The 124,475-nt window shown below is 38.0% G+C and overlaps 5 protein-coding genes and 1 long non-coding RNA gene across 6 annotated transcripts; 3 read left to right on the plus strand and 3 right to left on the minus strand.

Moving 5' to 3' along the window:
• The first annotated feature begins 11,862 nt into the window (after positions 1 to 11,862).
• LOC140230075 (uncharacterized) lies at positions 11,863 to 15,244 on the plus strand. Its single transcript, XM_072310282.1, has 2 exons — positions 11,863 to 12,834; positions 13,986 to 15,244. Exons 1-2 carry the CDS (start codon positions 12,135 to 12,137, stop codon positions 14,972 to 14,974), a joined length of 1,689 nt encoding a protein of 562 aa, XP_072166383.1. The 5' UTR covers positions 11,863 to 12,134; the 3' UTR covers positions 14,975 to 15,244.
• An 11,718-nt stretch (positions 15,245 to 26,962) lies between these two features.
• LOC140230294 (uncharacterized) lies at positions 26,963 to 28,796 on the plus strand. The gene is made up of 2 exons (XM_072310459.1): positions 26,963 to 27,431; positions 27,874 to 28,796. Exons 1-2 carry the CDS (start codon positions 26,963 to 26,965, stop codon positions 28,794 to 28,796), a joined length of 1,392 nt encoding a protein of 463 aa, XP_072166560.1.
• Positions 28,797 to 32,839: 4,043 nt separating this feature from the next.
• On the plus strand, positions 32,840 to 37,115 carry LOC140229824 (uncharacterized). The gene is made up of 2 exons (XM_072310053.1): positions 32,840 to 33,767; positions 34,822 to 37,115. Exons 1-2 carry the CDS (start codon positions 32,840 to 32,842, stop codon positions 37,113 to 37,115), a joined length of 3,222 nt encoding a protein of 1,073 aa, XP_072166154.1.
• Positions 37,116 to 41,815: 4,700 nt separating this feature from the next.
• LOC140229695 (solute carrier organic anion transporter family member 3A1-like) lies at positions 41,816 to 61,150 on the minus strand. Its single transcript, XM_072309937.1, has 11 exons — positions 60,742 to 61,150; positions 55,402 to 55,617; positions 53,714 to 53,928; positions 52,332 to 52,491; positions 49,443 to 49,607; positions 47,917 to 48,133; positions 46,955 to 47,096; positions 45,832 to 46,103; positions 45,087 to 45,151; positions 42,684 to 42,892; positions 41,816 to 41,891 (listed from the first exon to the last, which is right to left on the minus strand). The coding sequence occupies exons 1-11, from the start codon at positions 61,148 to 61,150 to the stop codon at positions 41,823 to 41,825; spliced, it is 2,139 nt and encodes a 712-aa protein (XP_072166038.1). The 3' UTR covers positions 41,816 to 41,822.
• A 6,160-nt stretch (positions 61,151 to 67,310) lies between these two features.
• Positions 67,311 to 75,619, minus strand: LOC140230076 (low-density lipoprotein receptor-related protein 12-like). The gene is made up of 5 exons (XM_072310283.1): positions 75,421 to 75,619; positions 74,745 to 74,891; positions 73,630 to 73,758; positions 70,040 to 70,171; positions 67,311 to 68,858 (listed from the first exon to the last, which is right to left on the minus strand). The coding sequence occupies exons 1-5, from the start codon at positions 75,497 to 75,499 to the stop codon at positions 68,515 to 68,517; spliced, it is 831 nt and encodes a 276-aa protein (XP_072166384.1). The 5' UTR covers positions 75,500 to 75,619; the 3' UTR covers positions 67,311 to 68,514.
• A 4,912-nt stretch (positions 75,620 to 80,531) lies between these two features.
• LOC140229870 (uncharacterized) lies at positions 80,532 to 83,161 on the minus strand. The gene is made up of 3 exons (XR_011901327.1): positions 83,094 to 83,161; positions 82,037 to 82,087; positions 80,532 to 80,662 (listed from the first exon to the last, which is right to left on the minus strand). It is a non-coding gene; the product is annotated as an uncharacterized lncRNA (long non-coding RNA).
• Between the last annotated feature and the right edge of the window lie 41,314 nt (positions 83,162 to 124,475).

Here is a 124,475-nt window from a genome sequence, read left to right on the forward strand (position 1 = left end):
AAGCCTGTTATGAAATATGAAAGAACATGTAATTTTAAGAAGGATTCAACATTTATTTGATGAAAATTGGTTTTCAAATGGCTGAGATATCCAAAAAAGGGCTAATAATAAAAGGCGACATGCCACAACTTTATTAGGATCTCTTTGTTTCACCTTGTTCCTGGATATCTCAGCCATTTCAAAACCGATTTTCATCGAATAAACTTTTGATACCCCTTAGAACTGCATGCTCTTTGACATCTCATAGAGTGGTTTCTGAATATCTCGCTAAACGTTAAAAGCTAAATCCTCACCTCGACCAGAACTGTACACACCATTTAACTCTCAAGGCTTACACTATCACGTGCATTAGAAATAGTAACTGAACACTCTGGTCTTGAAAGGGTTAAGATAATTACATTATTTTTCCCCTTCACATAATCGCTAGATTCAAGATTCAAGGACAATAGTTTTCTGATCATTAACTTTACGACTTTTTGACCACTGCGTAGTGTAAGAAAGTCACTGGTGCTGTTGGGGTTAGTGGATATAAGATCAAGTACCCTGCATCCCTATACAGTGCCTACTTGAGTCCTCTTCTGACACGTGCATGCACACATTCGAGTAGTACTCAGTGCAGTTGTTTGTAAATTATTTGAATTTATTGATTGCTTTAAAGGCCACACAAACATGAAAACAGAAAAATCAAGACTTGATTGCATGCAAATCCTATCCTAAGGCAAAAAAAAAAAAATAAAAATCGTTGTATTGGCGTAACCCGCCCGACCCTACAAAATAAACCCGACCCTGAACTTAAAAAAAAAAAAAGAAAAAAAAAAGGAAATACATCGTTTTTACCGAGAGAGGGCGCGATACGGGTTTGCGAATTAGAAAAAACAACAACAACAACAACAACAACAACAGCTGGTGTCGGAAAATAGCCGCACAGTACAGCGTGTCGGCGACCGGCAAGTCCGGTTCGAAGATTTTATTAGAAAACAAATGCCTGTCACAACATTGGGTGGAATTCTCGAAGGTGCTTTCATTTTAGACCATCATAGTTCAGCCATGGAGTGGTTTAAGTTGGAGGGAGTTCATCGGACCACTCTGAAAATACGCGCTTGATTTAGCGCACATTTCAAAAGTGGTCCAATGAACGCATCTCAAATTTAAACCACCCCATGGCTTAAACCAAAACCACCTTCGCGAATTTCACCCCCCCTCCCCACCCCCCTATTTTGGGTGGACGCCTATACTTGTTCCCTATTTTCAAAAGACCCCCCCCCCCATCTAGGGATACCATTCAGAAAATGACCCCCATATCTACAGAAACTGACAAAATACCCCCCCCCCCATTTTTAATAAATTTCTAGGGAAAATCTTCTGGAGATCAGTCCATTTTTTTTTTTTTTTTTTTTTGGGGGGGGGGGGGGGCTCTGACCCCCATCTACGGAAGAGTTTTCAACAGACCCCCTCCCCCCCCCCCCCCCCATCTACGAAAGAATTTTCAATGGACACCCCTATCTACGGAAAAGACTAAAAAACACCCCCCCCCCCTTCATAAATTTCTATAATAGGGACAAATCTTCCGTAGATGGACGTTGAAAACGGGAACTCGCGGTCTCCTATGGGTTCAAGTGGGGGCCAGGGTGTTTTTCCATGTCCAAAATATGATTCTCTTTTAATATTTATTGCTTTTAAACCGGTGATATAACAAACTTTGGATGCAGCAGACCCTCTCTATCGAATGGGGTTTTGTTAAATATGAGTTTTACACATAAAATACAGACAGCAAAAAAGAAAAAAAAATCCGCCCGCCCGACCCTATTTGAAAATCTCATGTTACGCCAATACAACATTTTTTTTTTTTGCCTAACTTACATCTATCTTTAAGTTCAGTACATTGACTTGATTTTACCAAGGAGCTTCGAAGATCCTTGATTTTACGTGAATTTGACTATTTTGGACTTGATTTTATCTGTCCAATTTATTCTAGTCAGCATTCGCTACAGGATATTATTTATCAGTGAGTTATATTATATTTCCCAAATAGTGTGGGTTATGAATAATTATCAAAGTGTCTATTTCATAACATACAAAACCGTGACACATGGTAGGGCAAATTGTACATGTATCACAACAAAAATAAATGAACATACGTTACAAAACTAATGCCTTTCACTGCTCAAAAATGCTATTATTGCTTCAGATTTCTAGTCTGATGGGATTCACCTGGACCGTGGCACTGGTAGTTCCCTTCGTGGATGTTCCAGAACTCTGGTATCTCTTCATTCTCCTTAATGGTCTGCAAGGTAAGATTTTCAGGAACAAGTAAATGTACATCATACCGTATGTCCAAAGAAAAACAAATACAACGGGACCCTCTGCAACGATAACTTTAAAGATAGTGAATCAATCTAAATACAATTTCAGGGTATGAAACCGTAATTATTTCCCACTTTTTTCCAGAGAACTCCATCTGCCTTGCTTCAGTGGTCAAAGAAAAATGAGGATCTTTGTGTAGCATGCCACGAATCCTTTCCCTCCACGTTCTGTCCATTATGTTCACACATTAATATGCCTTCCAAGAGCATCCAAGTGCTAACATTGGACGAAACAGACCCATGAAAATGCTTTACATAACGATCCACAATTCTCTGTAACCACTTAACCAAATTGAACGGGGTTTTCCGCAAAATAAAGGTAAGACGTTATATCTTTAGACCCTGAAATAGCATTCAGACAGTTTAATCATACCATTAAAGTTTTAATACGGAAACCAGATTGTAATTCTTTTTTGCCATACTGTCCTGACTGTATAGTTTGTGAGTGTTTAACGGTCATGCACTTTAATTTGGGCCTTCTTATACTTTGTTTTCCCTCTAAAGAATAAAATCATTTTTTTTTTCCGTTTTGTATGAGATTAAGTAGATGAACAGTACAGAAGTCAAAGCCTTCTTTCATGCGTTTTACAGAATATTGATACCCGGTCACTGGATACATTATTTCCAACCAGCACTGATAGCGCTGCCTCTCCATTCCCAGGGAAACATTCCGGCTAGTCGCAGCCATTTTACATTTGTATGTAGTTATGTACAGAATGATGCAAATACAAATGTAAGTCATTTACATGTATAGATATACTTTACTGTACAATTTCCTCTTTTGGGGGATTTTACATGCGTTACACATAGACATATTATTCATATTTGAATTTGATTTTACTGTCATAAGTTATTCTCCTAATATGGACATTGCATGAAATGTTTTTAATGTTTTTTTGTTTTTTTTTTACATTTTAACATTTTTACGTGTAATAATATAACATTTTTGATGAAGTGTTAGCCGAATATTTATAGATAGTCGTACTCCGTATTGATTTTTAAAAGCCGTTGTGATGCACACGTATTTTTATTGACTACTGGTATAATACCCTTAACTTAAAGCGTTCCAAAATGTTTCATAAAACAGAAATATATTAGCTTACAATAAAAAAAAAGTAATGTGGTAATTACCTGATGTGCGACCATAATCAAAATACTACTCTTGCAAGTCTCATTTGCATGGAACATGCACATACATAGGATGTGACATCTTTCAGCCTGCACAAAAGGAATTGTGATTCAGAAGACGTTTCTTCTCAATGCTCTACCCATTAGTGTCAGTTTCATAGAATATTTCACAACATCGTGTGTGCATTTGGATATGACGTCCATTTCAAGCGATTTGCATTTCACGAAAAGAGAGAACTCGAGAGTAATGGGTACCTTTTGTCATGCTAAGAACATGGACCTACTAACGAATGGACTTCCAACGAAACTTACCACTTTGAAGTACGAGATCCGCTGCCACCTGACTATGCCCATCTCAAAAATGTCTCAAATGTCTCAAAAATGATGATTGCATAATCATGCATCGTCACTGACAAAAAAAAAAAAAAATTGTTTCCCTAATTCTGGTCTTATTTGGCTGATGCGCCTTTTCAGACTGAAACGTCTTTGAATAAACGCTAATGATGAGAAGCAGCAAACCTCAGGACATGGCTGATCTCGTTTCATTTGGACTGGAAATTACCGATTCGCTCGCTAGCGCTCACACATATGACTTTGCCTAATAGTAAGACATATATCTTCTTCCCTTGCTATCGGTTTGTGCCGAAAGGGTGGGTTGGGTGGTGGCGCGTTGCCTTAATGGGAACACCACCCTTCGTCCAAAGCCCCCCCCCCCCCCCGGTTTTGTCGAAAGGGTGCGTTGGGAGCGTTGGGTCGCGTCGCGTTGACTGGAACCCCACCCTTCGTCCAAAGCCCCCCCCCCCCCCCCCCGGTTTTGCCGAAAGGGTGCGTTGGTACTTTTTCTCATGTAATATTAAAAGACGAGTTTTGAATTTATATTTAACCTTCAAACAACCATTTCAAAGAGGCTATCGTCCGGATCGGTTTACACTCTATTACCACTTGGTCTACAGCCAGTTGGTCTAATAGACTGTTTAATATCAGTTGGTCTAATAACCAGTTGGTCTGGTCATCATTTCGTCCAATTACTGTTTGGTCTAATTGTTATTTGGTTTAATTACTATTTGGTCTACAGTCAATTCGTCTAATAATAGCCATTTGGTCTTTTTTTGGTCTAACACCAATTTATATCATCAAATACCGATTAGGTCTATTATGAGTTGGTCTAATTCCATTTCGTCTAATCATCAAATGGTCTAAAATAAAACCAAATTTGTCCAATATAAATTTGGTGTAAATTTTGGTCCATTGCCCAGTTGGTCTAGCCTTAGTCTGTCTATCATCATTTAGTCTACACCCATTTAGTCTAATAACCATTGATCTTATTGTCATTTGGTCTAATAGCCAGCCTCCTGCTTTAATCAGGTACCATTTGGTCCAATCATCGTTTCGTCTATATGACCAACTGGGTTATTATTATTATTTATTTATTTATCTTTATTTATTTATTTATTATTTTTATTTTTTTTTTTTGGGGGGGGGGGGGGCTTTTTCTACGACTACGGACTACCCTCCGACCCTTCATTGAGGGAGAAAAAAAAATATGTTCATACACATGAAATAAGATTAGGGTAAAGTTTAGGGTCCCTCGCCCCTCCCCCATGGTGCCAGGCCAGCACCCCCAGCAGCTTGACTATAGATAAGCCACTGATTATCCACATGATCCATGCCCTGTACTGTAAAACAGAAACGGATATTAGACCAAATGGATATTGGACTAAATCAACATTGGACGAACTAAATATTAGATCCGGACGATAGCCTCTTTGAAATGGTTGTTTGGAGGTTAAATATAAATTCAAAACTCGTCTTTTAATATTACATGAGAAAAAGTACCAACGCACCCTTTCGGCAAAACCGGGAGAGGGGGGGGGGGGGGGGGGGTGGGCTTTGGACGAAGGGTTGGGTTCCAGTCAACGCGACGCGACGCGACCCAGCGCTCCCAACGCACCCTTTCGGCAAAACCGGGGGGGGGGGGGGGGGGCTTTGGACGAAGGGTGGTGTTCCCATTAACGCGACGCGCCACCACCCAACCCACCCTTTCGGCACAAGCCCTTGCTATCTGTATTTACTCTGGAAAAATGTGCGGAAAAGGTGGAAAATGAGATAACAAATCATGTTCGATTAGCTAAAACTTACCTATCTCTTCAAAAGTACCTGCATTTCGCTAATGAAAATGTCTGAGCGGTGATATACCAATACATACCACAACTGCACATGCATTTTCCTTGATTTAAGACAGTTGTTAACTTCTGTGCGTTTAGTTATAGATTTCTAAAGCTGCGTTGTGTTTTGCCCACGCTTGCCGACGGCGGAGTTCATAAGATCAAAGCGGGGAAGAATGTTCAAAATGCTTTTGTGACACTTTTGACATAGACAGAGGCATGCATACATTAAGGAAATGATGAATGTCCATGTGTAGTAGGTTCATGCTAAGAATCAAAATACACGTATTTATGCGGCAGATTTGAAATAACAAACACACGCTAAAGTAGACCACACTAACAAAGGCGCAAAAGACACATCTGATATCATATTATCATCAATACGCGTATCTCTTGCAGGAGCCTACGTGTTTCTGGCTTTCATGGCGAACGAAAGGGTGTTGAACCTGTGGTCGTCGCTCGCCACCCGGATTTGCTCTCGGTAGGAGACTCGAGAGCGTAGCACATCCAATAACATCCAAAAATTGCCGGCCAATCAGAGACCAGGCGACAACTCATCCTCGAGAACTAAGTGAATACCATGAATCGAGAATTCGAAGCCTTGTTCGTCTCACATCTGCCGACAAATTGGACCTTTCCGATCCCTACAGCACTGATCTAATGCAGATTTTAAAGGGATGGTGTAATTTGGGTTAAGATAAGGCTTGAGGTTGCAGCGTTTTTGTGAGATGAGAAACCACTTATGAAATGTGAAAAAAAAAATACAATTCTATGAGGAATTCAAAGTTCATTTGATTAAAATCGGCTTTTGTGAATTGGCTGAGATATCCACAAACAAAGTGGTCCTTAAAATGGAGGGTATCTACTTTTATGGTCCTAATAAAAGTTGGGCCAAAACTTTTGTTTTTGAATACCTCGGCCATTTCAAACCATTTTTCATCACAGAAACTTTGATTTCCTTTCAGAATTGTATGTTTCTTCATATCTCATAAGTGGTTTCTCATTTTATCAACCTCCTCCACCTCCCCCCCCCCCCTCCAAAAAAAAAAAAAAAAAAACCCAGATAAATGAAAAGTCTGAATCCCCATCTCAACCAAAACTAGCTCCTATACCATCCCTTTAAAAGAAAATTAGAAAGTGAACAATAACAATCCGAAAAATGTCAACCTATCAAAAAAAAAAAAAAAAATAAGCTACTTGTACTTACGATCAACGAAGATGAATTTCTATATAAAATCTATTTGACCAGAAAGATACACATGCTTTCTTTGCAAATCTTATGACATCAGATTTATTACTTACAGTATATTATGCCGTGAGTAAATCATAGCTGCAGATTCATATTAAGGCCTCCTGAGTTTGACGAGGCTCTCTTATTATGGATTCAATTCAACCAAGATAGTTAAATCGAACAGCAAACTTTTACACTTAGAAATCTTTGCGTATTTTATACACCTCAGTTCTTGTAACACTTATTGGGACCTCCGCGCACAGAGCACAAATCATTAAACCAGCGATGAATCTAAAGTTAGAAAATAATAATCATTGTGATCTCGATGATGTGCTGTTATAATTTTCTGATAGAGCTGTAAAATATTCAACCTTCGAACATGCCTTTGCTTATGCTTGTAACAACGGACAGTTCTACATACACGCACATAACCTTTATTTATAGGACTATGATACTATTTACATTATTTGGATTTTTTTTAAAGATAAACAGAGTTAAAAGCCATTAAAGGTAGGGGATACCTTTTACAGACCTCCCAAAATGCAGCAAAACATTAAATATGAACCTCAGGGGACTTGTTTAGGCCACTGCTGAGAAATTTGGAAGTCAACAGTTATATACAATTTGAATGATGCACAAAACTCAACTACTCAGTAGTTCTGTGTGTCAGCCACACTTGAGCCTTTTTGGTGCAGTCTTCTGTATTTTTTATCCATAAACACAAATCTAAACGTATAAGAGCTGATGCAATAACATAAGAGTGTGTGGCAAGAATGTATATAGAAATGTTTGTAAGTTTTGATGAACTTTCTTCACAAAATGTACATGATGGACACACATGCAGTGCATGGGTCTGCAAAGGTAGCCTAGTAATGTACTGGAATTTACGGTGAGCCCTGAAAAAAATTCAATTCAAAATCTAACAGTCAATAAAAATGTACTAAATGTTACCTTCCACTTTCAATACTTTATGGGAGTTTCTAAAATTATACTCTCTTCAACATACCACTGTATTTATGCAACTCTTCATTTAAGGCATGCAAATAGGATTCCCTACCTTTAAGGCTTTGTAAAACGTTTTTTTTTTTTTTTTTTTTTTTTTTTTTTTTTACGGAGGGCACTGTTTTAATGCTTATTTCGCAAATTCAATTTTAATGTGGCGCGTGACAGTGAATTATGAAGGAGAAAAAAAAAATTAAAGGAGTCACGTTTATTCTCAACAGCAAAATAGTAACATAACTGTTGCTGTGTATCATTGTATGCAATTATAATGATTTAGCAAAGATATTAATATCTTAGAGGAAGAATTGTCGTAGATTAGTTGACACGTTTTCGTCAATCTTTGTTGTGGTGTAACGCTTAGCTTCAACAATGTTCAAAGGCAAATTTCACTTTTCTTACTCATCATGCTGATAAGAGTTAATAAGAAAAAGAAGTGCGAAAAACAAAACCCTGACACACCGTGTATGATTAAAGAGGCCATATTATTGCATAAACACACTGTCTAGCCATCTTTATGCACTTGTTATAGGTCCAATTTAGACATTTTTATAACGTAAGAAATACTGCGCAAGGATTCTCTTCTGTAAATTCGTAATGGGAAGATGGCACTTCTTCGTTTTGCTATTTCTTTTTTTTAAATGTGGGTCGGAAACAGCAGCTGCATGCAGAGGTATTCGTCTTCAACGACAGAAATCCACGATGGCATTTAGAGATGACATCCCGGTAACATTGGCATAACCGCCTATCAGACGAAATTGTAATAGAAAAACATACTTACTTTGTGTTAATTAACCCATCGAATCCTGAGAGAATTTTGCTATAGAAATATGCAACTTGTTTCTATAAAGTTAATGGGGTAGCGTGTATTGGAGAAAACTCAGATGAAACTGGTAAGAATCATTAAATTTGCACAAAATCAACACAAATCACACAAAGTTGTGAATTTTTGACAACAGCGTTAGATTTATATCTTTTGAAAACATGTTGCCATTTCAAGAAAAGGTGACAAATTTAGCGAGTTAGAAGCTTTCGGTATACCTGCAGCCAAAATGAACAATATAAACAAAAACTTACAGGGGAAATTTTAATGTACCTTTTATGAAAAAAGAACAATAACTATCTGTCAACGAAAAGATACATTATCTCTTTGGCTTCTCTGACTTGTTTGGTAAGATCTAATGGTTACAATGATTGTTCGTGTCATATATCTTTATTATTAATACGCTGTTTGAGCAACCACTTTCGTTTCCATGCAGCATTATTATTGTTCTTGCATAAAACATTATCTTTACTTCTCGCGACACCCTTCTCTCTGTGTTTGTTATGCAGTATGTTCATGCCGTCATGAAATTAGTAATATAGAGTACTGCGGCCCCTCCGCTGAAGTTCCATAATCATTTAGTGTGGCAATGGTTGCATTGATTTGCTATGACAGTAACCAGAAAACAACCAGTCAGCTATCAGCGATGGTTTCTGTAATTTAGTGTAACTCACGTAAAATTGCAAACATCTTTATGAACTGTTTCCCTGGTTTCACAAGTATTTAATTATAGAGATTGGGACTATTTTACAGTTGGGGAAAATCAAATGGTTGTGATTATCTAGATATTGAAATAACCCAGTCTCTTCCAAAAGCTGAATAAAACAAACATAACCCGAACTGCCATTAATTTTTTTTTTTTTTTGAGAATGAAACTGAGGCCCATCAGTGAAGTTTATAATAACAATGAGCGTCAAAACTCCATTTCGTAATTACTACGTAAACTTTTTTTATTTTTTGATATGCAGTCGCGCACAATTCTGTCAAAATATAGTGGTACTTAATATTCTGATTATCATGTATCTGAATAAACACTTTCTAATGTCGGTGTATTGCACTGCTTATCACCAGCAGAGTCATCACCATTTTGAATAAAGCGCAAACGAAGTTCTCACAATTAACAATTATATTTTCTATCGTCTTTGTCAGTGATTTAGATTGTGATATTTGCACTGATATACAATAATTTGTACTGACCTTCCGTCATTACAAGGGGGTATAAAGAAGAATGGAAAAGCAGTCCATTGGAAATGAATCAGGCTGGTAAAGCCTACCTCATGTACTCATCAAGTAGCCTATTATCGTAATGCTACGCTTCCGTGGATTACGACAAAGAAGCTGTTGTACTTTGCTCCACTTCTGTTTTTTTTTTCTCCCGGCGATAGAAACAGAATTCTGAACCACCATAAGCAAGATAGGGGTATCAAGGTTGTTACACAATTATATATGTATAATTATGAATCCTGCTTTAGGGGGACACTTTGTGTCTCCTAAACGTTTTCAACTATATTCTTACCCCATTCAATCATGCTTTCCTGCAACTGGCAGTGCTTATCTACATAATATCTCCCTAAATGGATCCAGAGTTATATGTCTTATATTAAATATTATATATTGTATATTATATATTATATATTATATATAATATATTATATATTATGCATTACATATTATATTATATATAATATATTACATATTGCATATTGTATATTATATATTATTAATTACATATTACATATTATTTAGTTTATATTACATATGTGTGCGCGCTTGTGTGTATGTGTATAAAGAGACAGAAATACTGAAGAAAATGCCTGTATAGAAGCAGAGCAGAAAAAAAAAATGCTCATAGTAGAAGTACCGCAGAACAATCCCTCAAAACACATGGCAATTAATCACTTCGCTCACATTGTAATTAAGTGAAGACAAAATACACCTAGGATACATTATATGCACCGTGAAACAAAAACAAAAACAAGTATTATTACATTGACAGGAAATAAGGTCTAAATGAATGACAAAAGTAGACATACACAGCGAGTCTCTTCGTTGTGTCATAATAAGCTCAAATACAGTGGATGTATTCATACAAACATTATCCTTATACATACATACTCCTGTTGGACTGTGTGTGTGTGGATGAATTTGTGTGCATGTGCGTGCAAAATTAATTCAATCAACATTCATTTACCATACCCTCGACCAGATTCGAACGCTTTCATCATATACATACATGAAAGAAACGCTCAGAAGAGGTATGAACTTAGACTTCTTATGTCATCATCACAATTACTAACAAATTGTTTTTATAATGATAAATGTGGAGCATCCAACCTTGAACCTTGAAGATATAATCTCGACAGCTAGCTATATCAGCTTGTCCATATGAAGCTAAACTGAACCAACAAACAAAACAACAGGATATAAAGCAAAATCATAGGTACTTCTGTTTCATTTTTAAATGGTGGATATCAGCGTTAATACGGGCCCTATATAACGTTCGGTTTGTTTGCATGAGTGATTTTCAATCAATATGACGTAAGATGGTTGGATAGCCCATTCAGCTCTAGTATACTAGCTGGTATGAATTCCAAGGGGTCCAGTTGTGTGTATCGTTTGGAGAGGACCATTCTTGATCCTACAACCAAACAGATTACACCGAACTATCTTCTTGGGACTAGCACCTCGAAACAACACTGGTGAGGTAATGGTAAATCGGAAAGCTAACCCGTATAGTGCCTATACGCTCTTCAATGATAAAAGTAAAACCCGACCTTTGTACGTACCTTTCAATAATACACTCGCATTTCCCATTACATTTCCAAATGTATGCACACACGCCCAAGATTCAACGTGTATTGTGTATACTCCTCATAGTCGGTATTTTATGGTACGATCGGCAGAAGCTGGGTACTAGAAACTGACGTAATGCCCTATAATATCCGCAAGCAGACGATTTACCGCTTGTCACGTGCTACTTACTGGACTGTGAATTGCCGTGAATTGACCTTTGGCTTGAGAGATCATGTGATCACAATCAGACACGGATCTACACGCTAAACACCAACAAGTGAGTGCGGAAGCTAGTTCGCTGTATACGTACACAGTAACGCTTCCGTACAGAGCCCACTGTGCATGCGTGCACTACACTCGACCTCTAAAAGTCTGTTTGGAAACACACAGAACTCTGAACCTTTGGAATGGAGTGTACGTGCATTTGATGATAATGGTTGCATACAGTGTCTATAATCGATATGATGTTATCGAAAGTATTTACTGATCGTTCAAGCAACGTGAATACTTCGTACGTGTGTGCAGGATCACCTGACAAGTGTACAGCAGACGGGAGCGCGCTGGTGGCGCGGTGCCCGTGAGTGTCCGCCGGCGTTGTTTTATATGTGTATAATAGACGGCCGTCAAGCTATATGGATCCAGATAAGCCACGACTCGTAGACCTAGCTCGACAGTTTCTTGCCTCCGGTACAAGTTACGAAGACAGCGCGATGTCTTCTACTGAGGAAGATACCAGCGAAAGTAAGAAGGGGCCTCTGCCAGCAAGCACCGAGTACCCTTATCCTGAGGAGCAGTATCCCAGCCAGAATCCACTAGCAGAACCCTCTGCTCCACTGCAGCATGAAGACGGGACTCCCGTATCATCGGCAAGGGGCGGGGATGCTGCCGCTGCGAATCCGCCTCCTGGGGCGTACCATCAGACTCGGGAGGGCCCCCACCTCCCTGATCAGACACTGCCTGGCCCCGATCCCGCAGGAAATAGTGTTGCGAGGACTTTGCCTGCCAACCGGCAACAACGTGTGATTAAAGTCGAGGACAAATCCCTCTGTGAGGCTTACATTCTCTGTATCCCCCTTGGATTTCTTGGTCTCCACCACTTTTACCTTGGACGCATAGGAATTGGATTCCTCTACTTCTTCACCTTGGGGGTGTTCGGGATAGGCTGGATCATCGACTGGTTCCGACTGCCGTGGTTGGTAAAGAGCACAAACCGGAAGAGGAGGGAGAAAGCTGAGCGGGGTTACATCCTGTATGGTGGTCCCTTCAATGAGCTGGAAGACAGACAGGTCTCTATGGCTTACCTTTACTGGCTACCTCCTGTCGGACTAATAGGTAAGGAACGTATACGTGGACGGTGAAAGGGGCTGAATATTCTCTCTCCTTGCACCTCATCAACCTTATTCCACGCGAAACATATTACTATCTCTTTCTTGGTATCTCGGCTATGTAACATAAACAAGAAACCTGTTCTGTACGTAACGCACATCTAACGGTTGAGAATGATAAGGGCGTTAAGTTACCACAAAACCCATAGTGTTCGAGAAGACTTAAAGCCCTTCTCATTCTCAACAGACTATTTATACTGTATTAAATATACAAATATATTAATATATGTATTATATGTAATATAGGCCTATATATAAATACATGTATACGCATATAATATTTGATATGTGTGTGTGTGTATGTGTGTACTTGTCCATTGTTCTTTCGGGTAAAGGGTAAGTTTATCCAAAATATATGGATTGAGTGCGAGTGCAATGATGTTATTAAAGTAGAACACTTCAGTGAAGTTTGAAAAAAAAAAAGTCGGAAAGTCCATTCAAATGTCAGTATGAATTGTAAACGTTTCGGTTTTGTTGGAAGAATTACTTTTGAAAATTGCTAATGGTTGTCGATTTATGTGAAAAAAAGGCGGAGGGTACGTACGAAACTATTCCATTCAATAACTGCAAACAATGGTTGTTTATATCATGTGTTCATTATATTCAAATGTTTATATTGTGGTATATGTATAATAGTGGGCATATGTACTTTGACAATGTACAAAGTAGATGAAATGATATGGCTTTATCAAAATATGAAGAGAAACAAAATGGACATACATTGTAGTTTGTTGGCAGGATTTCAAAATATATCCTACAATTGGAGTTCTGTTAGCTGACCATTAGTAATAATGTCACTGGTTTGAGAAAGTGCTGCGCATAATCTCAATCTCATGCGTATGTTCATATTAATATATTTCGTAGGCAACTTGAACATGCTTTAAAGGACTTGTTATGATACGACAACACCCATTATGCTACATTCCTGTAAACAATTTCTGTCAAACTCTTATATCCATTTTGTGATGAAGCAACAAAATAACGCCATATACTGACATGATGTGGTCCATGTCTTCTCTATAACAAGGCTGTATTAACACTCAAGAGATTCAACGCATCGTATACACCGCACCGTTTTTGTTTTTCCTTTCGTAACAGGTGGACACCACTATTACCTTGGTCGCATCTGGTTTGGCGCCCTCTATACGCTGACTCTGGGCTTGTTTGGTGTGGGATGGCTCGTCGACTTGTTCCGCATCTACGTTCTCACCAAGAGGGTAAACGAGGATATCCGTACCCTGCGCTCCGGGCGTCCCATCCCGACCAATGACCCAGATCGGATGCATCTAGACGACGCCTACGTGCTGGCATTCCCACTGGGCTTCCTCGGACTGCACCATTTCTACATGAGGCGGTGGATGGTGGGCGTGGTCTACTTCTTAACTTTTGGTTGTGTGGGTATTGGCTTCCTCATCGACCTTTTCCGACTGCCATGTCTGTTGCGCCGTAGAAAGAGAGAGCTGGCCGCGGGGGAAAACAAGTACCACCTAGACGACGCCTACCTCATGTGGTTCCCTCTGGGACCCCTGGGACTCCATCACATGTACCTCGGCCGCTGGGTGTGGGGCATTGCTTACTTCTTTACGCTGGGACTCATGGGGATAGGTTGGCTAATCGATTTCTGCCGCTTGCCGTTCTTGGTTAGGCGTGCCAACGCAAAGCTAGAGAGGCAGCCCTTGATATCTAACGCCTCTCCGCCGGCTGCGCAAGACATGGTTCCTGGCACTCACCCTTCAGTAGGCACGGGCAGCGTTAACACATACCAAAATTCAACAGTGGGATACCCGGCTCCCCACCAAGGCCAGGTGCCGTTGCCGGCGGCAAGCGGGCACATGGCAGTGTATGCATTTCCTCTCGACGCGCACGGGCATCCGATTTGGACGCAGGGAGTTTCCTGGGCAGAGGAACATAGGCGCGACCCAAGCACGATGCCATCTTGGTTGCCCCCAGCAACGGGACCCTCCCATGCAATGCGTCCTGCCGAACCGCCTCCGCCCTACTCCCGGACGGATGTCCACACCCAGCCCTCCGCCCCACCTCCTGAAGATGCAGCCCCAACAAGACTAGGACACAAAGATTTTGTGTAATCAGTTAGTAAGCTTATCCACACAAAATGTGATTAAGAAATCTATAAAGGCAGGAGAGCTCCTCGTGTTTTGATGCGTGGAAAACGGGTACACTGCCTCACAATGTTTGACACACGACTTGGAAGAAAACCTTGCCGGTACACATATCAACATGGTATCGAATTACTGGAATAGTAGCGCACTGGGGAGAAGTCTATGAAAAGCGAATTTATTTGCCACTAAAGTAAAGTCATAATGATACATTGTATTTGTTCCATCTCTGCCGAATCGGAAAAGAAAGAAATCAAAATTTTCATTTTTTTTTGATACGGTAGTCTTTCTGTTAGTCCAAATAAGTTTTTGTTTGTTTGTTTGTTTGTTTTTACATCGCAGCTTCTGGCATATACATTTCTGTTTGTAGCTCTACTGGCTAACTCTTGGTCTTCAGGTTTGTAGCATCGAAAAAAAGGAAGATCTCGACGATTGATTCTGATTGACAGATAATAATCATCGTTCTGTTGTTTCCTTTGACTGCGTTTAAGCACTAAAATGTTCTGCCTATTGGAGAACATAGCAGACACGTTTCGCTTGTCGTCACATACATGATCGTGTTGTTGTTGTTGTTTTAAAGAACGAAAGGAGAGAGAGAGAGAAAATGGGGCCCCATACAAATAATTTGCCCCAGACAGCACTTAGCATAAAACAAACATTATAAATCTTATAGAGATATAAACAAGAATATTAAATATATACCAAGTCTCCACGAGGGAGCTCATATTGTCTCCACGAGGGAGCTCACATGATCACACATGATCGTGTGATCTTATTTTATATAATGGCTGACTAGAATTCCGCTTGTCCACATAATATTTCAAGAAAACTGTTTGCGTTATTGGAATCCAGACTAGCTGAAAATTTTCTAGCGGGTACATGTGTTCTTATTAATAAGTCTGTTTTTCCTTTTTGTTTTGTTATTTGTTTGTATGTTAATTTGTTTTGAATTTAGAAACGAAAAGAAGTATATAAACGTAAGTTTTTGCGGTGGCGTCGTCATATTGCGTAATCTTCTCTGAAATAGGAGAGAAGCTAGGCAACGCTCTATGACGGAATGGTGGTAATGATAATGATATTAGATCTTTTAGAAAAAAAAAGCTGTCCAATATTGTCTTTCCCGTATACTTACTGCAAGTAGTCTGAATGCGCACATAACACGTGACACGCATGACTAGTCATGTCTAATTGTATATATCGCAGTCACTAATAATATTATGTACTTAAGGCTCGCTTTGTTCGTTATTCGCCAGCGCGGAATAAAAAAAGAAAGAAAGAAGTATCAGAATTAGCCTTTTGTGAGCGAACACAGGTTATGGTAATTGAGCCTTTTTTAACGTGACGTTGTCTTTCTTGAAAAAAGTGACTCTGAAAGGATGCAAACGAATTTTGTAAGAGTATTTTTATATGTGTATGTTCATACCAAAGAGAGCTTATATCAAACGAATAAGCTTCTGGGTCTTGTATTTCTGGTGCATCTTTGCTTTTGCTACATAGATAAATGTAAAGCGGACAGTTTCGTGTCTGCAGTTAGAACTGTTTTTATGTCGTATTTACATCACTATGCTAAACGTGTCAAATGCTCGTTGATGTCAAAGTATTCTGTTTAGTCTCTTTATATAAAGGAAGAAATGACAATGTTTATAGAGTGGTGGTCTATGTACAAGGATTCGTGCGCATCATGAACAGGTATGAGAGAGCTGTCATTTCATACTAATGCTGAAGGAACATGTTATTTTGATGAAATTGCGGACGTGGTATGACTTCGAAAGATTAGGAAATCTTGACAAACATGCACTTTCATTTTCTAAATTTCTGTCATATTTTAAAAACAAACAAAATATACTCTTCTCGTTCGTTGACTGTCGTCGTTTCATTTTCTTTGTTGTAATCCCTTGAAAGTAAGAGAGGCTATTATAGTTCGCATTAGATTTGTGTGAGTAAAAAAAAAGAATAGATAAATAAAATAAATTCAAAAGCGGCATATATAACCTAATGTACTGTATTCAGGATAGTTCATGCATAGTTTACTTCCTGTACTACTTTCATGCACCTTCTACTCTTTTTGTACTTTTCTAAAATATGCAAACGGTATACATGTATTGTTCTTCTAGGAAACATATAGCATCCATATGTTTTGCCAAATTACGTTTTAAACAATAGTCGTTACCTCGTCGGTATTTGCCGAGCTGCCATGGCTTTTCGGCGTTTGTTTTAAGAAACAATGTTACCTATTAATTTGCAAATATTTATGTACTTAGTATACGTAGTTCAAGGCACAAAATATGAAAAAATAATTGAAGAAAACATGCTATACGATCAAGGACTTCTATTGTTACTAGTCGTTGCTTGTAGAGGCGCAGTGATTCGCGTCTGTCTGCTTCTCGTTGTATGTTACATGTTCAGAGCACTCCTGCATGGTACAGTAATAACAACGGCGAACTTTGGCTCTGCGACGCGACCGCTATCAAAGACGACGCATAGACTCCCGAGTGGGACAATGAAAACAGTTGTGTCGCACGTCATGACATTGTGAAGGACACCATTTTCCTGGAATTAGCGTCATCTTCTTAAGAGTTCCCATCGCAGATCTAAATTTCGCCAATGAGTCCATTGAACAAGAATTCCAAATGCAAATCCATTTCATGCGTATATCATTCATGTTACATTGTATGTCTGATTTATGATTGTGCCTTGAATTTTATTTTTGAATTCTGACCGCATTTTTTGATCGCGAAGTGAAAGTGTAAACCTCGTTAGCCTAATGATGATTTAAAGTGGAAATAAATGAAATGAAAACTGAGATTCGTGCCCCACAGAGTGCTAAATATTGTACTTTCTTCTTTTGTAAAGCGGGATAAATGAATAAATAATAAGAAATATATATATACTTGCAGCTATTGAATATCGCGTGTATTCAGTTCTCAATCGATACAATTATATAAAACTGGGAAAAGATTTCGTAATACATGTATCGCACGTGGCCTGTTTTTTTTTTAATGTATGCAAGTGTATAAGCATAAATATCTATATATGAATAAATCAAATAGTGTGTGTGTGTGTGTGTGTAAGTGTGTACACTCTCATGTAATATGTTTATTTGCAAATGGTGAAAGCTTACCTAACAAAAATATTTGTTAAGTGTTTTCAGTTTATAATTAAAGAAGCACCCTTTGGCAAAGTTTAGGCTATTAAAAGAGAGGATTTCCTCTCTTTATTACTTTTATTCTCATAACTATCATCGTTATCATAATTACTAACGCTGTGATTAGTAGCTGTGATGGAACCATCACTATTAAAACAAAATTCACTCTGAGATATCTCTCACATGGCATTATCATTTCATGATAAAACCGTGTTTGATATATTTTGTTTCTTTACCCTCCATTTTTATTCTAGCGAGCAATGTTTGCAAGGTGATCCTGAAGCCATCAAATCGTCGATTTCTCCGTTGATTCAAAAAGAATGCGAGAAGGCGAAAAGGATAAAGAGAGAGAGAGAGAGAGAGAGAGAGAGAGAGAGGCGGGGGGGGGGGGATGGCTCCGAGCTGGATCGGGAACTAATGAACTCCATGCAGTCCACAGTAGTTTACACTTTTTATCCACGGTCCGCAAATCGCCATGCACTGTCAAAGTGGTAAACTGAGTAAAGCTGTAGTCACTGTATGACTCAGTTCTCCGCAGACCAAAAGCATGCAGTTCAGACATTTTACAGCGTTAACTATTATGTATGCCCAGTTGTAATTATCATGAAATCAACGAGTTGACTGAGAAGGTGTCGTGTAATGACACACCTGATAATCTTCTCTGCTGTCAACAAAGTCAGTGATAAAAGATCACTATTGACAATAGTCACACCTCTTTGCTAGCCTGGAATGAGTCTGGAAGAATAAGCTAAACTAACAAAAGTATCCAACCTCTGTTTAAAAAGAGTTGTTCGAAGTTCTTATACACCTGTACTTCACTTTTCATCGCAATTTTAGTGGATAATGTGTATTTTTTTAGTGTATCTGGAATAGTTGCTATGGGCATCACGTGATTATGCACTGAACATTCAACATAGGAAAACTGAATATAATAATTCACTTAGGAGTAGATCTTTTTTTATTTCACCCCCCCCCCCCCCAATAAATTTACAATCCAAATGTTTCGATATACTTTACGACTGTCAGGAACGTAAATTTTATTCGAGTTGGTTTTCTACATCCTCCTATAGTATCGCAACTCATCCCGGCGAATTTATGTCGTCACCGAGATTAAAGTATAACACTGGGTAAACATACGAATGATGTTAAAAAAACAGAGAGTCCATAAATCATCAACAGCAACTATTTGCAGAAGCCCTCAATCCGACCTGTCCCCAGCATGCGCAAGTCACCCCGTCTTGGCGCCCAAACAAAGAGCGGTTGTAATATAGCACGATGGCGCCGTGCGGTGCATCGTCTGCATTGGCAGCCTGCGAAGGGTAGCAAAATGCAGTGTGTGCGCGCCATTACCCTGCACTCGTAAAGCTGGCTGCAGAATGGTGCGGGTGCGTGCAAAGTTATATCTCTTGTGCCTTCTGATGGTAAATGTGCGATATGTTATCATCGTCGGAGGGAAGGGCGGGAAATCGCGCAGGTGCATCATGAACGAGTGGCACAGAACCTCCAGATAGGACCATTGTACTGGCGTCAAGTTCATCCCTTCACGCAAAATTAGAATCTCATGGTTTGAGGATTCGTACCGCTTTCATCCTTTCGCTGATTCTCCCCCGCTTCGTGAATCTCACTACTTCACTAAAATCAAGGAGCTCAGACAAACTAAGTCATAAGTGGTGAGTATGACTTTAGTAAGTAAAGTAGCAATGATAGTATCCAGCAATGATAAAGTGAAACCGCCACCATTCAATAGGAATGGCTGTAAATATTTATTTATTATGTTAATGCGTGCGTAGTTCTTTAGTTTCTTTATGAATTACGTCAGTGAACTAAAATGGAATTGGTTTATACTCCTTTTCTTTCTTTAAGGTTTAGTAAACGTTACTAATAAGGTCTAGTAAATCTACCTATTGTAATTAAATAGTGAATTAAAGTCCATCTTAGTAAACAGTAAATATGGAGTATATCAGTTGATTGCCCCAGACAATAGAACATCCATTGTTCAATAGCCTTGCATATAACCATGTATACTGTAAATTGACATACGTAACAAGCTATTTCTGTGTGTACCTGATATATTGTCAAGATTAAGTTGTGCGAGTGTGTATTTTATGCGATAAATGTACGTAACTATACTTATCTGTTATCTTATTATACACGCTAAAAATTAATACAACAACAACAACAGTAAAAAATGTTCACTAAAATCCCTAAAAGTACAAATTACATGCGGATGTTACACTTTACAAACTTTCGTTATGTTACAAATTCCTATCTCTGTGCTTTCACGTTTGAGGTGCATATACATAGGCTGTCAACATTTCATATAACATTGGTAGGCCTGTGTGCCATCGCCATCCGTCTCTGGAGCTTAAGAGGTCGAAGTTCCAAATGACAGAAAGATAATATATTGTGATGTCCTGATTAATGTTGTACAGAATTTGTCAATTATTCTTGGTTAAAGGGAGAATTTCCCGAAGCATTCACGTGGAGCCAGATAATGCAAGAAAAAAAAAAATTAGGAGACACACATTAGTGAATGCTTTTGAAATTCATTAAAAGCATTTCAGGATTCAAACATGTAATAAATTGTACCCTATACGTGCTTTTCTAACAACATGAATGGCAATTTCCAGCTCTAATAATGCGGGGCAAAGAGCTAATTCTCAGTAAAGACAATGCCGTGTCGATACTATATTTTGTGCTGCGCAGCATGCTGGTCAGGTGTAATAAGCCAGTTCGGAGTTCCACTTTGCGCATGAGCAGAAACAAGGTCATTCGGACCAACAGGCATGTTGGTTTTTAATTTCACTGGGATAAGCATCTGTAATGTAATGATTATTCATGAAATACTTATGCTGTTTGCCAGCACATCCACCTGGTGGCAAAGTGGTATTTGGCAATATCAATAGAAAGAGATCGTCAATACATTCAATGCAAAATAACGAAATGGATGCTTTCCCAAGTGTTAATTCACGGATCATTCTGGTCATCTGGTCGACGCAAGTTCATTCTTTCTTTGAACAGGATCAATGAATTCCATAAATTGTTATGTAAAGCTTACGCATTATGTCGCTCTAAAACGATTGAAGTGCCCCTAACCGACTGAGAAAAAGGAAAGGTCATTCGGACCAATGTGCCCATGAGCTAACTCCGAACTGGCTTATTCCTTGTATACTACCTATCACTCTTGGTTAATCTACCTTAACTTCTGCTTCTGAAAAAAAAAACAACAACAACAACAACCTGAACATGTTAACCCGCTCAAAATTTATTTTCACCTAATACTAGCAGGGCCTATTATAGATGAATTTATAGAATGAAATTTATAAAACTCTCTCTCCTGCCTCAATCTTACTTTAATACGCTCTTACTTTTAATGTGTGACATGTTCATGTTCTTATAGGCTTATATCCGTTACTATGGTCCCTAGCTATTTTTTGTCTTGTTCCTTTACACAGATTGAGTAATAAATGAATACAAACATACATTATCAGAGCAAGGAACGAATATACGAAAAATGTTTTCCTCCGTCTGATTTGCATATCACATTATCAAAATTCATAAAGAATCTTCACGTCCATCGCCTTTGTGACTCTGATTTAGATAAGTCTAAAAAAAAAAATCAAAGCAATGAAACGGCCGAGAAAAAGAAAACAAAACTTACAGTATACATGCCCGTTTTCATCCGTGTTTATGGCGCCTTGTCATAACCACATTATGGTGCTAAAAGCTCTTTTCGCTATCTTTAGGAGGGTATGATAGTAATATTACCACAAACCATGTACTGGTAACAGGACTGGTGAGTGCACTGCAACATAATTTTAGAAATTGATGGGACTACACGAACAAAGAAAATGAAACAAGTGAAACGACGTATTGATAATACGCTTGTCATAACCATTTTAACGGCGCCTTCCTCCTACGTGTTTTATTGCTACATCGTGGTGCTCAAACTCCTCGTTATTTACGAGGGGTAGTAATTTGTTACAAACCATGTACCATGCAAAACACGGCAGTGTAAATGATAAGAATTCAGCGATGAAAATGTCTCGCAAAGACGTCAGCGCTGCGAAAGGCCTATAATGACATACCCTATACAGACCCTGTACTCGCATGGTACCAGATGTATTTGCGCCGAGTCAATATTTGACAAATATTTTGGACGGTTTACTCATTTTGCATACGATTGACAAAACTTTTCTTTAACGATTAAGTTGTCTTGATTTGAGGAATTTGTTCAACAGATTGCTTCCAATCAATGACATTTTATAGAAAATGTCAGATGCCCATGCTTGTCTTTGCGCGCGCGCGTGTGTGTGTGTGTGTGTGGTATGTGTGTGTTTTTTTTTCTTTGCCTTGAGTTCACTTGAGAGCGCTAAATTTGTAGAGGTGCAACTGTAGAGTTCTGCCATTACCATCCATGCAGGTAGCAAAAATGAAGGACTCCTTCTTAGAAACGTCACCCAGTCAGCCACTGTCATGTTCTCTGATACATTCTCTTGAAAGACTATTCCATGTTTTCATGAATGAAATGATAGATCTCTTCGTAGTCTATACATTTGTTTTAAAATGTCCCATCCATATCAAGGAACCAGCATTTCCCCTGTGTCATGTTTTCATGGGAATCGGCAACATAATGGTAGGATTATTTCATGTTTTATTTCTTCAGTTAATGTCTCCGGTACTAAGCCAGAACTTCCTTTGTCAGCGGAGTAAAGAATGAACTGGCTTCTACTCGTTTTCATCTATTATGACAATAAAAGCAGCTTTACTGTGTATACATCAGCGAACACCTATTGATTAAACCAAAAAAAAAATATATTAGTTAATGTTCTTTTTGTGAAATAATCGTGCTTCAAGGCTAAGACAGCATAAAAAAATAGACATATCTAAGCTACGAAGATCTGACATTATCTGAAAACATTGGCTTACTAGGGTATGAAGGCCCACATTGAAGTATATAGTTACCATTGAGCTTAATTATACTCTTTTCCTTCCTGTTCTTAATAGCGGCGAGTACTGTGGACATCTAGCTCAAGTCAAGTCTTTGTTACGAGGGTTCAAGGGGCATATCCGCTTTTTGAGACATGACTAATCTCGAGTAAACATGCCTTTGGACTATTTAGCAGGCTATCGGGAAATGAACAGAGATTGACTTTAATAAAAACTGGCTTGCATGCCTCGTGTGTGCCAAACGATACGATTCAGCACATTAAATTTAAATGCTCCCCTCTACAGGAAGATTAAACTCATTGATTGATGATGTTCAATGCATGTGCATTGAGATATGTAAAATTGATACATTTAGGGTAAATATTATTCCCATAAAAGATTGTAATCAGTATAGCTGATTGATTATATTTCATGAATGTCCAATGTGAAGAGTTAGAATCAGATTAAGTTATGCAGTGCTGATAATTCTGAAGGAGGATGGTAATCATTAACCATGGCAACTGTGTAATAATATTGTCTACTTTATGTTTCCGTCTGTTAAAGAAAATATGAAGAAATTTTAAAATATTTTCACTTTTCTCGCATGATAAAAGAGCACATGACTTGCCTCTTTCGGGAGGCAGGGGGAGTAATATTACGCTTATAACATTGTATGTCAGTTACAAGTTGAGGGAATGTGTACTTTTAAAAAAAAATGAAATTTTGTGGAATCCTCTTTATATTTTACTTATATCGTTCTATGTGACATCATCGACTGCAGTAGTCTTCTCATCCAGCAGTGACTACACAGAAACTTTAAAAATTCATAACTTCTGAACGGATTGTCCAACTTTCCTCAAACTTTATCAGATGTGTTCCACTTATATTGCTGCATTATCCCAAACAACATGTATAATTATGAAGGGAAACTTGTCCTTTAGGTATCTAACGTCTGCACCAAATCTGACTGAAAGCATTTTAACAGAATCAGCGGTTCGACTAAAATCTGCAAGAAATCAGACAAAATCGAATATAAAGTGACCGTGAAAACGTTCATTTCTAAGATGACATGGCTTCCCCGATGTTAGCTACAAACATTGACATAGAGATAAATACATATCAGTCTATGTAATTTATATGTATGAATATATATATATATATATATATATATATATATATGTGTGTGTGTGTGTGTGTGTGTGTTCATATATGTGTGCACAGAAGAGATTTTGAATTTTGACGCAGAGCGCAGTATATGGCATGAAGAATAGAACGAGATACACAGTATTAAGAAAAAATAATGTGTATTTTTAGGTCATAACTTGTGGTCAATAAGCGGAACAGACTGAAAAATAAAATCAAAACGTTGTTGATATAAAAGAATGGTATCGTTCACATATCAAAATGAAAAGTTATCACTAGTCATTGATTTACGATAACTTCGCAATATCAACCTTGACATGAAGTGTAGGCATTGCGTTTTTATGCCCCTTCATGACACCAAGTACGGAACGCCGCGCCGGGACGACAATATTTGCCCACCTCTTATACGTACGGCAAACACACACGCGTAATACGATACGCATGGCAACTTATACAGCACAGTGGTCAGTCCTACCCTGTGTGCTACACACACATTTCCTTTGCAAGACACGGTTGTTGCCTGACGAACGTCTATTTTTAGAAACGTACGAACATCAGTATTACTAGTATTCTCCTTGAATTTACCAATGAAATATACAGAGTTATAGGGTGCAGTCCAAATATAATATAATATATGTTATTATATATATATATGATATACATACAATGTATATATATGAAGAGTTTGTTCGCAAAAACCGATAAGTCCATATTTGCCAAATGGAGATATTTGCGATTAAAGGTCAAGAAAAATACAGAGAAAAATAAGAAAATCTTCGCTTCTTTTGACCATAACTTCAAAAATGTAGCTTTATATGTAATGACCAATATATCATTTAAAAGGTATTATTTTGTACTTTATGACAGAGACCGTAATTCAAAATCTTCAAAAATGGACTTATCGGTTTTTTGCAAACAAACTCTTCATATATAAATACACATATTATACATATTTACTTTTTTTCGATTACCCATTATGAGATATTAGTAACTTGATGAAATACTTAAATTTAACATACAAAATAGATGAAATACCTTATTTTCAAGATATTGGAGGACCACCTACTAAATCCAGTTTAATGCATTCCATGCTCACATTCTTTAATATCTTTGTTTTCTTGCTTATAGTCTAAAATGAAATACTTTGAGCTAACATTAAAACACCAGACGAGGTCGAATGGGACCTAATATCACGCTCTTATTTTTTTGACCTGTGGAATACATCCCAAACATTCAGCTACATTGACATTAAGGCATGCAATAGTTTGCGTTTTCATCAGCAAGTCACATGGTAGTATGACTCCAAATTGACTCCACCCTATTGTCATGACAATAAACAGTGAGAAAAAAATATTTTCGTGGAAGAGCGTTTTTTGTGGTTTTTTTTTTGTGGTTTTTTTTTTTATTAGGAAGGGGGAGGGGGTCCCTTGCATTGATTCTGCTTCTGTTTTTTTTTTTTTTGATACCTTCACTTTTACTATTCAGGCTTTTCTGTAACGATACATTTTGTTATGCAATATTCGGCCCTTATCCCTGCATAGCGTCTTAACGAGTATAAAGGGAAATCATAGAACAATGGGGAAAAATTGTTATCCCCATGTGATTTTGAAAGTTACTTATGGCGTTGTTATTATTACTGGCATATCATTACACACATGCCATGCTGGAATCTGAATGCCTACGTGCGATATTAATCATACACATACTGGTAAATTATTATTTCACACATTCCGCGCAGGAGTCTGAACGCATACGTGCGATTTTCTTTATGGATCATACACGTCTGATATAGGCATCCGATCGTTATGCCCTGCATATCATAAAAGAACGTCATAATAGCATCTCCGACCACACCACATGGGGGGGGGGGGTGGTTACGTCATGAGCAAAGAATGCACGCGAGTTGTTTGTTCATCACTTCGTCCGTCATAAACGTTTGGAAGCCTTAATGGGGAAATATAGATGAAACAACAACCACCGAGCAAACATTTGCAAACATTTCCGCCTTAAATAACTACACGACGGCATCACGAGATATTACGCACATCAGATTATGGCTTGATTTTGATCCAAGTTGTCAGATTACACGAGCAATAGCAATGACTGATAGAGACCTTTTTTGTGTGTGCAGATATTGCATGATGATACTATTCAAAATTCAAATTCAAATTCAAAGTTTATTTCATTTTTTCGACATAACATATGTTTCACTTCTTTTGATAACAGAGAACAAGGTAAATAGAACATAGTGAAATGAATAGACTGTACAATAATTGAGGACCTATAGTAATCATACATTGTATAGTAAAAAAGCAACAGAAGTGATCGAAGTGATTATGATTACGAATTGTGTTGCCCTGCATAGAGGCTCCAAAGGGTATGCAAATGATAATGATGATTATGATAATAATAATGATAATGATACTACTAATAATGATAATGATAATGATATTAATAATAATTAACAGTACCTATAGCGTATAGCACATAGTGCATATACATGTCCCTCCATGCGCTCAAAAATGCAGTATGGAAAAATTATACAAAACATACAATTTCACTTGCAATGATGGTGCCCAAATTCGAGGTAAATCTAAGAACGATTGAAGAGGAAATTAGATTATGTAATAGGTTCTCTTATTCATTTTCAATCCTGATTTTCACAATTTTCTCGCTACAGAACTGTTATGAGGCCAGCGGCCTGACATTCACCGAAACTCATCGGACAAAAATCACTCGCCATGAATGGTCTGAAACCTTACCGGTCTTCGAAGTCGAGACCGCGAATGAACAGCGATGTGGCTGTCGATACAAACAACGACTCACCAGCTCCCGACATCATTACATCCATTGACTTCGCAGAAAGCGACATCAGCGATTCCCTCTCTGACATCCAGCCCACCGTTGCGCAGAAGATCTCGCTGCCACGCACCTATTTCCTGTGCATCACGCTAGGATTCTTTGGCGCGCATTACTACTACCTCGGTCGACGCACGGACGGAATGCTGTATACAGTAACTTTGGGCTTTTTCTGCATCGGCTGGGTTGTAGACTGGTTCCGAGTACCTTCTCTAGTGGAAAAAGAACGACAGGCGAGACGAGAACGAGCTGAAAATGGATACACACTCTTCGCAGCGCCTTACGGAGAGCTTCGGGAGAGATCGGTTCTGTCAGCCTATCTATATTGTATACCACCTTGGGGATTATTTGGTAAGAAAGACAGAGATGTTTCGCACTGCATACATTTCAGTATTGGCTCATTTTTATAGTCTGCTTGTTAATTGTTGATTTTCAATGCTTTGATAGCTGTGATATCTGACGTGGAAGACAACTAAGCACTGCCTTAAAGGTAAAGTCACTAAGGGATTTGATTTCACATTGGCCTGAATCTACTCTATTCATATAATATAGGGACCCTATGATCTTATACTTATGCATTTCTTTTATTTGTTCATCGTTAACAAACGATCCATTGATATAAATGCACAATACGTCTTCAACATCAAAAGTAGCAAAATAATCTGGATTAGTCATCTCAAGATTGTAAAACAAAGACAAATGCTTAAAAAGATATTAATACTTAACTGCATACGCTATTAAAAGGGTATTGCAACGGTTATTCATTCCGATTTGGTTCTCTCTACTGTTATAGGTATGCATCACATGTACCTAGGAACCTTTCGAAATAACGAAATTTTCCACCTGATATATACGGCGACACTTGGCTTCGGAGGGCTCGGCTGGCTATTCGACCTCTTTCGGATCCCGAATCTTGTCCGAAGAGCCAATGACGACATCGAAGCTCTGCGATCCGGAAAACCAATCTCGTCAGACACAGCAGATACACTGCATCTCGACACAGCGTACATGCTAGCCTTTCCACTAGGGGTTTTTGGCCTCCATCATTTCTATATGAGAAGGCATTTCTACGGGATAGTGTACTTATGCACGCTCGGATTGGCTGGTGTTGGAGTCTTGATAGACTTAGTACGTCTGCCGCGCTTATTCAGACATAATCAAACTTGTATGAAGGAAGTGAAAACTACTGTTTTTCGCTTGGATGATGCATTCATCCTGTGGTTTCCTCTTGGGATACTGGGATTACACCAACTCTATCTACGGCGCTGGAAAATGGGCGTGGCGTATTTCTTCACGTTCGGATTTCTGGGCGTTGGTTGGCTCATTGATGCGTTTAGAATGCGTTCATTGGTGGAAGAGAGCAACAAAACGCGCGACTCCGATCTTCTCTGGCAGCACGTTTTCAAGAAACGGGAGACAGTTCACGCAAACACAAACATCTTTGTTCCCAAAGAGCTCTACAAGTATCCAATCACGGACGAGGATGGAAACATCCAGGTGTACGCGTTTCCACTCACACCCAATGGGAAGCCATCTTGGCTGCTAGGGTGGGCGTGGTCTGTCAAGCAAACGCCACAGAATGGATTTGTCGTAGCCAGCGAACGCGATGAAAGTCCGGTCCACAGAGAACCGCTAATAGATGAATCTCCAACCGGTGACACGCAGTCACGCAAGCATGATGCGGATGTCTATGAAATATCGTTTGTAGCAACATAAGCTAACAAGAAATAGACATATACTTTTTTTTTTTTTTTGGTAGCTATCGCTGAAGAATGAATCCATTGTATCGTCAGCTGTTTTCATTGAACGCGTTTTGGACGCGTGAAAGATCTGCAACGTGGGCAGCCATCGAATTGCACTAGAAATAATACGTTGGCTCTTTCTATAGGTAGAGAACAAGACTTTCTAGAAACGACAGACGGACCTTTGTAAAAATGATAAAATGGATGTCAATTCAACTGCATTATATTTTGTATTTCAGCCGTAGATGGTGGCCTTGTGCAAACACGACTTATATACTGGGAACAAAACTTGAGAAGTGTACTTCACCAACTGTGTGCAAAAAGACGAATAAACAAAAACTATGAAACAGTATCAATTTCATCTTGCAGCAATATGTTGAAACAATGTATATACAATAATGAACGCCATTTTTATTTAGCTGTGTGACAGTGAAAGTTCTTTCGACTATCTAGCAAATTTGTGACGCTGATAGGCTCCTAAGAAGTGCACTTTGAACACGTATTTTTATATAATCAGAGCCTTAAAATGGATTCTACAACTGTATTTGCTACTTGAGTGGTTTTATTTTGTATCCGAACGGAATATTCAATCATGAGGCGTGAACAAAATGTGAGTCTGTGTGCTGGTTTATCTTTTCAGTAAAATGCGACGTAGAGAGAAAAGCGAAGATACAATGTTTAAGCCATTAGTTTGCCTTGGATGAATAGACAGATGCTTCCATTGACGAATCTTTCCTTGATTTCAGCAGAGATGAATTGGCTTTAAAACTAATGGAGTTGATTTCTTTTTCGTTACAGATATGCTGTCTATCCCTGGCAAGAATAAGTTTTCCTCAACAAAACATATGAAAGAGTTCCACATCAGCCATGGAAGAGATACGAAGTTGAAGTTTTACTTAAAGGGGACGGCTAGTAATCGATATTCACGTAATGTGCAGATTAATGCCCCGTCACTGACCAGGCACGCTAACCTGGAAACATGAAACTGCACATTACTTGAATATGAGACCATTCTGAAGCAAATAATTTTCACACAACAATAGGTATATAATGTACTCTTAAATGAATCCCACAAGGATTGGAACAATCATCCTTCAGCATTCCCACTGATTCCCACTGATCAGTTACTAGCCATCCCCTTTAATGAGGTATCTTATCTATTGATTTAGATAAGATATTTCATTAAGTGAAATTTCAAGGTAATATTTATACAGCTGAAATATGCGATTTTTGTCATTTCTGCAAATGAAATGAATAAAGAAATCGAGTATCTGAATATAAGAACGACCCAAGTCCATGGAAGACCATTTCGAGTAAACTTAAAAATACTTCATATCTTTTTATTTGTCCGATAATATTCTATTTAACTGTGATGGGAAGGCAACATTGTATATACAAATTAGAACATATATTATTATGACAATTAACATTTATATTAATTGTGGAGAGGCCATTTTGTGTGATGGACTTGGGTCGTTCTTTGAATCATATACATGATATTCTGCTATAGATATGAGAGAAGGATGAGAGAGGGCGCTATTATATGAATGTAAAAATGACCCAAGTCCTTCATTCCTACATTAACATAAGATTTAACTCATTCATTTCAGGCACTTTCGGGGGTAATTAGGATTTATAATTTATACACAAGATGAGTCCATGCATAAGCTACAATTTCCCATGTCAAACTGAATTTGGCCAAAAATTGAACTTGGGTCGTTCTCATATTCAGGTCTTCAATTGTTAGAGTATGACATCATCCACTTTGAATATTCATGACGACTGGTCATAAAGTGTTTTCCTAAAACAATTTGAAATTTTAGAATGTCATAACTTCTTTATGTCCAATCCGATTTTGATCATTTTTGCACAGTTCTGCAGGGATTTTGTTCTCTTTCTTATGAAATTAATACAATTTTGGAGTGGATTTCTTAAGGACAGAAAAATCCTCATAAAGCAAGCAACCATGGGGCCGACGGCTTTAGCCCCCTTCCCCTCCCCCTCCCCCTCCCAAGGACTAGTAAATGAGGATTAAGTATTCGCCTAGTCACATTTTTTTTTACTTTTATACACTGCTGTTTATGGATCACTAAGTATATACTCAAGAACAAAAATAAAAACAATACAGATAACAAGCAATCGATTTCGGCTAACAACTCAGCAACAATATTGCAATAAACTAGTTTTTTGTACTCACTGTAGGACAATTTGAAATGTATTGTTGTGTTTATGTCATTTCTAGAGATCGGCATATTGAAAGATTGTCGTACTGGAACACTATTGCTGCGACGTCTCTTAGCGTTTCCTGAGGCAGTTGTTATAGCTTTTCGTGAATCCAATCGTAAGTCCTATTTAATGTAAGCTGACAAATTTCCTCCTTGAAATAACTGCAAAAAATTGATCAATCATCACCTCGTTGAGTTGTTCTTTATTGCAAATGTTTGACAAATTGCCCTTCATCGATGTAAATACATCGTGATTATTCAGTCTTTTGAGTAATGACCATGATAAAGATCATGGGCATACATAACACCCTACAAGTATGTCCATGGCTTTATTGAGGCCATTACTAAAAACAATGAATAATCGGTGTTTATATAAATCGATGAAGTGCAATAATTCATCAGTCAGTTTCAATATTATGGTCTCGCAAATGTTATTTTTCTTTTAAATAGACCTAACAAAAGTTCAATGTACATCATCTTTGATATTCACCTTAACTTAACAACAACTTACCTTAACTTAACAACTTAACTTAACTCACCTTAACTTAACAACTTAACATCATGAGCATTTAACCATATATTTTTTTTGTCAACTAAATCAAATTGAAAAAGAATGTTATTGATCTGAGAAAATAAAGTACATAGAGTTGTTCCTAGAGTTTTGAAAACATGAAAAATTGTACATTTGAGATTGGAATCGATGCCTCTGCTTACTACTGTCCTACCATGTGTGTAAGTGTATAATTTGTGCGTGGTGCCAACGTTATGAACTTGGAGTTAATATAAGACACATGATGATGCAAATATTGTTGTGACAAGATAATCATCTCTTTTAAACGAACGCTTCAGAAGTGCAGTCGTCCATAGCATTGAACATTTTGTGAGATATTTACCCCTACTAATCCACTTTTTCGCATATCAGCTATACAATGATTATGAAATCCTGGCTTTATTGTTATCTTAGGTAATACACACCAAAAGAATGTGTGTTATCCAAAAACAAACCTGCGCATAAATTTGCATATCTCAACTTTGTATATAGGTGTTGTTTTCAGAAGATTGACCTACTAAACTGAAGTTGTGTGTCACTGAGCACGAGTCAGTGGGTATCCTGATCATTGCTGACAGGCTAACGACATGAACGAGTAGTAGTATGACAACAAGCAAATTAAAATATCAATATCTATACCTAGACGCTATGTCAGACTTGACTCGTTTGCGCTGGGCTCCCATGGTGCATTGCAACCATTAGTATTGATAATACATCACTCAGCAAATAGACCTAGATGCAGACCGCCTATTAGCTTGTCCTTTATTTGCTTTATCAAGGTTCAAGCACGGATGCTATGGGCTGAGTTGTTCAGCGGTTTATTTTGCAAAAATTGAATGGTTAATATTTACCGGAGTCAAAAAATGATCGCAGCATATTATTGCATATCAAGGAAGTCTTCTTAGTACCTATACACCTACTCCGCCTAGAGGGAAGTAGTATGCAAGAGGATAGGATAAACAACGAAATTTTATTTGAAACTAGAATTAGAAACCTTCTTAGTGTGGTATTCAGCAACATATCGGAAGAAATAGAATGCAAGAGACGGAGGTGGAGTTTGAGTTGAAATGCATCAAACTGCCCGTAGGATGACGTACTCGAAGATGAGCTCACGAATCTGATATTCGTGTAGAACGTCTTGCTATGCTCAAACAGCGACCATTCAGTGCGACGTCAATATGGACCAAGGCGTTACTACCTCCTTTTTGGACTTTGAAATATGTGCTGTTGAGTTGACTTAATATGGAAACCTTGGGAGTGAGTCACGATACATCAGACACCGCGTACTCTGAGGACACTTCTGCAACGGTAACAAGTGACGCGATGAACACGTTCGGTGTCACGTCTCATCTCGCTGGGGCAGATTCAGAGACCTCAACCGAGGTGGACACGGGAAGGGACAGTGCTGTCCAACCCTACAGACATGACCCGCATACACTAGGGAATTACCAGCCTGTATCTGGGGATGATTCATCGGGAAATGACCACTCGAGTGTGACCATGGAAAGGCAAGACCCTCCTCACGAACCTGAAGCCCCCTCCAGAGAAGGATATGCACATGGCGATGACAACCAATCAACGACAGGTGGTGTCATCCCTAGCATTATTTCAACAGAGGAGAACAATCCCGGCGAGGGCAGTCGAAGTACACCGAGTGTAGAGGAAACCAGAGGATCTGTGGCGGAACCACCACCCTCAGGAACTGGTGGAGTAACCCCTCTTCTACCACCGCAGACTGTGCGGAGGGGCAGCACCGACCACGCTGCAGCGTCCGGTGATGACATCCTCCACATTCACGAAGATACCTTTGCGGAATCCACTTCAAACGTCCCTCAGAGGGGGAGTCAGAATCCGCTCTTACTAAGTCCGGAGAAATCTCTCTTTGAAGCCTACCTCCTATGTGTTCCCTTCGGGATCTTCGGAGCGCATCACTTTTATCTTGGGAACAGATCCTTTGGCTTCCTGTACCTGTTCACCTTTGGGCTATTCACCATTGGGTGGATAGTTGATCTTCTGACCCTGAAGTTTACTGTGAAAGAGGTCAACAGACAGCTGAAGGAGGCAGACGAAAATGGGTTGAAGACTGACGATTTTGGCAGTTTCAGTCGGCTCTACGAGACAACTCTCCTACAGGCTTATCTGTTCGCTCTCCCCCCTCTCGGGATATTGGGTAAGCTTTTTACAACTTCGATTATTCATGTTGAACGTATCCGGGCAGTTACCCCCGGCTAAACTGGTCAGTTTACGTGGTAAGGTTAGAGTAAAGATTAGGGTTAGGAGTTTGGGTTAGGATTAGGTTCAGGATTAGGATTAGGGCCACGGGAAGGGTCCGGGGTAATTGCCCAGAGGGTAATTGCCCTAGAGCCATGTTGAAGATTATAGATATTATTATCAATATTTTGTTAGACGGCATGCACTTGTTACCCACTTCACTCACAAAATACATGCACGTACTCCACAAACACTACCAGATGAAGAATTCCTATGGAAATGTTTTTCACTTTGACTTTTGCAAAGGGTCTTGGTATATGAATTCGTACCTAAAGTCTTCGTGTCTTTATTAGAGTATTTTCTTACAAATACAAGAGGGTTTTTTTTTTCTTACAAAGAACACCTAATTTTAGACAAGTACATGTACATATGAAATTCAATCAAACAGATTTGTCGAGTTTCCTTAAATGCAAGAAGAGGAAGGCACACCAAACATTTTGTGCCATTAATATTTTTGTTTCACTATCTAATAAAGCTGACAGGAGTGATTCCACGTGAGACATTGAATCTGACTCATATCCCTGAAAAAAAAAAAGCTTAGTAGTAATGCAGCATGGTGTGCAACAACTTATACACATCTTGGTATGCCACTTTCAATTCCCTATGTAGACATTATTGCAGAAGTAATGCCTAAACAATAGGCGTTACAGACATTTCTTCAAAGATGAGATATTTCATACAGAGATATAACTGAGGGAAACAGCCAGATGGTCGGGAAATGCTGTTGAAGCAATCCACGCGTAAGGATATATACCTACATCTTATAGTTATGTATCTATGATAATCACTTTAATATTTACCTTCACCAATACTAAAACATTATTTTGATGATAAGCTTGAATAGTGAGATAATCAACCATATACCTAAATCGTAAACTTTTGATGAAGTTTATAATTATGCAGCATATGATATTGGTTACCGTTTCGATGTTTTCACATTATTTTATACATAGGTTGCCATAATTTTGCGATGGATAGGATCAGGTTTGGTGTCCTCTATTTCTTCACCGTCGGTCTCTACTTCTTTGGCTGGATTGCCGATCTCATCCGAATGCCATTCATTGTCCGTAGGCGCAACAGAGAGGTGCGACTCTATCGCCAGGGTCTGCCGCCCCCGCCGGCCTGGGAGAAGCTGTACCTCGATGAGGCCTACGTGCTTGCTCTGCCACTGGGTGTCGTGGGCTTACATCACTTCTATCTTCGGAGGTACTTCTTCGGCGTCGTCTACGCCATGACACTCGGGTTGTTCGGGATACTCACCTTCATCGATCTTTTCCGTATGTCGCGTCTGTTGGAGAGAAGAAAGACTGAACTCAAGGAAAACACGCGTCAAATTTATCTGGATGACGCTTACATGCTTGCTGTTCCTTTCGGGTTCCTCGGATTCCACCACTTTTACATGAAGCGATACGCTTGGGGATTTTTCTATCTCTTTACCCTAGGACTCTGCGGAGTGGGCTGGATTGGAGATCTCTACAGGCTGCCCTCGCTCGTCGAACGCGAAAACGTCTTGATCAAGTTCCACGACCTTACGCGCATGTCCGGTGACGAACAAGCGAGGGCGCCCAACAGGTACAACATCATCGGAACACGGATGAGGCGACGTGAACCGACGAGTATCTCGCAAGAATCTGTCCAAGAAAATGACAGAAATGTGGTTGAAAATCCTATTACAATTGACTTGTCCACCCGGTTGACGCAGGGCGTGTCTCCGCAAATAATAATTGAACAGAATATACCTCCTTCTCCCGGTAATGCTCCGGTAGAATTGGGGCCACTCTCAACAGAAACATCTAGAGAGCAGTCTAGTGGAAATAGAAATACACTGTCACCGGATGTAAGAGAAATCAGTGAATTTCAGTTTGAGACAAACGTGGTTGCGCCATCACTGTCTGAACATGCTTCTGGTCCACCATTGCCACCAACAGAGGAACCGAGAGAACAACATGTAGATCAAATCATGCTGGTAGCCATCCCTCTTGACGAACACGGACAACCTCTGTGGGCCCAGGGCCACCAGACGACTGCAGAGGAGATCGCTCAATTCCGACAACGCAGTACTCCGTCACCGAGGCCAGGAGATCGTCCCATGTCACAACTTTACGACGAACCACCTCCGCCGTACAGTCCACCAACACAAAGTTTAGATTACAGGCCCTTTACGGCTCCGGTCGACACCCAGACAGAAAGATTCGCACACCAATCCTCGCTAATCTCCCCGCAACCTCGAACCGCACGAGTGGATATCCGTTCCCGCAATCAGTCAATTGGAGAGTCAAGTGGTATGATGCACGATGCAATTACAGACGAGAATCACGAAGATAGAGGTACGGATTTTGGAGACAATAATCATGAAGACAACAGCTCTATACAAACAGAGGAGGCCCAATATAGATTTATCGCACAAGTTGAAAAATTTCGTAATCTTTCTGTGTCACGCCCCCAGACATCGGCACCGATGCAAGAAACGTCAAACTGTGTCACTCAGACTCGGAGTACCGAGGAAGAAAACGACTCCGTCGATACTTATCCCAAAAGCAAAGAGGAGCGAGGAGATTGGCTTGATGACGACGACGACCTAGTAATCGGCAGAGCCCGCGATATCGAGGGCAACAATACGACGATTCCTGATAGCTCAAGTCATACTGAAGTCGACGACGGTGAGGGAACCAAGAACGTCCTCGATAAGGAGACTTTGAAGGACATGAGGTCGGATTGGCTGGATGATAATCACGAGTTAGTCGTGGGACGCGCAGGGGACTTGATTACGTGTTCAGACAATGATGAATCCAGCGGCCATAAGTCATCGCGAGAAGGAGGTGCTATGCCTGACAAAGAGGGCGCTTTATTGGAAAGCACTGGGGTCACCACTCGAGGTCTCGACTACTTCCGGGGTACAAGTAACATTGACGCTGTAGTGACTACGCTGGTGAGCAAAGAAGGAACAGGAGATGACGGGTTTATTGAAATCAATGAAAATGAAAACGTTGAAAGTAAAGAGAGCCATACTGACACGTATGAACCAATGGTCAGGCGTGACCCAAATGACACAAACACATTGGAGAAAGGGTCACACTATAGCGAGGCAGATGCAATAAAGACCAACAGTGAATCTGACATTGGACGTCTGCAGACTGATTCGCCTTCGAACCGCACAAATGTATCAATTACTGTTCACAATGACGAAGGCAGTGAAACTGGTGTAAGTAGCTCCAGACCAGACATCCATGAAATGACAGAACTGTGACGATATGATTATCTCGGTAATGATGAACTCCCGGTTTCAAGGAGCAAGAATTTGTTATTAATAGGAATTAGAAAACATTTATACCATACTTGTTTAAGCATGCATAATAGACTCAGCAAAAATAGAAAGTAAGCACTTTTTTCTAATTCTTATTTTTCATAGAAGATTTTCATGAAAATCAATGCATATACCAAATTGAAGGTAATTCAACTGGCTATCAAACTAGTAGGTCAATATAAACGGAAACGCATGAGTGAACGCATTTGTTTTTGTCTAGCAAGGCACAAAAGTAAAAATTGCAAAAATTGACATGCTTTCTTTCATTTGGAAATGCCCTTCAAGATAACAATGACAACAAATGACCAGTTTAACACAGTGGGAGACATGAATGAAATAACAAAAATATGTTTTTGCTCTATTTATCTCTTTGTAACTTCAAACAAAATCAAACTTAAATAATTAAAGGGGGAAAATAAGAATTTTCTGTCAACTCAAACTTCAAATGACATAGGGAGAAAGGGTACAAAGATGATTAAATGAACAGAATATCTTCATTTACATGATTCAATTCTTTTAATGTAGTAATTTAAGAATTCATGAGACAAATTCAAGAATCAAATATAATTTATAATTTTCGTACTTTGAGAAATTAATTCAAAATCCTACCATTTTTGTTTATATTGCTTCTTCTCGCATTTCATTTGAATTTGGATTTGACAGAAAATTCTTCATTTTCCTCCACTATCTAGCCTTTATTGATCTTTTGGGCGTCAAAGATATTATAGAGGTTATAGCTCTTTACTTTTGCAACTTCCTTCATGTTATTGTTTTGTGTTAAATTTGTCTTTTGTTCTTATTATTACATGGAATAGCACTTGTGAAGAGCACGCATGAATGACAACTTGTTCATATTTGCAATTTTTACTTTTGTGCCTTTGAAGAGATAAACGTAGGTGTTCACTCATGCGTAAAGTTTACCCTTTTATCGACCTACCAGGTTGATAGCCAATTAAATTACCTTTCATGTGGTGTATGATACATTACCTTTTAGCTAAATATTCTATGAGAAATATAAACTTGAAAAGTGTTTACTTTTTTCTGAGTGTATGTTTGTTAGGTACGTTAGGGGAAGAGGAAGTATGTCCTTGAGGAGAAGTACACTATAGATCAATCAGTCCGGTTGTCAGAGAAGAAAGCACATCAGGGCCCGTTGCATAACAAAGATGCAATCAAACAATTCAGAAAATCAAACATAAGTCACGTGTCAGCCAATCAGATTTGAGTATTTAAGCCCTAATGACTTATCTTTGATTTTCTGACTTCTGTTTGATCTTACACTGCAAAAAGTCCGGTATTAAATATGAAACACCGAGCTGGTGTTAAATTTCCGGTGCTCATTCATGGTGTTAGATTAACACCTCCGGGTGTCATTTCAAAATTTAAAATTGTTTTTTGAATACTGGTTTTTTAGTTACTGCACTTTTTGTTAATTTTGAACTTCAACAAGACAATAAAGAATTTTCCGATAAAGTACTTGATTTTCGAAAAAAAAAATCTGTAAATACATTTACACCACAGTAACACCAGTTGGTGTGGTCCCCTATTGAAGCTGGACGGGTGTTATACCATTGAAATTAACACCACCAATATCAAATCAACACCATGCGGTGTCATTATTGAATTAACTCTAGCGCAGTGTCAAAACTATCACCAGCCACAGTGTCAAATTAATACCACGAAGTGCCAGACGAACGCTTTTTAACACCGTGACAATACATTTTCAACACCTGTGGGTGTGGTCCTCTATTGAAGTTTGATCGGTGTTAGATTTATCACCCATGGTGTTAAATCTACTAACACCGATGTTTTTACAGTGTAGGATTTAGGCGAAGGACTCTGGTTTGTATAAAAATACTAGTCTTATAAGGAACAGACATTGATACTTCTCATCGGTATGGTGTAGTGCGCCTGGAATCTAGTTCTGAATATTCAAACGTATGCACCTGCAGAGTTGCCAAGTAAGTTAATAGTAGGCACAATATGACGCAGACTTTACTCGTAAAGTTCAGGTTGCTGAAATGTTTCTGATGGTTATTTGTAGAGTTCGCAGAGAAAAACATGTATGTCTACGCTCGAACAGAAAGCAAACAATATATCTATATGCCCAGCCCAGTGTGGTAGTGATGAGTTTTCATACGGAAAATTGAAGGAGGTAAAGATGGATACTTATGTAAACAGAACGTGTTAACTCAAGCTGTGGCAGGCCCTTCCAAAAGAAAATGGATTAAATCTTCTCCAGTCTATTCAATGTTACACTTATTTGACCGAGAATTGTGTCGCCTTACACAGATAAACAGAGCAATATGTATGCATTCCACACAGGCATTGACAGAGGATAAACAAAAATGATGCGTTCGGGTGATAAGTAAAAAGAAAAAGAAAAAAAAAAAGAAGTATCAACATCATGAACACAATAAGTTCTAAATCGAAGAGAATCAAGATAAATTTTCCATGCGCACATTACCCACACATATACAATATATATATATATATATATATATATATATATATATATATATATATATATATATATAATTTATATATATGATAATTTACGGTCGGATCTTGTCATCTTTGGTAGGTATTATAGGTGTGATACACAAAGGATGTCGCATAGTATTATGGTTATGGTATCAAAGTCCTGGCTTTCTGCAACATCCTTCTTTGTCATCTATTACCTCTCTCTCTCTCTCTCTCTCTCTCTACACACACACACACACACACACACACACACACACACACACACATATATGTATATATACTGTATATTTATATGTACGTAATATATAAATATACACGGAAAAAGTACCTCCGAGATCGGACATATTTTCTTTCAAATGGCACACACAGTACACTCGACGTTACCTTCATTCCCCTCTCTATTTTCCTCTCGCTCTGTCTCTATAAAGGTATACCTTCTTATTCATGTTACCCGTTTAGCGCTCAAGCTTCCTGCAATTGTTAAACGTTCCTCCGGTAACCTCATGAACGTTGAAAACGCTTATAACTTTCCAGTGGAGCATATAAAGACTGCAAGACACATTAGTAAATAAACACAATATCTAGCTAGGTTCATGAGTCAATAAAAAAAATCATGATATATTCTGCTAAAATTATAAAGCATTGCACGTCTTCTGAGCCATTAGTTGGAAGACACGTATCCATTATGTTGATAAAAAATATTGTATAACAAAATATTGATATAATGATGCATATCATATTATATACAAATTATGCTTACACGGTTAATATGAGAGACCTACACATCGCCGAAATAATACGACCCGTATCTACGATCACCACAGAATTGCCGAACCAGTTAGAATTTGCAACCTACTTGGATTGACTTTTCTAGTTTTCCTCTTTTTAAGCTTGATATAGTATGATGCTATATGTATTTTCTTTTCACACACAGATTGCTATCGATATGTTCGGAAGACTTGTCTATTCACCTCAAGTGGAACGAAAATGTTTCATCTTATTTCATTTATTTCCATTTCCAACAAAAATGAAATTTCATCTTAACATGTACACGTGCGTGTTGTGTGTAAGTCAATACAAAATCGTTATAAAGAAAATATTGAGAACGGAAATCAATCTTAAATGCTGTGACTGAAACGTCTCTGCAAAAACAAAGTTGTTGGAGCGTAGGCTACTGCTGAAAATCGTGGCTTGCAATTCTCAGTCCCCTCATTAACAATAACAGATTACTGAACTAGAACAATAATGACCACACATGAACTATAACTTATTACTGAACTACTAAAACATGTCTGTGTTTTACTGAAATGTCATTTTCTGTTGCAAATGAAGATAAATGAAATGAGATGAAAATGGCGATACGCATCTAGTAAAGCTTAATAGCAATACGAAACAAGGTGACTTATCATACCGGTTACACACTACAAGAGCCACATACAGAACATCTAAAATGAGATAAGTTTCATGAAATAAGGAAAGAGATCTGATATCATCTCAGATATAATAAATTAGAATTAGAATTTTGTGACAATATCATAAAGAACCGTAAAATATTTCCCAGGTTCCTAGAAATGTTTCGGTCAATATTGAACGAAGTAACATGCATAGCAGTCGTACGCGAAAGATTTTAACCAATGATGTCGGTTTCAAGTCAGCCCTCTAATCAGACATTGCTGAACATGACACCGTGGTTTGCAACACAGGGTAATAATGATAGAGAGAAAGAAAAGTAATAGTACGAGATTCACGTACCCACTCCGTTTGTCCTTAACATGCACGTCAATACGTATTGTGCTCTTCGTGTAACGTGACTAAATAAACTGTACTAAATACTGAAAAGGAAATACTTTTGTTAAGTTCCTTCAAAGCATATAATTGAGCTGCGAATGTAAAAGAGTTTTTGCTCAAGCTATACTTTGTATTACAACACCATAACTCGGTCAATTTTACCGAGTTATGGTAATTTAGTTACTGTACATATCTCTGTGGTCTAGACATCGAACATCATGCATCGAAGGCAACCGCTCTCCTTGTGTTGAGGATCATAGATGTTTATATTTTACATTCGTAAATATATTTGTAGTATATAATATGATTTATATATGTACATCTACATACATTAGAATACGTACAAGAGTGTATGATTACGTAACGATATATCTGACACTACACTGTTGTCTCTTTCGGTTTCCAATCTTCTTCCTTAGGTTCACAAATCACCAACGATTTGTACTTCTGTAGATTAAAAAAAAAGTCGGGAAGAGAAAAAGAGAAAAATGACAAACAACGCACAGATTAACATTTCATTTTATCACATTACATACCCTACTAGAGAAGAGCCCTGCAAGACTTTTATATTATGACAATCATATCTACGTTCCGTCGACCTGCTGCGATTGTCTGTATGTAGAAATAGAAATAGAAATCGTGTCCTAGTAACCCTAAGCCTAGTACGATATATATAACAATCATATCAATGTATTTTTGGAACTTGTTTTCAGAATCAACAGTTGATTTGTATAAGGAAAAGTATTAGGAGTGAGAGGGGAAACACAAAAGAAGAAATAAAAGATATTTGGCTTATTCCCTGTTTTATCCAGATTTGGCGGTCTTAGCAAATACATGGACAAACAGACATGTCATTGCAACTGATTCATGAATTTGAACAGACATATCATGTCATACATGTGAAGACGCACGCAATATACAAACACACACACACACAGTATAGATCTGTTAACGATTTATACATTGTCGAGAAATCGCATCTCATGTATCAGTAGGAAGTCAACTTTGCCCATAGCTGCCTTAAGTGTAACAAATGTTAGCTGTTTTCTATCACTGTTATCGTTGTAATTATTTGAGACGTCGCGCTATTTGTAGAACAAAAAAAAAAATGGCAGAACTGAGCATTACAAAGATATACAGAAACGCAATGAAACAATACACGAGGATGGACAGAATAAGGAGACATTCTTTCAGATTTTCATTAGAAACAACAAATGATAAAATGATTTTTCTACTAACCCCTTCGCTGTCTCGGCGGAGAGACAAATAACAGCAGAAGTAGCCAAGGAAGGCGATCATTTTCAGAACCAACAGGAGACTGAAGATGACGTTGCTAAGGCGGATGTTGTCGTAGATGAAACAGTTTCCCGTCTGCCCGCAGGATTCCTGGAACATGAGGCAGGTTGTTTGGATGGCGGCCCCGAAGTAGATGGGCGCAGGAATGCTCGCTGAAGGGGGAGGGGGGGGGGGGAGGGGGAGGGGGAGGGGGGAGCCGGCGAGATGAAAATAGTCATAATAATGCTTATCATCATCATCATCATCATCACCACCATCATTTTCATCATCATTACAATGATAACATTGATGATAACGACAATAATGGTAAAATGGTCACGATAATAATCGTTTTTGACATTTTGTGGGCCCCTAATAATACTACTACGAATTCCGCTACTATCCTGCATCACTAAAGCTATAGTAATGGTGATGTGTAATGATGATGATGATGATAACAATAATAATGATAATAATAATTATAATAGTGGTAGAAATGAGTGTAAGGATTGTAATCATATTCTAGTGATTATTAAAGCATTTATTATCCAGGGTAGCATATCTACTGCAGAAGACCCCTACCGTTATCATCATTCTTCTGTTCTTCCAGCCTTGTCAAATACATTGAACTCATTCTTACACCAACGTCAACATGGTCAAGAGGAACATTATGGGTAAAATAACTATTGCAGCATTCATATAGACGAGACGCGCAGAAGTCAAACTCCATTCGTTCATAGAGTCAAGATCCTTTCTACGCCACAGTAAATCCGTTACCGACTATCTGTTTGTGACTTGCACACATAAGACTTTTGGAATTTGCTTTTAAGCCAGTCTAAGATCTCTCATAATTAGCCTTGGCTTTGCGAAATAGCGTTTTGCTGTACACATGTAACCATTTACTGAGCCGTAATCAGATTCAGTTAAAATCGTAGAAATGGCTTTCTGAGTCAATATAAAAATTCATCTGTAAAAATTTTCTGCCACTCATTAGATTAGATTAGATTTTATTCGACTCTTCCGACCCCATTCCGGGGTATGAGAGTACAACACATAAATACAAGATATGGTTATAACAATATCAAAGAATACATGTTTGTGATATTATATTACAATGATGTATATAAATAGTCTATACCTACTAAACATATAATACAGTGATATACAAATTGGCAAGCAAGGTTAACTAATCGTATGAACCCTGCGACCAAACAATCGTGACATACAACTACAAAATATGTACTAGAGCTAGACCTACATCTAAAACGGCTCAATGAAATTCTATCCCGCTTACTCAACTGGACTAAATACCTTTCAAAGAGACTATTCGTCTTAAAAATCCTATAATTCAAACATACTCTACTTGACCAAACATTTGCCATCAAATCCTGTTTAGACATATCACTTAATCTCAGCTTCAAGGTACTCAATATCCAGTTATTACTAAATCCTTCCCCTTTTCTTAATCATACAACACCAAGACCTGCATTGTTTAAAATTTCCTCAATATGAGATATCCACTTAGATACAAAAGTCGTGTCCTGTTGACTTATTAATCTTTGGAGTGTATAAAACCTGAATGAATATTTAGCAGAAGAACCCTTTAAGATCCTCAGCCAGAAGCTAACCATACGATATTTAACAGTATTAGCCAGTCGTGTTCTCCCGGTTTCTGCATAATATACCATACAATCTGGTGTAAATTTATTCACACATAACAACGATTTCAAGAATTTCCTATGAAAAATTTCGATTTGACTCAAATCCTCAAAACCCCAAACTTCACACCCGTACAATAGTATTGGTAACACTAAATGATCAAACAGTTCGCATTGAATATCCACAGGAAGCTTGAGTTTCTGAACCTTTAGTGACATAGAAAAAAAGTGCTTTCCTTGCCTGTGTCACCTGTTTAGAAATAGCCTTCTTATAACTTCCATTGTAATTAAATTGAATACCTAAATAAACAAAATCATCCACTACATCAAGTTTGTCTTCACCAAAACTGAACCATGGAAAGTTGCGTACTTTGCCTCTTGAGAAAATCAGGACTTTAGTTTTTGTACTCCTTAATTTTCTGGAAATAAGAGTGCTTACATTGAAACCTAATAGTTCCTTCACGATTTGCTGTCAGCTATCATAGCTTCTACACATTTTTTTTTCTTTGTATGTAACCATTCATCAGCCCCTGGATGAATAATAAATAATCTGTATGGAAAAAGTTATCCATCACGACACTCCACATGACTTCATAGTCAGTGTACAATCATAGTTGATTTGATCTAAATTTGATTTGATTTGACTTATTGGTTCCTGTATCATTATTGCATTATCATGCTGCAGAAGTAATGCAGCGGCGAAACTTACCCAAGACTCGTCCAAGCAGACTCGATACCCCAATGGCCACGGCCCTGTCCCGTTCCTCTACACATCTGGAAACAAATAAAACGGAATAAAGAGGAGTCATTATTGAAAGAGGAAGCACCTGTCATAAGTATTGCGTTAAACACTAATGACAACAAGGATGATCATAATTATGATCGTTTCATCAGTGTTGAATAGTTACTCTTTAAAGTACTCCTCACATAACAGAGTACCTCCAGGTACCCCTTGAGTTTCAGAACTTGTACAGCTATTTATCCCTATCTATCTGTCTATTTATCTATCTATCTATCTATCTATCTATCTATCTATCTATCTATCTGCTTTTCTATCTATCTATCTATCCAGTTTTTCTATCTAATCTTTCATCCAATCCATTTACCTATCCACCTACCCATCTATCTATCCATCTGACCACATATATATTTATTATATCTATATATCCATTTATCTATCCACCTCTCCATCTGTGTGTCTATCTTTCAAATCTTTCTATCTAATCTATCTATCTACCCCTCCCTATCTATCTATCTATCTATCTATCTATCTATCTATCTATCTATCTATCCATATAGCTAAATTTTCTATCTAATCTTTTTATGTAATCTTTCTCTCTACCTATCCATATCTAACCATCCCCACATCTATATATCTATCTATCTATCCATCCACCTGTCCTTCGATCATTTATTCATCTCTCCTCTATACCTATCTATCTTAAGTATGGTACCTCATGAACAGCATGAATCCAGGAACGTGAGACATGGAGAAGAGGAAGATCATTACAGCCAGCAAGGCCAAGAACGTGTACTGCTTTGACGAGCAGTCATAGCCCGGACATTTCTCCTGCACCGCGGTGAGGACAGAAGACGTGTTGGGGTAGCCTGTTGCCATGGGAACGTATGATGCGTTCGTCGAGACGCCTGGTGCAGCTGCGGCAAGATTGCCCATTCGCTGTTGTGCTGCTTGGCTCTCTCCAACGCAGCGACACTGGGAATACGTCTGAGAAGAATCAGAGGTGAACGAAAGACATACAGAAGATAATTATGCTATCTAGACATCTCGGGAGGATTACTTCATACTCTATATATCCTCTCTCTCAGTCTCTCTTTCTCACACCAAAACACACATAACATACACTGAAAAAACCCAGAAAATTAAATGGTATAACCAAATTTTAAAGGTCGATACTCCAACCTTTGGATAAAGTAAAAGTTAAATTTAACACTCAAAATGTTAAACTGTCATTTCAGAAATATATCAAACATTTTGAGTGTTTAATTCAACAAATACAAAAATGTTGGAGGAGTGACAGCATTTTAAATGCTGGTTTACCTTTTAATTTCTTAGAGTGCACGCATTCAGTGCCTGGGATGATAAGGAGTAGGATGTGGATTTTGACCGGATTATTTTAGGAAAAGCAACCAAAACAGATTCAGTGAAAATCGATAAATCATTAAACTTGATTTTTTAAAGTACTTAAAAGGAGTGATTTCAAAGATGAAAACAATTTCAAGTTTCGGTAAAAGCGGTCAGATGAAGAAAAATAGTAGGTTTCAACTTTCATAAGTTTTATAGGAATATAGGATAAGACACAATCAAGGGCCGTCGAATCGGGCCTGGGGAAAATTGGATAATTGCCTCTTGACCATTGCTGACCACGATCTACCACCAGCACTGTCTCCCTCGATTTTAAAACTTTACAGTTTTGCATTTTTTAGTTTATTGTATTTCTATCTATATTTTTTTTAATGCTCTCATTGTTTGATATTGCTATTTGCATTGTTTGTTTGTGTCAAAATTGATACAAATGGGATTTTCCCTCAAGTATTTTAAGAACACTCCGAACGTACATTTGGCGCAGACCCTTCGTTGACCGTCGCGCAGCCGGCGTGGCAGGGGGAGATATAAGTCAAGCCGTCGCTCCCACAGACCGGTATGTACACACCGTCAGTACAGCCGCAGTCGGACAGACACGCTGGCTCTTCCGATGATCTGCAAAGTGTATATGGATGTCCGTGACACATCGTGTAAAGATTCGATCCGTTTGAGTTAGAGATTGAAAAAAAAATATGTAGAAGACTGTCTGCAGTGTAAAATGAATGAAAAAATTAGATGTGCTACATCGGCTATTGAGGATGTGTGTGGTTATGGAAATATGGTTTGCTGTGTGAGTAAAAAGAAGACAGATATATTACATTGAATATTGAGGATGTGAAATGAAAATAATTATGGTTTACTATGTGAAAAAAGAAGACGTTGGATGTGCTACATTGACTATCGAGAATGTATGTAGTTCTGAAAATATGGGTGAGAAGATTATAAGCCAGTTTTACAAGAAGAAGAAGAAGAAGGTGTAAGGCACTGGAATAGATAAGAAGAATGTCGAGAAGGAGAAAAATGAGCAGAAGAAGGAAGGAAAAAAGATGGATAAAAGATAAAGAAGAAGAAGAAGAGGAGGAGAAGAAGAGAGGAAATCATTAAGGTGGAAGCGAGGAAGAAATAGGAGGGGTGGAAAATGAACAGACGACAAAGAAACAGGAAAAGCAACGAAGACCAAACGCAGCATGTGAAAAACAGGTAGTGTAAGAAGGGATATTCTGGAATCACGAGCAGTCGAAGAAGATGAATACGAAAGTTAATAAAAGAATAAAGAAAGAAGACAACAAATATAAGACAACATGGATTACGGATTGCAAGGAAGGATAGAAAAGAATTGAAACATGAAGGAGAGAATGAGAAGGGAAGGAGGAATTGGAAATAGAGGAGAACAGAAGGGACAGGCGGATTGACTTGATTGGGGGTAGTCATTCACCCTATCATCGAACTACTCCCGTCAGGATAGGGCACAGTGACGCCGGCTATGGGCCTCGTCGGGCAGCTGGCCGTGAAGAAGAAGGAGACGACGATCACGTTGACGAAGGCGATGATGACGACGAGACGAGTGACGCCTTTTGTGTCCAGGCGAAATTTCTTGACCACTAGGCCGCCAATTAGGTTTCCGAGTAAGGCTCCTGGCGAGGTCACCGCACCTGTGCAATCGAAATCATAATCAGAAGGTATTATTGCTGGAAAAATGATGATGATTGTCATCATCATCATCATCATCATCATCATTACCTTCATCATTATTATTATTATCATTATCATTCTCACCATCGTCATCATCATCACCATCATTCTCACCATCATCATTGTCATTATCATCCTTACCATCGTCATCATTATCACCATCACAATAATCATCATCATCATCATCATCATCATCATCATCATCATCATCATCATCATTGTCATTATCATCATCACTGCCACTACTGTTTTCAACAATATCAACGTTATCAACACCATCATCACCATTACCGCGCACCTTTATCACCATCACCACCTTCGTTTTCACCATTATCCTCCTCCTCCTCATCATCATCATCATCTTCTTCATCATCAACATTTTTTTATAATTCTCATGGTTCTCGTGAAAGGTAAGGAAGTGAAAAATCACAGGACCGCTGCAGCTTTAAGTCCCCTACGACGGTTGTTGCATTCAAGACTAATGGCCTTTCCCCTACTGGTGGGCGCAATTACTGCTGAAGAAATTGGACATGTGACTATGGCACAGCTTTATAGAGACCTCGTGATTGACAATTTTAGGTAATCTTAACTTCGCTATGTAAAATCAAATGTCAACATGTGGCCCTTCTTCAAGTAAAATGAAATTCTTCCAGATATTCGGTCATTATCTTCCATGGAGTATTAGAAATCTTTTCTTCTGATTTTGTGCGATTTCATGAATTCAACCAGTTTCGTTTTAACTATCTCCAATTTTACCCTCTTTATTACTAAATAATGTAGGTCCACTGCTTCTTTAATTGGCAAAAGAAGCAATCTAGAAGATTTAATTTTCTGATTTTCTCAAAAACTATAGAAACGTGTTATAAGAAAGGAAGATATTATTCAGAGGGGTGAAGGTTCAGGTGCGAGCTTCTTCACTTTGTCTCCCTCTACCATGTCTACAAACAGTATAAATGACGGGTTCGAGTCCCACTGGTTCCTTTTTTTTTCTGACATGTTTGTTAATTTACAGATTATTCAATTTGTAGAGGGAGACAACGTAAGGATGCTCGCACCTAGCAAAGTGTTGTACATTTCTTTCTGATTTCATGCAGATTTTAAGAATTTAACCAGACCCGTCTTATCTCGAGTTAAAGGTATCAGACCTGCGTGGGGGTGACGAAAGAATTATCCCTACTCATTAGTAGTGTGGGCTGCGCCAATCATTTATGCGACCGACAAGGGTTTGTGCTTGCAAACTATGCTGAAAATAAAGGACTTGAAACTCACCCAAAAGGATTGACACCATGGCTGGTGTGATTTCGTACTGGGTGAGTAAGTAGCGGCCGAGGAAGCTGAAGAAACCGGCAAACATGGCCGAATCCGACACGGACGCTGTGATCAAAATCATGTATGTCAGGTTGACCGTCAGTCGGAAGAGCGTGGTGAAATAGCCTACGAAGGAAACGGAAACGTTGGCCATGGATTTTGTGTGTTCACTGCAGAAACATCGGTGTTAGATTTGACACCATGGGTGTTAAATCTAACATCGATGAAGTGTCAATACAGGACCACACCCATAGGTGTAAAAAGTGTGTGGCGACGGTGTTGAAAAGTGTTCACCTGGCACTATCGCTTCGTAATGTTAATTTGACACTGTAGCTGGTGATATTTTTGACATTGCGCTGGTGTTAAATCAACATTGACACAGCACTGTGTTGATTTGATATTGCTGGTGTTAATGTTCATGGTATAACGCCCGACCAGTGTCAATAGGAGACCTCCCAACTGGTGTTACTTAGGTGTAAATGTGTTTACACGAAAAAAAAAATACTTTAAAGTTCTTGATCGTCTTGTTGAAGTGCAAAATCAACGAGAAGAAAAATAACTAAGTAAATATTCAAAAAGCAATTTTTTATTTTTTATTTTGAAGTTACACCCGGAGGTGTTTATCTACCACCACAAATGAGCACCGGAAATTTGACACCAGCTCGGGGTTTCATATTTAACACCGGACTTCTTGCAGTGTGTGTGTGTGGTGCGGGGGTGCGTGTGTGCGTGTATGTGTTTGTTTCTTTGTTTTCCTCATCTTTGTTTGTTTGTGTTTTTTTTTTCATCTCCGTCTATGAAGATGGCTGGATAGCTCATATAATATTCAGCTGCACTAGCTGGTCTTCCATGGGGTCCAGGCGGATGAGAGGCGGGACCACTTCACCGGGTTAAACACCCTGCTCTGTGCCGTGTTGATCCGTGTAGATACCGTGTTTGTCCGTGTAGACGCCGCGCTCTTCCGGCCTTATCCGTGTAGCTGCCGTGTTGATACCGTGTGTACCAATCCCGGATCTCCCCGGATCTCCCCGGACGTCCACGGATTTCCCCGGATCACCGTGTAGATCCTTGAGCATCCGTGTTTATATGTGAGTGGGGCATTAATGCCCCAGTCACATAGACATCCTGGATCACCCCGCCGGACCACCCCGAATCTAATCCGGGGAGAGATCCGTGTTGACGCCAAGAGGCCAACACGGCAACTTTTGGAGGTCAAAAACATCCGGCATCATCCGGGGATTGCCGTGTTGGCAGAGCAATCCGGGGTGGTCCGTGTGGCTGCCGTGTAGATGCCGTGTTGATCCGTGTAGATGTCGTGTTTGTCCGTGTAGACGCCGCGCTCTTCCGGCCTTATCCGTGTAGCTGCCGTGTTGATACCTTGTGTACAGTCATACCAAAATCCCGGATCTCCCCGGATCTCCCCGGACGTCCCCGAATTTCCCCGGATCACCGTGTAGATCCTTGAGCATCCGCGTTTATATGTGACCGGGGCATAACGACGAATGAATAAAGCGGGATTTTTTTTTTCAGTGGTTGTGACCTCCAGTCTATGTCCTATTCGAGGGACATTACCTTGATGGGAAGTCGTTGTTTGTTGGAAGCATGGACCTCAAATATAATAACCTTTGTGTGTGTATGTGTGTGCGTGTGTGTGTGTGTGTGTGTGTTCTTCAAAAAATGACCATTTGAATAAAGGCTGGCCTTTGTTTGCTTCTTTGCACGACATACCCTTGGTATGTCGCTGTTTGCATGTTTTCATATATTTCTATATGAAAGTAACAATAACATAAAGAATGGGCGGATTCAGGAATTCTGCAAAGGGGAGGCGCCTTCGCAGAATTAAAGGGGGAGCACGCACCCCTCTCCCATTTTTTCTTTTGTTTTAACAGAAAGAGGGGGCGGGCACCCGGTGCGCTCCTATTGGATCCGCCACTGTAAAGTGCCGTCTAAACCTATACTCGAGCACGGTGTCGAATATTAGAAAATGGCAAGATGCCAAAATGCTTGCTTAAGTTCACTATTAACTTGCATCAAACAAGACATGAACAAAAATTAAAAACTTTATACCCATTCACACTCTTTCAGGTATCTTGGGTTCAACAAAAACAATTTGATAAAGAATTCTCGCGCTGCTGCCAGTCTTTGAAAGAAAGTAGACACCATGGAACTGAAGGAGAACTTTTCACAAAATGCAATAAAGAATCAAAACAAAGAAATAAAAGCGGGTTTTTAAATTTGCGAGATAAATTGTTAATTTCGTTTGACCCCCCCCCCCCCCATTTTAAAAACATACGTCGTTTGTAATGGAAAGATCATATTTGTTTGTTGTTGTTCTTTATATTACGTTTCTGCTAGTAGCTGCTGGCAAATTTCCCGTTTCTTCCGCTAAAACAACGCAAAACAGAGAATCCGGAAATGCGGTTTTCTTCACAATGTCAATGACAGCTTACCACTTCAGTGTATTTGGGTCAAGTGAGAACTCGTCCTACTAGGAAGAAGTACATGTTTCCCTTCGTATTAAAAAGAATTGTTTACTTGTGTCGGATCAAAAAACACGAGCAAAACGTTAGGGGAAATGTTTAGTGTGCACTTATTGACCCTGAGTAGACCTTGAGCAAAAAACAACATTGTAGGCCTACTTTTATTTTTGAAGTGAAGGACTTATGCAACAATGATATGAAAGCTTAAACACATTGGAATATTGTTCGTGTATCTTGCAGCACATTCTTTTATGTGTGTGTGTGTGTGTGTGTGTGTGTGTGTGTGTGTGTGTGAGTGTGGTTTGAATTTTACCGATTCTGTGATACACACATATAGATATTATGAGAGTTGGAAGTCGTGTGACCTCACCTTTGGCATATCCCATACAGCCAGACTCTGACAATGAGGGCTCCTTCATACTGTTTATGAGGAAGATTTCCGACGTGTTGGCTGCGTCGTCATCCTCTTTTGTGGACGGGGCAAACGTCCTGTCCTTCAGTTCCATGTCACGCTCTTTCTTCGGCCATTCCTTCACATTGTGACGTAATAGAGAAATTTATTGAATGCGCGTCATCGTGACACTCATGTGTGCAACCTTGTACTTGGACTTTAATACGGAAAGTGTATGACAGAACGAAAAAAAAAAAAAACCCATCACGTGTTTAGCTACTAGACCTTCAGTGTTATAACCTTAACTCTTGAACGAACCGGATGAGCCTTAGGTATTTTTTTTAGATATATTGCAGTCACATGATGGGATATGTGAGGTACAACCAAAGACTTATAGGGGTACTCCACTCCATTCTTAAAGTGGCTATGTCAAAAACATCAAAGGAGTAAATTGAAGAGAGTGACGGCTTATATTGAAGTCAGAGGAAAAATTAGATAGGAAAATCAAATGATTTTAGGCTTTGCATGCGTTACGAGACAGTGACACCAGTAGCAAATCATGATATAACGTATGCAAATTAGATCACGTGATGATCATTACATCGATGTCATCATCTTTCAACTCCGCTTTGAATCACAAGAAAAAGTAATAATCTATTGTTTTGTGTGTATATGGCTAAAACTCAGTCATGTCATCTTCCTCTGAAAAGGCATCATTAGTTAATTGTAGCAACTATGGAACCATTTGTCTTGAGAACTATATTATCTTCTATCTAACTGTGGTACTTGGTATAATTTTGGCACGCTAAGGAGAGACTGCAAATGATTTGACATCGCTGACTCATCTAACTTACAAGTGCGGTTGTTACAGATATCACTTTTAAAGGAGAAAACGATTTCAGTTTTGAAAAATCTACGAATTCCCTGTCTTTGTGAAGGTTTTGATAAAAAGAGACACTGACTAGCAGGGGATGATATTTAACTCTTATAGCAATTTTATGATAATTGTAATCTAGAATGCTTACATGTATTTAATGCATTAAAGCACAAATGAAAATCATCATGGACGAGTACAGACTTAAAAGGGAACATTTCCCCAAATGCATTTATGTCGATCAAGTGACAAGACGCAGAAGTGATTAATGAGAACACTTTAAATACAAATAACTTTGAACGAGTACCTGTAATGTTTCCACATTTTACTGGTTCTTTATGCCAATATTTCTCTTTCTTTACTGAAGTCACCGTTACTTTAAAAAAAGATCCGCCTGAAATCATTCACCCAGGTCTATTTCCCGCCCGACAACATTCTCCCTCTCTTTTCCTCCTTCTCTCTCCCGTCCCCTCTCTTTCCTGTTTACCTTGGGGAAGAAGAAGAACGGGATGCTGTTGAGCACCAGGAGAACACCGAAGATGATATATCCCAACCACCACGCCCCTATCCATCGCGGGTCCTTGTCGCCGTAGCCGAGTTCGTCGACGTCGATCTTGTAGAAGTCGGTGTGCAGGGAGAGACAGAACCCGCTGATGGCGAACGCGGCGATCGGGGCGAGACTCAGCACTGTAAACAGGCCAGCTGCCCGGGGGGAAAACAGCAGGGACTTTGAGTACAAACGCTAAAATCAAACAGTCACAGACCCAATATTAACATAAAACAACATTTCAAAAACAACAACAATAACAACAAACAAACCCGAAACCGACAACCAGAAGCAGTAAGAAAGATTGTGCGACGATTTCGGCATGGAAACTGGAATTTCTTCTAGGTGTATATGAAAGGCATGAGAGTCATTCACTTTTTTTGTGTGTGTTTAATGGAAGAAGCACAAAGCACACACATTTGACATTTAGGGATCATCGGTGATCACCATTGGATGTAACAAGAGGGGGAAACGGGAAATAGACAGGGGGGGGGGGGTAAAAGAAATGAGAACAAGCAGGAAGAAATCAAGAAATAGAGAGGAGAAGAAACATAAGATGATAACACGGAGGAAGGCCATGACGTCATTGAATGCGGACAGATGTTTTCAAATGAGGATTCGATTCAATTCAAACGATTTTATTCCGTATAAAGTAATACAAAACAATATAGATAAAGCTTACATTAGTACGCAATATTGTACGGAACTTTGAATCACATAAATTTCAACAAAACATGGATACGATATCATGATAATATCAACTTTGGTCTTTAGATAAATAAACAAGTAAGCAACATAATCCCAGTTTGTAACCTTACATGGAAAAGAGGAATTTACAAGAGAAGCATATAGCTTGTAAATTTTGTGAATTACTCTAGGAGATGAGGGCATCTCAAGATCTGTCAAGGACTCCAAGTATGAAAATGTTGATATCATGACGTCAGGCGAAACGAAAAGAAAGAAAGGACTATGACAAGGACAAGAACAGAAGCAGGATGAATAGATAACAGGAAAAGGAGAAGAGGGTGAAGAAGGAGGAAAAGATAGAAAGAAAGTACAAGAACCGAAAAACGAAGGGATGAAGAGAAGAAGAATGGAATGAAGAAGTGAGAGGAGGGGGAGGGATATATGTATAATTCTCACACGACGGCAATCAATGGGAGGTGTGTTGTAACAGATTTTTTTTTTCTTCGTGATTTGCACCTTAACTTAATTTGATTTCATGTCCTTGGACACCAAAAATGTTCTCAATTTCATGTACTTTGCTTTAAAATTGTCATTATTGATTTTTACAATCGAAGTAGTATGAATTATTTCGTTAATGTTGCACAGATTTTAATCAATAATAGAATAATTTATAATTATTTATATTATTTATATAATTTATAATAATAGATAATTTTTTTCTTATTTGCACGAATGTATCTCTTTCTTTTATTCTTAATGTGCATAATAATGACTGCACTTTAATTGCAATATGTGTTCTTCTTCTTCTTCTTCTTCTTGTATAAAATTAGGTTTTCATTTTTGTTTTCATCTTTTGTTTTAGTTTTTGTTTTTTGTTTCAGCTGAACAAGTCATTCTCCAAACATATTAGCAATATGATAATAGATGAATAAATATCTTACCAAAGAAAACGGAAGTCGATTTCTTACTGACCCCATCGTCAAGGTGGGTCACGCCCAGAGTAAAGAGCCCGGATGATCCGATCCCGATGAACACCTGGCCAACGATGATCCACGTAGCGCGATTGAACTGTGACCCGGAAGCAGAAAGTTCCTCCGCAGAACATACTCCATCGTCGGGACTTTGTGTCGAATCCGCCCCGACCGCTTTGCAGAGCTCTGCGTGTACAAGTGAGTATGGGTATACTTACTTAATTATATCAATTTGTGGTGTCCAGGGGCCTGTCTTATAAAGACTTGTGATAGAAATCAATCACAAGTTTTATGTGAGCTTCAATGCAAGTTGTGATTGATTTTGGGACTTGTGATTGATTTCTGAAGGCTTTATAAGACGGGGCCCAGATAACAAAACAATGCAGAATAAAGTGAAAATATATGCATATACATTATCACCTTTATTCAGTCATTCTTATCATTTCGATATGGAATATAAATGTCTAGTTGTATAAGATATAGGCCTATAAGAGAAATCCATACAATTTTCCAAACACGTACATGTGATTTTGCGTTTATGCTTCCCCATGAAACGTGATTAGTCAGAAACGCCGATCGTTATAAACTCATCTTTTTTGTGCGTTTTGAAACGACGTTTTGAAACGGCGTTTATATCGAAATATTAAGCAAGGACGCAACCGCGTTTTCTACTAATCACGTTTCGAAACACTGATTCTGGCCCGAAAAGAAACTTGATACACCTGGATAAACCGTTCTAGGGGATCGCCCCCTCCGTATCCAATCCCTTGTCCTCCCTCTTCCCCCTTCATAGGTCAACTTCCATTATCGAATGTTCGGTTTCGGTCTTCAGAAAGGAGATGATCCTAGCCTGAGACAGTCCCGTCCAAATTTGTATGCATGAGTACAGACTGTAATGTTGGGTCCTTCGGTCAGTCTTTCAATTTTCAAATGGCAAAAGATCCCATCTCGTGAGGAATTCCAATTCAGGATTAACACTGATATGAGTGTTCCCTCGCCCCACTTTCTCACTCTCGTGAGGAACTCCAATGCAGGATTAACATTGATATGAGCGTTCCCTTGCCCCACTTTCTGAGCTGATATTGAACAATAATCGCCTTCCTGATTCTCCCATACTTAATTGTGATCAGTTATGTGATGACATTATTCTATTCAGGCTTGATTGAAAACAAAAAACAACCCAATACTCGAAAAAGGATTTGAATATACACACACAGCATTATTAGGTATTATACGCATTGAAAATGAATCCTGATCATCGATTATATACGGCAGTGCGGTATCTTTTGATCAAGACAATCCCCACATTGGTCTTTCAATGCGCTTTCTAGATTCAACCAAAGAACTTATGGTCTTATTTCCTTCATTCAATTTAAAGGGATGGTATAGCTTTGTTGGAGGTGGGGATTCAGATTTTAACATTTTTGCGACTTAGGCCTAATCAGAAACTTATTATGAAATACAAAAATACAAATTCTGAGAGGAATTCAAAGTTAATTTGATGAAAATCGGTTTTGAAACGGCGGAGATATCCATCCAAAAACAAGTAAACAAAGTGGTCCTAATAAAAGGTCGGTCTCAACTTTCATTAGGACTTCTTTTTGAGTTTTGGATATCTCAGCCATTAATAAAAAGATCACCAAATCAACTTTGAATACCTTAGGCTTGTATGTTCTTTCATATTTCATAAGATATTTCTCATTATCTCGCAAAAAGGTTGGAAACCTGAAGCCCCATCTCAGCCAAAACTGTACCATCCATTTAAGTTCGCTACATTCACACCATTTAAATAAAGCCACAGGGTCATTTCTTAGCAATGAGTTCTGCTCTGATCTCCTGAATCTGCATGAATTAGTCAATAAGTAAACACTGATGATGAACGGAGATATTTAGCGAGACATTGTGTACTGGATCTCAGATGCATCCTCCAAGTAAAGCTGTGGTAGAAATAGCAGTGATCCCATTTTTTGTGTTGTTGGAGCGATACTAAGTTTGGCCAAGGTTAGCACATGTCGAGGGTAATTTCGACTTTTTGATTTCGTTGACATAGATTGCTAACCAAAAAAAAAAAAAAAAAAAATGAGAAGACGTATGCTTTGCAAACGCTCTAAGCAGAGTAACGCATTCCCCGACTGCCTTCACCTCGTGCGAACGTATTTGGATCAATCAAGTTAATACGATCAAAACGATCTGAGGGTAATACATCGTAATCTGGTCAAGTACCTATCTATTGACAATTCATATATCAACAGTGCCATCAAACGCCTTTTTAAGTCCAGCAGTACCAACACAGTTAGAGCTATACAGCCTGTAATTCTCAATTTCATTGTCATTCCTATAAGATTTCAGCATTCTCCATATGATTTTTTCTGTTGTTGTTGTTGAAATATATTTTGATTATTGGTGTCGAAATTTATTATGTAGGGTCTAAGTCTTGCAACATTATACAAATCATTTTACCTGTTGACGATTCATGAAATTATTCCGTCGAGTTTTTGTATTGCAGCTGATCGACAAATTGCCTTTCATCGACGTAAATAGACGTTAATAAATCGCAATAAAACAACTCGACGGACGAATTTCATGAATTTGAACGATTACGCAGTATCCACTTGCAAACTATACAAGGATTACAACCATCACTGGCTGACGGGCGGAAGCTCAGTGGTCTAGTGGATAAGATACCAGTCCGGAGATCAGGAGGTCGACAGTTCGAATCTTCCCCGAGCTCGCTTTGTACATGCACATGATTTATTTTGTCATGGTTACTGCCAAAACACTGATCAATTCAATGAGTTCTTCATAAACATAGGTACTAGTGTTCAGAATGGAAGTCATGAATCAAATGTGGGGAGATGATCATTTTGAAAAAGTGACATCAAATTTTGTTTTTAATACCGTTTCAGTTACTGATGTCATGAAACTTTTGACCGCTCTGCCATGTGATAAGACGACCGGACCCGATGGTGTACCAGCAAAAGTTATCCTTCCCATAGCACATAGGGCCTATCATAACGTCACCTCTTTCTGGTGTTATAAATCGTTCTTTTGATGAATGCATTTTACCACATCAATGGAAAATAGCTCGAGTGACCCCCATATTTAAAAGTAGTGACAAAAGTATTTTGGGTAATTACCGGCCAATATCGGTTATCTCTGTTATTGGAAAGATAATGGAGAAAATTGTTTATAACCAGGTACAAAATTATTTATTACAGAATAATATACTTTCCAACGGCCAGTCCGGCTTAAGACAAAACTTCTCTACTCAGACTGCTCTGCTTAATGTAACAGAAAATTGGTTTTCAGCAATAGAGGGGAATTAGTTGGTGTTTTTATGATAGACCTAAAAAAGGCGTTTGACACTGTGGATCACGCAATATTATTGCATAAATTGAAATTGTATAGTTATGATGATAAAGAAGTAAAGTGGTTCGAAAATTATTTGTGCTGTCAAAGAAAACAATTTACATGTATCAATGGCATTTCATCCTCTGTGAGAAATGTAACCTGTGGTGTACCCCAGGGCTCGCTCCTCGGGCCGCTGTTATTTCTATTATACACAAAATGACCTCCCTATCAAAGTTCAAAATTGTAAACTTTCTTTATACGCAGATGATACGTGTTTGTTATATACAAATAAGGACCCAAACGTAAGATAAGATTACATGAATTATGATTTGAAGATTATTTCAAAGTGGTTGACCGTTAATAAGTTGGTTTTAAATGTTACAAAGTGTGAAAATATGTTAATTGGTAGTAAACAAAGATTGAAGAAATGGAATAACATGAATGGTGATTCTTATGTGTATATAAAATGACACACCTATTAAGAAAGTAAATTTTTGTAAATATTTGGGAGTTTATATCGATGGGAATTTATCATGGAATAGACACATTGAATATCTGAAATCAAAAGTAGTGAAAAATCTGTATTTACTGAAAAGAATACGATATTTTATTACTCGGGAAACAGCTGCATTATTTTACAAATCTGTTATTCAAGCTCATTTTGATTATTGTTCTGTGGTGTGGGGAAACACCAACAAAACAAATTTAGATAAGTTGCAATTTCTGCAAAACAGATCCCTGAGGGCAGTGTTGAAGGTGAACCCCTTATTCCCAAGTAGATTATTGTACTCCTCATTGAAATTAGATCGATTGCAAATTCGCAGATAAAAGCATTTCGCCCAAGTTATGTATCGATGTGTTCATCATACTGCCCTTCCGTGTTTGAATGAACTCTTGTACAGTACGTCAATCACATTATGCCACAAGGTCGGGCGACATGCAATTGAACATTACACGCCCTAAAACAGATTATGGCAAAAGATATTCTGTATATAAAGGTGCTTCTTTATGGAACGACGTAGTTCGACATGTCTCTTTTGATATTTCCCTTGATACATTCAAAAAACAACTACATGAATATGTGAAATAATTTTGAATATAGGATGCGTAACAGGATGGAGTATTTTAACCATCCTTTTTTTTTTCACTCATCAGTTCACAGTCAAAATATCTCAGCAATACCGATTCTCTTCTGTATTTGAAATTCATTCTCACATGCTCTTATTATTTTTTTCACGTCGTAATCTAAGGCATTGTTTTTTTTCCTTTCTTTTTTTCTTTTTTTTTTCTTCTTTTGAGTATGAAACAAGCTTATTATGGTGCTTATACCTTGTTTCTTGCTCCTTGCATATGTGGTGTATATCTTTGTCATACTGTATGTATAATGTTTGTATTTTTAACCTGTATGTGTGGACCCCTCTGAAAACCAGCCTTTGGCTGACGAGGGTGTTCCACCCCATGAGTGGAAAATAAAAATTGAATTGAATTGAATTGCTTGTTTACGTTGATGCGGGGCCATTTGTTAATCAGTTGCAATGTTGGCAATTGTTGAATAATATCCATTCATTTCATCATCAACATTAAACACGAACAAAGTTATAATTTTCAATATCAAAATTGATATCTATCACCCAACCATCTCTGAGAAGAAGAAGCTGCTGTGGCTCCGTGGGTTTACCAACTATCAAACAAAAGGTCCCGGGTTCGAGTCTTCTGGTTGCAGTGGTCGTGCCCCAGGTTGTGCCCCCATAAGCACGTCCAATCCTCATTGCTTAGTTATCTTGAAGGGGACTCACAGGCGTCGATCCCGCGGTTGTTTGAGCATGAGAATGCACTCTCTTCTTGGAAGTTACACATGATGTAAAACAAATGAAATCAAAGTTAGAATGAAATCAAATCAATGCAAATCAAGATGAATATTGACTGAAGATGTAGTCTACCGATAGAGAACAGCCTTACCTATTTGTTGGTAGTACTGGGAGAGGGGCGTCTCCCCTACCGTGTCGTTGCCGTCCAAGTCCGGACTCCCGCCGGCAGGCAGCGCTGGGTCGTTGCCGATGAATTGCGGCAGAGCGGAGAGTAGACACCCAAAAGCCATGATGAGGGCGGAGACACCGAGAATGCGTGGTCGATGATGTCGGTTGCCGATGTAAGCGATGGGGGTGATTGCTATGAGACCCACAATGTCGTTGATGCTGAAGAGGATACCTGCCTCGGAGCTTTTCAGCTGGAACTCCCGTTGGATTGACGTAAGAATGGCAGTTCCGAAGGGTCCGATAATGCTGATGTAGATGAAACAATTGGCGCCGAGAATCACTGTGAACACCATTGGTGTCAGACACCTATTATGACTACTACTGGCGGCCATAGCGACTGGAAGATATTACAACTAACGCGAGACCTTTTCCCTATATGATAGAAAGAAGTTAACTGTCAGGCAAGTTATGGGATTTTGCCCCCGCCGTCTGCTGCCGTGCTGCGCCGTCAATTAGTAATGTGCAAGCAAGAAGCCATCAAGCCTTTGTAGACCTGTTGCAAAGTTTTGATGTGGTTGACTGCGTAGCTCCTGAGTTGTCCTCTTGTTCAAACAGCCTGTTTGACTGGAGCGATCAAGGGTCATAGGAACGTTAGCCGATAAGTCGCCCTATTTTTTTTTTTTTTTGTATCAGGTGTATGAAGGTCAATGAATATATTGACAGGGGAACTCTTCAATAGTGCTAAGCTAATGAAGCGTGTGCTCAACTGATCTGTAGTGAAAACTTCATTACACAGTAGAGGAAGCAAATGACTTTTCCGAGTGTTTGGATTTTGAGGCTCGTTGAAGGAGCTTCAAATGTATCGTAGGTTGTTCACCAGACTGATGCTTAACGGTATACATTGATATTAAAAAGCTTATAAGCTATCAAAGGTTTAGTTTATCAATTTTTTTAAGCATGATCACGAAGGAGTTTGTTACAAACAGTTATCTGATTTTCACTTCGTACACTTCCTGTGTGCGTACGCGGCCGTGTGTGCGTGTGTATGTTAAAGTGCGCTGAACCTACACATTCGCATCGTCACATTCTATTGTCCGATTCCAATACAGAGTATATTACACAGTGAAGGCTTTCTGGAAATAGGCCTGTGGGGACCCCTTTTTCTTCGATCCCTCTTTGTTTCCTGTCATTGATCATCGCATAAAAGAAGAAGAAGAAGAAGAAGAAGAAAAAAAAAAAAAAACGTTACACATGAGCAGTATATGGGTAAACATGCCGCACAGTCCGAGCACCTTCCGGGCAAGCTACTCGGGCTTGTTGCGTGTAGGGATTTTCCAACACGCAGGATAATTTTCTGCGGGCAGACAAGGGTATGGGCTAGTTTCTCTTGCGTCTTACCTGCTGGACGCGTGCAACTTATACATTGTACTTACGTTCTAGTTACGAATGACATACAGGCACTGTGAAGTACCTGCGTCAGTGTCCGGGACAGTAGGAGATGGGGGGGGGGGGGGAGGTGGGACGCCCGGACTACGCCCCTTTACTGTTTTTTTTTTTTTTTGGGAATAGAAGTGAAAGGCGGTGCGTGCTCCCCCTTTATTTATGTTTTTTTAAAAAGAAACCATCTTTGTATATAAGCGGAAGAAACCCGGAATTGGCACGAGCGGTTTTCTTTTTGTTCGTTTTGTTTTCTTCTGTTTTTTTGTTTTTGATTGTTTTTGTTTGTTGTTGTTGTTGCTTCCTTGTCAGCTTATCAAACCCGGTAGTGGCACCAGAAATATATTTTCCGCCCTACCCCCATTTACGGAATTCCTGGATCCGCCCTCGTGGGATAGATCATGTGCATAGTCCGAGGAACTATCCCCGAACGTTTACGTGGATGAAGTAACTGCACCCCTCCCCCCCCCCCATAAAAAAGGAAGAACAAAATGAAATTTTAATGAAACAATATTTATATGGGAAGTTTTAAAAGACAAATCTACCTTCATAGACATGTCTGGATTACGTGAATGCAGCAGTAATATTAGTAGAGCACATGAGTTAGAGTTTGAGGAAGATCGTTCAATCCGTTCAAAAGTTATGACTTTTTTACGTTCTGCTCCACCACTGCAGGATGAGAGGACTACTGCAACCTGTGATGTCACATGTATATAACGTTATTAAGAAAATATAAAGAAATTCAACATATTTTCACTTTTCTCGTATAATAACTGAATGCTTGACTTGCCTCATTTAGAAGGCACGGGGAATAATATTACCCTTAACATACGTCAGTGGCATTTCGACGAAATGTGCACTTTTTTCAAAGAATTTAATTTTGTGAAATTCTTTTTGACAATTTCCTTATATCGTTGTACGCATGTGACATCATACACTGTAGTAGTCTTCTCATCTAGCACTGAGTGCGCCGATGCTTTGAAAATTCGTAACTTTTGAATGGATGCCCAATTTTCCCAAGCTTCCACTGATGTGTTCTTATACTAATAATGCTGCATTCACTCAATCCACATGTATTATGAAGATGGACTTGTCCTTTAAGGCCAGATAGTCGATGTTCGTATTGTCACCTTGCAACGCTCGCAAAGAATGCTTTTCACTAAGGTCAGTAAACACATATCATGTGCACCTTGTGCAGTTCCGAACTCGTTGATGTAACTGTCGACAAACTATTGGCCGCAATTCAAGATCCTGTTATGTGAAGATTCAAACCAGCACGAGACTTTATAGCTCACGCACGAACACAGAATATGACTCAGGTATACACCACATGCCCATGCTCTAAATTCACCGGGTATTTCTCAAGGAGAGTCGTATAGATTACAATATTGCTATGTCTATGGAGTTCTAATGGAGTGAAATGCAGGCAGAACACACTGACAATAGAGAGCTGACCGCTTTGCAAAAAGTCCGGTGTCAAATATGAAACACCGAGCTGGTGTTAAATGTCCGGTGCTCATTTGTGGTGTTAGATTAACACCTGCTTGTGCCACTATGATATAATATTGTTTTTTAATAGTTACTTATTTACTGTTCTTCTTGCTGATTTCGAACTTCAACAAGACGATCAAGAACTTTCAAATAAAGTACTCGATTTTTGAAGAAAAAAAAAAAGGTGTGAACACATTTACACCACAGTAACCATTGGTAACACCAGTTATTGTGGTCTCCTAGATATTGATTCCCTTTATATCTTCTTTATATTGTTGTCCGCACATGACATCATAACCTCTAGTAGTCTCCTCATCCAGCTGTTCCAACACCAAGACTTTAAAAATTCATAACTTTTGCATCGATTTTCCGATTTTCCTAAAACTGTCACTACTGTGTTCTACTAATGTTGCTGCTTTCACTCAATCCACATTTCTCATTGGGTTTTAGTTTCCGTTAACAACTTCACCTGCGTATAATCTATGTATGCCTTCGTCTTTTGTTCTGTTTCCTTGAACCCCCACTCACACATTCTTAAAGGAGACCTCCGGATGATTTTCAAATTTTTACATTTGAACATATATAAATTAGTTATACTGGGTACAGAGTTTAAGGATTTATAATGATTGGGATGAAAAATAAGAATGTTTTCGAAGTTTATAACAAATTGCAATGAACAAGGATGATGACATGGCAGCCTCACCATAAGAATGCATGAGATGTGGCTCAAGGAAACAGCACAAAAGAAGAAGGCATGCATAGATTACACACAGGTGAGCTTGCAAGCATGCGATATTGTAATAGAATGACACTGCTACATTTCTGAGATATGTGAGGCTCCTATGTCATCATCTTTGTTCAGTGTAATTTGTTTAAGGTTTTTGAAAGTACTGTTTCTCTTCTCAAGAATCACAATAAATTCTACAAATCTATACATGAAGCTGTTGATTTATGTACTACATGATGTGAAATTATGAAAATCGTCCGGAATGCCCCTTTAAGGTGAGGCTGCCATGACATATCATCCTTGTTCATTTCAGTTTGTTTTAAATTTTGAAAACATTCTTATTCCTCATCCCAATCACTATAAATTCTGAAACTGTGTACCCAGTACAACTAAATTATATTCATAGTTGTTCAAATGTAAAAGTCTGAAAATCATTCGGATCCCTCCTTTAATGGGCCGGCCCTTACTCTTGACGCCATGTAACAAACAGAAATGGAGCAATGAGAAGAGATAATCAGACAATTATGAGGAGAGGGGCTGAGTGTGGTGACTTCTATATACAACAAACATAGTCTGGCACAGTTTTTGCTATGAGAAGTCTCGACTTCACGGTGAACTTTGGACACCATTTTGCTCTATCAAGCCAACGTCATTCTGATGTACAATGTAATTATTTTGGGGGTACACTTCGTCAACAAGAATGCGCGACATAGCCACCAGTCTTAATTATTGATATTCGAAACGTAAAGATACTGACTTAATGGTACTTCTGTGTGTAGAATTGTACATAATGAATAGATAATAATGTACTCATCAGCGTGATATTGTGAAAACCTTGTGTATCTCGTGATGATATTGTATTATCTTCGGTATAATTGTCATACATAAACAAGAGTATACTTAGATCATGACGATGCTTTCCATGATGAATACAGTAGTCTATGGTGATTAACAAAGGGGACAAATTACAAAGTAGGCCCATATAATTCTAGATTTCATGAGAAATAAGTATGTATAAAGTAATGTGAAATGAATTTTCACAGACTGTATATCTGAGAAAACCTGAGGAAAAAAAATCGCATAAATCTGTTACTTTTGCAGCTGTGATTAAATGGTCAACAATCATAATTATGTCAAGACGAGTTTCCTCCCAACATTTGATTGCGGATTGAAAGACAATTAGCATAATGACTTTGTTATGCATTTAACAGCTCACATCTCATTAGTGTGTAATTATCATCATCATTGTTATTATTATTATCATCATCATCATCATTATCATTATCGTTGAAATCATCATTACTACCATTGATTGCATGTGTTAAACATGATAAAAGAATATTCTGAAATTCAATTTGTTTATCATATTGAAGTATAAAGCATAATGATAAATTCAAGATAATGATCAGTCAGATAAATCAGAATTTGAGATTGAGGCACAAAAACAACAACGGTGGTGAACTATAAGATTTTGTGTGCAAGCTATAATAAATGACATGATGTAAAGTGATGACGTCAACTCGTTCACATTGACTCCTCAAAGTATGTTTGTTTGTTTTTTAAATTAGCTAAGCTCCGCAATTGCAAATCTTCTCTAAACTAAGCTTAAAGAATAACTATCGTGCTAAATTCATGCTACTCTTTCGTTTCAGACTAATTTTCAACTTACCCGATTAATCATATAGTATTGTCAGTATGCCATCAGTCATCTAGAGTAGTATCCAAGAGAGGGACATGCCACTATTTTCTTTTTCATGACAATTGTCACGGGTAACCAAATGATACATCTGGGTAAAAATCTGCTTTTTATGCAAACAAAGAATAATAATGTTTATCAAAATATTAAGTGTAATGATGCACGAACTCATGGACGGGTTGGGAATCGGACACAAGACTCTCTATGTCTAAGATCTGAACTCTATATTTTGGTGGTTTAAAAAAGTCAGAACGGTCAACGTGTCGAACACACTGCTTTATGTTATCATGAGGAGCTGTTGTGGTGAATTGTTCTGGTTCTGTGGTCAAGTCCACGGACTATCAATCACGATGCGACTGGTTCGAGCCCCCCTTCCTTGGCTGCAAAGCCCGTTCCCCTAGGCAACAAACACTATCCCCTGAGTTGTTTATAGTCCACAGACCAGTCCTGTGCTTGCCTTCAATGCTTCTTTGAATTGCGATCACCTAAAACAAACAAATTCCAATCAAATCATGCCACATCACTCGAAATTGCCATGTGAATTTCAGTGCTCTAGTTGGGTATGATTTTTTTTTTTTACTTTCTGGAAGAGAACGAAAGTTTGCCTTATAGATCACTCGAATGTTTGTCTTACGTATCAGTAAAAACATCTTTGCTTCATTAACAGTCTGCATTATATTAGAAGGAGAGAAACTCAAAACAACTTGAAAAAAAAAACCAAAAATAGTTAATGCTGTCAGCTATCCAATTCCAAGCCACGTGAGACACTCTTTGATCGCGAATCCATGGTGAACAAAATTCGGGGCAAATTCCAAACCCTGGAAGCCATCCCCAGCTAAAACGTGGGTGTTAAAGACTGAGCAAATATATAAACAGAAAGCCACAATAGAGTTGATTCTGAGAAAACGACTCGTTTTATTTGCTTCTTTGCTTTAGTAGAACGCACAGTGTGATTCTCGGCAATGCCGAGAACATAGAGAAAACATTAAAACAATATTATGTGCTGCAAGTCTCTCCTTGTAGTATATCATGTTTACCAAAATAAAAATGGAAATTCCTAACTTACATTAGAAATTTAATGAATGTTACTATTTGTTGTACAAGTTTTAACTGTTTAAAGACAGTTTTTTAATATATGATATATATATATATATATATATATATATATATATTATATACATATATTATATATATCCTATGCTGGTGAGAAGGGCTATATTATGTCCATTAGAAGAAAAAAATATTGGTAAACAAACAAGTAAATAGACGAAATAGGTTTGAAATATCGTCTGAACATTCAAGACATTATCGAAATGTTCAAATAAATTTGCAAAATGATCAATAACGCCTGTCAACAGGACGGATCTCACAAACTTCATGATTATGTAGTCTCCGGTCGTAGATGAGCTTCGCAGTATAAGGACAATATAGGATTATGCAAGCAGTCAAGATGGACAACCCCCATCAGAGTGAATTGCGACGTTATTGCACGCAATGACAGCGATGTCTTCATGACTGCTATCTTATTAGGGTAACAAGTTAAATTCAAATTCAGCAGGTGAAATCCAGCACAGATGATAACAGAAGTTCCTTTCAGTCAAACAGGAAATATCATTTGACGTTTTCACAATGTTTTCACAGAGTAGTATCGGTCCCATAAACCCTGGAAACGGGACTCAGAATCCAGGAGGGTGTTGTTGCTTGGGCCCACGCACTCTGCCATGTTCAAAACGTCCGAATAAAACTGATTCGGGCGATGAATATGTCGAAAATATTCGAAATGACGTCACACTCAGATCAACTTTCGAGTTTGCCGTTGACTGATAGTAAACAATATCTTTACGTCATGCATCTTCGCAATGAAGATGGCGGCGATTACCACGCAGTCCAACAACGCCATCTCGAATTACGTATCCGTGCCCCTTTAAGATCGGACTGGGCGACTGATGACGTCAATACTTGAAAGGTCTTCGATTGAGGGAAATATTATTGTGAGCACAAATTGTGTACACCTATTCACTAAATTTCCATCTTTTGATATGAAATAAAGACGAATCAATTGTACCATGTCACATTGAATCATAGCAGTGTCATTACGACCCTACAGTCATGGCTGAATGGAGATTGCTTGTTCAATTAATGTAGAAGACAAAAATAATCTGTACATCTTTAAGAGCAAACTATTTAAAGTTGAGACATGACTATCACAGCGTTGAACATAATTTGCATATTGTGCTAGCGACTATTATGTCACTTTCAGTTATGAAAACAAGGACACTCCAAACTGCTTTTTTTATCATTATCCAAGTTAAACAGAGCTTATATGTGCCATCTTTTTTATCGGTCATCAGTTTGCTCTTTTTGCTGGAGATCGAGCCGACATGAACATGGTATGACATTGTGCTTTAACTCGCTCGCAAAGCGTGCAGCTCCATCTGGAATCCCCGAGACCGCCCGTACGGTCCGCCGTGGAACTCGACGAAGAAGACGTTGACTGGCATGAAGACCGTGGTCGGCGTGTCGTGATGGTCAAACACGGCAAAGACCGATTCGTGGTCGTTGACGTCGGTTCCGCTTCCGAATGAGAGGAAGCCTTTCCAATCAATCAGGAAATCTTGGAAGATGGCAACAACGGTGTAGCCCGACCCTGCGGATACGTAGTAGACTTCGTAAGCCCACGGCAGGTAGAAAGACGGGTAGCCGGGTGACTGAATAGTGGTGAAGGTGGAATCTTCGAGGGTGTAATAATCTGGTGGCAATGCAAGAAAATAAGAGAAATTTATTTAAGAGAAGCAACGTATGTATGACTGCGCCCAGGCAATTGATGGAACGGAGCTAACAATAGTTAAAGAAAATGTGTATGACTATCATTGTGATTCTTGAAACTTTGCATAGTTTGGGTGGTGGAGGGTGGTGTGTGGCCGTCATCAGGGATCGAAAATAAGGGACACATCACACTCGAACACTCCTCACATAAATTTGTCCGAACACTTTGCAACAGTGCTCACCCCCCCCCCCACCGTAACTCCTCCTCCCCCCCCCCCCCGCCACAACACATACACACACACACACACACTCACTCTTTCTTTACTTTTCTCTTCACCTCCATTACTGGATGGGTTCTGCTCGGAACTAACTTTTCACGGACAGAATAAGCCTCAAATCATTTTCCCTTTCATCTATCATTTTTCAATCCCAACATTTTTACGGACTACGACTACATGGTATTTCACCGTGAGTGCAAGCATCAATGTTGCTTGCGTTTGTCTGTGTACTGAGAGTAGTGCTTTGCTTTCGTACGGAGCACATAGGCCTATAGTGTAAGTGTATTATGCGCAACAGGAATGGATGTGATCACACTCACTCCAGATGAGGGATGCTGTCTTCTAACCCATGCTTAACGATCTTCGAAAAGGGCAGTGACCTTTGTTATAACACCGCATGCACACAATGTCTATAGATTTCTCTCAGTCTTTGTTAGTTCCATGCACTGTTCATGGAAGCTTGACGTCAAGTGCATCGGAATAGGAAGTAAATCTACTGTAAACTAAGGAAAATATGACTGAGGAACATTTTACCATTGGCTCCCTTTGACAATAATCCTCTTCGCAGAAGTGACTAGGAATGTTACTATTCAAAATGTTTGCGAATCACAGTTGTGTAAAAGATAAAAAACCCAAACAATTCTGTGAACACTGTATTTATTTTGATATTACTGTTGCTATGAACACAGTTCTGAAAGAATGATTTCGATGTTGTTTTTCAGACCGTTCGTGACAGTATTAAAGAGCGCAATCGTGCATGATAAGTTATTGAATTTTGCAAGTTACATCGCACTGCATATCTGGGTATGTTTCATCCATTAGTTTCATCATTTGATGTATTTCAGATGTTTAACTTTTAAACTTTGAAAAAAAAATGAGGACCCACGTGTGTTCTCTGGAGACCCACAGTCGACCTCGTCTTCGATCCCGTCCAGGCAATCGTAGTAGTAGTCGCAAACGTAGTAAGAGGGAATGCATTGACCCGATTGACATCTGAAGTCGAATTCGCCACACGTACCTTCGATGGAAAATTGAGAATGAGGATAAAGATTATTGTCGCTGCGTAAATCATGAGATATTACTAACTATGATAAACATCAATATAATGACGATTACATCAATAATGATGAGAATTAAGATAACACTTACGATAATATCATCGTATTCACCACTATAACCACATTCTTCATAATAAAAAAGAAATCTTTGCCCACGGTATACCATCCTGATGCTAGCTTTGCTTTTTTTCCCTCTTTTGTCATAATGAAAATTGTATTGTATTGTATAGTATTGTATTGTATTGTATTGTATTGTATTGTATTGTATTGTATATTTTATTTCATTTTCCGTTAAAAATTCATAGAAACAGCATAAAATAGGTCTACACAATTATTACAATTTATCTAGAAATGGCTAGATAGCCCTGCTTAGGAATGTTAACATGATAATTAACTTGCTGTTTTTTACAGGGGTCCAGATTAAAACAAAATCAAAATCAATGTCATAAACATTAACATGTCATAACATTGTCATAATCATTAGCATGCAGTAGCAAACAAAATGGATAATCCCCAAATGTTGCTGAAAAATGAAATGTTGAAAATTCCTCTCGCTGTAAGAGTTGCCACCGAAGCAAACACAGTTAGAGCTCTGGAGCAAACCGGAGCAAAGGCGCAAAGCCGTATTACTGGACGATCTCAAGCTCCCTTCGCTGTGGCGAATTTCGGCCAAAGTATTAAAGGGATGGTACAGTATTGGTAGAGGTGAGAATTGGGCTTTTAAGTTTTTGCGAAATACCAAGAAAACACTTATGAAATAGTACAGACCATACCATTCTAAGAGGAATTCAAAGTTTATTTGATGAAAATCGGGTTTGGAATTACTGAAACATCCAAAGTAAAACAAACCGATCGTAATGAAATTTGGGTCCCACACTTTATTAGAATCGCTCTGTTTTGGATATCTCAGCCATTTCAAAACCAATCTTCATCAAATAAACGTTGAATTCCTCACGGAATTACATGCTCTTTCATATTTCATAAGACGTTTCTCATTATCTCACCCCCCCCCCAAAAAAAAAAAGTTAGAAACCTGAAATTAGGTCTCAACCAAAACTATACAGGGAGAGGACATTTTTAATATAGGCTGGGAACAGTGAAGGTATGATAGAATATCTTGCACGAGGACGTTCGAACAGGGCATAAGGTGAACTTGACATATTTGTTTGAGAGTTCAGAGTCCTCTTCTATTGTATGTAATTATTGTTGTGCATGCTGTCATTGTTGGGCTGCAGTCGTTACTGCCCAACAATTTGACTGCATGCACCGATTGCTACAGCAGTCGGTCTTATCAAATCTCGTGTGCTTATGAATGTAAATATTTATGTAATAATGGACTTTAGATATTTCCCTCCTGTCTGCTGTTAATGAGTCAGTCGACTCTCTTGATGTTGTTATGATAATTATTATTTACTGCTTGTGAAGATGCAATGGTCATATAAAAGGCCCCTTGATATACTTCTGCAATATCATCAGTGAACATGGTAAAGGGAAACTATACCAGCATTCAATGGGGACACAGTTGAACGGACTCACGCTTACACGTCTGTATATTTCGAGCCCCAAATCAAACCTATCAATATATTCTTAGATATGAAATATGCCAAAATGGTCGAAATAATGTCGATCTCTGTTCGTCTCTTCAATTGGCCATTATTCCTGGCTGGATTCGCGTACTACGTTCGAATTCTTAAAAAAACAAACTTTGTTGGCTATTTAGTCGAGGAAATTTTCTTGTATAGGTGTAACGGGTACGTAGCCTATGGTAGTCGATGGATTGCTGTGAGATTCGTTCTCAATTTATATAATTTAGATTGATATCATTGGTCTAGTCCAGCATTTTGCTTGTTAATCTTTATTTCTGTTTTTTTTCAAATCACACATAACAAGGGAATACAAACGTTTTGAAAATAACATTACACGATGCAAAAGGCTTAGCATACTGTCTTACAAATTGATTTAGAATACATACATACGTTCAGACATTATGAGCATAACAGTATTCGATGTATGTGACGTATAGCATACTATATGTCACAAAGAAATTCAGAAAGAGATCGTAAGAATAACCACTATAAATTAGTTAGGTGAAGACTGAATATTCATTCAGAATACGTTATGTCATTACAACAGCAAAAATGTAGAAAAATAGTAAAATATAGAAAAGAGGGATTTGAATAAATTTGATTCGGCCATTGTTTATTTCTAGTTATTCAGAAAAGAAAAGCAAGAGACCGCGATCGTATAAGCAGCTGCTTACCGATTACCTGTATACCGTACTACAGCTAGTCGAGAAAAACTATTAAACTTGGACAAAACAGAGCCCAAGCAAAATGATCTCGCGATCTAAGACAAAAAAAAAATCAATATCATTTTTCTTTTTCTTGATTGACTATTCTACACTGTCAATCTTCTTAACGAACAAGGCTGCTGTTAGAGTAATCATGCCATTCAAAAGTGGCCTCTTGAATTCCGGTTGTGTGTGCCTATCAAAGAACTTTTTTCGCCAAGATCTATCCAGTGTAGGGATAGATTTACGCTCTAATTTATATAAAAATGCTTCTTTTCTATTTTCAGTCATTTATCTATTCATGTGTATGTTTATGTGCTTTTGTATGTGTATGTGTGTGTGTATGTGTGTGTGTGTATGTATGTGTGTACTCTCTAAAAAAAATCGAGTGAAAATATTCACTCTTAAAAGAGTGAATACAAAAAAGAGTGAATTTCGAGTGAAATTGGAGTGAATTTTGAGTGAAAATGCTCATTTTCACTCATTTTGGAGTGACGTCAGGGATCACTCGAAGATTTTGGAGTGATCCCTGACGTCACTCCAAAATGAGTGAAAATGAACATTTTCACTCAAAATTCACTCCAATTTCACTCGAAATTCACTCTTTTTTGTATTCACTCTTTTAAGAGTGAATATTTATACTCGATTTTTTAGAGAGTATGTGTGTGTATGTGTGTGTGTGCGTGTGTGTGTGTATGCGTATGTATATATGTGTATGTGTATGTGTATGTGTGTGTGCGTGTGTGTGTGTATGTGTGTGTATGTGTGTGTGTGTGTGTAAGTGTGTGTGTGTGTGAATGTGTGTGTGTGTACGTGTATGTGTGTGTGTGTGTGAATGTGTGTGTGTATGTGTGTGCGTGCGTGTGTGTGTGTATGCGTATGTATATATGTGTATGTGTATGTGGGTGTGTATGTGTGTGTGTGTGTGTGTGTGTGTGTGTGTGTGTGTGTGTGAATGTGTGGGTGTGTACGTGTGTGTGTATGTGTGTGTGAATGTGTGTGTGTGTGTGTGTATGTAGGTGTGTGTGTATATGTATGTGTATTTGTGTGTGTATGTAAGTGTCTGAGTGAGTACTTATCACAGCTGCGGTTATATTTATCATTGAATTAATTTTTGCTCATACTAACAGTTAACCTCGTCGTCGAAGTTTGGACAGTCCAGATTGTAGTCGCAGAGTTTTTCCCTGGTGATGCACGTCCGCCAATTCCGCGGGTCCCCTTCACACTGGTAGTGTGTGCGGGGATTGCAGTGCGAGTCTGAAAGTGGTATCCAGAAAAAGAATGATAAAAGGTCACAATGGCTGATGAGCAACTTCAAATCCAAATTCAAATTTCAAATTCAACTGAATTTATTAGAAATTTTCTGCATCGAATATATATTACAAATGAAATACAGTCATTTTTTTTTTGTTACAAGACAATACAACAGACTGTGTGTATGCTGCATCCGAATATAAAACTGAGATATTATACGTGTACATATTAAAGAAAAGAATAAGAGAACACGTTAATTGGGAACCTGTTGGGATAAAGTTAATGAAATGATCAAACTGAATTATGGCACATGTATTGGGAGTGTGAATATAGAAGACTGTCGTCAAATAAGCATACATCTTGAAGATACGACAGCCTTGAACATTGTTGAAAGAGAAGAAAAAAAAGAAAATTGGCAAAACATACATCTTGTATACTTATCGAATAGAAAAGAAAAAGCAAAAAAAAAGTAAAAAACAAACAAACCAGCGTTTAGGATTTTCTAAGATTTGCACACATTTCCCGCCTCACCTTCTTTCATTATAATAACTATCTCTTTCTCTCCAGCCCCCCCCCCCCCAATTTAAACAAGCACTCACACACACACATGCCAAACAACACTCATACACTCACGCACACAGATACACACAGAGGCAGTTACAGGCAATCGCAAAATCGTGTTCTCTTCCTAAATAATCGCCGCACAAACACAAACCCACGCACACAATCATGATATACATATATGCGCGCGCGCACACACACACACACACACACACACACACGCATCATTACTGCAATAACACATGATACCTGGTAGAAACACACCCGCATTCACACAAGAATACAATTATCCATGAAACCTCTCTATTTCCCTCACATACACACCCTGTTTTTTTTATCTTTAATTTAACACACACACATACACACACACATACACACACCTCAACAACAACAACAACAACAAAGCTTGTGATGAGCATTGTACTCACAAGTCACGTGACTTCTGTCGCATCCTTCCTCATCTTCCCCGTTAACGCAGTCTATCTGGCCGTTGCAATGAAAGAAGTCATCTATACAGCGAACTCTATCGCCAGGACAATAAAATTCCCTAAAGTTGCAAGACGGGAGGTCGGGATCTTGTTAACGAGGAAAGAGAATAAACAGAGTAATTTCATTACCTCTTTCGTTTCTAACCAGGTATTTTCGCGTTAATGATCAACGTTACACAAGGTCTCATCTCACAAGATATTTTAGGGCTAAAATTCTTGCTAAAATTGAAACTTCTTGTATCAACAGCCAGTCACGATTCTTGTTTATTACCACGCAAGAGCAATAATAGCAAGAGTTGCTATAATCATTATTGTAACATTCCCTTACATTTTCTATAATTATATGTATTGTCCGTAGTAATGTTATAGAGCAACAACAACAACAACTCTTCATACTTTCCGATCGGCTCTGCGCATAATCACCAACAACCGCAGAAAATACGCGGATGTACCCGGAACCAATACGTGCTTAGTACCAATATTGACTTAGTTAGGGCCTAATGTAAAAAAATTCATCTTCACTTTTTTCTCCCTCCCCTCCCTCCTTTAAGAAAGAGGAAGAAAAATAACTGACTCTTACTTTTTTTTTCTTTTTTTTTTTGCTTCTCATTTTTACCATCTATATGTATCGCCTGAATCGTCAAAAAGAATCCAGGCGTCCCGACGTAGGCTCCTGCGAAGAATTTGATCGACATCTCGCTCGATTTCGAGCGGATACGAGTTCCGGGGAAGTCCAACCTGTTGTCGTTTTGCCCAAACGAGAAGATGATCGACGTCTGATTTAATACGTCGCGGCCGTTGAAGAATGAAAGGAACGACTGGTGCGCAAGGCTATAGTTGCGTATATCCACGACGATAACGCTGTCCGGAGGTCCGGAGACTGTCCAGAGATGGTACTTCCCAGGCTCGTACGGGAGTGGCCAATTTGGAGATGTCAAAGTGATTGGCTTGTTGAAGTCCACTGTAATGAAGTCTGACAGACAAACACAGTGACAAGGAATTATTGTGTTGTGAAATCCCCTGGTAAATCTGATGCATAAAACTTGAAGAATATAGGTGATAATAATTAAGAAAGATTTATTGTAATGATCGGATGATCATTACATCGGATATAATGATTTGTTGTAATGATCGGAATGATAGGAAAGATTTGTTGATAATGATCGGAAATTAAAAGGATATACAAAGAAACCTTAACACGAACACAATCGATTGATGCAATCTGAAAATACTGTGATGTCCCTTATTAATTTCAGTTTGGGGTTTGGAGAGAATAGAGGATGGGGGTCTCTTTAGTTTGGGTTACCTAGTGCTGCTGGTGAATTTCTTGCAAGACACTATTAAGCTCGCGTCTTTTAAATCTCCCATTCAGTATACGGTCCACTTCAATAACAGGAGCAATTAGGTTTTTAGTCACGGCGTTCAAAAGCGCACTTAATCTCGTATTATGGCAACGGACTTCTGAAATTTCGGCTAATCATTACACGGAAGTACCTTCTAAATCAAGATTTTTTGAATATTTGTAATGAGAATAATTTGACATAATCAATAAGAAAACATGATTAAGGATAATGGCTTCATGAAGGGGCTTTGCTTGCATGACCTATTCTTTTCACTACTGTGACTGCACATGGGTAAGTGGCTACTTTTAGGATGATAATATCACATCATTTGTATTTATGTGACTCATTCAATATCTGAACACTTCGCAAGACTAGATTAAGAAAACATGTAAATATGTTCGAAAACGTAATTGCAAACGAATAGTATATTTCTCAGACCTGATCCCTGTCTCCGGATCCGGAGAACCTTTGACAAACTTTCTTGGACATGTGGGAGTGCTGCTGATCTGCCTGTCTGTGTGTGTGTCTCTCTCCCCCTCTCCCTTTCTATCTTTCTCCCCCTCTCTCCCTCTGTTTTTTTTTCTCCCCTTGTCTTCTTTTCTCAGATCTCCGGACACCCCCCCCCCCCCTCTCCGCTCTCTCCCTCTTCTACCAAACTCTTACCTAGCCTTTTGACCAGGCGTCCAGGCTGAAAAAAAGACACTCATTGCTCGATCTCACGTTCACCCGTTTCTCGCAGTGCTCGGTGTGGCGAGTTAGTCTCATTCCTCAGCCACGAGGCCTTGTCAGAAGGCTAGCTCTCGTGATCTATCACTTGGTCTACTCCCACTTCGTCCAATATCCATTTAGTCTCAACCCACGTGGTCTACTCCTGTTTCGTCCACAACCAGTTCGTCTATTGACCATTTAGTCCAATTGCCACTAAGCTTCACTACCAGTTGGTCTACTTCCAGATGGGCTATGCCCACTTCGTCTAATACCCACAGTTTCTCATACAAAATGGGAAAAGTCCAAGGAAACAAAGCAAGACCATCTGGTCATTAGACAAAACGATAAGTAGCCAAACTGGGAATTAGAAAAAGTGAGAAGTAGACCAAATGGGCATTAGACGAAATTGATGGTAGACCAAGTGAGTATTTAACCATTGTGGTATTGGACGAACTGGGAAGTAGACCATCTGATGGTAGACCAAGTAGCAATAAACCTTATAGTTCTTATACCTTGCCCGTGCAGCAGGGAACAGTTTTTCTCGTCTTCTCCCGACGTGCAGTCCTCTATATAGTCGCACTGCCAATATTTCGGAAGACAGTTTCCGTCAAAGCATTGGAACTCATTCTCGGTACAGTTGCCTGAATATAAAACAAGCACCCAAACAGAATAAAAGGTAAAGCCCATGAATTCCATGCGATTATAAATAGCTTAATACTTTCTCTCTCCTAATATTAATTTTCTACATTTTGTGTCTGTTCTGATATATAGATGTACTTAACGTATCTACCTTATTACGTGAGATATTTTGAAGATAAATGTGTTCAGTTCGGCTTGTATCGTACATTATCTCGCAGATGTAGGCTCTTAAATCACCCTTTAGAGGACTATCATTATCTTGTGACGAAGCAGATGGCAACTGCTATTATATTGCAAACAAAAGTAAATAAGAATATTTTCCCGAAAACATGCTTAACCTAACAGCGATCCACAATCAACGCCTTCACCCCTCCCCCAGTCCTTAATTGTCAAAGCATTATTGCCATGACAATGGCCCCATGGAAGACCAAAAGTGACTATCATTGTCACTACTGAAAATGGGCTACCCTCTACATGTTTTTTTCTTTTCTCGACCTTTATGTATGGAATATGTTGATTTTATAGTGCCGAAATAAAAGAAACAAATAAACAATTAATGAAATAGTGCAACGGATCTGGACGTACTGTCATCTTATAAATGAGATTACGTGGCTTTATTTTCGACGTGTTTGTGCAATCTCATGAATATTCACACCAAATGCTGAAACATGGACATTAAAGGAGACCTCCAGATGATTTTCAGAGTTTTACATTTGAACAACTATAAATTAGTTAAACTGAGGGCAGAGTTTCAGAATTTATGATAATTGTGATGAAGAATGAGAATATTTTCGAAATTTATAACAAATTGCAATGAACAAGGATGATGACATGGCAGGGTCACCATAAGAATGCATGAGTTGGGGCTCAAGGAAATAGAAAAAAAGAAGAAGGTATGCATAGATTATACACAGGCGAACTCGCAAGCAAGCGGTATTGTAATGGAATTACACCGCTACATTTCTGAAATATGTGAACCTCCTATGTCATCATTCTTGTTCAGTGTAATATGTTTAAGGTTTTTCAAAATATGGTTTCTCTGCTCAAGAACCACAATGAATTCCACAAATCTATACATGGAGCTATTACTTCATGTACTATATTGGTGTGAAATTATGAAAATCGGAATGTCTGGAAAGTCTGGACTGCCCCTTTAATGGCATTTAAAAAAAGAATCAGGGTTAAGCTCAGAATGCGCGTCCCCCTGATAGAAAATGGAAAGTAAAGCAGGTGCACTCTCCTTACCACATGTTTCTGCCGATTCATCGGAGTTATCCGGGCAATTAAGAAAGTAATCACATCGCTGAAAGTGCTGAATGCAAGTTCCGTCATCGCACCGGAAGTGAGAAGGCAGGCAATGACCTCCTATGTATGAGAGGTCAGAGGTCACCGGTTGACAGTGAGTTTATTGACTTTCGTCGCATGTGCATAATGATCAGCAGGATATTATTGACGGATAATACTGCAGGGATGCGAATTCGATTCTCTGCATATCCCGTTTGAATCATGCTTCTTCTGTCTTGGCGTTACTGTAATATAGACTCTACATACATTCCTATTAGCATGATGGTGTTTACATAATAGTGCATTGAATGGAAAACATACTACCATGAAAATGATTTAAAATCATGAAATTGTCAGGGATTTAAAGGAGACGTCCGGATGATTTTCAGATTTTTACGTTTTAACAACTATGAATTAGTTATACTGAGGGCAGAGTTTCAGAATTTATGATAATTGGGATGAAGAATGAGAATATTTTGGAAATCTATAAACAAATTGCAATGAACAAGGATGATGACATGGCAAGGTCACCATAAGAATGCATGAGTTCTGGCTCAAGGAAGCAGAACAAAAGAAGAAGGCATGCATAGATTATACACAGGTGAACTCGCAAGCAAGCGGTATTGTAATGGAATTACACTGTTACATTTCTGAAATATGTGAGCCTCATATGTCATCATCCTTGGTCAGTGTAATTTGTTTAAGGTTTTTCAAAATATGGTTTCTCTGCTCAAAAACCACGATAAATTCCACAAATCTATACATGGAGCTGTTGATTTATGTACTACATGATGTAAAATTATGAAAATCGTCTGGAATGTAACTTTAGTTCATACTCTTGTTATAATATAGGGCCATTTTCATCGAAGTCATCCACTTTACGGGCATTACCACAGATTTCATCATTTTAATCAATACCTTGGCGATAAGTATCGATCAGCGAGAGCCACAATTTTTCTTTCGATTTCTGTTTGTATTTTTGTTTGTTTGTTTGTTTGTTTTTGTTTTTTTGTCATTCAATCATGTCTAGGCTACGTTTTTACAATCCATGACGTCACATAATGTTAGATACCCGTATGTTCGCATCCGACTTCATCAGTCCCATTTGCACAGTTAGACCTGCCGTTGCACAGGAAGTGAATCGGCACACACGACCCGTCACCGCAATCAAACTGGAAATCCCGACAGCGCCCTCCTGCGACAAAAATAGAGTCAGTCGATATCAGAGGTACTGTAATTTAGTGTTTCATTCCTTTTCCTAAAATGTGGGTATTTTATGTCAGAGGGACCATCAACAAAGCTATTCCCGCATTCAGTGTTGAGGAACAACACTTCACACAAATTAAACTGATTGAACGGAAATCACAGGATTCTTCAACCTAAAAAATGAGTCTCGAGGAAGACCTGTGAGTTATGAGCTGTGATAATGATTGTAGGAATTGTTGTACTTACAAACGTACAACACACATATTTAACACAAAAATACCCAAAGAGAAAGGGAGAGATAGAACGATAGTACTAACCGACTAGCAATGCTGTAAAACGAAATAAATTGAAGGATTATGCATTGGCATTTCATCAGGAATGTTTTAGTCGTTGTAAATAACCCTTAAACTTTTACTGACACAAATAGGCCTTCACACATGCCTTCACACATGCACACACACACACACACACACACACACACACACACACAAACATACACATATTTGTGTATGAGTTATAATAAGTATCATGATATCAATGACATACTGCACCCTTGCTCGTCCTCCCCATGAACTGGACAATGGGGGATCCCATCGCACCTCTGACTTTGATTCAAGCACGTGACACCATCGAGACACGCCCACCCCGAGAGACCACACCTCCCTGAAGAAGGCATAGCTATTGGAGGGTAGGATGAAGAGCCAAAACAAACAGAAAGGAAATGTATGTCTTTCTTTGATATATAAATTGAAAATTCTATCAAAACATTCCCCGAGCTTCTTGTTGTCTTGGTCTTTATGTTTCTGAGCCATCGCAGATTTCTTTTTTCACTTATCATTTTCCATTACAATGCATCGTTATTGTGAGTTTCAATTATTGTTGTTTATTCAGTTCAATTCAACTGCATTATTACAATCTATAAAGAAAGTGAGATTTACTTTATGTTACTGTGGAAAAAACATAGATAAATTGAACTGTCATGAACTTGAACCTAGCGAGTATAAGTAGCGTGAAAGGTATATATTTGTGTACAAAAAATCTGTTTTTATTGCCCGTGTTGTTACAAATTAAGAACCTTCGCAAGAAGTGCAAAGGACATTTTGAAAAAGGGAAAAATAGTGTCACATAGAGTAAGCCTCATTGACCTCTTTTTAAAGTAAATAAACTATTAATAGCATTATTGAGGAAACACTTGATTCCTTGTGTAACGATTTCTGCAGATACATCGATATTTGTGAATAGCTGTCTTTTAATAATGATGTGTAACACTACGGATCACATTGATGAAAAATATGAATTTCACAGTTGTGATAATGATTTGGTTATCATTTAATCATTATCATCATTTTATTGCTATTATTATGACTATTGTTATGATGATGATGATAATAATAATAATAATAATAATAATAATAATAATAATAACAACAATAATAATGATAATAATTATAATTGTTGTTATTATTATTATTGTCATTATTATCATTATCATTGTTATTATCATTATTGTTATCATCATCATCATCACTATTCTCGTCATCATAACTATTGTTATTATCGGGTATAAAACATACCCGACACAAATCAACGGGATCAAAAAATACATTAGAGATGATAAAGGCTTACAGGAAATCAAAATTCAAGAAAATAAAGTCTCCATTAATACGAAAATGAGTTACCTCTGTATATTAACAAAATGAACATCATTCATGTAGCTCTGCAAAAAAAGTCACATTCTACATGATCATAGCTACTACGATATTTTGAAGAAAAAAAAATAAACAAATTGGGAGATGCCCCTTTAAAAGGGATGGTATAGTTGTGGTTGCGATGGGGCTTCCTGATTTTTTTTTTTCTTGTTCTTTTTTGGTGAGATAATGAGAAACCACTTATGAAATGAAAAAGCATAGAAATCTAAGAGGAATTCAAAGTTCATTTGATGAAAATAGGTTTTGAAATGACTATAAGGTATATCCCCAATCAAAGTGGTCCCAATAAAAGGTGTGTCCATAGATCAAACTGTAGGGTGGAAATGGATTTCATCGTGCTTACCAGTGATTGCTGTCGCGTTCTGTGTAGGATATTCGGTTGTCATCGCTCCATCTTCACGGGGACAAAAAGATAAAATGATGTTCATTTAATTTAATTTAATTCAATTTCATTTCATTTCATTAAATTTCGTTTTGTTTCATTTAGTTTCTTTTCATTTCATTTCACTTCATTTCCAACAAAGGTATAGGCCCTACAATATAACATTTGCATATATAACATCAGTAAATACGTAATCAAATCAGTTCATGTGTGTGTGTGTGTGTGTGTGCGTGTGTGTGAGTGCGTGTGTGTGTGGGTGTGTGTGTGTGTAATAAAGAAAACATATTTTTTAAGAGAATGCAAACATAATAGGCAAACAGTGACAGGATTGTATCAAGCAAAATTAAAAGTTATGAAATAAACCAGAGTAAACTGATACAAGACAGTGTTGACAAGCAATATAGCAGAAGGTTACGTTGGTACCCACCTACGCTATTGGTCATCAATGTAAGTAAACCTACAAACAATGGCGTAAAAGTCACCTTACAGTAAAACTAACAATTAAAAGACAGAGCAGCATTTATCACTCATCTAACTATCTTTTCCATTGAACAAAGGAAAGAAGAATTTAAGTAGGCCTACATTTCTTCATCTCGACGGTTGTACCGCTATATTGTGAGAATTTCGGATAAAATGTCTATATAGAATACTGCTCATAATGATATCGTCAAACAAGACCAATCATGTATATTGCAATGACCCGCATATCAGATTTTTACAAATGAATAGGCTGGATCCTTCGTAGCGTCAAATTTACACACTTGCTGATAATACTTTTGAAAATGTTGCAAGCCTTTTCGTTTTTCTTCTGAACTTCGGCAAATCTCATTTTTTTAAACACACACAACAAAAAATAAAGAATAAAAAAGCAAGCTGTAATACTCATTTTACAGAGATCTTCTCCAATATCACCATTAGTGTTGTAGTGATTGCTTAACATAAATAACATAAAAATGTGATCTTTGTCATATCAAAGAGGGGGAACGAACGCTTCATCAAATTACCACGGTCTTCTTACCTGAATTCGTCGTCACGGCAACCGAAATTGCCACTATTAATATAACGATAATGGCAAGGGCGATAGCACATATTATGACCTTTGACCTGCGACCGCACTTGACCGATGACGCTGTCTGGGTACCTGAGGTCTTATTGTCCTCAGTAAGTTGCTCGTCATCTCCATGAAGTTCAACCTGGTCCAGTATTGGGTTGTACTTGTACTCCTTTCCGATGGAAAATATCAAATTTTGCAAGTATGAAAGACACATTAGTGATATGTAATACAGCATGTATAAGCCTACATAATATCTTAGGCCTGTACGCAAGTTTGTGTGAATAATCATAATTATTGACAGGTACTACATTCACACTAACAGCACTACATGCCAACAGCATGCTGTTAGGGTAGTTCTGAGTGTGTATACATGTAGGCCTTCTATCATGATTACTAGTATATCGTAGGCCTTTATGTATAGGCCTAAACGTTATGAACCATTTACTTCAATGGTAAAATGTATTAACTGTACTCAGCATGACCTTCAATGTGCAAAATACCACTGTAAAGGGATATTAAAATCAACACACACACACACACACACACACACACGTGTGCGCGCAAAACAAACATACACACTCATCTATGCTAAAAGCAGAAATAATCGAGAGCAGCAAAAAAAAAAAAAAAAAAAAAAAAAACACTGAACAAACTATCAAATGAGAATTATCATGTCCACTGAAAACGCGTAAGTAGTAAATGACGATAACGTATTGTGCATGGTGTTGGCAAATGGATTCATATCTTGCACAGAAATGCAGCAAGCAGGACTAATGGATTCGTGAAAGAATCCGGGCTATGTGCAGGCCCAACACGATAAGAGCAAGCACATTCGAATTGATTTCCAGCAGATCAAATCAGTTGTAATTGTGTTACCATGGCAACGAAGAGTAAAATCCCGTGAAAATAAATTACCATCGTCTTTGCAGCACAAGCACGCCGAAGAATAATACTTTAAAATCATAATGCCTTTTGCATACTAGTAAGTTTAATGCAGTCTCGTGAATCACCGCACACAGGAAAATCACTTTTATACGGGAAGAATGGAAAAGTAATTTTCTTACCATGACTTCCAGAACCAGCAACTGAGCAAGCGTGAAACACAGGCCTACTTATACGATAGCATCATAACAGCGACGTCAAATTAAGCATTTTCTCTTCGGGAGTTCTGTTTCAACTTTACTCTCTCGGGACCAAAAGACTAAGTATCCGAAAAGGTACCGAATATTCTATACGGAGTCTTAAAAATGACTCAGTGCAAGTGCGAAAACAAAAAAGCGAAAAGAGGCAAAGTAAATAGAAAACCGGAAGCATGTGGGAAGTGGAATGATCTTCCATTTGACCCCAGATTCATATCAGCTTTTAGAGTTATGAACCAATTCCTAAACTCAGTTATTTGGCTTTCTGATTGACGCAATGCCGTATCATAAAATTTTGACTGGCTCATGCTGTTATGTTGATTTTGCATGGCCTCAAGCCCGAGCGACATTTTTGGTACAAGGACGCAAAACAAGACAAAATAAAAACACAATTAGGCAAAACGGAAGGAATTTTGACTAAAACATGATCAAAACAAGAAATCAAAATGAATAAATAAAAGTGAAGCAAGCAAACACTTTTGTATTTTTCTTCTTCACATTCTTAAAGGAGAGACCTTTCTTTGCTCCTGGAGATTACTCAGCTATCAATAATTCATATACCTATCATGTTGAATCTTTTTATCAAGAATTTGTATGTAGGCCCTATGTACATAAATGTGTATACATCCAAATATGAATGTATACTTATAAATCCATATATTGATGATTTCTGTAATATTACTGGAAAAATTATGAAACTATGTTGAAGAAAATGAAATCACACACACACGAACACACATCTATATATATATATATATATATATATATATATATATATATATATATATATATATGATTACATACAAATCTATGTTAACGTTTACATTTCGTAGTTATTCATAACTTATTTAAATTGTCACATTTATCTGCTTATTTCTTTAATCACTTCTTCATCCTTTTCGAGTCTGTATGTTACTTGGTCATTTCTTGATAGCAACAATAACAAATACACATATAATCATTAGCTTTATTCAAGTAAAGAAAAGCTGAATCAACGTTGACAAGATTTTGACATCAACCGTTGTGTTTTTCACTACCGCTGGACGGATTCTTTGAGGAAATTTCGACTATCAAAATATTTGCATCCAGCACAAATACCGGAATTAGCCTACATTACCAACTGCGTGTGTTACCCTCTTTCATACCAACTGCAGGTCTGCCAACACACCCGCATCCAAATCAGGGAGATTCCACACAGCAATCAGGGAGATGTATTCTGCGTGTTACGTGCATTTCAGTGGGCGAAAATAATTCCTAAATCAGGGAGATTTTAATATTCTCTTGTTCAGACATGAACAGATTTTGACATTTTCAGGGAGACTCCTGCAGAATCAGGGAGACTTGGCAACTCTTCAACTGTGTTATCGTCCATGGCCGTCGCGTTGGTGGGAAGAGAACACGTTCAGCAGAGTACCACAACCGATAGGATGGTTAGATTGAATAATTGACTGATTGAATGGTTAGTCGAAAGAAAAGACTCTAACACATGCACACACACATACATTTCGGCCTATATACAGTACTTGCATATATTATCAGCCAATAGATCGGCTAAAAGACAGTATGTCTACAGATACATGATAGGGATCTACTAGTATCTACCTATCTAGCTACATACGTATATTATACACACACTATATATATATATATATATATATATATATATATATATATATATATATATATATATATATGTGTGTGTGTGTGTGTGTGTGTGTGTGTGTGTGTGTGTGTGTGTGTACCTACACATATATATAGGCCTTTAATAGAATAACTGCACACACGCACACAAGCAGTTTTCCTGCACACGCACATACACACACACATGTATACATAAAAGCTACCTACACACATTCAGAGAGATTTATACAGACAGACAGACAGATGTAGCAGTATAACATCAGTAATATATGTACTGTGTGTCACACTCATCTAAGATTTAGTATACAAATTCACCACACAGTCTTTGTCATTTTATAATTTATGCATTTATTTATACATCTTTCAATGTAAAACACCATTTGACCTTTATACGCAGAAAGAGAGCATCTGTCAGTATGTTCAAGAAACATCTTTCAAAGCGATATCAACCATGAACTTTACTGGCTGCACCGTGGTTCAGTGAATTACACACAAACACACACTCACACACACAAACAACATCACCTAGAACCATATTGAGAACAGTGTGCGCTAGCGCAAAGGCATCTTTTAAGTGATACAAACAGATTTTCGCAGGCATGATTTGTTTAGTATTTGCTCCTCTTGCATGGAAATTGAAAAGCAAAGTTTGCAAAATTCCCTCAGACACATTGCAAATAAAGTTACACCGGCTACCTTTCGTAAGGAAACGGCTCTACCAAGAGTATAGTTTCAATTCACAAGTTCTGCACACAATTTTTGCTGCACAGAGTTCGATTTGTCTACATGGAGCTCATTGGACGCAAGGGATATCATGATAAAATGTTCTTTCTAGTCACTTGCTGGCTCGAGCAGAATTTGTTTGTGCACCTATGTCCTCTGCATATGTGCAAAACAGGACCTAAACAGGGGTAGCCTCCACAGGCCCGTAAATCACTACAATGCATTGGCATGATAATGATGTACAGTACATCATTTAATTTTGACAGCTCAATACTTGCCCATACATATTCAAGATGAATTATATACTGCAGTGAAAAAGTATGTCTGTCTTCAGTAATTGTGAAAAGCAACAAGTACAAAAAGAACACGCATAATTTACTGTGATGTTGCGAGTGAAGATCATGTAGAAATTTACATGATGAACAAATACATCCATATCATAGCCACGATACACAGATGAACGAGATTTGCACATTTTTTATTTGAAGTGTATATTCACCCACTGGGCAATATAAAAAGAGGAGCAGCAGAGCATTTTAAAACAAAGCAATCCTGAAACACAAAACTCTTCAAAAAATATGAGCTCACCATAATGAGTTGAGAAATCACATGTTACATAATGCTAAAAATGAGATCACACACAATTTAAAAAGAAAAAAATGTTAGGGAATTATAAGACTTTGTGTACAAGCTAAAATATGACAACTTGCAACCAGATGACGTCAACTAGTTCATATTGACTGCTAAAAATCTGTTTTTGTGAAAATTAGCCAGGCTTCACAATCGCAGATTTTCTCTAAACTTCATCAAAATCTTTGCATAAAAAAAAAACAATCGCCATAGTTGTGCTTATTACACGGTACTCTTTCGTTTCAGACTTACTTTCAACTTACCCGGGGTAATCATAGTATATTGTCAATATGGCATCAATCATCTAGAGTAACATCCAGCAGAGGGCCATGACACTGTTTTCTTTTTCATCATCATTGTCACATTGCTACATCTGGGTAAAAATCTGTTTTTTATGTAATCAAAAATGATAATATTTATCAAAATATCAAGTGTAATGATGCACGAACGGGTTTGGAATCAAGCACAATACTCCCTGCCTAAAAATCTGGACTCTTATCTTGGCGGTTTAAAAGAAAAGTTTTAAGAAAATAATTAATACTGTCAGGTATCAAATCCCAAGCCACGTGAGACACGCAGGTCCATGGTGAGGAAAACTCGGGGGCAAATTCCAAAACCTGTACCTAGTAGAATGGGAAGCCATCCGCAGCTAAAACGGGGGTGTTAAAGACTGAGCAAATATATAAACAAAAAGCAACAATAGAGTTGATTCTGAGAAAACGACTTGTTTTATTTGAAGAGTTTGTTTGCAAAAACCGATAAGTCCATATTTGTCAAATGGAGATATTTGCGAATAAAGGTCAAGAAAAATAAAGAGAATAATAAGAAAATTTTTGCTTCTTTTGACCATAACTTCAAAAATATACCTTTATATGTAGTAACCAATATATCATTTAAAAGGTATTATTTTGTACTTTATGACAAAGACCGTACTTCAAAATCTTCAAAAATGGACTTATCGGTTTTTGCAAACAAACTCTTCATTTGCTTCTTGCTTTTGGTGGAACGCACAGTCTGATTCTTCGCAAGGCCGGGAACACAGGCCTACAGAAAACATTTGATACCATACAAACAATATTAATACTGCAAGTCTCTCCTTGCCGTACATTACTGTATAATATATATATATATATATATATATATATATATATATATATATATATATCTACCAAATATAAATGCCAAACTTACATTTTGTACGAAAATGAACGTTTCATTATTTTGTTCGCACCCTTTTGAAAGACAGCTTTAATGTATAAATGCTGATAAGAAGGGTCATGTCCATCAGAAAAAGTGGTAAAAAAACCCAAATGGACAAAATAGGTTTGAAATATCGTCGGAGCATTCGAAACATTGTCGGAATCAGTTTGGATAAGTAATTTTAATCCATAACGCCTGACAGAACAAGAAATATATGTATGGACTCATAATCTTCATGATGCAGCTATTACTTAGCTGAGCCTCGTAGTGAAAACAAGACAGGATTGAAGGGATTGTACAGTGTCAATTGAGATGGGTCCCCAGGTTTCTAATTTTTTTTTTTTTTTTATTAAAGGGATCGTATAGTTTTGGTTGAGACCTAACATCAAGTTTATAACATTTTATGAAGAGATAATTAGAAACTTCTTATGAAATATGAGAGAGGATATATATTTCAAGAAGGATTCAATGTTTACTTGATGAAAATTGGTCTTGAAATGGCTGAGATATCAAGAACAAAGCCATCGTAATAAAAGGTGGGACCAACCTTTAATCAGGAGGGCATTGTTTTACTTTGGGTTTGGATATCTCAGCCATTTCAAGACCGATTTTTATCAAACAAACTTTGAATTCCTCTTAGAATTGTATGCTCTTTAACATTTCATAACGCGGTTTCTAAGTATCTCGCAAAGTGTTAAAAGTTGAATCCTTACTTCCACCAATATTACACCATCCCTTTAAGTAGCCAAGAAGGACTACACCCATCAGAGTGAATGAGGATATTAGCGCACGCAATGACAGCGATATTTGCATGACTGCGATGTTATTATAGGGTAACAAATTAATTCAGTATGAAAAACATGTGATATCCAACAAGGATAATAGCAGAAATACTTTTTTCAGTCAAACATTAAAAAAAAAACAAGGAAAAGTAGAAATTACGCGGTGCGTAAAATATGTCCCCGCCGGAAGTAGCATTTAGTAGCAAAATGTACAATATCGGTAAAAAATCAAGGTCAAAGGTCAAAGAAGTCAAAGGTCAAAATTCTGTGTAGAAGTTTTGAAGCCCTCACCTAGTGTCATCACAAAAAGCAAACGGAATCGAAATCGGGTTTTGATAGAAATGGCGAAGGAGTAGCATTTTGTAGCCAATGTACAATATAGGTCAAAAATCGAGGTCAAAGGTCAAAGAAGTCCAGGGTCAAAATTCTGTGTAGAAGTTTTGAAGCCCTCACCTACAGACTGTAGTGCCATCACATAAAGCAAACGGAAATGAAATTGGGTTAGAAATGGCAAAGGATTAGCATTTTGTAGCAAAATGTACAATGCAGGTCAAAAATCAAGGTCAAAGGTCAAAGAAGTCAAAGGTCAAAATTCTGTGTAGAAGTTTTGAAGCCCTCACCTAGTAACATCACATAAAGCACACGGAATCGAAATCGGGTTAGAAATGGCGAAGGAGTAGCATTTTGTAGCAAAATGTACAATATAGGTCAAAAATCAAGGTCAAAGGTCAAAGAAGTCAAAGGTCAAAATTCTGTGTAGAAGTTTTGAAGCCCTCACCTAGTGCCATCACATAAAGCAAACGGAATCGAAATCGGGTTAGAAATGACGAAGGAGTAGCATTTTGTAGCCAATGTACAATATAGGTCAAAAATCAAGGTCAAAGGTCAAAGAAGTCAAAGGTCAAAATTCTGTGTAGAAGTTTTCTGTACCTAGTGCCATCACATAAAGCAAACGGAATCGAAATCGGGTTAGAAATGGCGAAGGAGTAGCATTTTGAAGCAAAATGTACAATATAGGTCAAAGGTCAAGGTCAAAGGTCACAACTGACATTCTGTGTAGAAGTTTCAAAGCTCCCATGTAGTGCTATCATATAAAGCAAACAGAATCAAAATTGGCTCATAAATGACAGAGAAGTAGCAAATTGAACATTTTGATCACACACGGACGCACAGACAGACAGACGGACGGACGGACGGACAGACAGACGGACACACGGACACACACACGTACGGAGCCCGTTTCATAGTCCCCTGCTCGAACTCGTTCGGCGGGGACAAAAATCTTATACACGGGTTTATGACATTTTCACAATGTTTTCACAGAAGAGTAATATTGGCCCCAATCTCAGTATTAAAGGAAACGGTTCTCATAGAGTCTCACAGGAGGGTGTTGTTGCATGAGCCCGAGTATCTGCCATGTTCCAAACAGCCGAACAAATGCCGAATAAAACCGATTCGGGAGGCAAGTAAACTATGTCAAAAATGTTCGAAATACACTGTAATGCCGAACTCGGATCATCTTTTGATTCGGCCGTTGATTGATATAGTATTACCCCATAGGTCCTCGCATTGTACATGGCGGCGATCATCACACTGTTCAACAGCGCCCTCTCAAATCATGAATCCATGTCCCTTTAACATTACATTAATAGGCGACTGATGTTGTCAACACTTTGTAGGTCTTCAATTGAAATATTGTGGGCACACATCTTCACTAAATTTCCGTCTTTTGATATGAAATGAAGACGAATTAATGGTATCAATTCTCAATGAATCATATAGCAGTGTGATTATGACCCTGCAATATGATGACTTAAATGAAATCCGGTTGTTCAACCAGACAGCAAAAACAATCATTGTCTGCATGTTTTTAAGTGCAAACTATTGGAGAGTTGAGATATCGTGACGATGTCCAGCGTTGAATATAATTTGTATATTGTGCTTGCGTCTATTACCACCTTCAGTTTAGAACATTAAGGACATTCCACACTGCTTTTCCTATCATTGTCCAAGTTAAACAGAGCTCGTATGCGCCATCTTTTTTTTGGTCATCAGTTTACTCCTTTTGTGGGAGATCGAGTTGACATGAACGTGGCATGACATTGTGCTTTAACTTGCTCGCAAAGCGTGCAGCTCCATCCGGAAGCCCCGAGACCGCCCGTATGGTCCGCCGTGGAACTCGACGAAGAAGACGGACACTGGCAGGTAGACCCTGGTTGGTGTGTCGTGATGGTCGAACACGGCAAAGACCGAATCGTGGTCGTTGACGTCGGTTCCGCTGCCGAATGACAGGAAGCCTTTCCAATCGATCAGGAAATTTTGGAAGATGGCGACAACGGTGTAGCCCACCCCTGCGGATATGTAGTATACTTCGTAAGCCCGCGGCAGGTAGAAAGACGGGTAGCCGGGTGACTGAACTGTGGTGAAGGTGGAATCTTCGAGGGTGTAATAATCTGATGATAAAGCACGAAAATACGAAAAGTGTATTTAAAAAACAGTATCTGGAACAGAGCTAACAAGAAATAAACGAAAATGTGTACGAACATTATGGTGATTAGTTTGCGTGGTGGTAGGTGGTGTGTGTCACCCTGACCATCGTGACGGTCATCAGGATACATCACACTCGAACACTCCTCATCTAGCTTTGTCGGAACACTCTGCTACAGTCTTTTTTTTTAATCTTTCTCTTTACTTCCGTTACTGGATGGGTTCTGCTTGGTACTAACTTGTCAGGAGCAGAATAAGCCTCAAATTATTTTCCCTTTCATCTATCCTCTTTCAGTTCCAACATTTTTACGGACTACGACTAGGCCTATATTTCACCGTGAGTGCAAGCATCAATGTTGCTTGCGTTTGTCTCTACACTGCGAGCAGAGTATAGTGCTTTGCTTTCGTACGCAGTACATAAAATTATTATAGTGTACATACGTGTTTTATGCGCATCAAAAATGACTGTGATAACATTCACTCTAAATGAGGGATACTGTCTTACATGCTGAACGAAAAGGACAGCGACCTTTGTTCTAACACCGCATACACACAATGCCTAGATTTCTATCATTCTTTGTTAGTTCCACTGTTCATGAAAACTTGACGTCAAATGCATCGGAATAGGAAGTAAATCTACTGCAAAGTATGGAAAATATGATTGAGGAACATTTCCCTTTGGCTAGCGGCTAGCCCCTTTGACAATATCCTCTTCGCAGATTGAAGTGACTAGGAATGTCATTCTTCAAAATGTTTACAATAACTGTTGTGTAAAAGAAAAGACATGAATTCTGTGAATACTGCATTTACTTTGATATTACTGTTGCCATGAACACAGCTCCGAAAGAATGATTTCGATATTGTTTGTTGTTTCTCAGACCGTTCGGGACAGTGTATGCATGTAATCACGCATGATACGTTATTTCATTTTGCAAGTCACATCGCACTGCATGTCTGGGTATATTCCATATATCAGTTTCATCATTTGATGTATTTTAGATGTTTAACTTTTAACATTTGGAGAAAAAAATGTGCACCCACGCGTGTTCTCTGGAGACCCACAGTCGACCTCGTCTTCGATCCCGTCCAGGCAATCGTAGTAGTAGTCACAAACGTAGTACGAGGGAATGCATTGACCCGATCGACATCTGAAGTCGAATTCGCCGCACGTACCTTCGACGGAATGAGAATGAGGATAAAGATTATTGGTGTTGTGTAAAGATAATGCGTTTATTAACATGATTAGCGTCGCTATGATGTCGATTATCCCGTTCCATACTGAATTCTGAAATGCCCATAGACTTAATACACAGGTCACCAGGTTCCCGTACTGAATGGGTCAAAGTGATAATGACGATAATAATGATGGCGGAAAATGAGAGTTCAGATAACACAATAATGGTAAAATCATTATCTTCACCACTACTGTCAAAATTTTCATAATCATAAATAACAATTAAAAAAGACTTTAACGAAGGTAGCATCTTAAATGCTATCTGTGCTCTTTTTCCTCATTTGTCATAATGAAAATTATTTTGTATTGTATTGTATTGTATTGTATTTCCTTTAAGAAATCCATAAAAACAGCATAAAATAGGCCTACATATTACGATATGTTTAGAAACAGCTAGATAGCCCTGCTTAGGAATGTTAACATGATAATTAACTTGCTATTTTTCACAGGGATCCACATTGAAAAAAAAAATCAATGTCATAAACATTAACATGTCATAACATTATGGTAATCATTAGCATGGCAGTAGCAAACAAAATGGATAATCCCCAAATGTTGCTGAAAAATGAAATGTTGAAAATTCCTCTCGCTGTGTTGCCACCGAAGCAAACACAATTATAAAGGAGCAAACCGGAGCAAACAGTGGTGTATCTAGGGAAAACGGCGCCCGGGGCAAGTACGAAAATTGCACCTCTAATTTCTGAAAAAGTGTTCAACCCCAACCCCATCCCGGTAGGGACTTTAAACAAAGTCCACATGATGCTTTTCAAGCACTTAAAAGGGATCTTTTTGAGGGTGATTTAAATGTAATTAATTTTGATAGATTTTGGCAAGCGAGCACAGCGAGCGAGCCGAAAATTTTTGTATTTCAGCTTACAAAACATGGAATTCTTGTCATTTTTTGCTTACCAAATCTTACATTTTAATCAAGATATAGTGACGGCCTTATAGATAACGATTTATACCAACAAACTGAGGACTTGAAAAAATACTCTAAATTAGTACGAGCGAGTGAGCCGAAATTTGTATATTTCTGCGTCATCATTACGTTTTTTTCTTATCTTTTTAATTTTTTTTTGCGCCCCCCTCCCCCGTATGTTCGAAACCGTTGGCGTCCTCTTTTGATCCAATCGGCGATCGCTTCAGAACGAATGAAATTGCAGTCGCTGCTCCGTGTAACATTTTTCCTGCTAAATAGAAAATAACACGAGTGACCACAATAGACATTATCATTTTGTCCGCGTCATCGTCACGTTTTGTTCTTATCTTCTTCTCTTTTTTGTATACAAATTTTGACGAGCGAGCGCAGCGAGCGAGCCGAAAATTTTTGTATTTCAGCTGAAATATCATGGAACTCTTGTCATTTTTTGCTTATTAAATCTTACAATTCTAATTAAGATATAGTGACGGCCTTATAGATAACGATTTATACCAACAAACTGAGGACTTGAAAAAATACTCTAAATTAGTACGAGCGAGTGAGCCGAAATTTGTTTTTTCCCCTACATCATTACGTTTTGTTATTATCTTGTTTGATTCGGTTTTTTTCCACACCCCCCCCCCCCCGTATGTTCGAAACCGTTGGCGCCTTCTTTTGATCCACTCTGATCGGCGATCGCTTCAGAACGAAAGAAATTGCAGCCGCTGCTCCGTGTAACATTTTGCCTGCTAAATATAAAATGACATGTGTGAACACAATAGACACTGTCATTTTGTCATCATCACGTTTTGTTCTTACCTTCTTTTTTATATAAATTTTGGCGAGCGAGCGCAGCGAGCGAGCCGAAAATTTTTGTATTTTAGCTCACAAAACATGGAATTTTTGTGTGAACACAATAAACATTGTCATTTTGTCCGCGTCATCATCATGTTTTGTTTTTATCTTGTTTGATTTGGTTTTCTGCCCCCCCCCCCCCAACATTCTCCCTACCCCCTTCCGGGCGAGTTTTTTCCCCTTCTTCTTCTTCTTTTCTTTTTTTTTTTTTCTTCTTCTTCTTCTTCGTTTTTTCCCTTTTTTTTCTTCTTTTTCGTCGTGTTTTTTCTCGTTTTTTTTTTGCGCCCACAAGGAGTGGCGCCCGGGGCACGTGCCCCCCTTGCCCCCCCCCCCCCCCCCCCCAGATACGCCACTGGGAGCAAAGCGCAAAGCCGTGCTCGACGACCTCGCGCTTCCTTCGCTATGGCGAATTTCGGCCAAAGTATTAAACAGCGAGAGGGCATTTTCAATAGGCTGGGAACAGTCGAAGGTATGAATAGAAGATTTTGCCGGAGGACGTTCGAACAGGGCCGTGAGGTGAACTTGACATAATCATTTTGTTTGAGAGTTCAGAGTCCTAGTCTTCTATTGTATATAGTTATTATTGTGCATGCTGTCATTGTTGGGCTGCAGTCGTTACTGCCCGACAATTTGACTGCATGTACCGGCTAGAGTCGGTCTTATCAATTCTCGTTTGTGCTTATGAATGTAAATGTTTATGTAATAACGGACTTTAGATATTTCCTTCCTGTCTACTGGTGATGAGTCAGTCGACTCTCTTGATGTTGTTATGATAGTTGTTATCTACCGCTTGCAACCATGCCATGGTCATAATATAAGACCCCTTTTTATACTTCTTCAATATGGTAAAGGGAAACGGTACCGGAACGCACCCATGCACGCTTACACGTCTGTATATTTCGAGCCCCCAAATCAAACCTATTAATATCGTGTGAGATTATGAACTATGACAAAAATGGCTGAAATAATGTCGTCTCTCGAATCTGCCATTATTCCTGGCTGGATTCGCCTGTATACGTTCGGATCTTTCAAATACAAACTTTGTTTGCTATTAAGCCGAGGAAATTTTCTAGTATAAGTGTAACGGGTACGTAGCCTAAGGTAGTCAATGGATTGCTGTGAGATTCGTTCTCAATTTACATAATTTAGATTGATATCATTGGTCTAGTCGACCACTTTGGTTGTTTAGTTGTATTTCTGCCTTCTCTTCTTTTTTTCAAATATACACATAACAAGAGAATACAAGTATTTTGAAAATAACATTACACGCTGAAAAAGGCTTAGCATACTGTATTATAAATTGATTCAGAATACATACGTACATTATGAGCATAACAGTATTCGATGTATGTGACGTATAGCATACTATATGTCACAAAGAAATTCAGAAGGAGATCGTAAGAATAACCAGTCTAAATTGTCTAGGTGATGACTGAATATTCATTCAGAATATTGTTATGCCATCACAATAACCAAAATTTAGAAAAAAAAAATAGAAAAATAGAGAAAAGAAGGATTTGAATAAATTTGTTTTGGGCATTGTGTATTTCTAGTTATGTAATTGTAAGAAAAGAAAAGTAGGAGACCGCGATCCCAAGCAGCTGATTGACATACTGGATCGAGGCTTACCGGCTACTTGTAGTACTTACCGTACAATACAGGTAATCGAAAACGACTATTGAACTTGTACAAAACAGAGCTCTAACAAAACGAGCTCAAGATCTAAAGACGAATCTTCTTCTTCTTCTTCTTCTTCTTCTTCTTCTTGTTCTTGTTCTTCTTGTTCTTCTTCTTCTTTTAATTGACTAGCTTCACACTGCTAATCTTCGTAATGAATGCCGCCATACGTGGTTAGAGTATCATGTCATTCAACAGCGCCATCTTAAAGTCCGGATGCGTATGCCTATGCCTTTAAAGAACCTGTTCGTCAAGATCTAAAAATATATTTACTGGTCAATCAATCTATATAATATTAGTTTTTCATTCATTTATTTATTCATGCTATTCATGTATATATATATATATATATATATATATATATATATATATATATATATATATATATGTGTGTGTGTGTGTGTGTGTGTGTGTGTGTGTTACTACTTTTCACAATTGTGGTTATATTTATCATCAAATTAATTTTTGCTCATACTAACAGTTAACCTCGTCGTCGAAGTTTGGACAGTCCAGATTGTAGTCGCAGAGTTTTTCCCTAACGATGCACTTGCGCCAATTCCGCGGGTCCCCTTCACACTGGTAGTGTGTGAGGGGATTGCAGTGTGAGTCTGAAAGGGGTATCCAGAAAAAGAATGATAAAAGGTGACAATGGCTGATTGGCAACTTCAAATTCAAATTTCAAATTCAACTGAATTCATTAGGAATTTTCTGCATCGAATATAATTATATTACAAATGAAATACAGTCATTTTTTTTACAAGACAATAGAACAGACAGTGTGTACATCCGAATATAAAACTGAGATATATACGTGTACAGATTAAAAAAAAAGAATATGTATTGGGAGTGTGACTGCAGAAGACTGTCGTCAAATAAGCATATATCTTAAAGATACGACAGCCTTGAAAGAGAAGAAAAAAAAAAGGGCATGGGCAAAACATACATCTTGTATACTTATCGAATAGGAAAGAAAAAGCAATAAAAAAAAACAGCGAAAAAAAAACAGCATTTAGGATGTTCTAAGATTTGCAAACATTTCCCTCCTCACCTTCTTCCATTACTATCTCTTTCTCTCCAGCCCCTCCCCCCCCCCCCCCATATTACACAAGCACTCACACACACGCCAAACAACACGCATACACTCACGCACACAGATACACACAGAGGCAGTTCATGTACAGGCAATCACATTACATAAGTTGTGTTCTCTCCCTGGATAATCGCCGCACAAGCACACACCCACGCACACAATTATGATATACCTACACACACACACACACACACACACACACATATGCATTATTACTGCAACAACACATGGTACCTGGTAGAAACACACACACATTCACACAAGAACACAATCCATGAAAGCTCTCTCTCCCTCACATACACACACTGTTTTTTTTTAATCTTTTATTTTTCTTTCTTTTTCATATGAACAGTATACAAATACGAACACCCAACGCACGTGCACAGGCACGAACACATACACACACACGCACACCTCAAAAACAACAACAGAAAAGATTGTGATTAGTATTGTACTCACAAGTCACGTGACTCCTGTCGCATCCTTCCTCATCTTCCCCGTTGTCACAGTCTCTCTGCCCGTCACAATGAAAGAAGTCATCTATACAGCGACCTCTATCGCCAGGACAATGAAATTCCCTGAAGTTGCAAGGCGGGAGGTCGGGATCTTGTAAATCAGAAAATAATGCAATGTAATTTCATTACTTCTTTCCTTTCACCCCAAATATTTACGCGTAGATGATCAAAGCTACACAAGGTTTCATCTCATAAGAGATTTTAGGACTATTATACAGTATTATTCTTGCTGAAAATTAAAACTCCTTGTATCAACAGCCAATCAAAGATTGAGATTCTTCTTGTTACTCCAACACTTAACTTAGCAGCGAGAGTTGCTATTATTACCATCGTAACCTTGTCTTACATTTGTATAATTATATATATTTGTCCATAGAGATGTTATAGAGGAACAACAACAACAGCTCTCCATACATTCCGATCGGCTCTGCCAATTGATTTAGTTAGGACCTAATGTAAGCAAATTCATCTTCATCCTCCCCCTTCCCATTTAGGAAAGAAGAAGAAAATACATGTAACTGACTCTCCTTTTCTTGCTGGTCATTATTTTTACCATCAATATGTATCGCCTGAATCGTCAAAAAGAATCCAGGCGTCCCGACGTATGCTCCTGCGAAGAATCTGATCGACATCTCGCTCGATTTCGAGCGGATTCGAGCTCCGGGGAGGTCGTACTTGTTGTCGTTTTGCCCGAACGAGAAGATGATCGACGTCTGATTTGAAACGTCGCGGCCGTTGAAGAGGGAAAGGAGCGACTGGTGCGCAAGGCTATAGTTGCGTATATCCAGGACGATAATGCTGTCCGGAGGTCCGGAGACTGTCCAGAGATGGTACTTCCCAGGCTCGTACGGGAGTGGCCAATTTGGAGATGTCAAAGTGATTGGCTTGTTTAATTCCACTGTAATGAAGTCTGACGGACAAACACAGTGACAAGGAATTGTGTTGTGGAATCCCTTGGTAAATCTGATGCATAAAACTTGAAGAATATAGGTGATAATAATTCGTCGCTGAATCCACGAACCGGCACAACCGGCCAAAATCGAGTAAATTTTCGATTTTGAGATTTTTGCATATTATGATAGTATATACCGAGTTCTACAACCTGACAAATTTTTGAACCTCAATCTCGAGTAATTACGTAATAATAACGACTGTGCCACTTCGTGAAAACTCTGACTGGTCGGTCTGGATTTTCACGAAGTGGCACTATTGCATGCGTACACGCCGGATGTCATCAAAAATCACTTATCTGTCAAACGTCCTCGTACGCGCTCGTCCAAAATGGCTGCGCCCAGAGCAGCGGAAACCAGACAGATGAAATCGGTAAAGTTACATATCGCTCTGTATTGACAGTTAAATTATTCGAATTTTTCACCTTATTGAATGTAGATTTGTGAATAAGGAATTAGAATATCCAAAGAGTGTAAATATGTACTCTAACAGGTCACAATGACTTAGTTTGGCTCTGTCCTAGCTTCGTGCGCTACGTTTGCAGTCCCACAGCTATTATTCGGTGTAAGTGAAGAAAAGGGAAAGCGGTTCGAACTAGAGTCAAATGAACTCGTCTCACATTTGCATCGAATCTGTAACGCACTAAACGGTAATATATTTTTATTTTATTATTTTTAATTTTATTGTTGCCTGTAATACGAGCTCAAGTATGTAATGCTACTGCCTACTTCTTCTCAGGTAAATTAGCTCTCTTATTCACTCTGAATCTTCCAGGAATTATCTACAGTTCTTCTAGATCTAATGTAGATAGTTAACTGTGTTACAGTGTTAAATTATTGATAGTGATCTTAAATACCTTTACCTGTCCAGGTTACTGTGATGTTATTTCGCTGACTACCCTTGAAGTCTCAATGGGAAAAAATGATTTAAAGCTACTTATGCTAAAATCTAAATGAGGAAGGTCCTCCTCCCACATAACAGTTGTCTAAATTGAGGGCAAGGCGTTACGAACAACAATAAGGTTTGATAATGTTGTCGTGAATATCATACCAGCAATTTTGATTTGGATAGACAACAAGCAAAAACATATTTGTTATGCAACGTTAATGCTCAGCACCTGAATTCATAAATTGTTATATCATGCTATAGGCCTAAATGTAAACATTATAAACATGTACCTGGCAAGTAATTTTGCCTTAGTTTGTGATATTTGCTTGTTATGATTTTCTACAATCTATGGCTCTTTGAAACACAGTGTTTTTTTTTTGTTTTTTTGTTTTTGTTTGTTTTTGTTTTTTTTTGTTTTGTTTTGTTTTTTTTTTTGGGGGGGGGGGAGGCATGAATTGTAAAATTAGACCAGAGTGATGTTCTCAAACTTCAGATTCTAATACGCCATATAATGTAGACCTGAAAAGGAGGTGGGGAAGGGGGCAGTGTGATGTTTTGGAAATTTGTGGCTCATATTGATGATCTTACAGAATTGTAAGTAGTGATGGATTTTCATGTAACTGACATCTTGCATTCATCTTCCATTCCAAACAGATATTGAGGCATTTGTGTGGACAACGCAACAACTTGCAGACTGGACTGAAATGAGTGATGTTCTTCGATGATGGGCTACTTTACACAATTGTACTCCAAACCGCATTCCTGTAGATTTCTACCATCATCACAAGCTGAACAAGAACAGTAAGTTACATTACTATCTGACAAGGATTTAGACAGACCAGTGTGTAATACTAGTACACAGTGCAGGCATACGACTAATAATTTGACTTTCCACATACCGTACTGAAATGATTGTGTATCTTACTCTTTTTTTTTATTACAACTGTATTTGTAGTTTTGATGGACGTGAAGCACTGACATAACATGGAATCCGACATTTTGACATGTAATTACCTGCAGTCATGCTGCATTTTGGTATAAAGGCAATGCTGTCTCTCAATCTGATCTTGATATGGTACCGGTATGCATTTCTTCAGTGTCATGTATCTTTCATTACTGTTTTAACTGTAGTTGTGTGTGTGTGTTTTTTTTTAATGTTTGCTGTTTTGTTTTGTTTTTGTTTTGTTTTTGTTTTTTTTTTGGGGGGGGGGGGGGGGGAGGGACAATGGAGATGGGGAATGAGCAGCTCTCTGTACTGATATGAGATACCATCAGCTTTGCAAAAGTCAATGGCACATACAGTATGACAAATACTTGGCAAAGGCAATGAAAATGAAAGGTCTCAATATACATTTAAAGCTTCACTAATATTAATGTTGTTGGTTTTTTTTTTTGCTTTGTACACTCAGAAGTCAAATGTTGTAAGAGTATGAGACTTTTACATGGGGTTAACTATATCACCGATTTTCACTTGTGATGTTCTGCTTCTTTATTCTTTGTCTTATTCTTTACTTCAGTTCTGCTCCTGATTCTAGTCAACAATGTGTTCATTCACCACTTCGTCTGGCTTAGCATCCTCTCCTTACTGCACTCAAAGGTTACATTGTGCACTGAGCTAAAGGTGAGCAAGATATAAACAGCAATCAGTGCAACACCTATTCATGTAGTATTGGGTTTTATTTTGTCATAGATATTACTCAGAAAATCCAGTGTCAATGGACAATTAGGAGTTATCCTAGTATAGTCTTGTTATGAACGTTGTCACATTGATTAAAACTTATAATTCAACAGAATTGCATTAGCACTTTTGAGCAAAACATTACCAAAGTGTTGATATGAAAGGAACATTATATGATTATTTTCTCAGGCAAATCAATATAGTTTTACAGATGTGGAAAATTGATTAAGTAGTATGTTATGACTGTTGTCTCAAATGTCATCATTCCCCTCTGCAATACAGAAGTAACATTGTCGTGAAAAACAATTGTTCATCTTTGCATATAGGGAGAGAAGCTGATGACAACTGTCTACTGGATATGTCGAAGTGGTGAAAGCAAAGAGAAACCCGGAACAGCTTCAAATGACTAGGGTGGCTGAGCTGAACATCTGCACCAAAGTCCAAGCCAGGGATCGTTATGGAAGGAGAGGATAGCAATATTTCACTACAATCACAGAGTTGCTCCAAACAGCACTCAGCGAACTTTTCACAAATGTGTGTGCGTGATGAATGGGCAGTCAGGTTCTGGCAGAACATTATCTCGATGTTCTGCTTAATGTCCTATTTAATGACTTTGGTTGTGTGTGTGCAGAAATGGGGGGGGGGGGGTAGTGGGATTATAAAATATGACATCATTTTAATAATAATAATTATAATGATAATAATAGTAATAATGATACTACTATACTACTACTTCTAATAATAATAATGATGATAATAATAGTGATGATAATAATGATGACATGAATAATAATAATATAAATGATAATAAAAGTAATAATAATAATCAACAGTACTTATATATAGCACAAAGAACATTCTGTATTATGTCCCTATGTGCTCAAGGATAAAAATGATTACACAAAAACATACAATTGCAATAACAATAATACCTTGTTTCATGTTTAGACTGTAATGAAGGCATTCCCAAGGCAGACTTAGATTAACATTTGTAAATTATTTTAAATTCTGGGGCAGATTCTTCCATATGGTAGAGACATGACAAGCAAATATGTATATTGTTGCTTTTTTATTCAGCATAACAAATAAGTCCCTGCCTTTTGAACAAAGGGTTCTCTCTGGTGTGTCTCCTATTCAAAGTAGTTCTCTCAAATAGTGTGTATTCAAAAGTTAACATCAACAGTTTGTACTGAATATGAATTTTGACATGAAGCCAGTGCAAGCTTCTTAGAACCAGTGAAATTTGTGTTAATGTATATATATATTTCGTTTTAAATTTGAACACTACTTTTGCAGCAGAGTTTGGGATAGCTTGTTATCTCTGTATCTGTTTGACTGACAATCCACAAACTAATTAGTGATGAAATCATCATGTCAAATGAAGAAACCATGAACTGAACGTACTGCTATGTGTTTATCAATGGAGTCTCAAATTTTCCAAATATTGTATGTGAAAGAATCAAGGGGACATTATGGGACATTAATCCTATGTACTGTATCTTACACTGTCACTTTATTCACTGGCATTACTCGTGATAACCATCAATCCATGGGTCTCTCCATACACCTTTGTCACAATGATGTCATCCTTAATTTCCACTGTAATATGCTTCCATTCTCTTTAACGTAACAGTGCTTTTCAAAGCAAAAACTATATAAGTATCAAAATCCATATAAAATGTATTTTCTTTTACTTTGTTTACGAAGCAGCTCACCTATCATACTATTCATTTTGTCTCCTTTAGCCAGGCCGCCATTAGGCCAACCCCGTTAACGATTCCCAGTATTTTTAATCATGCCTTCCCCAGCACCTGGGACACCCACAGCAGACATAAACTAAAGTCAGGACCAAGCTTCAAGTCAAGTTGTGCGAGTTAGAAAGGTATTAGGAGACTGCAAGAGGGCTATAAGCAATTGGATGCTTACATTTCCTCTGCTTGCTCTCTCTCTCTGCAACTCGAGAATGAATAATAAACTCTGACAGAAAATGTTTTATTGGATGATACGTGTACTGCAGTACACAGCCATATTCTTGCAGTCTGTGTCCACATGAGGACTTATAGCATGGCCATCATTATCTATGTCTTTTTATATTGAATATTGTTGTAGATTTCATTTTTCAAAGAAAAAATGAAGAAATGTAGGTCTGATATGTTAACAGTCTACTTGTAAACAGGTACAGTGCCAGAAAAAAAACACAGTCACCTTGTTTCATGGTGTCAATATTATTTACAGAAATATGTGCAGAAAATTATATACAGAAATATTTGTGACGTAAAGAACCACAGAAATATAAAAACATGAAAAATTTGATTGCGTTAACGAATCTGAATGTGGAAAGTGTGATACTCGAAGAGATATCAAAACTGATAATTTCCACGTAAATCTATAGTAAAAATATCAGGTAGAAATTCATCTCTATGAAATCTTTTTAAAAGAACATTACTTGTGTAGATAACTCTGTAAAGTGTTTAACAATATCTTTGTACTGTTTGAAGAAATGTTTGCTTTGAAGAGGTTGGACTTTATTTCTCCACTTAAAATAAATCATACTTAAACAACAGTAAAGTTTAAGAAGTAAAACTTATCATTAATTCGTGTATAGGGAATATCCAGTAACTGATTTTGGAGTAAGAAACGAGATTGATATTATGCCGATTTGGAATGAACATGAAATTTCTTTCTGCCAGAGAGCTGAAAGCTGCGAGAACAATACATTTTATAATCGGTTCCGAAGAAGTAGAGATGACTAGTATTTAGTTTGATGATAAGAAAAAAAGATTCCTTCATTTTTTTGGTCAGAAATGGATATAAGAAATACTAAGCAATATTTTATTCTATGAAGGTAAAGGAATATTGTGTAAAGGTACAATGTAATGTATTTCTATTTCATTGTGATATGGGTTCCTCGAAATTGTCTTGTTCATTAGAACATATATGTCAATAACGTTAAGATTTCTTTCATTACGGGAAATATAGTTACTTTAAATTATGATTGAATGAACTACTGTCTATCCTGGAGGTAATATAAAATCTCATTTTAACAGCTTCTTATTTAATAGCAGTTTTGCTTATTATATTTGTTACGAAATACCATATATAGTAATGCATTTTGAATTTGGCTGAAAATGAAATGTGGAAATCCGTTTAATGAAATGTACAACTTATGATACTTGGAAACAATACAATATAATTATAGTAATGAATATATATTCAAACAATTATTTTTCCTAGATTTCTTTTTTTTTTTCAGTTCTGCCCGAATTAAATGTTGAATATAATCTAATAAAAATAAATTTCATTTGTCAAAAAGGAATGTGTATTTCTTCCTTTAATGAATGATTGTATATAATACAGGACTTGAGAGTGTTTGAAAATGTCATTATTTCTCGAAGAAGACAAGTGTAGAGGATGATGATGATGATGAAGATGATGAAGATTGAAAGAGAAGGAGTGATGGAGAGAGGAGGGGAGTACAAGGAATTTGTGTGAATTCTTATTTGGTATTAATGTACGTCTGCATACCTATTTAAAATGAGTCGGGAATTTGTTCATTTTTCGTAAACAATGAAGTGCATGAAAACAAAATATAAAAGGCTGCCTTTCTGTTTAAATGAATATTGAAAATACGTAATGAAAAATACAAAAAAGAAGTAAAGATCTAAACATGAAGCTCCATGATCTAAATAAGAACAACTAATCTACAATACTTTTATCCACGGATGTTAGATTTACAATGCCAAGAGCGCAGTGCTATACGATTACTAGAAGAGCTAACTGTAATTTAAACTTTTCTTAGTGAAATAACCTTAAGCAGAAATAAATTTGAAAGCCATGTGCCGTTTCGTGGATTTATTGGGTGCTGTTCGTTATTCCGAAGGTTCGTTATTCCGAAGGTTCGTTAACCCGAAACACACAGTATACCTAGACGTTTATTAATCCGAAAATGAAATAGGGTTCGATAATCCGAACATTTGGGGCATTATTCCGAAGGTTCGTTAATCCGAAAATGAAATATGGTTCGCTATTCCGAAGGCTCGTTTATCCGAAAATGAAATAGGGTTCGTTATTCCGAAGGTTTTAATCCGAAATGATAGGGTATAGGGTCGGTAAGCAACCTTCGGAATAACGAACCTTCGGAATAACGAACCTTATTTCATTTTCGAATTAACCGATTTCGATAACCCGAAACACACAGTATACCTAGACGTTTGAGTCCGAAAATGAAATAGGGTTCGATAATCCGAACATTTGGGGCATTATTCCGAAGGTTCGTTAATTCGAAAATGAAATAGGGTTCGCTATTCCGAAGGCTCGTTTATCTGAAAATGAAATAGGGTTCGTTATTCCGAAGGTTTTAATCCGAAATGATAGGGTATAGGGTCGGTAACGAACCTTCGGAATAACGAGTTTTGTTTCATTTTCGGAATAACGAACCTTCGGAATAACGAACCTTATTTCATTTTCGAATTAATGAACCTTCGGAATAACGAACCTTCGGAATAACGAGCTGTAACTAATTTATTTTGCGGAGAATCCTGAACGCTATGTGCGACACAAGAGCAGTGTGCCGGTTCGTGGATTTATTTTGCGGAGAATCCTGAACGCTATGTGCGACACTAAGCGCTGTGTGCCGGTTCGTGGATTTATTTTGCGGAGAATCCTGAACGCGATGTGCGACACTAAGCGCTGTGTGCCGGTTCGTGGATTTCTTTGGACCTAGTCTGGAGTTTTCACAAAACGACACACAACTTTATAGCCTTACTGTGTGCATATTTTACATCACTGGGAGGATTTTTATGTATAGCAAGAAAGAGCAGATTCTTCTCATACGTCACAATGAAATTTATTGAAAATCAATTCCATTAACATATCTTACTAATAGTTTGAAAAAACAGAAATCTTTAAATGCGATTTACTCGAAATGTACTTCGCGCACCGCCGGTGCGCGTGTGCCGGTTCGTGGATTCAGCGACGAATTAAGAAAGATCTGTAATGATCGGAAATTAAAAGGATACCTTAACATGAACACAATCGATTGGTGCAATCTAACAATACTGTGATGTCCCCTACAAATTTCATTATGGGGTTTGGAGAGGGTTCTGTTCGTTATTCCGAAGGTTCGATATTCCGAAGGTTCGTTACTCCGAAGGTTCGTTAATCCGAAACACACAAATTCCCTATACCTATTTTATAGAGGTTCGTTAATCCGAAAATGAACATTTGTGGCGTTATTCCGAAGGTTCGTTATTCCGAAGATTTGTTAATTCGAAAATGAAATTCGGAAAAACGAACCTTCGGAATAACGAATCTTCGGACTGAAGAGCCTTCGGAATAACGAACCTTCGGAATAACGAGCTGTAACCTTTGGAGAGAACAGAGGATGAGGGGCTCTTTAGTTTGGGTTATACCTAGAGCTACTGGCGAATTCCTAAATTAAGAAACTAGTATAAACTCCCGTCTTTTTAATTTCCCATTATAATACCGTTCACTTTATTAACCAGGGCAACTAGTTTTTTTAGTTAAGCTGTTCAGAAGCACACATAATCTCGTCTTTACTACAACAAATTTCTGAAATAATGTTCGGCTAATCATTACACGGGAGCATCTTCTAAATCAAAGTTGTTGTTTTTTTTTATTTGGGCGCTCATTGTCTTGTGATCAGAATAATTATTGACATAAACAATAAGTAAACATGATCAAGAATATGGCTTCATAACAGGGGCTTTGCTTGCATGGCCTATTCTTTTCAGTACCGTGACTGCATGTGGGTATAAGTGGCTACTTTTAGGATGATAATATCATATTGTCTGCATGTTTTATGTGACTCATTTAATGTTTTGACTCTGAAAGAGTAAATAAAAAGAAAGAGATGCAAATGCGTTCAAAACGCGATTGCAAACGAATATATTTCTCAGACTTGAACCCTCCAAATTCGCAGAATCTTTGACGAACTTTTGGGGAGTGCTCCTGATATTTATCTGTTTCTCTCTCGCTCAGTATCTGTTTCTATCTCCCTCTCTCCATCTCTGTTTCTTGCTCCCCCCCCCCCTTTTTTTCTCCCACTGTCTTCCTTTCTCTGCTCTCCGGACCCCCTCCCCTCCCCGGTCTTAGTGTTCCCTCTTCTACCAAACTCTTACCTAGCCTTTTAAACACGGCGTCCAGGCCGGGAAAAAAAAGACTACATGTGTAATTGCTCGATATCACGTTCACCCGCTTCCCGCAATGTTCGGTGTGGCGAGTTAGTCTCATTCCTCAGCCACGAGGCCTTGTAAGAAGGCTAGCTCAGATGATCTATCACTTGGTCTACTCCTACTTCGTCTAATAGCCATTCAGTCTCAACCCACATGGTCTAATCCCATTCCGTCCACAACCAGTTCGTCTATTGACCATTTAATCCAATTGCCACTAAGCCTCATTACCAGTTGGTCTATGTCCAGATGGGCTATGCCCACTTCGTCTAATATCCACATTTTATTCGACAAAATGGGAAACTTGAAGTCCAAGGAGACAAAACTGCAATAAGACCGTCTGGTCATTAGACGAAACGATAAGTAGCAAAACTGGGCTGTAGACCAAGTGAGACGTAGACCAAATTGACCAAATTGATGGTAGACCAAGTGAGTTTAGCAATAGTGGTGTAGAGTTGGACAAACTGGGAAGTAAACCATCTGATCGTAGACCAAGTGGCAATAAACCCTAGCTCTTACCTTGCCCGTGTAGCAGGGAACAGTCTTTCTCATCTTCTCCCGACGTGCAGTCCTCATAGAAGTCGCACTGCCAATATTGCGGAAGACAGTTTCCGTCAAAACATTGGAACTCATTCTCGGTACACTTGCCTGAATAAAAAAGCAACGACCCAACCGAACAAAGAATAAAAGGTAAAGCCTATGTATTCCATGCCATTACATAGCTTATACTTTCTGTCTCTTGATATTTCTACTTTTTGTGTCTGTTCTGATATATAGAGGTACTTAACGTATCTACCTTATTACGTGAGAAATTTTGAAGATAAATGTGTACAGTTCGGTCCATATCGTACATTATCTCGCAGATGTAGGTTCTCATCTCACCCTTTGAAGGACTACCATTATTTTGTGACGTAGCAAATGGCAACTGTTATTTTGCAAACAAAAGCAACAACAACGAACCACAAAATAATGAACGCCTTCATCCCCTCCCCCATTCCTTGTCAAAGCATTATTGCCATGACAACGAGAATCTGGACATATTGTCATTAGTAAATGCATGAGATTACGTGGCTTTATTTTCGTCCTACTTTTGCAATCTCATGAATATTCACACTACAATGATGAAACATGCACATAAAGGGGACTTCCAGATGATTTTCAGAGTTTTACATTTGAACAACTATAAATTAGGGAAACTGAGGGCAGAGTTTCAGAATTTATGACAATTGGGATGAAGAAAGAGAATATTTTCGAAATTTATAACAAATTGCAATGAACAACGATGATGCCATGACAGGGTCACTATAAGAATGACTGAATTGGGGCTCAAGGAAGCAGAACAAAAGAAGAAGGCATGCATAGATTATACACAGGTGAACTCGCAAGTAAGCGGTATTGCAATGGAATTACACTGCTACATTTTTGAAATATGTGAACCTCCTATGTCATCATCCTTGTTCAGTGTAGTATGTTTAAGTTTTTCAAAATATGGTTTCTCTGCTCAAGAACCACAATGAATTCCACAAATCTATACATGGAGCTATCATTCATTATGTACTACATGGTGTGAAATTATGAAAATCGGAATGTCTGGAAAGTCTGGAATGCCCCTTTAATGGTAAAAAGAATCAGGGTTATATTAAGCTCAGAATGCGCGTCCCCCTAATAAAAAAAAATGGAGAGTAAAGCAGGTGCACTCTCCTTACCACATGTCTCTGGCGATTCATCAGAGTTATCCGGGCAATCAAGAAAGTAATCACATCGCTGAAAGTGCTGAATGCAAGTTCCGTCATCACACCGGAAGTGAGAAGGCAGGCAATGACCTCCTATGTATGAGAGGTCAGAGGTCACCGGTTGACAGTGAGTTTATTGACTTTCGTCGCATGTGCATGATGATCAGCGGGATGTTATTGACAGATAGTACAGTAGGCAATGGCGTATCTAGGGAAAACGGCGCCCGGGGCAAGCACGAAAATTGCGCCCCTAATTTCTAAAAAAAGTGTTCAACCCCAACACCACATGATGCTTTTTCAAGCACTTAAAAGGGATCTTTTTGAGGGTGATTTAAATGTAATGAATTTTGATAGATTTTGGCGAGCGAGCGCAGCGAGCGAGCCGAAAATTTTTGTATTTTGATAGATTTTGATAGATTTTGGCGAGCGAGCGCAGCGAGCGAGCCGAAAAATTTTGTATTTCAACTTACAAAACATGGAATTCTTGTCATTTTTTGCTTACCAAATCTTACCATTCTAATCAAGATATAGTGACGGCCTTATAGATAACGATTTATACCAAAAAACTGAGGACTTTAAAAAATACTCTAAATTATTGCGCGCGAGTGAACTGAAATTTGTATATGTCCTCGTCATCATCACGTATTGTTCTTATCTTTTTTTATATAAATTTTGGCGAGGAGCGAGCGCAGCGAGCGAGCCGAAAATTTTTGTATTTCAGCTTACAAAACATGGAATTCTTGTCATTTTTTGCTTATTAAATCTCACAATTATAATGACGACCTTATAGATAACGATTTATACCAACAAACTGAGGACTTGAAAAAAATACGTACTCTAAATTAGTACGAGCGAGTGAGCCGAAATTTGTATATTTCTGCGTCATCATTATGTTTTTTTCTTATCTTTTTTGATTTTTTTTTGCGCCCCCTCCCCCGTATGTTCGAAACCGTTGGCATCCTCTTTTGATCCAATCGGCGATCGCTTCAGAACGAATGAAACTGCAGTCGCTGCTCCGTGTAACATTTTCCTGCTAAATATAAAATGACATGAGTGAACACAATAGACATTATCATTTTGTCCGCGTCATCGTCACGTTTTGTTCTTATCTTCTTCTCTTTTTTTTATACAAATTTTGGCGAGCGAGCCCAGCGAGCGAGCCCAAAATTTTTGTATTTCAGTTTACAAATCATGAAATTCTTGTCATTTTTTGCTTATTAAATCTTACAATTCTAATCAAGATATAGTGACGGCCTTATAGATAACGATTTATACCAACATAATGAGGACTTGAAAAAAATACTCTAAATTAGTACGAGCGAGTGAGCCGAAATTTGTTTATTTACGCGTCATCATTACGTTTTGTTATTATCTTGCTTGATTCGGGGTTTTCCGTATGTTCGAACCCGTTGGCGCCTTCTTTTGATCCAATTGGCGATCGCTTCAGAACGAAATTGCAACCGCTGCTCCGTGAAACATTTTGCCTGCTAAATATAAAATGACATGTGTGAACACAATAGACATTGTCATTTTGTCATCATCACGTTTTGTTCTTACCTTCTTTTTTATATAAATTTTGGCGAGCGAGCGCAGCGAGCGAGCCGAAAATTTTTGTATTTCAGCTCACAGAACATGGAATTTTTGTGTGAACACAATAAACATTGTCATTTTGTCCGCGTCATCATCATGTTTTGTTTTTATCTTGTTTGATTTGGTTTTCTGCCCCCCCCCCCCCCCGTCATTCTCCCTCCCCCCTTCCGGGCGAGTTTTTTTTTTTTTTTTTTCGTTTATTTGCGCCCCCAAGGAGTGGCGCCCGGGGCACGTGCCCCCCTTGCCCCCCCCCCCCCCCCCAGATACGCCACTGACTGTAGGGATGCGAATTCGATTATCTCTGCATAACCCATTTGAATCATGCTTCTTCTATCTTGGTGTTACTGTATTATAGACTACATACATTCCTATTAGCATGATGGTGTTTGCATAGTACATTGAATGAGCAGGGACGATTTTCAGCGGAAAATATACCACTATATGAAAATGATTTAAAGTCATAAAATTGTCAGGGATTTAATTCATACTCCTGTTATAGTATAGGGCCACTTTCATCGAAGTCATCCACTTTACGGGTATTACCACCGATTTTCTCATTACAGTCAATACCTTAGCGATAAGTATCTATCAGCGAGAGCCACATTTTTTTTTATTTTTTTTTTATTTTTTTTTTGTGGTCATTTAATCATGTCTAGGCTACGTTTTCACAATCCGTGACGTCACATAATGTTAGATACCCGTATGTTCGCATCCGACTTCATCAGTCCCATTTGCACAGTTAGACCTGCCGTTGCACCGGAAGTGAATCGCTACGCACGACCCGTCACCGCAATCAAACTGGAAATCCCGACAGCGCCCTCCTGCGGCCAAAATAGAGTCAGTCGATATCAGAGGTAATTCAATGTTTCATTCCTTTCCCTAAAATGTGGGTATGTTACATGTCTTTATGTCAGAGGGACCATCAACAAAGATATTCCCATATTCAGTGTCGAGGTGCAACAGTTCACACAAATCAAACTGATGGAACGGAAATCAAAGGATTCTTCAACCGAAAAAAGAAGTCTTGAGGAAGACCTGTGAGTTATGAGCTGTGGTAATGATTGTGGGAATTGTTGTACAGTTCGACCTCGATTATCCGGCCTCCTTTTATTCGGAAATCGTTATTATCCGGACGCGTTCACGCAGTGAAGGACTTTTTTTCATCAAAAATTGATCTATTTCACTAATTTAAGAAGATGTGCATGATAGGTTTCTCAATATCTAATGAGGTAAAACTGTATGATTTTCACATAAAGATATACTTTATTTTTGTGAAGAAGGGACTACAATTTTGCGCAGGCTAGCATAGATTACACCACCGTTGCGGGGTACGCTACCTGCCTAGCTGCCAGTGCACTGGGACGGCAGCTATATACATTAACATTGTGTCTCCCATATCCGGCCAATTCGCTTATCCAGATGAGCGCCGATCCCGACATGGCCGGATAATCGAGGTCGAACTGTACTTACAAACGTAGAACGCACATACTACTTATTTAACGCAAAAATACCCAAAGAGAAAGGGAGAGACAGAAAGATGATACTAACCGACTAGCAATGCTGTAAAACGAAATAAATTGAAGGATTATGCACTGTCACTTCATCTCAGGAATGTTTTAGTCGCTGTAAATAACCCTTACAAGGGACTGTACAGTACTGGTTGAGGAGGGGATTCATGTTTTGAACATTCCTAAGTGAGATAATGAGAAACCTCTTATGAAATATGAAAGAGCATGTAATTTAAAGAAGGATTCGACGTTTATTTGATTAAAATTGGTTTTCAAATGGCTGAGATATCCAAAAAAGGGATAGTAATAAAAGGCGACAGGTCACGCTTTTCATTAGCATCTCTTTGTTTCACCTTGTTTTTGGATATCTCAGCCATTTCAAAACCGATTTTTATCAAATAAACTTTTGATACCCCTTAGAACTGCATGCTCTTTGACATCTCATAGAGTGGTTTCTGAATATCTCGCAAAACGTTAAAAGCTTAATCCTCACCTGGACCAGAACTGTACACACCTTTTAAACTTCTACTGAGTGAGTTGGCTCAGTCGGTAGCGCGTCTGCCTCACGATCACGCGGCCCGGGTTCGAACCCGAGTCTGGACTGAGCAATGTTGTGTGTAAACATACCGTCCCCTCTAGCAAGAGGCAAAACACTCTGTCCCTCGGATAGGACATAAAATGGAGGTCCCGTGTATGAGAGAGTCACAGCTCATACACGTAAAAGATCCCGCTTCATTCATTCATCGCAAAGAGCAGGGTGTCTTAACCCGGTGAAGTGGTATCACCCCACATCCAACTGGACCCCATGGAAGACCAGCTTATTGTAGCTGAATATGGGCTATCCAGCCATCTTCACAGATGGAAAATGAACAACAACAACAACAAGTCACACATATAGGCCTTCACACATACACACACACACGCACACACAAACACACACATACTTGTGAATGAGTTATGATTATAATAAGTATCATAATAATAATGACATACCGCACCCTTGCTCGTCCTCCCCATGAACTGGACAATGGGGAATCCCATCACATCTCTGACTTTGATTCAAGCACGTGACACCATCGAGACACGCCCACCCTGCGAGACCACACCTCCCTGAAGAAGGCATGGCTATTGGAGGGTAGGATGAAGAGACAAAACAAACAAAAAGGAAATGTATGTCTTTCTTTGATATATAAATTGAAAATTCTGTCAAAACATTCCCCAATCTCCTTGTTGTCTTGGTCTTTATGTTTTTGAGCCATCGCAGAATTCTTTTTTCACTTATCATTTCCCATTACAATGCATCGTTATTGTGAGTTTTAATTATTGTTGTTTATTCAGTTCAATTCGACTGCATTACTAACAATCTATAAAGAAAGTGAGGTTTAGTTTACGTTACTGTGGAAAAACATAGATAAACTGAACTGTCTTGAACTTGAACTTAGCGCGTATAAGTAGCTTGAAAGGTATATTATTATTTGTGTACAAAAATGTGTTTTGATTGCCCATGTTGTTACAACTTAACAACCTTCGCAAGAAGTGCAAAGGACATTTTGAAAAAGGGAAAGATAGTATCACATAAAGTAAGCCTCATCGACCTCTTTCTAAAGTAAATAACATTATTGAGGAAACACTTGATTCCTTGTGTAACGATTTCTGCAGATACATCGATATTTGTGAAAAGCTGTCTTTTGATAATGATGTGTAACACTACTGATCACATTGATGACAAATATGAATTTCACAGTTATGATAATGATTTGGTACTACATGTAATATTAGGACCATTATTATTATAATGATAATAATAATAATGATAATAATAATAATAATAATGATAATAATAATAATAATAATAATAATAATAATAATAATTATTATTATTATTATTATTATTATTATTATTATCATTATTATTATCATTATTATTATTATTATTATTATTATTATTATTATCATCTTTATTATAATTATCATCACCATCATCATCATTATTATCGTCATCATAACTACTGCTATTATGGTATAAAACATAGGGCCTACAAGATACAAATCAACGGGAGCAAAAAATACATAAGAGATGATAAAGGCTTACAGGAAATCAAATTTCAAGAAAATCAAATCTCCATTAATACGAAAATGAGTTATCTCTGTATATTAACAAAATGAATATCATTCATGTAGCTCTGCAAAAAGTCACGTTCTACAGGATCATATAGCTACTACGATATTTTGAAGAAAAAAAATAAACAAATTGGGAAAACGCACCTTTAAAAGGGATGGTACACTATAGTTCTGGTTGCGATGGGGCTTCGTGTTTGTTTTTGTTTTTTTCTTGTTTTTGTTTTTTTTTGGTGAGATAATGAGAAACCACTTGTGAAATGAAAGAGCATAGAAGTCTACGAGGAAATCAAAGTTCAATCAAAATAGGCTTTGAAATGACTATAAGGTATATCCCCAATCAAAGTGGTCCTAATAAAAGGTGTGTACATAGATCAAACTGTAGTTAAGGTGGAAATGGATTTCATCATGCTTACCAGTGATTGCTGTCGCGTTCTGTGTAGGAGGTTCTATTGTCATCGCTCTATCTTCACGGGGACAAAAAGACAGAATGATGTTCATTTCATTTCATTTCACTTCATTTCATTTCATTTCGTTTCGTTTCGTTTCTTTTCTTTTCATTTCATTTCACTTCATTTTCAACAAAGGTATGAAGTACACATTTGCATATACAACATCAGTAAACACGCAATCAATTCAGTTCATTCGTGTGTGTGTGTGTGTGTGTGTGTGTGTAATAAAGAAAACATAGTTTTTAAGAGAATGCAAACATAATAGGCAAATTGTGACAGAATTGTATCAAGTAAAATTAAAAGTTATGAAATAAACCGAAATAAACTGATAAAAGACAGTATTGGCAAGCAATAATTGGTCTAGTTGTTGTAAAGCGGGTTACGTTGGTATCCACCTACACTATATGGGTCATAAATGTAAGTAAACCTGAAACAATGGCGTAAAAGTCACTCTACAGTAAAACTAACAATTAAAATACAGAGCATCTTTTATCAATCATCTATCTTTCACATTGAACAAAGGAAAGAAGAATTTAAGTAGGCCTACATTTCTTCATCTCGACGGTTGTAACGCTATTATTGCAATTTTGGATAAAATGTCTATATAGAATACTGCTCATAATGATTATTGTCAAACAAGACCAACCATGTATATTGCAATGACCCGCATATCATATTTTCACAAATTAATAGGCTGGATCCTTCGTAGCGTCAAATTTACACACTTGCTTATAAAACTTTTGAAAATCAGGGTTGCAAGTTTTTTTTTTTTCTTCTGAACTTCGGCAAATCTCATGAAAAAAAGAAAGAAAAGAAGCAAGATGTCATACTCATTTTACAGAGATTTCCTCCAAGATCACCATTATAGTGATTGCTCTAACTTTTAAAGTAAAGAGAATAACACATAAACGTGATCTTTGTCATCATTTTATCTTTAAAGAGGGGGGATAGGACGCGTCATCAAAAAGTTTAATCATCACGGTCTTCTTACCTGATTTCGTCGTCAAGGCAACGGAAATTGCCACGATTAATATAACGACAATGGCGAGGGCGACAGCACATATCATAACCTTTGACCTGCGACCGCACTTGACCGATGATGCAGTCTGGGGACCTGTAGTCGTTTTGTCCTCAGTAAGTTGTTCGTCATCTCCATGAAGTTCAACCTGGTCCAGTATTGGGTTGTACTTGTACTCCTTTCCGATGGAAATCAAATTTTGCAAGTGTATAAAAGACACATTAGTGATATGTAATACAGTGTGTATAGGCCTACGTAATATCTTAGGCTCAGTGTACGAAGTTTGTGTGAATAATCATGATTATTGACATGTACTTGACACACTAACAGCAGTACATGCCAACAGCATGCTGTTAGGGTAGTCCTGAGTGTGTATACATGTAGGCCTTCTATCATGGTTATATCGTAGGCCTTTATGTATAGGCCTAAACGTTATGAACCATATCTTCCAATGGTCAAATGTATTAACTGTACTCGTCATGACGTTCAATGTGTAAAATACCAATAAAGGGATATTAAAATCAACACACACAAACACACACACACACACACACACGTGTGCGCGCAAAACAAACATACACACGCATCTATGCTAAAAGCAGAAATAATCGAGAACAGCAAAAAAAAAAAAAAAAACGAAAAAAAAATGAACAAACTATCAAATGAGAATTATCATGTCCACTGAAAACGCGTAAGTAGTAAATGACGATAACATATTGTGCATGGTATTTAATTGCCAAATGGATTCATATTTTGCACAGAAATGTAGCAAGCAGGACTAGTGGATTCGTGAAAGAATCCGAGCTGTGTGCAGGTCCAACACTATAAGAGCAAGCACATTCGAATTAATTTCTAGCAGATCAAATCAATTGTAATTGTGTTACCATGGCAACGAAGAGTAAAATCCCGTGAACACGCTGTTGTCGAGTTAACCATTCACTAAATATAGCAACTTTTTGCCACTGTCTTCGAAGCGCATGCACGCCAGCACGGTGGGTCTAGAAACATAATGCAATGTGCATACTGTCATGTAAGCTACCGAATACTGGAAAATAAATACGGGAAGAATGGAAAAGTAATTTCCTTACCATGACTTCCAGAACAGCAACTGAGCAAGCATGAAACACAGGCCTACTTATACGATAGCATCATAAAAGAGACATCAAATTAAGCATTTTCTCTTCGGGAGTTCTGTTTCAACTTTACTCTCTCGGGACCAAAAGACTAAGTATTCGAAAAGGTACCGAATATTCTATACGGAGTCTTAAAAATGACTCAGTGCAAGTGCGAAAACAAAAAAGCGAAAAGAGGCAAAGTAAATAGAAAACCGGAAGCATGTGGGAAGTGGAGTGATCTTCCATTGACCTCAGATTTATACAGGCATTTAGAGTTAGGAGCCCTTGTTATCTCACAACTCAATTTGTTTGGCTTTCTGATTGACACAAGTGCCGTATAGATTTTTGACTAGCTGATGCTGTTATGTTGACTTTGCATGGCCTCGCTCGACATGTTCGGTACAAGGACACAAAACAAGACAAAATAAAAACACAATTAGGCAAAACGGAAGGAATTTAGACTAAAACATGATCAAAACAAGAACATCAAAATGAATAAATAAAAGTGAAGCAAGCAAACACCTTTGTATTTTTCTTCTTCACATTCTCAAAGGAGAGACCTTTCTTTGCTCCTGGAGATTACTCAGCTATCAATAATTCATATACTAATCAAGTTGAATCTTTTTATCAAGAATTTGTATGTAGGCCCTATGTATATAAATGTGTAAACATCCAAATATGCATGTACACTTTTAAATCCATATATTGATGATTTCTCTAATATTACTGGAAAAAATTATTTATGTATGAAACTATGTTGAAGAAAATGAAATCACACACACACGAACACACATCTATATATATATATATATATATATATATATATATATATATATATATATATATATGATTACATACAAATCTATGTTAACGTTTACATTTCGTAGTTATTCATAACTTATTTAAATTGTCAAATTTATCTGCTTATTTCTTTAATCACTTCTCCATCCTTTTCGAGTCTGTATGTTATTTGGTCATGTCTTGATAGCAACAAATACACATATTATCATTAGCTTTATTCAAGTAAAAAAAAGCTGAATCAACTTTGACAAGATTTTGACATTAACCGTTGTGTTTTCACTACCGCTGGACGGATTCTTTGAGGAAACTTCGACTATCAAAATATTTGCATCCAGCACAAATACCGGAATTAGCCTACATTACCAACTGTGTGTGTTACACTCTTTCATACCAACTGCAGGTCTGCCAACATTCCCACATCCAAATCAGGGAGATTCCACACAGCAATCAGGGAGATATCTGCGTGTTACATGCATTTCAGTGGGCGAAAATAATTCCCAAATCAGGGAGATTTTAATATTCTCTTGTTCAGACATGAACAGATTTTGACATTTTCAGGGAGACTCCTGCAGAATCAGGGAGACTTGGCAGCTCTTCAACTGTGTTATCGTCCATGGCCGTCGCGTTGGTGGGAAGAGAACACGTTCAGCAGAGTACCACAACCGATAGGACGGTTAGATTGAATAATTGACTGATTGAATGGTTAGTCGAAAGAAAAGACTCTAACACATGCACACACACATACATTTCGGCCTATATACAGTACTTGCATATATTATCAGCCAATAGATCGGCTAAAAGACAGTAGGTCTATAGATACATATAATATATTCGAGGGACCTACTAGTATCTACCTATCTATCTAGCTACATACGTATATTATACACACACTATATATATGTGTGTGTGTGTGTGTGTGTACATATATATATATATATATATATACAGTAATTCACCTTATCTATAGGCCTTTAATAAAATAACTGCACACACGCACACAAGCATAGTTTTCCTGCACGCGCACATACACACACATGTATACATAAAAGCTACCTAAATTCATGTAAAACACACATACACACAACATTCAGAGAGATTTATACAGACAGACAGACAGACAGATGTAGCAGTATAACATCAGTAATACATGTACTGTGTGTCACACTCATCTAAGATTTAGTACACAAATTCACCACACAGTCTTGGTCATTTTATAATTTATGCATTTATTTATACATCTTTCAATGTAAAACACCATTTGACCTTTATACGCAGAAAGAGAGCATCTGTCAGTATGTTCAAGAAACATCTTTTAAAGCGATATCAACCATGAACTTTACTGGCTGCACCATGGTTCAGTGAATTACACACAAACACACACTCACACACACAAACAACATCACCTAGAACCATATTGAGAACAGTGTGCGCTAGCGCAAAGGCATCTTTTAAGTGATACAAACAGATTTTCGCAGGCATGATTTGTTTAGTATTTGCTCCTCTTTCTTGGAAATTGAAAAGCAAAGTTTGCAAAATTCCCTCAGACACATTTCAAAGAAAGTTACACCGGCTACCTTTCGTAAGGAAACGGCTCTACCAAGAGTATCATTTCAATTCACAAGTTCTGCACACAATTTCGCTGCACAGAGTTTGATTTGTCTACATGGAGCTCATTGGACGCAAGGGATATCATGATAAAATGTTCTTTCTAGTCACTTGCTGGCTCGAACAGAATTTGTTTGTGCACCTATGTCCTCTGCATAATGTGTAAAACAGGACCTAAACAGGGGTAGCCTCCACAGGCCCGTAAATCACTACAATGCATTGGCATGATAATGATGCACAGTATATCATTTAATTTTGACAGCTCAATACTTGCCCATACATATTCAAGATGAATTATATACTGCAGTGAAAAATTATGTCTGTCTTCAGTAATTATGAAAAGAAACAAGTACAAAAAAAGAACACACATAATTTACTGTGATGTTGCCAGTGAAGATCATGTAGAAATTTACATGATGAACAAATACATCCATATCATAGCCACAATACACAGATGAATGAGATTTGCACATTTTTTATTTGAAGTGTATGTTCACCCACTAGGCAATATAAAAAGAAGAGCAGCAGAGCATTTTAAAACAAAGCAATCCTGAAACACAAAACTCTTCAAAATCATGAGCTCGTCATAATGAGTTGAGGAATCACATGTTGTTACATAATGTTAAAAATTACATCACACACAATTTCAAATTCTGCAACACCACTGGAGTTTGGTGACACAAGGAGAGTGTTTTCCTCAAACGAACAAACAAACACTGCAACACCGGGGTTCATCAAACTCTTCAGCTGACTAGAGCCGTTGCCATGGTAATGCTACCTCACACAACAACTTAACTCTGTAAGCACCACTGACAAACTGCTCATACACACATGTTAATGATATATTGAGTTGCCCGTCTGAGGAAGGTATACATCTATCATTTCGGTGAACAGATCAAACAAGTTATAATTTAAGGTATGATGTGATTCAGGTAAAACAATATGTGTAGGTACAGTTATTGACTGCAATGTGTAAATCACTGGAAACAGAAGTTACAAAATATATATAATATTGGAATGTTGCGGGCACATTCATGTCATACTTGGCAGGGGTCCTTCTAAGAGGTTGTGTCAGGAATTAAAACATACACTCCGAATCACATGGTATATTTAAGCCAAGTCTAGGGGGCAAGATTTTTTTCACTTCTCATTTGTCTTTTTCAATTATTTTTCCCCTATATCCCTAGATAAGCAAACTACTTGTTTTCTTACTGTCCACTGTTAAAAATATAGCAATCAAGCACAATTCATTTAAAACAACACATCATTACCTTAGAGCCTTATATAAAATGCAACTTTATGGCCAAACATCGTCCACTGCCTGTCTGTTTGGTATAATGATTAAAACATAAATAAGCTGAAGAGATTTTTAAAAAATTACTAGCATGCATAATAAGAACAACAAAGTGACATAAAAGGCACATTGATTTCACATGAATCAGCAAAACATGAGCATGATACTCATAAAACTTCAAGGGTAAAATGTGATTTGCATCCAAGCCACAATTGGCAAAAGAGGAATCAACTAGTCTTGGATCAATACTGCTTTAAAAAAAAAATTAAAAAAATCATTATCATAATCCTACATGCATTAAATTGGCAACTCTGCATTGTACTGCATATCTTATACTGGAGAAAGACTAGGTGAAGCTGACTGACTTCACTGAATTTGCACAAGCACAAAAAGAAGAAATGCCCATTTCAGACACAATTATCAAGTTTACTCTTCTAAAAATGAGTTGCCAACTTGAAGATAAGTTGTAAATTTAGCAATTTACAGGTAGAGGCTTTTGGTAATTCCGGCAACTGAAATATAAAAAAGGTATATGACCAAAATAGGGCTGAAATGGGCGTATGGATAAATAAGACACACCTTCCTTGGATGGAATGGGGTAATCTAAACATACACCAATCATAGACTTTCCTAGATGCCATGAGGATCAATTAGCCAAAAAAAGAAATGTAGCATGTGCAGTGATTTTCTGTTATTCCAAGACTTGTAGAAAGCTCTTTGAAGAATCACAAACCCTGCAGGAAGCACATAATTTTTCCATATTTTGGCCCTTTCTTGTTTGCATTTAAACTCATAATTTTCATCATTTGATCTGTGTAAAACAACATTTCCAAGTGATTAGTCTTCAATTCAGGCTTACTCCCTTTCTCTCAATAATTTTCAGCGCACATGATCGTTATGTTGACAGCTTTCCCAGGGGGAAATGAACATGCCAACAAACAATAAAGAGGAAATACGATTATACAACATTTTCTCCACTTTTCTGTAAGCACATGAAATATATTCTAGCAAAATCTGGGACAGCACATCCAGTTTCTGAGGGAAAAGTAATGGACTTTATCATAATTTGCTTTTATGTTTTTGCCCAAGAACTCACCTTGAGTGACAATTAATACTATAAAGATGTCTCATGCATCACACTGCTTTCACGACACATCCTTGAAATCATTTGACATAATTTGTGAAACTTTCTCCAATGCCTGGAAAACAAACTCCATTATGTGTCACATTGCAATATTTCAGCATGAATAAAATCTTACACCTTCCATGACCTAGAAACACACATGCATGATCCCTTCCACAAAGATGCCACGCCTGCGAGATAAAGAACATACACCTGAGACAAATGTGCTGGTCTATTACAGATGGGTAAAATGCTGAGATACCAATTAACAACAAAAGACCATGCCTAAAACTAATGATGCCATATAAATTAGAGCATGTACTGCAATCATGCAACATATCGATTACCATGACTTGGAATATAGGCAATTTCATGATACAGTATTTTTTTTTTTCCATCCAACCCACTCTCAGAACTACAAATCAATAAAAAGGAAAAAAAAAAAAACCAAGTTCATTTTTAACCATTTTCCCTATCTTTGTTTGTTTGTCATTTATTTTTTTTTTTTTGCATGTTAGCTGCAAAAAACCATACATCATCTTCACATCAATCAATTAGGGTTAAGAGCAAATTGCAGTGATTTAGTTCAAATGGAATCTTTCTGATTTACAACCCTGTCAGAAGGACCAAGTCAAGGAAGAAGTCAAGAATTCCCCCCCCCCTTTTTTTTTTTTTTGGGGGGGGGGGGGGGGGGGGCAATGATCTTATGTGTTGGCTTCATATACCATTCAGTTTTGATGCCAGCTTCCAAGTTTGTCCATCCTACACAGAATAACCCAGCTATCTCCAGAACTGGGTATTCTGCATCCAATATCTCAATTTTCTTTTTCTTTTTAACTGTGCACAGGGTTTCCTACTAATATTGTCTGAATTCAATGCCTAGGCAGAAAAAAAGTCAGTTCTACATCTATATTTTTAGGGGGGGGGGGGTGGGGGGAGAGGGAGGGGAACAACGAGACAGGGTTGATAGTAAACCACACCAGATGCAGCAGGCTGATGGGACTTTCTCGCATTTACCCATCTCTGATTACCATCAATAAATCTCCTTGTACATAAAAGCTAAAGCCATTTTGAGAGGGAAGTTCTGAGAGGGTTAAAACCAAAATTACAGCATACAGAAACGATAATTGCCACGGCAACTGGAACAAAGGCTACCTACTGGATAACTGTTATCATGAAGTACCAGCTAGATGCAAATCGGTGTCAATTAGATTATTGTGGTAGTGCATCACTCATAAAATATCCCTAAAAGATACCTCAATTCAGACAACTTTTCAGCAAAAGCATTTACTGAAGAGCATGCACGTTAATGACCGACACCATATCACTGACTTTGCTCTCTACCAAGCACCACTGTGCAAATCATCACAGGTAAAATTCTTGTAAGATAGCACTCTCGCGATTTATACACTCACAAAATTCCCCTTCATTTTCTCACTAGTCAGTCTCCTCTGATCACCTTTAATGTTAGACAGCTTTGATTGTAAAACCAAGAATAAAACCTTTAAAAAGCTATAAAAACAACAGGGCTAAAACCACACTTTCTCTTCATCTCTCCTTCTAAAAGTGTGTTGACCTTCAGATCAAGTTCTACACACAGCAGCAGTCTTGTCCCCCCACCCCCCGAGAATTTTCTGCGGACACCAAGACTTTAACTACCAGGCATTTTTGTCAGCGCGTCGCTTTAGAACATCTACGCAAGTTGTTAATTTTGTGATTTGACATGAATGAGTCATTTTAAACCCTCCTGGTTTTTATTTTCTACCCATCCAATTTGGTCCTTAGGCCTGTTTAAAAAGAAATAAAAATACAAATATTTTTAACTCTCTCCATCTGCTTAAAATTAGTTGAAAGAATCCTGATATACATCTTGTATCAACATGGTCCCCTTTTACATCAAATATCCCGCAGACATAAAACGTAAAGTTTAGTGACATCAAAAGGACAGTATATGCGCTGCTACTAACTTTTGCGGCATCTGCTGATGACGTTACGCAGCGCAAATACAGAGCATAATATGCATCTACTCATTACAGATTCCCATGGCTCGATACTATTGCATTGGTGCTGTGACCATGCAGCAAACATGATCAGATTCGTGACATGATCTCACAATGCAGAAAAGATTGCACATGGTAGGAATTGGTGTGCACTCCGACACTTTGCGCACCACCCTGCATATAAGTCGATGGCAGCATCTTTGCGCATCGCCACATTTGTTGAGCAATTCAGTGAATTTGAATGAAAACAGCACCTCATAAAAAAAAATAACATCTTGTCAAGAAAACCGTAACGTCATAAATGTCGTCTGAAACATTTCATTGGTAGATCATCTTCCCATACATTATCAGAGTTGGTCATTTTATCATCAAGTGTACACAATGCCCAC

The sequence above is a fragment of the Diadema setosum genome, chromosome 6, assembly GCF_964275005.1.
Source record: "Diadema setosum chromosome 6, eeDiaSeto1, whole genome shotgun sequence".
NCBI classification, from domain to species: Eukaryota; Metazoa; Echinodermata; class Echinoidea; order Diadematoida; family Diadematidae; genus Diadema; species Diadema setosum.

Bases quoted from the DNA above. Each gene is read 5' to 3' on its own strand.
- LOC140230075 (XM_072310282.1), top strand. From the start codon at position 12,135: ATGGATCCAGATAAGCCACGACTCGTAGACCTAGCTCGACAGTTTCTT. The intron at 12,835-13,985 runs GTAAGGAACGTA...CTTTCGTAACAG, and splicing joins ACCTCCTGTCGGACTAATAG to GTGGACACCACTATTACCTT.
- LOC140230294 (XM_072310459.1), top strand. From the start codon at position 26,963: ATGAATGGTCTGAAACCTTACCGGTCTTCGAAGTCGAGACCGCGAATG. The intron at 27,432-27,873 runs GTAAGAAAGACA...CTACTGTTATAG, and splicing joins ACCACCTTGGGGATTATTTG to GTATGCATCACATGTACCTA.
- LOC140229824 (XM_072310053.1), top strand. From the start codon at position 32,840: ATGGAAACCTTGGGAGTGAGTCACGATACATCAGACACCGCGTACTCT. The intron at 33,768-34,821 runs GTAAGCTTTTTA...TTTTATACATAG, and splicing joins CCCCCCTCTCGGGATATTGG to GTTGCCATAATTTTGCGATG.
- LOC140229695 (XM_072309937.1), bottom strand. From the start codon at position 61,150: ATGGCCGCCAGTAGTAGTCATAATAGGTGTCTGACACCAATGGTGTTC. The intron at 48,134-49,442 runs GTGAGTTTCAAG...TCGATTGCACAG, and splicing joins CATGGTGTCAATCCTTTTGG to GTGCGGTGACCTCGCCAGGA. The intron at 45,152-45,831 runs GTACCATACTTA...ATTTGTTTCCAG, and splicing joins GGATTCATGCTGTTCATGAG to ATGTGTAGAGGAACGGGACA.
- LOC140230076 (XM_072310283.1), bottom strand. From the start codon at position 75,499: ATGTCGATCAAATTCTTCGCAGGAGCCTACGTCGGGACGCCTGGATTC. The intron at 74,892-75,420 runs GTAAAAATGAGA...CTCGTTAACAAG, and splicing joins TCAGGCGATACATATAGATG to ATCCCGACCTCCCGTCTTGC. The intron at 70,172-73,629 runs GTTAGTATGAGC...TTTCCATCGAAG, and splicing joins CTTCGACGACGAGGTTAACT to GTACGTGTGGCGAATTCGAC.